Raw genomic sequence first — 139,110 nt, 5'->3', positions numbered from 1 at the left:
TATTATTCATTATTATTGTTATTATTATTCTTTAGTGATCTCGATGCTCTCCCACAAGTAAATCTAACCCATCAAGCGGGCCTTGAATTACAAAATAGACGGCCCATCTAAGACTCAGCAACAAAATCAGGATTCTTCTCTCTTCCATCAAAATTTTCAAAAATCGTTTCTTGGTGGGTTGTTGGCAGAATATTTGGTTTGATTGAGGCTGGATTCGTTCGAGGGGAAGAAAGCTTCGTCATTTTACGGGTTGGATTTCTCGAATGACGTGGGCGAAGCTTAAACGACTAGTTGCCGGTGATTGATGGCTTCGCACTGGCAGTGGGAGAATGCCGCCGCTGGCGCTGCTGCAGGCCTCGCCACCGTTTCCTTCTCTCACCCACTCGACGTTATTCGCACCCGCTTTCAAGGTTTTTGTTCATATCCATATTAAATGAACCTGCGTGTTTTTTTGGTTGTTAATTATTGGTTTGATGTTGAGACAGTGAATGACGGGCGATCATTGAACCTCCCTACCTACAAAAACACTCCTCATGCTCTCTTCACCATTGCTCGTACCGAGGTTTGTTCTGCTTGATGAACTCAAGACTTGCCAACACTTCATTTAATAATTTATGTTCCCATATTTATCATTTGCCAATAAATTGAGTCTTTTTTCATCCATTTTTTACCCCTCTTTCTTTCTGCTGAAAGGATATTGTTATACGTATCTTGAAATGGAACGAAGTTCATCGAATAGTGCTGACTCCAAAAACCACACCGCACCCAACCCACCACCCAAAATTGTCCCAATTAAAACAAATCGCATCTGAGTTGCCTGAGGTTTACCTTTTAAAGTGGAATAATTCTGTAAATCAGCAGTAAAATTTGTCCAATATGCTCATTGAATCTCGAATCGAAAAGTTACTTGGTCTGAAGGTGACCAGATTCTTGTTTTAGGTACATTCCAAATGCTAAATAATCAAACCTCTCGAATCTGGATGCTTGTTAACATGATTTGTTGATGCATTGCTAGAAAAGAGCTTTCTGTTTCTTTTTACTCAGTTATAAGATCTTTAAGATTATTGTCCTCTTTCTGTCACTGCTGCATGCTTCAAATTATCATTTTTGCTTCAGGGATTTAGAGGACTATATGCTGGTTTCTACCCTGCTGTTCTTGGATCTACTGTTTCTTGGGCTTTATATTTCTACTTGTAAGCATCGATATCAGAGTTTTATCCTACTAAATATTGCTTAACAATGCTTTCAAAACTTCCAGTTTAAAAATATGTTTTCCTCTGTACTTGGAGTGCCCGAAGTAAATATGGAATGCCTTATGTGCACATATTTGTATTTTTGTTAGAGTGGTCATCATCAAATGAGTTCAATACTCAGCAGCAACTGCTCAGAATTTTACTTCTTTTACTCGTTTGTTTTTAAATCAAATTCACCCATTTAATAATGGTGACTGGAATAAAGGACTTTAATCATGGGAAACTGTTTGCCCCACCACTGGGCTAATAGTTAACCACATTTTCACCTCATTACTTCTTCCTTTGAAATTTATTGTGTGGTCCATCATAAAATATATTCACGATGCAGTGACGCATTTGATGAATAAATTTCCTTGTTATATTTTGTGTATTCGAGTCCTTTGATTTCTGATAATGTCAGTGGACTAACCATGCAGAACACATGGTTTTGCTTGTTGGAGTTGTATCATTTATTGTTTTACTATCAGCTTTGCCTCTAGATTGATTTAATAAACATGTAGAATGTATTTATATCCATATGGCTCATCAGCTTTTCCTCTAGATTTGACTAAACATGTAGGATGCATTTATTTCCATATGTTTAGACCGTAGTTTGATTGCCCTGTATTCTCAGCTACAGCAAGGCCAAGCAACGATATTTGAGAAGCCGGGATGTGCTCAGCCCAGGTCTTCATCTTGCATCAGCCGCTGAAGCAGGAGGTTTGGTCAGTAATATGAGCTTCCAATGTGTGAAATAGGATTTGTATGCTAATATTTACTTAGTCAGCTTGCGTTGTTACATAACTGCAGATGTTGCATCACAACTGCAAGGACATGCGAAAAAAATAGTTTACTTCAAATTTACTTATTGTCACATGGGAAGGGAAATTTAAAGAACAGAATCCCCAAGTTTTGTTTCAAAAGGGAAGCTGATGTGCTGCTAGTGTTCTATTCTTCAGAAACATGAGCTTACAAAGTTGAAGAAGTTGTTTTTATGTATTTTAACTGAAAAAATTTTTGTACATCAACTCTATTTAACAGTTGCTAATGTATGTCAATAAACCATAAATCATTTTAATATTGTCTCTTTTTTTATAGAGTTGGATCAATGTTTCCATGTAAATCTGTCAGTAATGCGGTTAGGTCTCTATCTTCTGTTTGAAAATTTGTGTTTGGCAACCATCAAACATAAAAAAATCTTAAGTTTCTGTTGATTGAAAACATCCAAGGATAAATATTTATTTGGGCTTGTGGAGAAGAATTAGCCTGCCAGTGATTCATTGTATGTGCCCTTGCTGTTTGGTTTCTGTTAGTTTCATCTACATTCATCAGAGGAATTTTAGAGCGGCCATCTAAAGTCATTCAGTACTAATGTACTATCTTGCTTATAAAAGCGCATTTGTGGCTTGTTTAGGTCTGTTTCTGCACCAATCCGATTTGGCTGGTAAAAACAAGGTTGCAGCTTCAGACTTCTCTGCAAGCTCATCCATATTCTGGTTTTCATGGTCCGTTCTAATATTTTGTTGACTTTCTATTGATTTTATTTATTCTATGCCAATGCTTATCATTGTTTATTCAGTTCTATATAGTTTTGATTTGTGATATTAAGGTAAGAATATTATTTTCTATTTTTCAGGAACTTGATGCTTATGCTTTTCTTTTCCTGAACTATTGAATGAATTAACTTCTTTGTGAATTTTGCTTATATTGAAAGTTTGTGGTTTTATATGAACACCTGACTGGGACCCATATGGGCAAGATCAACCGATACTAATGAGTGCTTGATAACATAGGTTTGCCAAAATGAGCTGTGTGTAATTTGTAAAGAAAGGTTTAATAACCGATACTAAAGTCGAGTTGAAGGTTTCTAAGATGATGTGTATGCTCATTTAATCATCAATTTGCCAATGCTACACCAACGAGATTAAGAAAATGCGGCATATTGTTTGTCTTATGATGTGTGTTGTTTCTGCTAGCATGATTATTCTCTTGTACTTTTATTTACATAATGCAATTTTGGGATTTTTTTATTCTTTTATCTATGATTATAGTTTATAAATATATTTCAAATTCCCTAAGTTTGTTGGATTTCAGATGCTCTAAGAACCATAATAAAAGAAGAGGGGTGGAGGGCTCTGTATAGAGGACTCATGCCTGGTCTTTTTCTGGTTGGGTTTTCTCATCCATCCTATTTTGTTTCTTTGGTTTCTTCTGGCCGTTACATGCTGTAGTTATATATTCACCCGTATATAAAAAAACAAACCACCCTTTGGGGCTACAACATAATTTTTTTTCACGTTATATATTGTTTCTATATCCTGAATAGACCTAAATAAGTTGGGTTGAAGATTTTAATGATCCTGTTTAGGTTTTTAAAAAAACAAAAAACCACATGGGCCTAGGTGGGTTATTTGGCCAAAACCTGTTAATAATCATTAAACAAAATCAAGGAGGGAAGCACCTCCATTTTTTACCCAACTTATTCATAAATGTTCTAGAGATTCAAGGAGCTTGGTGGTTTTCTGCCGTATCAGCAGGTTACACATGGTGGTATTCAATTTACTGCATATGAGGAACTTCGCAAAGTTGTTATCAATGTTAGGACTGAAGAAAGTGGAGATAATTTTAATACCGCTGATGATTTATTGGTTAGTCCCTGAACCATTTTTTTTCATTCTCTCCAAATAAGTTGCATCCAGTAGCAAGTTATGTCTATGCATCTGTATTATTCTGATTTTCTCAACAAAGAACAAGAGGAAAATGAGAATTTTTGACGTGGCATTGATTTCTAAGATAGGGATTTTTCTTGCATTTTGGTGGATAGGATTCAATCGATTTTGCAGTATTAGGGGCCTCGTCAAAATTGAGTGCCATTCTTTTGACATATCCATTTCAGGTAATGTTGCAATGTGAAAACCATTTTTAGATATTTGTCGAAAATTATACCTTTTAATGATACATTAAGTGATGCATTTGCTTGTCTTCTTTGTTGGACGTGGTTGAATGACATCTTACAGGTTATTCGAGCTAGATTGCAGGTGACAAGCTTTCCATTCTCATTTTTTTTCTCTATGGAAGTGTTTCCTTTTTTCAGTGGAAAAAAATTGCTTTAGCTAAAGCAAACAACTCTAGATTCTAACTTTCTTTTTTGGATCTCATTCCCTTTGAATTGGCAAATTATTTTTTCTGTACTGTAGCAACGCCCAAGTATTGAAGGGGTTCCTAGGTATATGGATAGCTGGCACGTAGTGAAGGAAACTGCACGGTGAGACTTAACATCATCCTGTGTCTCCGTGTATAATTGGAATCGTTGTCCATGTTTTCTGTATACTTGTTTCTATCATTCGAAATCGAAACGAAGTTACCTATGAAGGACTTTAACTATAATGGTTAACATATATTCTTATTTATTTAGCTAAAACAAAACTGTTGTATCTACTATCAGTTCATTCAATGTGTGAAAGAAGAGTCTTTCATGACAAGGAGTCCACTAAATTTTGTTCATTCATTTTTACTCGATGAGTTCACAGCATCATGGAACATAATATGAAGTTTTTCCTCTTTGGCTCAACTGCAGATACGAGGGTCTACGAGGTTTCTACAAGGGTATCACTGCGAACGTGCTGAAGAATGCTCCTGCTGCTTCGATAACGTTTATCGTGTATGAAAATGTGCTAAATATGCTCAAACTGAGGAAGGATTTATGATCTTGTTTTTGTTTGACTTTTTTACCATTCGTTCAATTCTTTACGTAGAAATATTGAACTCAATATCATCCTAACCGGAACCATCGTCGTACCCGAGTTTTCGAGGACCTGAGTCCAACTTAGAAAATTGGACCTTTCGAATTATACATCATCATTATTATTTTTCTAATTAATGTAGCTTTCTAAATATAAAAACCCATACACAAGTTATTTATTTCTCTCTTTGACATTTCACGCCATCTCTTTTCTTATTATCTTCTCTCTTCTCATTTATCTCTATCATTCTCTCAAATTTTAGAAGTGTATCTCTATATATATTTTCATCTTTTTTTTTTATTTTTTTATTTTTTGGCTTATTGTTCATTTAATAATTTTTTATTCTAATATCATAGGACATTTTGAATTATATAATTGATTTTGTGATTTTTAATTTATAATTTATACAAATTAATGTAATATGCAATAATAATAAAAGATGATCCAAAAAAATATCACTTAAATCTTAATAATTGAATATCCTCGCAACAATCATGAATTTTTAAATTATTTTTAGCGTTTTCAATTTCAATTAATACGTAAGCTATGATATTTTTATACAAAATAATATTCACACAAATATTCTTTTCACATGTGTATTATCAATTTAAAAACAAAGTTACAAATTAATCAATTGATGTATTTTAAAAAATTTAGAAGCATGCATACAAACCCACATATATACACATGTAATGATTAAATAATTTAATTTTTAAATAAGTAAATTTATTTATTAATATAATTATTGAAAAACTATTTCAAACTGAATATGTTATATATGTTAATTAATTATTGGTTCAAAAAAATTAATAAAAAATAATATGTTATAATTAAATACAAATTTTTTAAATTCTATAAAAAGATTCACAATAGTCTATAAAAATCTTACAAAAAAGTCTACACGAATCTACATAAATCTGTTTATAAATATGTGAGATTCTATAAATGTCAATAAAAATATATCAAATCCATAAAAGTCTATCATTTGAAAAAATCATCAAAACTCTGAATTAAATACATCCGAGTTAATTTCTCGGCATAATCATACTTTGTATTCAACTTTCATCTCTTTCCAAAATCATTCCACTGTCATATTATTTCATATACAATTAAAATAACTAAATTAAAAACAATTTTGGCCCAACAAATTCTATAAGAAACGAAATCTACAGCAAAAAAATATTTCATTCAAGAACCAAATATTCTTACATTCTCCCACACTATCTACCAATATACATCTTTCGAAACATTTTCCAGAACACTAAAAGACACTACAATTTATCAACAAGAGTTATTCCATGTTGTTATGTTCTCCCTGAACAAAATCGCTTTTAAATAAATACGGAAAAAATCAAGTTGCTATAACCGAATTGATTCCTTTAAGATTCTCAATTCAAACGGTAGAAATTTTTCGTGCTCTGGAACCCAACTTGTCATTGGAAGGATGTAAAATTCTTATTCTTAATCAAAAACCAATTTGGAATCAATCTAATGTAATCTAGACAATAAACAGATAGCCATCTTGATAGAATCCCAAATGGTCGGGATTCCTAGTTAAAGCACGGATTTTTCCAAGCTAAAGGAATGTTAATGAAAGTTCCTTCCAACCACAAGGGACCAGCACTACCATTTACAACCAGACACAAATTAAAAGTAAAAAATACCCAAATCATCTAAAAATGATTTAGCCAGCAGAAAGTGTTTTCATTTACGGTAAACTAAATCATCTAAAAATGACTTTAATTTGAAGAAAAACCATCACATTAACGCAGATTTAAAAAAATTGTATATCAACAAAACGCAGCTTCAATTAATTACATCAAAGCTACTAAACATTAAGTAAAAGGAAATATCAAACCCAGAATTTAAATCTTAAATACTCATTTCTTTAATATAAAAAACAACTGAAACCAAATCCTTCAAATTAAGAGATGTGTTTATTAAATGTTCGGGCCAGCTAGTGCATCGCGAGACACTAATATGTGGTAAGTAGCATCTGCAATCGTGCAACGTTTACAGTAATCGTTCCCTTCCAATAAATTATCCGACACTGAACCATTAGAAGCTCCGATTTCTTTGCTCAAAATATCGACCATGTTCTCCATTACACGTCCAGATAATGGTAACTTCACATTGCGTGCAATCAACTGTCTCGCGCAAAACTTACCATAACCCTCCAATGGATTCTCCCTTTTCATGCAAGCAATGTCTTCTTCTTCCAGAACAATTCTCCCCTGCTTCAGAGGGTCCAAAGCCGAAATATTTTTTAAATTTGGAAGAAGAGCCAGAAGCTCTTTTGTGAAATAAAAGAGCTGCATGAAATCCAACAGGTTATCTCGAATCGAACGAAAGACGAACTGATATTTATCCACTCTAAATTTACTCCAGCATGGGAACTTAGGATTAGATTAAGCAACTAAGATGAACCCATTTGAATTAGATTTCCACCAAACTAAAGGCATACTCTGGTTTTTACTCAGATTACGATTACAAAGAGAGCAGTGAATAGTTGCATATTCAACGCAACGAAGCTTTTTAAAAAAGTTTTCAACATTGAGACCCGGTTGCCAAACACGAACATGAGACTTACGAGGTGGAACGATTTCCACTGACACGAAGCGGGTCTGAACAACATGTGCGGAAAAATACTCAGAGACCGAAGAGCAGATGCATAGGCATTTGACATCCAATATTTTATCAAAAATTGCGATGATTAACTCTGATGGAGACAATCGAAATAGCCTTCCTCTTCGGATACCCTTAACTTCTTCGAGCGGTTTCCATTATCTTCTTAATGTTTTCTTTTATAGAAGTGAGAGTTGGAGAAAACTGAAGTAAAGGGTGGTTTGCTGAGGGCAAAGAAAAGTGGGAATAGGGTTCATGGAGCTTGGTTGGGGATTTAAAGGTGGGCTTGGATTTGCAAATTTGGGTTGTGACCCAATATGTTACTTTAAATATCAAAGTCTCAGTAAAAGTCCAATAAAAAATTGTAATTGAAGTCAATCTGTTCCCATGGTAAACCCAATTTTCAATTAAATCATTTTGATCATTTACTTCGATTAAATTTGGTCCGTTCACCAATGTCAAATCACAAATTTAGTTGTATATCTAGCCTATAAAAATACTAATTCATTTATATTGTCAAAGGGGAAAGAATTTAAAATTAAAAACACTATCTTTGCTATCTAATAGAATCTATTATCATATATTCACTTTAAAAATTATTGATACTCTTATCTACTTATTTCTCCAAATTTATTTATTCCTTATCTTCTTCAATTTATTATTTATTTTTATAATGTTATACGTGCATTGTATGTGTTTCGATGCTAGTCATTTACAAAAGCATGAGTTTACAATGGTGAGTAATGAGAAAAAGTTAAGTTTAACGATTATGTGTTTTTCATCTACCGCAAAGAATGGCGGAGCAGAGAACCTGCACAAGAAAAGTTGATTGTTTGAATTCAAGCGTTCCTTTATTGCAGAGAAAGTTGGCATCCGTGAAAGTTTCAACTTTTCTTTGTAAAGAACGTTATTTTTCCTTTATATCTCCATTTATTTACATATATGAAAAATACTGGAATTTTAAATTGGTCTCGTGGTGGTCTGTTCATAGGATTCGGATGAGGACATACTCGAATTTTTGGCCATTATACTGAATTCTGAAATCACATCGACATTGGCCTGCAAGGTTACCATGAGGATGGTCCGAATCAAAGCCGTACCTGTGATTCACAGGGCCTGAGGATCAAAGCCGTACCTGTGATTCACAGGGCCTGAGGCGATATATTTAAAAAAAATCATGTTGTGATAAATAACCGTAAAGCTTAGTTTGTAAATTAAAAATAACCAAACAATAGATATAAGAAAAATATAATTTACGAATTATATATTTATATTTTTGCGATTTTTTTCTTCGTGCGCTACAACATCAACATGGCTATTACGTAATACATTGTCATATGAACAATTATATTGGAAAAAAGATTGAAATTGGCAAAAATTGTAAGATATGTTGCTAAAATTGAAATTTATCAATATAATCTATCAAAATAACAAAATGATAAATATAATGAATCAATATTGTAAAAATATGATTTGTTTTAAATAATAAATATAATATTTTATTCAAGAAAATATAAAATAAAGATATGTAAAATAGGTAAGTATCACAATTTTTTGTGTTTTATTTTTTGAAATGAGTTCAACTACATAAATTCAAGAAAAGAAGCCAAATAATCGACATGTAAAGTATAAAAGTTTAACACATGAATTGACACAAGATAAAATAATAAATATATTGGACAAACATTACTATTTTATGCATACAAAATTTTTTAAAAATTAATTAATGAGCCGTGTAGCTTTATTGTTTAGGTACTACATAATTTGATTAAATCTCAATGAACACAATCATCATATTTAATCATGTTTTCAATAGGTCGTCAATGTCTAATTTTTTTAAATGTCCATGTACATATTATTTAGGTGCAGGCCTCAACAACATGAGACCAATTTTTTTTTTTTTGGGCCCCTGTGAGGGCTGGGCCCTGAGGCAATGGCCTCTCTCGCCTCGCAGGAGGTACGGCCCTGATCCGAATGCTGCCATGTTTGGATGTTAGCTTTGTTTGGATGCCTTGCAAATGGGGTTAATTCCCCTAATTATAGATGAAAATCATCTTTAGTGTTTTCTAGAAATTTCTATCCTTAAATGTAATATAATCATAATAGTAAAATGCTCTAGAAATTTCAAGTGAACGTGGTATACATTTACAACTAATTCATTATTCTAGAAAGTTCCCGAGTCTTCTATAATTCTCCGAGATCTTCCAGAGTCTTCTAGACTCATCATCTACGTCTTTCTCTTTCCAAAAATTTCTTTATAGTTCTTGAATGCTCTACAAACTTCATGAAATTCTAGTTATTTCTTGAAATAGGCATCATATTTTTATCACTTCTCATTGATGCACATTTAAGTTACTCCAATCATATCGCGAAGTATCTCTGACTTAGCTCTTGGCAATCCTTTTTTTGAATATATCTGTCAGTTGTTCTTCTGTTTTGCAATGTCTGAGCTTTATTATTTCTTTTTTTGATTCTGCTTCTCGAAGAAAGTGGTATTTATTATTTAATACTTATATGATTTGTTCAATCTTGAAATACTGGGTTTTTGGTCATTGTTATTGCAGACTTCTTGTCGCAATAAACTACGATAACTTCATTATGTGGCTCACCCATGTCTTCCAAAATGTGTTTTATCCCAATAGACCGACTTTTAGTCATTGATGTCGCAATATTTTTTGTTTTTACTAATGATTGCACCACGGACAGAGCCAGAAAATGGATGTTGGAGGCCAAAATAATGTAAAAAATTTTAGGGGTAAAAAACAAATATTAAGAGGGAAGATGAAAAAATATAATTAATTTTAGACTCCTGATCGATGAAAATAAAAAACTGAGGTGACAGTCGCACTCATCCGCCCCACTCGGCTCCGTCTCTGATTGCACCCTAGTTGCTTGATTTTTTGTTTCCCATGAGAATATGACTGAACCAAGTGTAAATGCATATCTTGATGTGATTTTATGTCATCCACTTATCATTCCCAGTCACTATCCGTATAGCCAATCAATCTTGTGTCAGGTGTGGATATGTACCTCATGCCATAATCCTTGGTTCTTGAAGATATCTCAGCACTCTTTTAACTGCTCTATAGTTAACTTGGCTTGGACTTTGCATGAGCCTTGATAGTACGCTAGTTGCGTCATGATGTTAGGTTTTGTAAGCTTCAAATAGGGTAAGCTCCCAACGAGACTCCGGTAGCTTTGGCTATCTAATTATGGTGTTTCATCATTTAGCTTGAGAGATTTTTTGCTATCAAGTCGAGTTGAAAATATCTTGCAACCCTTCATCTTGAACTTATTTATAAGATTTTTGTATACTTTTTATGAGCACTGAAGACCTTTTTCTTTACTTTGACTCATCTATATGCCCAAAAAGTAACGCATCAAACCCAAGCCGGTCATTTCATGCAAGCAATGTCTTCTTCTTCGAGAACAATTCTCCCTTGCTTCAAAGGGTCCAAAGCCGAAATATTTTTTAAATTTGGAAGATGAGGCAGAAGCTCTTTTGTGAAATAAAAGAGCTGCATGAAATCCAACAGGTTATCTCGAATCGAACGAAAGACGAACAGATATAACTCAAAATTAAAATTACTATCTTTGCTATTTAATACAATATATTATCATCATATCCAGTTTAAAAATTATTGAAACTCTTATCTACATGTTTCTCCAAATTTATTTATTCCTTATCTTATTTACGTTTTTTTTTTAATTTATAACGTTACACATGCATGGCATCTGTTTCGATGCTAGTCATATACAAAAGCACGAGACTCTTAGGCTAAATAAATTTGGTGTATTTGATTTAACATTTTTAAATATCGAAAATATCTTTTTCAAATTACAAAAATACCAAATTTTTATTTAAGAAAAAAAATAAATCCTATTTTAGTAATATCAATTTGTTGGCCCATAAATATTTAAATCCGAGCCCAGCTCATTAGTGAAGTTAAATCCACAGCAGATCACGTTCTCGAGGGGTGAGATCGGTTGATCCAATGAATCTGAATAAAAGCGGGAGGGAATAGATGAACGTCAATCAAGCCCAATAAATCGACAATCAAGCCCAATAAATCGACAACTGCTGCCATCAACCGGAGTCGGAATATTTTCTCCATTCAATCGGGCAGACGCGAAAAGAATGCGATTTCCGAAGTTGCTCACGATCAACTCTACCACACTATCGGGAGGTGACATTTCATTTTCTAAGTCTTTAATATTTAGGTTAAATGTTTCCAGTATTATTGAGAATTCAAATTCAGGATGATAGTACGATGGTGAGTAATGAGAAAAGTTAAAGTTTAACTATTGTGAGTTCTTCATCTACTGCAGAGAACGGTGGAACAGTGAACCAAAGTTGATTGTTCGAATTGATGCGTTCCTTTATTGCAGCGAAAGTTGGCCTCCGCGAGAGTTTCAAATTTTCTTGGTAAGGAACGTTATTTTTACTTATATCTCCATTTATTCGCATATATGAAAAATACTGAAATTTTAAATTGGTCTCGTGATGGTCTGTACATAGAATTCAGCTGAGGACATACTCGAAATTTTGGCCAGTATTCTGAATTCTGAAATCACATCGACATTGGCCTGCAAGGTTACCACGAGGAATCCGAATGCTGCCATGTTCAAGTATTAAATCTGCTTTTGTAATCATCCACCCGTTAGCGCATCTCTTACTTAATAACAATCACGAGGCCTCGATTAGCTTTGCAGAGGCATTAAATACCATCATCAGAAAATCCAGTTCGAGGCACGACCAAAAACTTCTGCAAATAGTAGAAAAAGCAAAGGCAGTCCGTTTCCTTGTTCGGAACATAAGAGAATTTCATTTTGATGCACATTCGTTTTGATGCACACGAAAGTAAATTTTTAAGATGCATGACTGATCTTTTACAAAACATTCTAGTTCGATGGCCATGTTTTAGGTTCATCGTATGGCATGATTATAAGTTTTTGAAGATTCTAGATGCCACAAAACTCAAATCTAACATTCACTTAAAAGATGCTTTTGTGGGATTGTATTCTGGATTAGGTATTATTTACACTGTCACAGATTTTGTGCTTTTACAGCTAATTACCAAGCTTTCATTGTGGACTTTTAATTTTTTCATAAATTTTTATTGTCAGTTCTATGTCATAATTGGGTGGATAAGCTTCTAACAAGTGGAGATGAGCTTCTCCCTGTGATTCTAGACTGCATGGGTCCTAGAAAACCAGCTCATCTCCGTATAGAGGCATTTATATTTGCACGACGAGCAGCGGTACCATTTCTCACTTTGGTTTATATATTACCGCATTTAGCAACTTTAGGGTCTATTTGTATAAAGTAATGTCACGTCAAGAACTCAAGTTACATGAGATGTGTGTTTCACTGGATGTAGTATAGACTTAGCTTGTACTTGTGTACTTGTGAAGTGTCTGTTGACTTTTTAATCCACCTGCATTCTTTTGCAACACGAATTACTCAGGTTAGCAGAACATGATGTATGAAAATGTTGAACATTTGCTGTGATCCCCTCGTCAAATATGTAATAACAGCAATCATGAATTGGAATGAACGATCTGAAATAAAAGACAACGCCGAAGCTCGTGCTGGAAAGGAGGCATGTTATTTAGCTTCTATCACCCGCTGGGCAGGCGATCGTCACCAGTACTTCTGGAAAGAAGGGCTGGATAGAGTTTCTCAGTCTTATTTTGGATGATTATGGCACCATCCATCGATCACACCTCCACTCAACTTTTTCTACTCTGCAGTCATCAGTTGCATGGAAATTTAAAAAAACTTCTAAACGTTTTCTGAGACCATATGTGTGGGATATTCTTGGAGGGCTTGCAGCAAATTGGGAAGAAAATTTCAAACATGTGACCATCGAAGAGGAATTTCAACTTAAGGTCCTTATATTGTGCTTATGGTACGGTAGCTGTTCATGACTGTATTTTTTGTGATAGAAGCTTATTCAGTTGTGTTTTGACATGTTTCCTTCCTTTCCATTTGACAGCTTGGCCTTCATCAAGGGAAACGGTGAATCAGCAGCTAGGGCTATGGCTTTGGTGGCAAATTCTAAAAGTAAATATGTTTCATCCTTGGCAAGGTCCATACTACCTGAAGTATTGGCTGAAAAGGTTTCGCTTGAAAAGTTACTCGAGACTCTGAAAAACAGAGTGTATGGAAAAATTATCGGGGTTCCCAGAGACCTTGATATTGTGGTGAGCTTATTGCATTTGGCATGTCATTCTTGCCTTCCATTATATCAAGAACCCATCATCCAACATAAAGGTGTTGAAACTTTGATCGCCTTCGTACTCTGGTGGCTAAAGAATCCTCTTCGTATAAAAAGAGAAAGTATGTCACCTCATTTGCAATTATATTATGGGGAGCGTTATTGTTGCTTGCACGGCACAGAAGAGTGGGAAGGAAAGACACACTTTTGCTTTTTATTCTGTGGATCCTTGCCGAAATGCTGCCCAATTCCACTCTTGTAAATTCTTATGAGTATGAGGACCCGAAAGTCTATGAGCTCCAGGAGGTTTGTGTTGATAGTAAAATCTGTTCGAGCTCAAGGTGGTACGCCGCCTACATATTATGCTGTATCGGATTTTGATTATATGACTTCTCCAGTAGAATGGGGAGGAGGAAGTGCCGTAAATTGGAATATCCGCTGAAATTGGCAAACAAAGGAGTACCAAAATGGGGAACTCCAATGCCAAAATTCGATCTTGCTATTCTGCCAGCCGAGTGTAATTCGCCGTAAGTGGCCTTTTATTCCTTGGACAATATCTATAGCAGTAATATGCTCATTTGGGAATTTTATATCGAAGCACCATCAATCAGTTGATGAAATGATTTGTGTATGTTTAACATGCTACTGAATTGGAATATAGTTACATACGTGAATTTTATAGACATTTGAATTCATTGGGCATTGTTCTTTGCTATAATATTTGTATCTCTTTGTCTGCAAGATTCTCGTGGAAGCCAACGAGACAAGAGTGTAAGCTGGAAATGTGATAACTGCTCTAAATCAATTCCGCATCTGCATGTGCCCAAAGCTGTCCTGAAGTTGAGCAGTGACTACTTCGATAATTTGTTTTGATCTCGCATGAAAGACAGGTAACTATATTTGCTCTTACTTGAGGCACGTTGATCTTGCACAAATATTTCTTAGAGAAACATACCTTCAATATATTTTTAAAGTTTGACGAATTGCTGTTATTTGCACCAAATTAGGACAACACTTTGCAAATCTTTTGTTGTCTATATATTTTGCCATGTCTATATAATATTATTTGTAAATGTTTGTCGCAGCTGCCGAAAGACTTCAAAGGCTCCTGTAAGTTGGGAGTCATTAGAAAAACTCGGCCCTTGGTTGTATTTGGAACTGTTGCCCGTGCCCAACTTCGGCTGTTCGTGGGCTAATATGTATCCAGCTGACTACCGGGGGCACCGATGATCTTTACAAAGAATGCTACCGGATAGTTGTCTCTTGTTTAGATTTTTCCACAAACATGCCAGCAGAAATAATTCAAATCGCCTATGATTTAAACCTTAAGAACTTGGTGCATGTAGCAGCCGATTATTTGGCCTCTAAGTATCATCAGCTGAATGATTCGGATGAGTTTGACACTCTGAACAAAGATCTTGTTAAGAAGGTTCGCATTGCATCCGAGCAACTAATTTCTGAAGCTAGGAGTGATCAGTCAAGTTCATCTTCATCATCGGAACACTTGAGGTCTAGAGGCTCTGTCCGAAAGCCTCGTTAAGGTGTTTCATTTGGCATTTATTCAATAGTTTGGTGATTTTTACATACGCTTGCTAGAGCACAACTTTTGTTCGGACCATCTGTAGTTCTGTTTTTGCTTCATGTATATACTTTACGTGTACAGACAAATAATTTATATCTTTGGAACAAATGTCATTTTATATTTATACAAAGACGATGAATACCAACTACGGATTTTATGTTCTTTTTCAATAGTCCAAGTTGATCGTATCAATATGACTCGTTCGTATTATATGTGTGTGTTCAATTTAATAATCACGATTTCAAAGTTTCTTTACACACACATATATAATACGAACGAGTCACATGGATACGACTAACTTGGACTATTGAAAAAAAACATAAAATCCGTAGTTGGTATTCATCGTTTTTGTATCAGTGTAAAATGACATTTGTTCCAAAGATGTACGTTATTTGTCTATACTCGTGAAGCAAAAACAAAATTACAGCTGGTCCGAACAAAAGTTGTACTCTAGCAAGCGTATATGAAAATCACCAAGCTATTGAATAAATGCCAAATGAAACACCTTAACGAGGCTTTCGGATAGAGCCTCTAGACTTCAAGTGTTCCGATGATGAAGATGAACTTGACCGATCACTCCTAGCTTCAGAAATTAGTTGCTCGGATGCAGTGCGAACCTTCTTAACAAGATCTTTGTTCAGAGTGTCAAACTCACCCGAATCCTTCAGCTGATGATACTTAGGGGCCAAATAACCGGCTGCTACTTGCACCAAGTTCTTAAGATTTAAATCATAGGCGATTTGAATTATTTCTGCCGGCATGTTTGTGGAAAAATCTAAACAAGAGACAACTATTAATTATCAAACTCAATAGGTGGACGGAATTTGACAACTTCGCCACATTTTCGGGATATCAAATTTATTTCTTTCGAACAAGAAAAGTAATATTAAAAAATAATATTTAATGATAAAAATAAGAATGTTTACGAACAATAAAAATTATAATTTTCCTTGTTAATTATAATGATGATGAATTAACAACAAAAATAATAAAATATTACTAAAAAATAATAACAAATCATAAAAATTCAAATTCAATCACATTATAAATACGTTTCAGATAATAGCCCAATATAATTTAAACACCAAAATTTATTTATTTCTTATCTTCTTCAATTTATTATTTATTTTTTTACTCATTACACATGCGATCGATTTCAATTATATATTATTAATTTATTGAAGAAAAAAAATAATGTATGGTTATTTTTATCCGACATTAATACTCGATCATGTTTCAGGCTCGAGCCTAAAAATTAAAATCGAGTCAAACTCGAGTATTATGAAACTCGGACACGCTCATGCTCATATGCACGATTTAAAATCAAATTCGAGCATTCATGTTGTACAATTACAAATCCAGTTCAATCGTAACGATATCTTTTCCACCAAACCTTACAAATAATCAGGCTTCATTTCATGAGCCGGATAATCTCGTGGAGCACGAATATTGCACAACTCAATCTATGGAGAGCAACATATATCAAGCATATATTTTTTCCCATCAACTTGTCTTCACTCCACATCGTGAAAGTCATCCATTCACATTAACCTTTTACATGAGCAAGAGCTGGAAGGGCAAACTACGTCAGCTGTGAGTTTGACCAACTTTCAAGTACCCATTTCTCCACTCGGCAGTGAATCATCTAGTGTCAAGTTGCATTCTCCATTAGCAATGGCAACACACAGAGCTTTCCAAATGGGAACTAACATTTTGACGGGAGGATACAATCCCTAGAATCCAAGATCGAGAAGTAAAAAACTTTAAATAGAGACTAGTCTGTACAATTTGAACCAAACAAAAGAATGGTAGAATCCATTCGTTATACAAAAGACATGTAAATGGTTTAATAGTAGGATCACTTCAAGGAATGATCACCATAGCACCACATGGGTCATCAGCACTCCATATTACTTCTCGACCAAAAAGCTTTACCCAAAAAATTAACTTACCTTGAACACGGGTAAAAGTTCTTCCTCTCCACGTATAATCAGAGACAAACTCCAGTAACAAGAGAACGGTGTGACACATTCAACCAGTACAGGTTTCAAAATCTTGCTGATTGGTACAAAGTGGCGAACTGTTCTCCCACTGATTTGAACAAAGTAACATACGAGAGTGTTTAGAACTGAAAGTGTTTAGAATAACTCTTTTGATATGACTTCAAAAAGAAGACAACAGCAATAATCAACAAAAATCCATCTATTTGGAAACCTAGTACACTGAGGATTTCCTCGTCGCCTTTCTAAAGAATAAAGAAAAGAAAACCTATAGTTATTAAGAAACGGCCATGCTTATAGCAAAAGATGCAGAGTTGCACTTCTAGAATGACGTATGTATACCTTTTAAACATAGTCTCAAGCTGAACTCCGAAAGCTGCGAAGATTATAACAGACTCTGCTGCAAAGAAATTTTAAACCAGAGTTCAAAATGATGAAACTGGTCCAGATGCAATGGCAAGAAAAGCAGAAGAGAAAAGGATGGAAATTGAAGCCAATATTTTGAACATTAAAAAAAAATCACTTTCCCAAAGTAGAACCAAACTTACATCATATTCTCCATCTAGATCTCCCAAACTATATATCCTTTTAATTTTATATCTCTCATTATAATCATTACTTTGCATCCAACTTTTACCTCTTTCCAAAATTATTCCACTGTCATACTATGTCATATACAATAAAAATAAATAAATTAAAAAAGATGTAACATCAATGGCTCAGAATTCTATAAGAACCGAAATCTAGAGCACAAAAGTATTTTATTCAACACCCAAATATATCTTGCATTCTCCAATACAATCCACCAAAATACATCTTTTGAAACATTTTCCAGAACACTAAAAAACACTACAATTTCTCAACGAGACATAATCCATCCACTATTTTTCCATGAATAAAATCACTTGTAATATTCCTTTAAGATTCTCAATCCATACGTTAGTTTTTTGTGTTATTCTAGTCTCTAGAAGCCAACTTGTCCAGAACATGAAGCATATCCATTTTAAAACAATCACATGATTATGTTCTGCAAACTCTGCATATGATGAATGATATAGCAGCAAGTAAAATCAGTTCGAATACTTGAACTCACAGCTGGTGAGGCAACAAATTTAACAATGATTATCCTTACAACCAAAAAATCGCCAATGAAACTAATGAAAAAGAGTTCTAAAGTTAAAGGGAAAATAATGTAACCACTGAGAGTCATCCGGTAAGATAGAATTATGAGTACGATTATCAAGAACCAACAAGGACCACCAGAACATCCCGTACTCATATCTGGCTTTACAAAAAAAAAAAAGCACAAGAACAAGCTGTTACTCGTCAAGTATGAATTTCACAACACAGTTCACCACCTTTCTTGATCTGTCTTCTTAATGATACCCATAAGAGAAAACCAGCAGAGATGAAACCCCAAAACGTAACAGCGACTAATGTGTCCTGTGTAAAATGGTTGAAAGACACTTAAATAACCATTACAAGCTGAAGGAATGTTAATGAAAGTTCTATCCAACCACAAGGAACCGACACTGCCATTTACAACCAAACACGTACATCAAAAGTAAAGAATACCTGCGGATGATGGAGTAAAAGAAAGCCTGGAATTGCAAAAAGTAGAGCATACGTGCATAAATGAGACATCCTGCACCACGTATTGGAAACAAAAATATGGTGAACATCGATGGCTTCAGGTGGGCCTCCGTTCACATCATGTACATATGTGAATCTTCCCCTTCTAATGGTAGATTGCCCCATCTCACTTCCACTATACTATCTGAAACTGACGAGGTAACAAAGAGGGGGATAATTTCTAACTGTAATATGAACACCAGCTGCTTTTGTGCATGTGAAACTTGAGCGCCCACTGTCGCTTAAAATCATCGAAGTCCAAATAACGTGGAGCAGCTGGGAAAAAAAAAACAAATTTTACCTACAAATCCAAAAATTGAAGTGAGAATTCGGCAATTTCTAGGAATAAACCATGAGCCATTACCGTGGCGTTCCCTAATTTTGTACCTGATCATTGCAGAAATACTCTGTAAAAACGAACTTACTAGAGAGAGACTCGGACAGGTCATTTCCAAGTCCAACGGGCCCAGAGAGAGACGTTGGACATGGAAAAATTGGGCCGATGGGCCTAAAGCCTTATCCAATTTCGATTTTTGTCTCAGGTGGGGAAAAAAGTTTGCAGTGGAACAAACAGTTTGAAGCAAAAGTTGCACATTTAAGTGTGACCAGAGATTCGTTATCAATTATCCAAAGGGTATAAGTAACCCAAGTACAATTTTTCATGTGATGTTTAACACGATGATCGGTGTGAAAAATGTATGTGATACATTTACAATCATTGGATCTAGTAGGATGCCCCGAGGCAAAGTAAATTGGTTGAATACTCATTTTTTATTTGTCCGATGTTTGGTTCAAATTTCAAAGATAAATGACATACAATATTATGTTGTCCAAATATATTAATTTATCATCTTTATATTATTCATCAATCATCATCTTATCATTCCTGAACCAAGTAGCCTCCGGTTAGAGTCAAATAAAATCATGTTACACCAACGGAGAAAGGTACGATACTTATACTTATAAGTCAGTCATGTTAAAAAATTTATTTAAATTTTGTTTGTGAACGTATTTCATATTTTAAAAGATATCCTTTTATTTAGTAGAATATGAAATAGAAGTTATGACATGTCAGTAAACCTTGAGTTTCCTAGGTATCACTGATAGTGCCTGCAAGAACCAGTCGGTTATGATTAACGTACAGTACGGTCCCTTCATCTCATATATCTCGATCGAATCTGTCAAAGTGTTGTAGTTGAATCCGATGCCTTTTTGGTAATTGAAGCGTTAAAGAACTCTTGAGATGCTCGCAAAAATGCCCTTTCAACGGCCAAGCCAAGTATTCCCTGTTTTCTTGGACTCATATTCACAGGGTCCTCATAAGCTCAAAACCGTGCAAGTGTGTTTTAAGAGTCAACTACGATTTATGTTTATTACAAACTTTGGTCCTCTGCAATCATTGACGTTGTATCCTTGTCCCGACTCCCGATTAGTGAATGGCTGTATAAGAATGTATACCAACTGATGTGATAATTTAGTGACTTGGCCATCTTAGATGTCAACAAGTTCAGTACATCAAAAAACAATAATCGACAAGGCATCCTGGGGATTAACGATAGAGCACTCGCTTCGCATGTGAAACGCACGATTATTTTGTTACGGAAAATGAATATAGAATTGAGAAGGCATCTGATCAAAATTAGCACCAGAATTCCTCACTTGCAAAATGGATAAGGTCTAGTTAGCCACCAATCGACATGGACAACTTAAAGGAGCACATCTTAAAGAATAAATAAATGCAATCTCCCTAAATCAACTCACAAGGTATTCCTGAATCAACTCACTAAGTATTACATGTTACTGAATAGTGTTACACTGCAAGAAAGCATCTATGGGCACGGCTATTACAGCTGGATCAATTTTTTAGAACAGTAGGTACCTAGAAGAAACCACCCAACAATGATTAAAAAGAAGATGGTCAAATAAGTGAGGAAGGTTGCTCCTCCAAAGACAAGCCCGAGGCCAACGACTAAGAGGAATGGCAAATAAGTTCGCATGATAGCAGTTTTACTGACCCATTGTCCCTTGAGAAAAATAAGAACAGCCAAGTTTACTACGTTCCAACCGCCAGCCTGAAACATCAGCCTATTCAGACAATTGGCTACAAATGAATGGCAATTGCAAGTGAGAAGGTTGTAGGAATGATGCTGGTACTCTTGTGTGCTCTTGCGTAGCGCATCGTCCCACATCAGAATATCACTACTGCCTCCATTTTCCTTTGATTCATCTTCACTGTCATGCCCCGAGGAATTGATAAAAGTGAAGCACTGCGAACAGATTCAGGACCACAAATTACAGCTTTGCATTTAAAAGCTATTCCCGGAACTTGATTATCTGAACAATTCAAGAAACAGGATATATTTCCCGTACATATAACAATTTATGAAATTCAAGTCATCTTAATTGCCACATAAGCCCGAGAAAAATCCCAAAAGATTAGTCTATCATGTAAGAACAATAATCTAAATTAGGATCAGATCATCCATAATCACATTATCAATAGCCACTGCCCTTTGCCGTCCATCTCAAGTCTCACCTAATCTACTCACACAGTCAGCACTAGTTTCAGTTTGGATATAAACCTTCTTGAAAAGTTTTAAGCCTGAGAGTTTCAAACATACTTGTTCAAAATTTAAATGGTATGTTTTAAAGGATTAGAATGAACGAACTGAAAGAAAGGGTTTTACAATCTATGATCAGATTTATAATAATCAATTCGACCTGCTCTTTGTTGAGTTGAATGTAACGGGTCGGTGATCCAAAGGTAAAATTGTCAACACAAACGAAATTTGGCCCAGCAAAATCCAAAATAACACCGTCCTCCCTGCATATCCCAATGTGGCCAATGCATGGGAAAAGACAAGACAACACGGGAAGAGGCGACCAAACAATGCAGCAAGGATAGCGGCTACTTTTCGGATCAATCTGCATTGAATCGCCAGGGTTTTCTTCAATCATCAAGATGCGATCGGGTTCCCCAATTGATCTCATCGCATAAACTGCGAAATGCTATAAATTTCCCCTTAAAAGTCGTGAAAACATTTCAAATCTAATCGGGAACAGTTAATCAGTTAAACAAACCTAAAGTACTCAATTTGATAGCTGCTCAAGGAACGTAAATAAACTAAGATAATTCACACAACAGAATCGCGTGAAACATTCTTTTGTTCTGCAGATGCAACAGAAGTATCAGACAATATAAACCCTAAACTTGATTATGGTTGAAATCATAGGGAAAAATTGGGAATTGCCGAGCGGAGACATGCGTACCTTGGGAGGGCGGAAGCTGAATAAACGGAGAGATATAGAAGACGCCGGCTCAACTGGAACGCAACTGGGTAAACGGTCCAAAGACGCGAGATGGTTAAAATGACGTGCCCATTTTAGGGTTGACCCGACCAGATCAGTTTTTTTGTTTAGGGTAGATCGGCTCAATAATTTTAGTTTTTTAAATAATCAATTTGGGTATTTCGATTTAGTAGAAAATCAAACTAGAAATTCTATTAATAATCTCAATTGATTCCTAAAATTTGAAAAATATGTTTTAATTTGTTTCTTGATATTAGTTTTACTTCAATGCGGTGAGAGTATTTGAATTAAATGTAGATTTCGTAGATTTTTTGTTTCATGAACGATGAAAATTATTTATAAATACAAACCAAATTCATGGGTGAAAGAGACGGTATCCTGTGAGATGGTCTCACGAATCTTTATCTGTGTAACGAGTCAATTTTACTGATATTCACAATAAAACGTAATACTCTTAGCATAAAAAGTAATATTTTTTCATGGATGACCCAAATAAGAGATCTATCTCACAAAATAAGACCCGAGACATCGTCTCACACAAATTTTTTTCTTGATGAAATAGTGCCAATGGATATCCAAATAGTGACAAAATGGATAATTTTTTATAATCATTGGCACGTAACAGTTTGTTACTTTCGTTAACAACAATGGGTTGGGTCATCAGGACTTAGTGATACTCGAGATTAATAAAAATTATTTTAATTATTATCACAATCTTATCAAGTTGAATCATGCACAAAATGAATGTCCCAGCGCGGGAACCATTGTTTATTTAGCAAAATAACATGTGGGATCCATGCCAGTTTGGAAGTTCTGTAGTAAGTATCTTACGAGTCGTGAGGCGATCTCACATTTATCATCAGAAATAATAATTTTGACATAAAAATTAAAATAAATATATTATAAGGCGGTTTCATTTATATTTATTTATCCACATGAAGAAACAATTATATTTATAATAAAAATAATATTTTTGACATAAGAAATGATTTTTTATTGATAATTTAAATAAAATATATGTAAATTTTTATATAATGAGTATATTTTTTCAGGAGATGAATCGAATAGAAAATCTTTTTCAAAAAAATTACTTGTGAAACCACTTTACGTGGAATTTTTGTGATATAATAATAGTCCAGTCACTTAGAATAATACAAGTGTCAATTGGACCAAGCTCGCAGTGTCCATTCAGTTCTTAGCCAGACTGCACCTTGTAAGTTCACACATACGTTACAAATACAATTAACATGGAAATAAAATATGAGTTTATCGACGACTTTTGACACAAAAGTTTTGCAAAGTCCACTCGAAACAAAAGGAGAACAAAATAACCGCAAGTATATGCATACATATATCTCGACTAAAAACCCGAATAAACAAATTTAACTGAGTCGAGTTTGTTTAAATTGAATCTTGAATCTCGTTTTAAATTTGAAATATTTATGTCACATGGACGAAAAATAATCGACAAAAATACAAAGATTTCGACCATTTATAAAATCTATACCATTATAAAATTTCATATATTTTTCCATTATAAAAAAAAGTTTTCTTATACAATTTGTTTTCACATTCAAATTCAACCTAAAATCTCATCTTTGTTGGTAGAAAATCCCAAGTGTAAATATCAATTAATTTGTTTGAATTATAAACATTTTTATTTTTTATTATATTATTATTACTAAACTTGACTTGCAAGGAAGCAGCAGTCTATCAGAGTGCCCGAGGAAGTTTTCAAACAATTTCGTTGAACTAGTTTCGAAATATATTATGCTCTTCCTAACAATTTTAAAAGGCATTTTTCATCATCTCGAACCCGAAAGAGCTCTTGATTTTCGTTCATGCTGATGCGTACTTTTTACTTGTAAGTAATCGCAGTTGGTAAGTCCCTATTTTGAAATGGCGGGTTCGATTTTTTTTTCTTTTTTCGGTTTTTCTGATATCGTTTGTATCGATGCGTCAATTACGGTTAGATTTTCTTGATCGTCCTGGATCGCGTTTCAAATGATCGTGTTTAGGTTTTCTTGGTGATTGGTGTTGATGATTCTGATGATATTTTTTATTATGGGGAAAAATTTTCTATTTTTGTTTGTCAATTGAAGAAACCCATAATTGAGGGTCAGTAAACTTTTATTGGGTTTTCTTTTGATTCTACGGATGTTTATTGCTTTTATGCGTTATGGTGCTTTAATTCTATTTCTTTTGTTTACGCACTCGCATAATAAATTTTCTGTGTTTGGCTTGAATTTATGTTTCATGTTCGCCTAATTCTGTCCAATTTTTATATATTAACGGTATTTAATTCTTGACTTGAATGTCAGGCCCCCATTTGGTTACGAAATTTCTTGATTGATTAGTCTACCTTGTATTGGCAGGGGAATCTAAGCAACTGCGTTCTTGAATAACAATTCAAGAATCATGAGTTCACTGAAACAAATTGATGAGGGTGTGGACGATATGCTCATTTGGGATGACTGGTACTTCGTTGAATCAGAAGAAGCGGAGCCAGAAGGAAAGAAGGTAGAAGCTATAGATGAAGATGAGGATGAGGATGAGATGAACGAGAAGGAAGAGGAAAAGGGAGAGGCAAAAGAAGAGAATGAGGAGGAAGAAGAAAAAAAAGAGGAAGAGGAAGAGGAAGAGGAAGAGGAGAAGAAGAAGATTTATTAGAAGAAGAAGATTTATTAGAAAATTTATCGATCATAAGTAAGTATAAAGAAACCAAAATGGGCTCCTCAAGCATGGATCGAAAACACCATCACGAGGTTTGTTTCATCTTCCTTTTAACTTTTTAGTTAATTTGGGATGTGATTGAATTATGCTTGTTATCTCATTTGGATAATCTTCTATTTCTTCAATTTTGTATATGACTCCAGTCATCTTCAATATATTTATGTATGGACTCCGAATCTTTCATGATTTAGTTGGTTCATGAGATGTTTCGAGCACATATTTATATGTTTTTTTAAACGTTGACTAGTTTTGTATAATAGTAATTTTTGGATTAACAATACCCTACTATTTGAGTAGTCAGGCCAATGATGATGAAGCTTTAGTTTCTCCAAGGTTTTAAAGACTTGGCCGTCATTTTTTAAACCATGCTTTTGGTATATCAGCAAACACTAGCTAATTTTTGATATATTCGTCAACCCTGATTGCAGCTTAGACGTTTCCAATTTTCTCCATTTTTCAATAAGAACAAAAGCAAGGACATCAAAATTCTCGTAAAAGAATATGTTCTCCCTTTCCTTCCAGCAAAAAGCCTTGTCAGATTCAGGGCTGTATCAATGGAGTGGGATCAATGGATTCAAAGTCCCTTTTTAGCCCATCAGCAAAGTTACTCCTTCCAAGAATTATCCGGTTACTTTTATCAACAGAACCAAGAAAATATTGAGTTTTTAACCATGAATCGTCGTGCATATGGAGTTCCAAAACCTTCCCTCGGTTTCTTGCCTGAATCTGTGAGCATTAAAAGCTCCTCTAACGGCTTGATACTCTGCGAAGATCAAAATGGCAATAACACTTACTACATCTGCAATCCTGTAAACAAAGAGTGGAAAGAACTTCCTCTGCCTCACTATTATCACAGACCTGAAACAGCAATTGTTCTTGCCTTTGAACCATCTGTACTCAACATGGATGCTAGTTATCAGTTGATCTGCCCAGTAACTTTTGTTGATCAGCCAATTATCTGCTTTGAAGTATACTCCTCTAAAACAAGATCCTGGACAGAATCAACCACAATTTGTCTAGAGTTGGAGGCAGGTTCGACTCTAAGAGGCAGCGGATTCTATGTTAAAGGAACGGCTTATTGGGAAACATCCTCAAGAAAAGTGGTGGCTTTTAATCCGACAAATGCAATTCACGAGATTATCTCACTACCAAATCATTGTCCACAGGGAGGAATCTTGACAGAGATGAATGAGGAGCTATGCTACATTGGGATTTCTAGTGTCGATGGGAATGACCACTTTGTTGAGATCTACGGGGGACTGTATTTGGATTTGAAGTACAAAATGAAACTGCATCTTCAAATGGCATTGAATCGGTATCGAGTTCTACCGTGTCTAAATGGAAATATCGTGATGATTCTGAATGGGTGTGCTATACACTCGTATAGCTTGAAGAATGAAAAACTTGAAGTCATAGGCTGGAATGCTGGAAGGTCCGAGGGAATGTATCTGCCTTACGTAAATAGTCTAGTTTCTGTGGGGTAGGACTTCCATTTTCTGCTTTCCTTGTATTGTAGCAGGGATCCCATAGAAGCTGAAATCTGGTTATTGTGTGGTGTCATGTACAATGTCCAATAATACTGCTCAGTACTTTTGACTTTTGAGTTGTGATTAGATTTTTTGTATTGTTTTCTTTTTTTTTTTGAGCTAAGACAGGAGATATGTTTTTACATATTGTAATCTCGTATGTGGGGAAGTTCTTCCCTTCTTTTTCGAAAACCAGAACTTGGTTTTTCTTTTTTTAATCCAAACTCTGGTTTTAATGCACACCGCAAAGCACTAATAAATAAATGAATTCAAGGTAGACAAGAAATGACAAACAATTTTCTATACCATGCCATTCTCTCTCGTTGCAACTTGAAAACATTTTACATACACTGAGATTAATTGTACTGCCAATCATGAAGGAAAATTCAATGATATCAAAAGCAAAGCCCCTTTATTTTTCAAACACTGCCAAACTTAGTACAGGAAAATCGTCAGAACACTCAAAAACAAAAAAAAACAAAAAACCATAAAAAAACATCCTTTAAATTGTGCAAGAATTAGTGGGCTGACGGAGAATGCTTACCACACTCCCAACAACCACCCCGGCTCCGACCACCACTATATCCCCATCCTCCTCCTCCTCCTCCTCCTCCTCCTCCTCCACCTCCATTTCCGCCACCCCATCCATGGCCACCCCCATTACCTCCACCTCCGCCACCCCCATTAGCCCCACCTCCCCCGCCTCCGCCACCACTCCCACCGTTACCGCCTCCTCCACCCCCGCCACCACCTCCATTACCCTTGCCTCCCCCGCCGCCTCCCCCACCATTACCACCTCCGTCGCCTCCATTACCTCTGCCTCCCTTCCCGCCGCCCCCACCATTACCGCCTCCTCCACCGCCGCCTCCTCCATTACCCTTGCCTCCCCCGCCGCCACCCCCACCATTACCGCCTCCGCCGCCTCCATTACCTATGCCTCCCTTCCCGCCGCCCCCACCATTACCGCCTCCTCCCCCGCCGCCACCTCCATTACCCTTGCCTCCCCCGCCGCCACCCCACCATTACCACCTCCGCCACCTCCTCCGCCGCCTCCATTACCTCTGCCTCCCCTCCGCCCGCTCCGACTATTTCCCCCTCCATTATCACCTGCATGCCTTCTCTTATTCTTTCTTTGTTCTCCCGAAACACTGCCAATCTCACCACCACCTCCCCCCCCCCCCCCCCCACCAGCACCACCGCTTCCACCCCCGCCAGACCCATCCCCACTAGCTCCTCTGCTGTCTTTTCTCACGCCATTATGAGGTGAAATCGTTGTGTTTGAGAGTCCAACATTATAAGTCGAACCGTGTCCATGTAACAACTTCCCAGTGGAAGAATTGCCATGAATGTCATCATCTTGGGCAATGGTCTCAAATATCAAGAAAGGACTCGACAAAATGAAAATGACGAGAAATTGAAACAAACCCATGTTCATTTTTTTGGACAACACCTGTTCATGCATATATATAACATCGAATTGCGCTATTGAATAACATGTACAGGCATTCCCCACCCTATAGCTCAAAAAAAATCACTAAACATGCATAGATATATATAGCTGCAAAAATGATGGATTTGATCTTGACAAGAATCGGTAGCTTCAGTGTGAATTTTTGTCCCCACTGCACGTTCTTGCTTGTTATAGTTAATACATATACTACGCATGCCCATTGTCGGGTCCGAGACAAAGATTATTTGCAACCGAAGGAAACTTATATTTTTGACAAAATATATACACACACACACAACATATACACATAAATGAAATTTAAAAATAAAATAAATTAATTTGTGAGTCCTTACCTTGAAAAATAAGTTAAGGATGTAAGCGTATAAATAATTGTTGTGAAGAACAAGTGAACTTTAACTTTACTTCCTGAAGAACGAGAATTGAGTTTCCTTTCAAGGAATTTATTAATTCATAATTTTATCAATAAAATGAATAAATATGCATTAATTTATATAAAAAGTGCAGTAAGACAGCTATCACATTAAATTAGGGCAAAAACTTGTGTGAGACGGTCTCACGGGTCGTATTTTGTGAGACAGATCTTTATTTGGGTTATCCATGAGAAAATATTACTTTTTATGCTAAGAGTATTACTTTTTATTGTGAATATCGGTAGGGTTGACCCGTCTCACAAATTAGGATCCGTGAGACGGTCTCACATGAAACTCACTCTTAAATTAGATAATCAAGTGTGTGAAAATAATATGTTATATCTTTGTGCAACATCACTCCACGTCACTTGTGAGATATAATCCATTAAATTTTATAGATGTATTCATGATAGAACAACAATCATGCATAGGAGCAATAATTTCCATCCCATGTCTATTAGGTGTTCGATCTTTTGTTTTTCCTTTCCTTGATGGAGGAATCAATACATACATAGATCCACACACACATATATGTATATTAAAATTCGATTTGGCACACGAACTATTGATAAATTGACAAATTTTTACATAAACTAATGTAAATTACTTGAACGATACACAATCCAACTAAAAAGTCCATTTTACTCTTTAACAAAATTTATTTTAAATCAAATTAATTTTAGTAAATTCAACTAAATGCTCTTTTTCAATTGAAATTTCTCTTATATATGGCTTTTCAGCCATTGCACGCTAGCTTGAAAAAGTTCTCGATCATCATCCCGGTTTTATTTAAAGAAAGTGAAGTGTTCCTCCATTTTATTTCTCAAAATTATTATTTTATTAAAAGTATAAAATAAATTATATTATTTAAAATTTATAATAAATAAGCAGCTTACAATTTTTCAAATATATTTATATTTTACTCATTAATAAATTATATGTCCAAATATAATATATTTTGAAAATATTTATACATATATAATAAATAGAATTTTTTTCTATCTATACTAAATTATTATAATTATATATTCATAAAATCACAATCAATAAATAAATCATTTATACTACTAAAATATATTTTAATATAAAGATAAAAAGTAAATTAAATATTATTTTTACGATAAAGGGAGGGAGAACAAATATACTCATAATCAAGAACAAATAAAAAAAAATTAAATCAAAGCATAAATTATAGGTCATCTGAATCACGCAAATTGGAACAATAATTAAGGTTTTTTTTTAAAAAAAAATAAAATAAAATTATAAGATACATGTCTTTTCATGATCTACAACTTTAATATTGAACATCTTTTTAAATTCCCAACATATCGACACCAGATTTTGAAAATTAAAATGATGATTATATTTGTTTCAATCGTCTAAAAACAATATCACGGGGCTCCAGTGATATATATTTATTTTGTTATATTTTCATCAATATAATAAATTATTTTTTGTTCTTGCATAATTTGAATTGATAATTAATTATCATAATATAATTTTAAATAAATATAATATTTTAACAATTAATCAATAAAACAACCTTGAAAATAAAATTGTGTACCTAATCGGTTTTAATAAATATTAATTGGATTAAAAGTAATTTAGGTTAAGAGGAAACTTGAATTTTTAGTTTGATCATATATTAATCAAGTCATTTAAAATAGTTCAAATATCGATTTGACAATTTATTAAAAGTTCGTGTACCAAAATGAATTTTATTATATATATTGAATATGATTAAAAAAAATATTTGCTTATAGAAATATTTGAGCTGAATATGAAATAATAATTTATAAATAATAATATATGTATTTTCTTTAATTAAAATGGAGATATGATGGTGAATGTTATTATTTGGGTAATTTGTAGAAAAATACACCTGCCAATGATTTTTTTAAGATTCAGTACACATAAGTTTTTTTTTGTATTTTAATACATGACAAAAGACAAACTTAGTTTTTACTACATGTTTCATGTATTTTTACTTTTTTACCATTTTTACTTAATAAAAAATTATATAAATCCCTTTTTTTGTTAGCTATCTTCTATTTTCACTCACCATTCCCGATACATTTGGACCACATATACATTGAATTAAAATATTTTTTTATTTCAAAAAACAATTCACAACTAAGCATTGAACTTTTTGAAATACTTAATTTTACTTGCGAAATACTTAATTTCAATTTTAAAATACTTGATTTAGTAAATGACATACTCATAATGTGTATTAAAATATTTGATATTCGAATATGCAAAGCAAGTTCACCAAGTGCTCGTATTTCCTTCCAAGATCCATTTGGATGACATGTTCATTTCATTTAATTATTTTTTTATTTTAAAAAACAAAACAAATTCGCAACTAAACATTGAACTTTTTCAAGTACTTAGTTTTACTTGCGAAATACCTAATTGCAGTTTTAAAATACTTGATTTGGTAAATGAGATACTCAGAATGAGTATTAAAATACTGGATATTCGAATATGCAACGCAAGTTCACCAAGTGCTCGTATTTTCATCCAAAATCTATTTAGATAACTTGTTCATTTCATTTAATTATTTTTTTATTTTTAAAAAAACAAATTCGCAACTAAGCATTGAAATTTTTTAAGTACTTAGTTTTACTTGCGAAATACCTAATTTCATTTTTAAAATACTTGATTTGGTAAATGAGATACTCAAAATGAGTATTAAAATACTGGATATTAGAATATGCAACGTAAGTTCACCAAATGCTCGCATTTCCATCCAAAATGCATTTGGATGACATGTTCATTTCATTTAATTATTTTTTTATTGTTAAAAAACAAATTCGTAACTAAGCATTGAACTTTTTCAAGTACTTACTTTTATTTGCAAAATACCTAATTTTAATTTTAAAATACTTGATTTAGTAAATGAAATACTCAGAATGAGTATTAAAATACTGGATATTCGAATATGCAACGTAAGTTCACCATATACTCGCATTTCCATCGAAGATGCATTTGGATGACATGTTCATTTCATTTAATTATTTTTTTATTGTTAAAAAACAAATTCGTAACTAAGCATTGAACTTTTTCACGTACTTACTTTTATTTGCAAAATACCTAATTTAAATTTTAAAATACTTGATTTAGTAAATGAAATACTCAGAATGAGTATTAAAATACTGGATATTCGAATATGCAACGTAAGTTCACCAAGTGCTCGCATCACCAAGTGTTCGCATTTACATCCAAGATGCATTTGGATGACATGTTCATTTCATTTAATTATTTTCTTTATTTAAAAAAAAAAACAAATTCGCAACTAAGTATAGAACATTTTGAAGTACTTACTTTTACTTGCGAAATATCTAATTTCAATTTTAAAATACTTGATTTGATAAATGAGATACTCAGAATGAGTATTAAAATACTGGATATTAGAATATGCAACGTAAGTTCACCAAGTGCTCGCATTTCTATCTAAGATACATTTGGATGACATGTTAATTTCATTTAATTGTTTTTTTATTGTTAAAAAAACAAATTCGCAACTAAACATTGAACTTTTTCAAGTACTTAGTTTTACCTGCGAAAGACCTAATTTCAGTTTTAAAATTTTTGATTTGATAAATGAGATACTCATAATGAGTATTAAAATACTGGATATTTGAATATGCAATGTAAGTTTACCAAGTGCTCGTGTTTCCATCCAAGATGCATTTGGATGACATGTTCAAGGACTTTTTAGCAGCCACAAAGCATTGAAAGAGAAAAAAAGGCTTGGAACGAAGATTTGAAGATTTCCGGACAATGTTTTTCGAGCGAATAACCCGTGATAGGAACGAGTAGCATAATACGTGGATTTACAATTTACATAGAAATATGAAGTCGGATACACGTCGATAGTCATAGTCCAGTAGGTCGAAAGTTAGGGGATTTAATAAAACGACATGCAATTCACCATTGACAAATAATTAAAGAGATTTAATTACTTCACTGAGTTGAATTAGTTTGGCATAGCTTGAGAGGGCATGTTCAATTGGATATGAAATCTCGTCGAAAGCATAGATCATTGTCGAACGAATTAAGTAGATTAAGGAGGGGTAGGTGAACCGAGATTCTCAACAAATTCATTTCTCATTGAACTTTAATCAATCATTCTAGCTTATTTATTTCATCATTCAATCCTTGAACCATTTCATTGAGTTTTTATTTAATAATCGTAGTAGTAAACAATCATCTGAAGTATTGCTGCTAAAAATTGAATAACTGAGAATAATAATTGAGAAATACAATCCTTAGATGAACGATACTCGTACTCTTATACACTATATTATTACTTGACATCGTGCACTTGCGATTATTTCGAGCTTGAATATTATTGATTTTTACTAAGAATTTTACAATGAAAGTTTTGCTCGATCACTAAGCATAGAACATTTTGAAGTACTTACTTTTACTTGCGAAATACATAATTTTAATTTTAAAATACTTGATTTGGTAAATGAGATACTCATAATATGTGATAGAATACTGGATATTCGAATATGCAACGTAAATTCAGTCATGGTTGGTTTTCCAGCTAAGATTAATACTTATTCATGTCATTTAAAGAAATGAACACAGTTCATTAGTGATCGTGGAGTAAGAGTAAGTTGTTTGTAAATCAAAATAAGCACTTACTTTTAACAAAAATATAGTAGCATACTTTTCCCGGAGTAAAAGTAAGTTCTTTCTTTGTATATCGAAATAAATTGTTATTTTTATTTCATGAGGAGTGATGAACAATGTATTTGTTAAAATTTCAATTGCATTGAAATTGCATCATAATGCATATTAGAAATATCCAGTATTTTATTACCTATTCTGAGTATCTCATTTATGAAATCAAGTATTTTGAAACTGAAATTAGGTACTTATCAAGTAAACTAAGTACTTTAAAAGTTTCATGTTTAGTTGGGAATTTGATATTTTTTTACAAAATAGATATCACACGATAAGATTATGTCGTCCAAATGCATCTTCTAAGGAAAGATCAACACTTGGTGAACTTACATTGCATATTCGAATATCCAGTATTTTAATACATATTCTGAGTATCTCATTTACCAAATCAAGTATTTTAAAATTGAAATTAGGTGTTTCGCAAGTAAAACTAAGTACTTGAAAATGTTTAATGCTTAGTTACGAATTTGTTTTTTTAACAATAAAAAAATAATTAAATGAAATGAACATGTCATCCAAATGCATCTTCGATGGAAATGCGAGAATTTGGTGAACTTACGTTGCATATTCTAATATCCAGTATTTTAATATTCATTTTGAGTATTTCATTTATCAAATCAAGTATTTTAAAATTGAAATTAAGTATTTCGTAAGTAAAACTAAGTACTTCAAAAATTTTGATGCTTAGTTGTGAATTTAAAAACAAAAAATATTTAAGTGAAATGTACATGTCATCCAAATGCATCTTGGATGAAAATGCGAGCATTTGGTGAACTTACGTTGCCTACTAGAATATCCAGTATTTTATTAACTTTTATGAGTATCTCATTTACCAAATCAAGTATTTTAAAACTGAAATTAGGTATTTCGCAAGTAAAACTAGGTACTTAAAAAATTTCAATGCTTAGTTGCGAATTTGTTTTTTTAAAATAAAAAAAATAATTAAATGAAATGAACAAGTTATCTAAATAGATTTTGGATGGAAATACGAGCACTTGGTGAACTTGCGTTGCATATTCGAATATCCAGTATTTTAATACTCATTCTGAGTATCTCATTTACCAAATCAAGTATTTTAAAACTGCAATTAGGTATTTCGCAAGTAAAACTAAGTATTTGAAAAATTTCAATGCTTAGTTGCGAATTTGTTTTGTTTTTTAAAATAAAAAAATAATTAAATGAAATGAACATGTCATCCAAATTGATCTTGGAAGGAAATACGAGCACTTGGTGAACTTGCGTTGCATATTCGAATATCAAATATTTTAATACACATTATGAGTATGTCATTTACTAAATCAAGTATTTTAAAATTTAAATTAAATATTTCGCAAATAAAATTAAGTATTTCAAAAAGTTCAATGCTTAGTTGTGAATTGTTTTTTAAAATAAAAAAATATTTTAATTCAATGTATATGTGGTCCAAATGCATCGAGAATGATGAGTGGAAAGAGAAGATGACTAACAAAAAAAATGGATTTATATAATTTTTTATTAAGTAAAAAAGGATAAAAAGGTAAAAATACATGAAACATGTAGTAAAAACTAAGTTTGTCTTTTGTCAGGTATTAAAATACAAAAAAAACTTATGTGTACTGAATCTTAAAAAAATCATTGGCAGATGTATTTTTCTACAAATTACCGTTATTTTTTATTCTTATATTATTTATTTCATGCAAGTCACGAGCCAAGCAGTACTTGATCGAATTTTTTTATCCCATCCAATAATCATAGTAAACGCAGCCAGTTATTTAATTAAGATAAACCATACAATAACAATATGTTGTTGTCTGCTCACTGAAAATTATCGATTTTAAAGACCAAGAAGAAATAAAAAATGGAGAGGAGAAAAGAACGCTGGCATCAATTATACAACATACTGATCAAGGTTGATTTCCTGCTCCATAATCATTTACTTCTCTTTTGTAAAGCTAGGACCAGCATGTTACTTTGGGCGTCTTCGGTAGGGATAAAATATATCGTCAAGATTCTGCTTTATTTGGTTCCCCACTTTGCGAGCGTTCTTGACTACACCATTTGCAACGAGGTTTGCGTTCCGAGCAAACCTACATAGATAAACAACAGAACATGTATACATCGCATTTGATGTATGTCGAGTTGCAAATGTTACTTCGTTTTTGAACTTGGCTAGAAGGCATTACAGATAAACGCGTGAGGTAATAAGACAGTCAAAATGTTTAGACCATTTGCTCAACCTAAACCTATTGCGCGTACTATGATGCCAAAGAGGGAACCAAAACGGGATACCTGTTCAAGAAATCATCCCCAGTTGAATGAGCTGGTTTATGAGATCGACGTTGTGGCAAACTATTACCATCTGTGGCAAATGATACCAAATTACTTCGGAATTTACTCCAGGTGACAAATAGCATAAACAAATCAAAACTAACTCAGAACCATTGGTTTCTGAGTTAGCAACATGGCGATATAAGAGAATATTTCTCCATTCAACAGTACCTACTACCATTATTGAGCCAATATGTGCTAGCATAAAAAGGTTAATACTAAAGCATCATTAGTATTTGAAACAACAAAATTGCTACCATTCCTAGCATATAAGCTACACGGCGAATATTCTTCTTTGTGGTTTTGAGCAAATATTTACAGATGTCAGCTTTGTGATGGTTAGCAACACATCAAAACATCAAGTTCAGGAAAAGCAAAGTTTTCAATCAGTGTTGAATTCCCAGAACTTGAGAATAAAAATACAATTTCTTTGTCTTACTTTATTGGCACAATTCGTTTCTATTTTTAGATAAACCTATATCACTTTCTAGTTTGTTCATGTCAAAGTAGGACAACACCACTTTCTCCATCTAATGCGAAGCTGGAATATTTACTGGTGGAAATGGAACTCCTGGCATATACAAGTCACTGCACCTTAAATAAAATAACCACAAGGCTAATGCTCATACTCTACCAATAAGTCCCATATATTGGGAGCAAAGTTTGTAAAAGAACATTTCAGTACAAGCAAGCATATAGAAGAGTATCACCTTCTTTAGCATGAGCATGGGTAGGAGCAGACGCAGTCTCAGCCGTATTGACTCTTCGATCAACTAAAACCTGGAAACAGGGTTAATTATATCAGCATGATTATGTACAAGGATCGAGAAGAGGCATCAATGGTAACTTTCAAATGCCACAGCAGAAGTGGTGATAATGAGTCAAAGTATCACTATCATTTTCCTTTGCACAGTCATATCATTAACAGATATAATTAATGGATTATCCTTGCTCATGGTTGAATAAAGTATATGTATTTGAAAGAGATTTCCACACAATGAATTTTATAATATCTAAATTATCACTAAAATGCTCCAATTTGATAATTCCAACAAACACGATAAGTGACCAAAAAAAAAAACAAACCACCGAAAAATACCGTTCCACAAACCATTGCAAGTAAAAAATATGAAACTTCCCAGTCCTGGGATTCGATAAAATCTCAATCCACTAAAAGCCCATATACAATCAAATGACACCCGTGTTCATTTTTTTTTATTAAAATACAAAATAAATTAATCTTCGTTGAAAAATCATACTTTACTCCGCTTATATCTTTTTTGCTTCTAAGAATTTCCTGAACAATAAATTAAAATGTCAACCTTTGATTCTCAAACTCACGTCAATCTACTTGAATTTTCTTCATGCCAGCAAATATATAAAGTTTAAAATCTATGGACCCAAGAGATATTATCAAATTTCTCAGACCGTTTTATATCATCAACCTACTCAACTATCGTAATTTGTTTCAGGTTGTTAAAATCAATTTGTTACTGTTAAACAAGTTCAAATGTCAATGCTATGAAATACCATAGCATTAAACAAATTACTGAACCAGTAACATTTTCCACACGACTCAGAAAGTTTAATCAGACAATAAATTACACAAACAAATATTTTAAATCATCTTGTCAATCCACGCCATAAATTCAACAAGATACACAAAAATTAAGGACAAAAGTGAAATGTTGACCTCAAGACCAACACAAACTGGTAATTCTGCTCGAGTCCCCTGACTGTTTGAGGCTTCATCTTTTTGGTCCACATAAAGAGAATAACCGACACAACCATATCTAAAATCTGCGATGCTCCTACCCTCTTCGGAAGCCTCCATCTCAGATTGTCCAAGTATATATTCGGGCACTGGTCATCAATACAAAAGCACCATCAACTCAAAACATTAAGCTAAAGGTTGCTTTTCCCCACTCATCCAAATATGCAATTGACATACAAGAAAAATAGATGAGACATCAGGGTCACAAGGTCGAAACATACAACTTGGAAGGCAGCAAAATGGAATGTGCATGTACAGTTGAAACACATTTAGTAAGTTACTGCAATTCATTTCTTATGACATGTTATCCTCTGCCCATAAAGAATGCAGCCCAATTGCTGTAAAACATATGCCAAGTCAACCCAATGATTAAAACAAAAAGAAAAAATAATCATAATCAAGCAAGTGAAACAGGTAAAAAATAGCATAAAAATATGTTGTGGAACAACAAAACCAAGGAAGGGCATTCAATTGTCATGGTTATTAAACCTTGAGGTAAAATTATGTCCATTTATTTGTCACCAAGCACAAAAACAATGATATCCTACTGCCTAACTGATGAGTATATTGAGAAACTAGAGCATAGTCCAACTCACAATCATGCATCTACGGCCATATTCTGAGGTAAAATGTGTACTAAACATAAAACATGTGCCCAGACGCTGTCCAATACCTTCGGTAAAAGCAAATCGGAATTACTAATTCAGCTTTACCAGTCAGACTAAACAAGTAAAGTATCAAGAGTACACGAACCCATCTTGGATTAGCACCAAGGTCTTCCGAACTTTATAGTTTGCAGTCATCGACTATTAAGAAGAGTCTTTCTCAAACTTATAACTACATTTCTTGCTAGATATAATAAGCATCAAAGGCGTGAAACAAAAAAATATATTCACAATTAATCAGAAAAGAAAGCTGTGAAAGAACTCCTACGTGACTTTAAAAAAATAAGAATCACAAATACAATATTAGGCCCAGGAAAAAAAAAACCATTTTAGGGCGATTACCACAAACACATTCTAATCCGAAAAAAAAAACACAGAAACACCTGAAATCGAATGAAATAATAATTAGGTTTCACCATTTGGAAGTGAACGGGTGAGACCCACACACACAGGGTTGCGAGAATCGGCTTTCAAACGGGACGAATAATAAAGGCATCCCTTGCAAGATTTGGCCTTGTTCCCACCACTTATGTTAGCCGTATCAGTATTCTTTGATATCGGTGAGTTGCGGCTTCCATTTTCATTTTGTTTCATTTGATTGCTAACCGCAGCAGCAGCAAGGGAAGAATCGATTGATTCATCCATCGATGATGCTCCCGATCGCATCTCTTCTGTGCTCCTGGTTGTCTTCTCTACTCCTCCGTTGATTCTCTCTTTCTCAGCACCACCCTCCATTGTTCTGCTGTAGTTTTTCGCTTAACTATATATTTTATTGCAAGTCCTGTTGGCCCATCCAATTGTATCTGATTAAAATGAGTTTATTCCATTATTGCAACCTCCTCGTACTTTATGTATTTTCTATTTTCCAATAATTCTTTTTTTACAGTTTTAAGTATTAAAAAAATATAAAAATATTTCCTCAAATATTTAAATGGGTCGAAATACAAATTAAATTTTTATTGATCGCTGGTTCAATTGATTAACCAGTGATTGAACTCAATACAAATTTAAATATTTATTGTATAAGAAAATAATCATAATATATATATATATATATAGTTGAACATATTTATTATGGCAAAAACTTATGTGAGACAGTCTCACAGGTCGTATTTTGTGAGACAGATATCTTATTTGGGTCTCCCATGAAAAAATATTACTTTTTATGTTAAGAATATTTCTTTTTATTGTGAATATTGGTAGGGTTGACCTGTCTCATAAATAAAGATTGATGAGATCGTCTCACAACAGTCATACTCAATTATTAATATCTATATTTCTTGAGTTATTTGTGTGTTTGGATGGCTTGGGATAATACCTTAATATATTCTTATAATTTCCTCATTTTCTTGTGCCAATTACTTCCCTTATCTTCTAAATTTAAATCTGTGCTGAATTTGAACATTTCTTATTTTTCCCATGTTGTCCCCTTTTTTTTCTCTTTTTTGCCAAAACAACCACAAGGTATTTTATGCAATTTTTTTAAATCAAAATTAAAGTCTGCAGACAAGCTTAAAAACCCTTGTTCTTCTTTGGGTATTACTTCCTATCCTTTTGCCATGACTTCCGCTTCTCCTTCTCCCATCTCTTTTGCATTCGTTTTATGGTGATTATGAATGAATCTTTCTTGCTGCGGTAATTTAAATCTTTTATAGTCGACTATCACGCTTTTTTGTTGTTGTTATTTTCTTCCGTTTGTGGTGTTTTAACTTTTTGTAGTGTGGCTTTATCCAATTTTTGATTGCTGATTGAGGTTTTTAGAGTTCGATGTTCATTTATAAGCTACCATTGCTGCCTTTTGATATTTCTTGGTATATGCTTGTCGATAATGAGGTCTAATAATTGGGGCTCTATTGCCTTTCTTGGATTTAGCAAGAATTCCTTCATTCGGGATTTTATTTGATGGTTTCATTTTTTTTTTGATTGAGAATATTTGAGTGGGGCAAAATTTTGTATTACTGTTTGTATATGTTGGCTTGGGTAAGGACGTACCTTGTGGAAAGCAGTGAAGGGATACTTGATAAACTTGTCGATGACAGAAAGAAAAGAAGGAAGAAAGGTGTACATAGAAATAAACTACATTGCGCAGGAGAACGGCCTTTGTGAGCCTTTATGGACAAACTCAATAAAATAGGAGGAAGAAAATTGAGTGAAATGCCTTTTGATTGTAAGACCAAGTTAATTTGGCCCTTAAGTGTACCCTGGGTTGGCTTAAAGAGTTAAACTGAAAGCCTTTCAATACAGCTTTTCGATGATCCACCAAATCCCAAAACAATGTTAATTTGGTCCGTATCTGTTTGTTGGAGATTATTGCTCTGGCTCTTTGCTTCATTTCATTGTGATACATCCATGTTTTTTAATGCATGCGGGTCTTTCCCAGAGATTTTTTATTTATCAACAAGTCCATGACTGGCACGGGCCAATGAACCATCACCATATCCAATAACTATATATCTGTTATATTATCCTGAATTGCTGGGGTCATTGCACTAAAAAACGCTGAGAATTTTTTTGTTTTGTTTTGGTGGATATTACAGCATTTTACGAGTCTCCTAAACTGAAGTGTGACTGACGTTTGTAACAGTTTTTACCTGGTTAATTTTTAAATGGCATCATCTGGTTTGACTTATAGCCCCTTAAGATATAGTGTTTACGTACCTACAAGTGGTTCAGGACCACATAATAAGAAAGTTACCTCTCTTCCTAATATTTGGAGATCCAAGGACCCTCTCTGTCTGCAAAGGTACAAATTCTACTATACATGTCGAGTTCTTGCAGGCACACAATTTTATGATTGATGTGTCATCTTGATTGTCATTTAGAAATGTTTTGGACGGTTCAACTTGGAGATATAAACAACACCATACTTTAGTGAAGTGTGCAATGGATGCTTCCTTTGGTGATCTTACTAATGGCTCTAACGGTAATCCTGTAAATTTACTGGTTGACTATGGCGTTATTTTTTATGGTTTAACATGTTTGATTTGTATTAACATGTTTTCTGTGCCTACATTTTTTTTAAACAGGAATTTGAGTGTTTATCGTAATCGGGAGTGACCTTCAAACTTGATATATTTATTGTAATCGGGAGTGACCTTCAAACTTATGCTTAGTTAGGTCCTATTACCCTGATATCAGGTTGTCTTGAACTTACAAACGGGGATACTTAACATCATGTTTTGTACTTCACTTGCGTTTATTTGACTATTATATCTATAGAAATACTTCTGCTATTTGAATACGTTAATGATTATATAATATGATTATTTATTGCTCAAAGTTTTACATCAACTGTTTAATTCGCTTAACGCTGGAGAAGCTGGTGTTTCTGAATTTTTTAGATTTTCTTCATTCTACTTGATACAGCTATATTTCCCAGAATTAATGTGAAGGACCCCTACAAGCGATTGGGAATTAGTAAGGAAGCCTCTGAAGAAGAAATTCAAGCTGCTAGGAATTTTCTAATACAAACATATGGAGGAGACAAAAATAGTGTGGATGCGATAGAATCAGCGCATGATAAAATTATTATGCAAAAGTTCTATGAGAGGAAGAACCCTAAGATCAACATCAAGAAAAAGGCCAGAGAAGTAACACAATCTCGATATGTTCAGGCTGTCACTACCCGGTTTAGAACTCCAGCCACAAGCTTCATAATCAAACTTCTGTTGCATTTATAGTGCTTGGTGTGCTCACATTACTCTTTCCTACGGAGGAAGGTCCGACCCTTCAAGTTGCTATTTCTCTGATAGTCACAACATATTTCATTTTTGATCGGCTGAAGAGCAAATTGTGGGCTCTTCTATATGGGTAAGCTCTAAATGTTCCTGAATTAAATATGCCATGTTTTGTGTCCGTTGTCAGTAATATATGAAATCATTATTGAAACCTGCTTCGAAGTTAGAAAATATTTATCCGCATGTATATACTCTAGTAATTTAAAGTCCAGAAGGCAAGCACCTTGAGTCTTGGCTCAGGATGCTCGGCACCTGCATTGCGACACATCACCAAAGCTCTGCATGTCAGTGAAGCTTGCATCTTATTGTGAAGCCCATTCTTGAGCCTTAAACGCTCAAGGCTGTTTTAAGAGGGCCTAAATATAAAAAGTATTGAATTCTAGGTGAAATGAAAGACAACAGTAATTCTGACTCACTTGTTAAAAACTATCTTTGTTTTAGAGTTCATTCAATAGTTCGTAAGATATATATTTGGGCATGATGATGAATTTTTTTGGATATTTTGAATGACCACGTGACCAACTGACCCCATAGGATGTCTTACGTTGATATAGGCGCATGTTTGACCTTACATTAAATCTCTACAATACCCATGTGCCGTAGTGTACATTGTACTTCTAATAACAATATATACATCATTACATAATCCTTCCTTATGGTCATCTTTTTTAGATTTCGTGCTGAACTTGTTACTCAATTGTTCAGGGTTGGAACTTTTGCTCTTTCATGGCTGATTGGAACGTTTTTGATGGTTTCTGTGATGCCGCCAATACTTAAAGGGCCCAGAAGTCTGGAAGTAACAACTTCATTGATAAGCTACATTTTCCTATGGGTTTCTTCAACTTACCTTAGATGATCTTTTTTCTGGAACATCCCCAATATCTTGACAAGATAGGCTATTTTTCGTTCTGTATTTCTTAAGTTTCAAGTGCTTTATATATATATTGTGGTGATACATGATTCAGAGATTTATAACATCCTAGGTTGGGTTTCAACTCGCAAATTCTTGATAATTATGTCCAAATCACGTTCAAAAAAATTATTATGGAGTAAATCTTACAATAAGTAAGACGAAAATAATGTCATATGCGAGGCGTGACATTGAAAACCTGTGTTAAAAGCTTTATTATAAGATCGTTCTGTATTCGCACCTGTGATTCAATATTTCTTCTGTTCTGTTTTTTCGAAAAATTAATTAGAGCATCTCCTGCCATCATCTCCACCGTAATAAAGGATGGATTTTCCTCCGAAGCAACTCTAAATTGAATCTCCGAAATGGAGATTGAGTGATCCTTTGGAGGGCAATAGAATATGATTTTGGAGGATGACATGAATTACAAAAATGTCATATCCCAAAATTGCGTATTGGTCCTTTTTTATTTTTTTTATTTATCTTTTGGTCCTTTTTTATAAATTTATGTTTTGGTCTTTTTCAAATTTTTTTTAAATCCCTTTTAATTATTTTTAGTGTTAAATTTCTTTGTTTCTTTTAATATATTTCAACTGTCTTTTTCATTAATTTATTGTAATTTTACTATTTCTGAGAAACACGAAAGGAGATAATAAACAAGGTCATGAAAAAAATCATTACACTTTTAATTGTGTTCGATAATAATAAATTATATGATTATTTAATGCATTATACAATTTATTACAAAAAAAATAACAAATTAATTTTGGACTGATAATCTAGCGTATGTAGCTTGTGAGACGGTCTCACGAATTTTTATTTGTGAGACGGGTCAACCCTAACGGTATTCACAATAAAAAGTAATACTCTTAGCATAAAAATTAATATTTTTTCACGGATGACCCAAATAAGATATTTAACTCACAAGATAAGATCCGTGATACTGACTCACATAAGTTTTTGCGAATAATATATTATGTAATTGGAGGTTTTGGTGATGTACCAGAAATGACAAACTCGGGTTTTAATCTTAATTTGAATCGAATTCGAGCCAAGTTTCAATTTATTGTACGTGATAAAGGCTTTTGTAGGGATGTGTAGGGATGGAGAGCTACAAATTGAGTAGGTGGGACGTTTTACGAATGGTTGGATGTGCTTCTTGAAATTGAATGCGTCTCATTCATAACGACTCGGAATGTTTCAGCCACAAACTCAATGGGTCGATTGTGGCCCGTGTGGTAGTCACTTCAAACCTGTGTTATTTTTTGTTAGATCGAAACTTTTTCTATGATCGTTATTTCACATAAAAAATATTTTTACATTCTCTGAGTTCATAGCTATTTTTTCGGATGATGTTCGATACAAAATATTGAAAATCTGGGATATATATATGATATTGCAGAACAAATTTATTTGGATCTGATACAAAAGATAAAATTTTTAGTATAAAATATGAACAACAATATTAATATCAACACTTATTACACTTGTTTTTGTGCTCAAATATCATATATTAGTATCTGATCTGAAAAAATTTATACTGGAACATCATATATTAATATCACATATTTAATATTTTGTACCAATTTTCATCCAAAAATATTTGTCATTAATATTAAAATTCGCTATACATATTTAGGTACTCAAAAAGCATATATTATTTGGGTTAGTTATGGAACGAATCGGTTTAACAAAGATCCAACACATATTTAACTATTGGGATTGGATTATTTGTTTTTTTTTCCTTTTTTATTTTTTTAAAAGTGTATTTTTAAATGGTTTTTTTTTTTTAAATTAAAGAAAACCACCAATATAAAACAATTTTTCTACGCCACGTGCATGCATGAATGGGGATCGATATGGACGATGCTACCTTTAATTATGGGACACCTCGTCTTTGAGGCACATGTGATGTGATTTATAGGGGTCAACTTTAATATTCCCCACTCCCAACCAATCATCAACAATCTCTCTTTAATTTTATTATTATTTATTTATTCATGCATAAATTAATTATTTAATTTTAAGTATACAATGGTTTTAGTAATTAAAAATTAAAGAATATTAATGATTGGGATTAAGGGAATCAATTATATCAATCGATTCAGAAAGAGTAATACCATTGACTCATGTTTTTAATATTAAATCTCTGTTGAATTTGAAATACAGCTATTAATTTTTAATTAATTATATTTTCATCTGTCTGTATGAAATAAAATCCATAATATGTTGATTGAGTATGCAATATGGAATTTAATTAATTATATTTAACAATTGATATATAAATTTAAACACTTGCATTTTCAGCAAAAAACAATCTTAATAATCTAGAAATATCTACGACGTTAAATTGTAATTATTATGAATGTGTTGAATCCGACAAATAATTTTTTGACAAAAATTTGTGTGAGACGGTCTCAAGGGTCGTATTTTGTGATACGAGTATCTTATTTGGGTCATCCATGAAAAGTATTACTTTTTATTCGAAGATTATTATTTTTTATTGTGAATATCGATAAAATTAAATCGTCACGTAAATATTCGTGAGACCGTCTCTTTCTTGTTCGCTCGAAGGGGTAACCACAAAATTGCAATATCATTGCAAATTAAGATCAGAAAGTTATCATCCTTTTCATCTTTATCAAAATCAATGACGAAACAAATCGTATCCTGAAAAAAAACAAAATAAAGGAATCAACTTTGATTTCAAATATAAATTCTCAGTCTGAATTCATATTTATCTGTTTTGCATACAAAATCAGGAGAAATTTTGCCTAGAAAACAGAGAGATTTTCTTGCAATTGATGGTTTCCAACATTGTATGAAACTCATCGGCAAGAACATATTTCTCAAGTTTTCAGGTCAATTTTTTTCAACCTGATCCCACGTTATTTCAACCCATCGTGAAATATTTGACAGACTGTAAATTTATATGGTCCACAGCCCTTAGAAATGGAAAATACAAAACCCCCCATCAATGCATGAGACAAAAGACTGACCACAGAAATATATAATTGGAACACCAAAGATATGCAGACCCTTTTGTTCGTTCGTTATGTTTTCCATTTTTGAAGGGCGTTAGCTAATGGATATGATCCCTGGTGCAGTTTTGGCACGAATTTTCACCGTCTGATTTCAATAAAAAGCACGAGTTTTGAGGTGGGAAATGGGGACAATGGAGAGTGGAGACGAAGGAATACAAGGCAATGAGGAGAGAATTTACGTGTCTGTGCGGTTAAGGCCTTTAAATGATAAAGAAATTCTGAGGAATGATGTTTCAGATTGGGAATGCATCAATGACAATACAATTGTTTACAAGAGTGCTAACCTTTCTGCGTCAGAGAGGTTAATGTATCCTTCTGTGTATGTATTTGGTAAGAAATTCTACGCTTGCTATTTTTTTGTTGCTAGTATGTTTGTCAAACTTTTTAAAAAAGAAACTTGGTTCTTTAAATCTCGACAAATCAGTGTGATCTCGGTCTTATTTAGTTTAGGACCACATACATCATTAGGTTTTGTATTTAGGTTCTCTTCCCAGAATTGACGCTCAATTTCTGATTCTTTTTTTGCCCAGACAGTGTATTTAGGACTGATTCCGCCACCAGAGAGGTGTATGAACAAGGAGCCAGGGATGTTGCTTTGTCAGTTCTCAGTGGAATGAACTGTGAGTAAAGCTTTATCCTTTTTTCAAGTTTGAAGTTGAGTTTGTTCCTTTCTCTCTTTTGGGTATTCGTTTTAAGGATTATTTACGCCAAATAATTTAAAACAAATTGTCTGTAGCAAGTGTTTTTGCTTATGGACAAACAAGCAGCGGAAAGACTTTCACTATGACTGGAATTACGGAGTATGCGATAGAAGATGTATACAAGTATATACAAAAGGTTATCTTTAATGCTACATTATGATTTGCGGTATTTGGTCACCAAGCGAACAACATTCTTTGTAATTCTAATGGTTGAGTTGTTTTCAGCATCCAGAGCGAGAATTTGTTTTGAAGTTCTCTGCTAATGGAGATCTATAATGAATCTGTTAGAGACCTCCTTAGTTTTGATAGCACTCCACTGAGACTTCTGGACGATCCAGAGGTAAGAATTACATTTCTGCGAGTTGTAAATCCGAGGAAAATGTTTTTAATTTATTGGTCGTTACCTTATGTCCATTTTTGTTTTTGATAGAGGGGAACCATAGTGGAGAAACTCACTGAAGAAATTTTGAGGGACTGGAATCATATGAATCAGCTCCTTTCAGTGTGTGAAGGCAAGGAAACATATTTTTCCCCACATTTGATGGCGCATGTGTTTTGTTTGAATCTGGGGAGGGTTCTATTAATTTTATATTTCGTATTTTCGAGTTAGAAACAGTAAACATCAAGGATTGAAATCTATTATTATTGAAAAATGTGGTAGCAAATATTGTTTCAGTTTTAAAATCTAAAATATTGGTGTAAATCTTGATAAAGTCCTCATATAATATATCATAGACCGTCCAGTATTATCAATTTCTTGAGTTCTGTCATCATTGCAGCTCAAAGACGGATTGGAGAGACATCCCTTAATGAAACGAGCTCCAGATCTCACCAGATTATTAGACTGGTAATGGAAAGATTTCATCATATGCCAGGATATTGTTGCAGAAATATAGATATTTATGAATTTCCATTGATGATTAATGTGTTGTTTCAGACAGTTGATAGCATCTCTCGTGAGTTTTTAGGCAAGGACAATCCGAGCACTCTTACAGCCACTGTGGTACTTAGTTATTTAAAGATTATCATTCTACATGCTATATTTAATTTTTACTAGATGTTTTTGTTTGTTTGTTTTTTTAAATGGAAATCAATATCTTGTCTTTGTGTAGAATTTTGTCGATCTGGCTGGAAGCGAGCGTGCGTCCCAATCGTTGTCGGCCGGCACTAGGTTAAAAGAAGGCTGCCACATCAATCGCAGTTTACTGACATTGGGAACAGTGATTCGGAAGCTGAGGTCAGTTAGTTGTATTCATGATTTTTCGTCCAAAACTCGGTTTTTAAAACTTCTGTGGTTGGGTGAAACTGCACATGCTGTTTTTTGGTAATTTGTTTTACACCTTATTAGCAATGGACTAAGGATCTTTAAGAACTTGGTTCTTTAACTAAATTTTCATTTGAATAGATTGAAAAATAGAAAGCCAAAGCCAAAAACAAAGTCTGTTCACTGATTAACTTTATTTGCGAAGATCTATAGTACTTTAAATGAACCTTTGATGCACTATCATTTGTAGAGTAATGATTGCTCCCATTATAATTTGTGACTGAACCATTACTCATTTTATAGAGTTAGACGCTCGGTCGTATAAAATCTTAGTTGTATTGTATATAAATATGAAAGGCATTGGGAAGAATGAGATATTTTTGTAGTACAGTCTTGTGTTAGTCATTCATATTGCTTCATAATTAATGCAGCAAAGGCCGAAATGGGCACATTCCGTATCGAGATTCAAAGTTAACTCGAATACTTCAAACATCTCTTGGAGGAAATGCTAGAACAGCCATCATCTGTACGATGAGCCCAGCACGAAGTCATGTTGAGCAATCAAGGAACACTCTTCTCTTTGCCGGCTGTGCAAAGGAAGTGAGAACCAATGCCCAAGTTAATGTGGTCATGTCGGACAAAGCATTAATAAAGCATTTGCAGAGTGAACTAGCAAGATTAGAGAGTCAACTCAGGAGTCCCCAATCTACGGCCCTGTCAAATCATTCGGCATTGTTTAGTCAGAAAGATCTTCAAATCGAAAAGGTATTGGTACTATATGAAAATGATGGTTGATAGTGGTTTTTCATCTCCCAGGCTGTCAATATTAGGCTTCGGTGAAACCTGAATCTTTATTGAAGTTTTTTTTTTTGACGCAGCTTGAGAAGGAGATTAAAGAACTTATTCTGCAAAGAGATATAGCTCAATCTCAAGTGAGAGATTTGCTACAAATGCTGGGAGATGATGAACAATCAGCTATACGGGTAAACGTTCATTGCTTGATCTGTTGCTTTCTTTTTGTACTGCTTATTCGTATTTTTAGTACACTCCTGATTTTTTCCTCTAGGTAGGATTGGGAAACTACCCTCATTTGCGAGTTCAAAAATCACCGAAGGGTGAAATTCAAGAACAGGAGAGTTCCATTTTGGCAGATCCTCACTCCTTGGATGTTGATAACAGAACCTTTTCTGATGGACTCAGTAGGACCAGTTCAGAAGATCATTTTGCTAAAATTCCTTATTTTAACGAGAACTTCGAGAGTAATAATGCTACTCCAAGAATCTTGATTAGCAGTTCAAACTTTAGTGAAGGTGGTTCATCCCATGGTTGGGAGGACATAGAGAAACGAAGTAATGGGACTTTAGAGGATCTGTGCAGGGAAGTTCGTTGCATCGAGACAGAAAAATCGAGTGACATAGGTTCTGTGAAATCAAGTAACTTACATTCAGAAGAAAACATCCCTGAAGTAATATTGCCTGTAAATGGAGACAGGAATGAATCTAAATCCCCATCCCCGCCTTTGGCTAGAGATCAAGAACCTCCATTGAAGGGTGATAATGAATTGAAAGCAGATAAAGGGTTTCGACCTATACCTTTGGAGAAGAAACAAGAAAAAATTTCTTCATCATTGAATGACGTCCGAGAGTCAATACCACCAATGTTCAAGAAAGGGAGTGAAGTTGGATCTATTCATTTTCTTGATATCGCATCTCTTGAAAAGCTATCTTTAACACATGAGCTAGCCACAGATTCATCGGTCTCTAGAAGCATGAAGTTGACTAGGAGTAGAAGCTGCACAGCAAGCATGGTTACAACTGATTCAGCTTCACCTTGGTTCAAGATTGTGGACTACAATGAGAATACATCATCAATAGGATCAGAAAGAGAAAAGGAGAGTTTCGAAAGGAAAATACCTCCAATAAATTTTAATTCCTACATGGATAAGTTGTCAACAAAAGATTCTCATTGTTCTCCAGAAAATACTTCTGATATTGAGATTGGTGCACCATATATAGAGTTTTCGATTGCTGATGATGTCATCTGCTGTTCTGCTGACAAGAGTGAAAAGACCGAGCTTCCAACTGAAAAAGAGAGTGTCACAGATCCAGTGAGTCAACATTTCTGTCTAACAAAAGTATATTCTAAATGATTACATTCTTTCTTGAAGTATTTTTTGTCAAGCATATGCAGATTTATTTTTATCTGTATATACGCATATACATAACAACAAAAAAGCAATAATTACATCTACAAATTTTTGGACACTTGAATTGGTTTCCTGTCGTAACTCTTATGCATCAGCATCTATATTTCATACAGGCTAATAGCGAGACTGAACCAAAGGTCAATCAGTCTTCAAAGAAGGATGTCAAGGACGTTGGTTTAGATCCAATGGAAGAAGAATTCAAAGGTCTTTCAAGTTGGCCAACTGAATTCAAAAGGCTCCGAAGAGAAATAATTGACCTTTGGCATGACTGCAATGTCTCACTTGTACACAGAACTTACTTCTTCTTACTTTTTCAAGGTGACCCTTTAGATGCTATATACATGGAGGTAGAGATGAGAAGAATGAAGTTCTTGAAGGAGAAATTCTCTCGGGGAGAGAAAACCATAGTGAATGGTCAATGTTTAACGCTTGCTTCAAGGTAAGATTTTTGAGCCAATGACAATGGCTAATTGTTCACTAAAGTTGGTTATTTTTTTAAACTTTTTATGTAATATCAGCTCGAAGGACCTTAGTCAAGAGAGACGTAAGCTGAGCAAGCAGATGGAGAAAAAGCTTTCAGAACAAGAAAGAGAAATGCTCTTCCTCAAGTGGGGCATTGGCATCAATACCAAACTCAGAAAGCTACAGTTAGCTCATCGCCTGTGGTGCAGTACCGACGATATGAATCACATATATGATAGTGCATTGCTTGTTGCCAGGCTGGTTGGTCTTATTGAATCAGGGCACTCTCCCAAGGAGATGTTTGGGCTTAATTTTACACCCCGAAGATCAGAAAGAACGTATACTTTCAAACGTAGCTTGGTATCTCTCTTCTAATGTTATACCAATATGTATGACTGGGTAGATTTTATCGGTTTCGAGTATAGGTGGCATCAGATATTTTCTGTGGCTATAAGGTTTGTTGCAATGTAAAATTAGTGTCAAGAAAATTTCAGGGGCCTTCTTCGACTGTGTTTATATTGATGTACATCCCTTTGGTGCTGTTAGTGTAAGAGCTATTTCAGTGTGTATGTACAAGTCAAGTCATCCTTGCAATAAATTATACTTTTATTGACCACTATATTGCGATGAATCTGAGTCATTTGATTGCTAAAGTTCACAGAATTATAATTTATGATTAATAAACTTATTCCTCACAGTATTGTGATTATTAAACTTTGCTTTTTCTTTGTACAGTAATTAGGGTCCACCCAAGAATCCATGAAATTCTAGTATGAATTTATAGGATAAATCTGTTATCGGAATAAGTCGAGTAAAACTACACTAATATTGTTTCCTCAAGAATTATGTGGTAAATATATGTATGCATGGCTTCATTCAAGTTGTATTTGCATCGAATGATTTGGATTTGAAAAACGAATTTGAGGGCAATGTTTCAAATAGCTCCATTTTCATGAACTTGAAATCTGCTATATATATTGACTACTAAGAGCAACTCCAACTGTCTTGATATCCAACACCAAAATAGAGTCATGTTTATGTGATCTAACCGGACACTTTCTGCTCCTCTTGCATGGTCCTAACATGAGTTGGCCTTGGCCTTGGCCTCCTCTTCTTTATTTTTATTTATTTATTTTAATAGTTAATTACGATATAAATTAAGGTTAGTTCGAAAACTTGATTAGATTATTGTAAGATTTTTAATATCATTATTTTAATTTTGAGTAATTTATTTAATAAATAATGAAATTAATTATTATTTTATGATTTCTTAAGTATTCGAAATATGTATAAAAATTAAATTTATTAGTAATATCTAAATAAAAATATAAATGATAAAAAAACAATATATGATATGATATGATTATAAAATTTGCATAATTATATATAATTGTCGTAACCTTGTTGCCCGCATCAATTAATCAAACAAAGAAAGAAAATTAGACAGCTTGGTTTCTTCTTCTCAAGCAGCCTCCGCGCGAAGCTGCTAGGGGTGGTGCCCTTTGAGCAGCTGTCAAAAAATCCTGCCATGAACATCCCTGTCGTCTCGTTGACTGTGAACAGGTTCTATAGTGGAAATAGCTTTTGCTTGCTCATGTTCGTTATCCTGTACTCTGGATCGTTAAGTGCTTCTAACAAGACTTCTTCTGTTTGCTGATTTGTATCCGATGGGTATCTGATACCACAAACATCTCTTTGAATCCAAAAATTATATTAAAAAAAATCCCATTTTGAACACAATTTCCATTCAAAATACTTGTGCCTTAAATTATTAGTTAACATAACTATAATCTTGATTCATAGCATTTACAACGGGATTATGCTGCAATAAATTGGTGAGTCATTGGTACTTCGTATCATGTATGTAAAATCTTGCCTGTGGAAACAACTTTATTAAGTATTTTCTAGTATTCTTGCAGTTTGAAAGAGTGAGTTCCAAGATTAGAACTCGGCGATACAGTCCTCCATCATCCCCATATGTAAAAATTAACAAAAAATTGAGCATATCGATGCAACATTGTTTCGAGTCTCAATGTAGTTTGAGAGCTTCGATAGGCCTTCCAAGAAGCGATAAAACCGTGCCACAGATATGTTTCGAGGAGAGACCAGCTTCTTCGATCTGATCCTGTGGTGCTCCATGATCAATGTATCTATCTGGAAGCACCATTGATCTTAACTGCAATTCGAAAAAATCAACAATATATTAGAAACAGAAAGAGGGATATAGTTAATGCGGAATCTATGGAACCAAATATGCAACTTTTTGTACCTTAAGGGGTCCATCCAATAAACCATTTAAGCTCAGGAAATGAGTGACATGTGATCCAAATCCTCCAATTGAACCTTCCTCCACGGTGATTATAATTTCGTGTTCTTTTGCCAGTCTTCGTATAAGATCAGCATCCAATGGTTTACAGAATCTTGCATCAGCAACTGTTGCTGATATGCCAAGGGATTTAAGCATTTCTGCAGCTTCCAAACACTGCTGAACAATTGCTCCATATCCAAGAATCGCCACTTTGTTCCCTTCTCTTACTATTCGGCCTTTCCCAATCTGTCAAATAACGTAAATATGCACTCAAATCATTATTTCAGTTGAGGGATTTGGTTGGTTCATACAAGGTTTGTTTGTACTATTAGGTGTAATTTACTATACCAAAAAGTATATAATTGACTCAAAACATTTCAATCATCATCCAAACAGTGTCAAGATTGGTATCAATGACAATCGGTGCAATTGTAATTGCTTAGCGACATCTCTCAACAATTGATTCAACTGCAACTGAAAAGACTCGAACATGTTATTTTGACTTTAATAATGATTATAGGATCGAGTATCTATAGCAATACCAAAAGCAATAATAGATTGTAATAGTCTAGTTCAAATCTATTAAACTTGTGCAAATATTATGTGTCTACAGCTGAATCGCTCGACATTAATCAAGAAACAGGGAAATTATTGCTGCCAACGCATTTGAAATAGAGTAGAATTTTGTTCTCACCTCAAGTGGTATTCCTTTGAAATGAGGTGGGAGAATGGCTCCTATTCCATTACCCCTCGGAAATCTAAAACAGCTTGGTCTGTCATCTATTGCTGCTGCTGTGGCAACCATGTGCATTAGCTCAGCCTCATCTGATGGAGCCATGACAACCATATTTGGCAGGCAAGCCATATACGTCACATCAAATGCACCACAATGAGTTGGCCCGTCTGCACCTACTAATCCAGCTCGATCCATCGCAAACCGGACAGGTAACTTTTGAAGATCCACATCATGTACCACCTTTATAGATACATTTAGAACTGTTATACTTAGGTCTAAAACATGACGAAAAATCATTTTCTTTATATTAGATTTCTCACCTGGTCGTATCCTCGTTGCAGGAAGGATGAATAGATAGCACAGAATGGCTTGAGACCCTCGGAAGCTAAACCTGCTGCGAACGTGATGGCATGCTGTTCAGCAATACCAACATCAAAACAACGGTCTGGAAAACGTTTCTGGAAATAATTTAAACCCGTTCCACCTCCCATTGCAGCATGGATAGCCACAATTTTGCTGTCTACTTCAGCTTCTTTTACAAGCGATTCTGCAAAATACTGAGTGTATGAAAGTGTAGAAGACTTGGGCTTAATCTGTTTCCCTGTACTTGGTTCAAACTTGACGACTCCTGAAAGATCATGAAAAAAATAAATGCCACGTTTTTTTTCTTTGCAATAGATAAAACTTGGTTAATTTTTGGCAAGTTTGTGTATAACACTAATATAATCTCACCGTGCATTTTATCGGCTGCTACCTCAGCTGGAGGATACCCTTTCCCTTTTTCTGTTACGACATGGATTAAAACGGGGCCTGGTGCCGGCATGGCCTTGACTTTCTCAAATATACTAACTAGATCATCGATATTGTGCCCATCAACAGGGCCGATGTAGTACAAACCAAGCTCTTCAAAGAACGTGGAACCGGAAGCACTTAACATCCCTCTTGCATATTCATCAACCTTGGCTGCAACTTCATGTGCTTGGGGTCCAATTTGCTTTGTAATGCTCTGCAAAGACACAAAACTTTACCAGTTTCCTATAATTTATCAACGCTGACACCTAAAGGAAATCGAGTGTTACCTTTGCAGCTTCTCGAAGTTGTCTGAATTTAGGATTGGCCTGAAGCTTGCTCAGCGCGCCACTGAGCGCACCAACGGGCGTTGCAGGGCCGTCTAGTGTGGCAGTTGGTAAAGAAACTTGCTTATTATCGTTTAGTATAATAATAAGATTCGTGTCCAGAAAACCTGTATTGTTCATGGCCTCGTACGCTTGTCCAGCGGTCATGGCTCCATCTCCAATCACCGAAACAACATTGTTGTTCTTCCCTAATAAGTCTCTGGCCACAGCCATACCTATTATCATCGCAAATTTTCATTATTTTATATGTGAATCCATTTTTAAGCAAATGTTTCGAAACAAGGTATGCAAATTTGAAAGTACCAAGTCCAGCAGAGATGCTGGTTGAGCTATGCCCAGCGCCGAATGCATCATACACACTCTCGTCTCTTTTAGGAAATCCTGCCAGCCCATCAGTCTTGCGAATCGTGTGCATTTTAGACCGCCTCCCAGTCAGAATCTTATGGCCGTATGTCTGAAATTATATTCTCCATTTCAGAATCCACTCATATATTACTCAAGAAACCGAAAGAATATTTTATCCATAAGCGTAAATAACTACAATCTCCTCCATTACTTCATGAAGAAACATCTATATCTTGATTCTGTTCCTGAAGTGTTCATTATGTATAAAACAAAATAAATTAAATCTTTACCTGATGGCCAACATCCCAAATAATTTTATCTTTAGGGCAATCGAAAACATGGTGCAGAGCCACAGTGAGTTCCACAACTCCTAAGCTTGAACTTAAATGCCCTCCAGTCTTTGCTACAGTATACACAATCTCTGCTCTAACTTCTGCTGCTAATTGTTCGAGATCCTGAGAAACAAACAACATATAATGAAGATGAAATAAACACAACCCATGAACCCTTATCAATTATCACCTTTTTTCAGAACAATGATCAATCAATAGCAGAAAAAGATTTTTTTTTTTTTTTAAAAAAAAAAAGAAAGACAAATTCTGGATTTCACTTTTGAATGATGCACCTTTGTGGAGAGATTCTTCATATGAATAGGATAACTGATCGTATCGAGTAAAGGTGTAGCCGGTTTTTCGCCTGAAAAATCAATCTTCCATCCATCTTTTTCTTTCCTTATTACCATCTTCCTTTCATCCCCATCGGAAACACCCCTGGCTGATGCTTTAACAGACGACTGAGTTTAAAACCATTTCAAGCAAAACCCAGTTAGCATAAGATTCAAATAACCACAGAAGATTCCACGTAACAATAACTCAAAACAATAACATAAAAAACATGAAAATTTTAACACAGTTCTAACCTGTCTTCTTCCTCCACAGTTGAACTTTGGAACTGCAAAATATGGTGATGTGGTTTGGTTTATTCTAATGAAATTTCCGTGAGCAGCCATTCCTGGAATGAAAATAATGGGTATTTCGTTGGATTGGAGAAGAAGATCAAAGTGAGTGAAGAAGGACAGAGTGGTAAAAGTTGGCAACAAAGACCAAATTTATAAATACCAATATAGAGTAGCTTCCATGAAATGACAATATAAATAAGCAATCCGACAAGGTGGACTGGTTTAGCACCACCATTCCTATTCTTTTCTATACATGCCAAACTTTGGTGGCTATTCCCTTTTGTTTTGAGTTCAATTTACTTTCTTTTTTTTCCGAGGAATGTTCAATTTAATAATAATAATAATAATAATAGATGATGGTTTCTTCTACTTTCTATACTTGAGAATTATTTGATAGTTCCAGGTGTCACAGTAGAATTCAATGTAATTACAATATTACTAGATTGGGTATGAAGACAACACCCATAATTTGTCTGGTTGGATTTGATTGGAGATTAGTGTGACGCGCGCGCCTATAAATCCTTGGTTGCGACGTGACGTCTATATTTAATTTTAATTCCAAGATTATATAATATGCTCTTCTTTTGTCATTACAGTTGAGGAATCACAAAAAAATGTTTCGGTTCTAATTTCTGTTTGATGCCTTGTTTTTTCAAACAAATATCGTCGATTTGATAGTAAATATTAGAGGACCCCAATTCTATTTTCAATGTGATAAAATTTTTAAAAAAATAGTTTGCGCCATCAACACGGGTTATGAGACTGAAACTGCGCTTGTAGCTCATTTAATCACACCCTCAACCAACTTAACATTAGATTAGAGTTCGAATCTTCATTTTCCGTTTGTATTAGAAAAAACATGGTTGATGGGAGGACTCTCGTTGATGCATGGCGGCAGCAGCCTAAGGTTCTTTTTTTTTTTTTTCCTTCAAAAAAACAATTTTTATGATTCATGACATATTACCGAGATTAACGATGATGTGTACATAACTAATTTAAAAATATCAATTTTTCATTCTCTGTTGTAAGTTTTGAAATTTTAATGGATTTAATTCAAATAAATATGTCAAAATGAACTTTCGGCATGTGTCAAAGACGCAAAACCAATCAAATGTGTAATTCATGTTAAATTTTGGACATCCTAATCAAGACATGTCACCACCTTGGATATATATATATATATATATATACACACACACACACAGACACACACACACAGAGACACAAAAATTAAAATTGTGTGCCCATTACTGTTTATTGTTTTGATGCAGCCAGCTGTTATTTCGATTTCAGTATATGCGCATGAGTCGGATGTGATTTAGACTCGCAAATGAAGACAACCCCCAAATTAATTTGAGTTGAATAAGAGCTAATAATGCATTGGTGATGCAACTGTAGTGAACTTAAGTAACACGTTTAGTGACTTTGTGGGATAGCTTGTAGGAAATACTTTTTGTCTTCTAGCCGACTATTTGGAAATGCTCTAGAGTGTGTGCGAATATCAATTTTTGCTTCAAATTTTATGATTTTTAATCAAAAGTTAGAAGCAAATTTGATATGTTTTTTTTGTGTTAATAATTTAAAATTATAATTTGAAATTTGTATTATTAAAAAATTTATCATATTCTAGAGTTGTTTTCAATTTTTATAAATATTTTGGGATATTTTTCAAAACGTTAAATTTTATTTATATATGAGTTTTTAAAACTTTCGAACAAGATATTTTATTTTCAAATAAAATAATTTATACAATATTTGAAAGCACAAATTTAATACTTCAATTTATTTATATTGGTGCATGTGTAATAATTGTCATTACTATACGGTTTGAAATATTTGATTTGTATTATTATCACCGGATATAACTTTTGATAAAACGACAAGTGATTAATCCTACAATTGGTAATAGAGACAATGTCACAAGTTCGATTCACATTGATTACAAGGATTGCTATTATTGATAGCGAGATTGTTGACTGCAATAATTGTTCATAGTGGGTGCATGAGCTGTTGCATGATTTAAAATATTTGAGTTACATCATTACTATCAGCTATAATTTTTAGTAAAGCGAAAATCATTCATTCTTATAATTTTTATATTGAAAAATATATGTTTTTCATTTTTTTTAATATTGTCAGCAAAAAAAAAAAAAAAGAAAATTGACTTTACGATAAAATTGAAGAGCATTTATGTTTAACATATAGATGGAAGCGTAGAGACGGCAAATTGTATTTACTTGCCGGATAGGAACACATCTGATTAAATTAGTAAGTAAAAGTTTTTAATAATTGGATGCGTTCGTTGTCACCAAATAATTTAATTGTTGCTCAAACAAAAAATTGTAGATACATTTATTGTTCAGTAACAAGAAAAAAATGTCTCGAAATATCATATAAATTTTGAAAATTAATCCTAATAATACGATATTGTTCTCTATATGTATATTATTCAAATGCATTTTGATAGGAGTATAAAAATGGATCGAAATTTGAAATTATGAGTTCAGGACTGCAAAATTTATGCGTAATTCTTTTTATTGCTATATTTTTAATTTTTTAACCGGGGAAACTTCGTGGCCGTTATTTTTGATGTGCTCTGCGTAAATCCACGGGATAATGCAATAGCCCACAGACCACGCTAATCAGGTAAACTTTGACCAAGCTCAATCAAAAACCCCCTTTTTTTTTATCGCAGTACCATATCATATGTTCATAATTAATTTTCTCTTAATTGCATACTATAACTAATATTATATTAGTAAATCCTGAGACTTTAGTTGTATTTATTATAAATATCAGTATAAAAATGCCATTTTTCATATTTGAAAATCGAAAGAACTAAATAATAAGCTAAGGGCGATATTGATCACTAATATTTTTTCTCTGAAATTTAAAATTTTAAAATAATAAATCAAATAAATACGTATAATCATTGGCAAAAACTTGTGTAAGACAGTATCACGGATCGTATTTTGTGAGACGGATCTCTTATTTGAGTCATCCATTAAAAAATATTATTTTTTATGCTAAGAGTATTACTTTTATTGTGAATATCGGTAAGATTGACACGTCTCACGGACAAATATTCGTGAGATCGTCTCAAAAAAGACATACTCATTCCAATGAAATCTTGTATGAATCCATAGGTTAAATCTATTACAGGAAAATCTTGATTGAATCCATACTAATATTGGTCCATCAAGAATTATTGCATTCTAAATATGTGTAGACATGGCGTTTATTATGATCATGTCACTAAAATGGTCAGTAAATGATACTAAATCTTTGTAATAAAATTATCTCAATTGCCAATCTGTTGCTTTCAAGTTTATATTGTCAATCTCAGCCTCTCTCTTATTTGCCACTTTCCTATACTTCGGACATATTTACCCGCGTTATGTGTTGTAAGAAATATAAAGGGATCCATAAAAAGTCGAGCTTGAACGTGATGAGATTGTGTTAAAATGAAGCAAATCCACTGTTCTGCGGCAGCGCAAGAGCTCAAGCCAATAATGTTTATGATATTAAATCAAATAGCTAGTGGAATCGTTAATGTGTTTTACAAACTTGCAGTAGCTGATGGGATGAAAGTTAAGATTTTGGTGGTTTATCGGTTGGTTTTGGCCTCGATTTTCTTGGCTCCTATTGCTTTAGTCTTTGAAAGGTGAAATTTAATTTGGACTGAATCCCTTTCCGATGCTTGGTCCTGTCTTTCTTTTTAGTTTCTAAAACCTTTTAGACCTTTGAATTTGATTTGTGTTTGCAGGAAGAGTAGGCCAAGATTCTCAAAGATCATAGCTTTGCAAGCTTTTGTGAGTGGATTATTGGGGTAACAATGACAACTTAACGAATTTTTTTACATCAAAATGGTGAAAAAAATACTTAACAGAATGAAAATCCTGTTCATTTTAACAGTGTATAATTTTTTTACCTGTTACAGAGGATCATTAGGGAGCAATTTGAATGCAGAGAGCATAGTTTTGACATCTGCCACATTTACAACTGCAATGTATAATCTCATTCCAGCTCTAACATTCTTCTTGGCCGTCATTTTCAGGTACTTAAAACTGGTGGAAAAACTCCCTTTTCTTTCGAATTGAAGTTGGAATGAACAACGTTAAAATGAGCATAACTGTATTGTGATTGTCCTTTTTATGCGTTAACAGGTTGGAGAAGTTAGAAATACGACAATCAGCAGGAAAAGCAAAGGTTGTTGGATCCACACTAAGCATTGCTGGAGCAATGGTTCTAAGCTTTTACCAAGGAATAAATGTCACACTTTGGTCCACTCACGTAGATTTGCTTCAGACGGCTTCGGCTACTACTGATCAGCGGCAGCAGCAGAGTCCTTTACTGGGCTCGTTATTGGCCGTATCCAGTTGTTTGTCTTACGCAGCTTGGTACATAATTCAGGTAATCCCACATAAATAATACAGAAAATCTGAAATCTCGATCAAATGCTGAAAGATAATTTCACTGTGAACAGACTAAAATGAGCTATGACTACCCTTGCTATTCAAGCACGGTCTTAACGTGTTTCAGTGGAGCGATCCTGGCAGGCATATATGCCTTATGCACAGAAACACGCTTCACAGAATGGCAACTCGGGTGGAATATCAGACTCGTCGCTTCTGCTTATATGGTATGAAATCATCTAACTGCTTTTATAAAAGCAAGGCTTGGATCACGTTTTCTTGCTAAGCATCTGAACTTTGTGACAGGGAGTAATCGGCTCCGGCCTGGTGATAGCAGTAACGGCATGGGGAGGTCGAGTGAAAGGGCCTTTGTATGTCACTTCTTTTCTGCCAGTGTCTCTCATATTTGTCGCGATTATAGGATCCATTGCTCTGGGTGAGAAGCTGACACTAGGAAGGTTATAATATGATCTGGGATCTTGCTATTTCTTTTTCCTGTATGTGTTTTTGCAGAAAGTTTATTATTTTTCCGTGTTCTTCAGCGTACTAGGATCAGTAATGATAATCACCGGCTTGTACTTTGTGCTGTGGGGAAAACGGAAGGAGACGATAATGACTCAATCCGACTCGGTAACAGCAAGAGAAGAAACGTCGGAAAATGCATCATCTGCTGCTGCTGTTCGAGAAGTCTAACTTGATACTTCGTACTCTTGAGCTAGCATACGATAGATTTTATACGAAGCACTGATTGTTTCGCCTCCAAAAAATTGCATTTGATATATCATATAATAAGCATACTAACATTGTTATACATCAAAAAATTTAGAGAGAACATACAAGAGAAAAGAGCACTGAATACAAAAACCAAGTCAAAAAACAACATTTGTCACACGTTGTACATTATAGAACAAATTCTCACTCATTTATCACCTCATAATCTTCAATTAGTCGGATTTCACTCATTCTCCTCTGTTTTCTTTGCCTCTGGTTTTTTATCAGTTGCAGAGTCCTCATTTCCCTCAAATTCTACTACCTTCACAGGGTCCGCCACCATCTTATCTTCGACTGTTTCGAGGTTTGAGATCTGAACTGGTTTTCCTTCTGTTTTCTCTGCAGGTAGAAAAGATTTTAAGGCTTCATTTTCTCGGGGCTCTGCATCTTCTTGTTTTAATTCCCCTGAAGCATTGCTGCCATTCATAACCAGACCTTCTTCCCCTTCATTCTACATTATTATTTGTTCAAACATTTTAGAAAAGAATATAACAACTTCCCATTTAAATTTAAACCACAGATCCTGAAACTCCAATTACGATATTTATCATAATTAATAAAATGAAGACAAGTATTTTACCTCCTGGATTAACATTTGTCCAAGTGATTGGTTCTTGGCTTCATCATCCGCCACCACCCCCACGTCCTTGTTCTTCACCTCTTCTTCCATGACAGCGGCTGCCTCCTCCTTCGAAACAGGCGGCGGCTGAGCATCGCCGGAGTCCTTCAAAACCTTAAACCTGCTCGCACATGCTCCCATTATTATTTTTTCTCTGCAGATGAAAATGGATCACAATGCAGCGTGTAGATAGAAATTAATGATTAATTGAATGGAGAGAAAGGAGTGAAGTTTGCATATATAGGACAGGATGGCAATCGACATTAGAGGTCCATCATGGATCCGTTACGACATTTATATCCTATATTTTCTACGGATCTTTAAGATTTTTAGTTCCCTGTCGATAACTCTTTCTATGGAACTTTGACCGACAATAGAGTTTTCAATGTGATTACAAACCATTTTAGACGGTCTAACGAATCATTATCTGTGAGACGGGTCAATCCTACCGATATTCACAATAAAAAGTAATACTATTAGCATAAAAAGTAATATTTTTTCATGGATGACCCAAATAAGAGACATGTCTCACAAAATACGACATATGAAATCGTCTCACACAAATTTTTGTTTTTAGGGTTTTAAGGTATCTTTCATGTTAAAATAAAATAATTCATTCATTGTATGAGACAACATCAAACATTAGACTCAATTGTAACAAACTTATCTCGTCCCTTAGAAAAAGTAAAATGCAACCAAGATTTATTAATTGACTCTATGAATTTGTTTTCTTTTTTATTAATTTTTATTTCTTATGTTATTAATTGTTAGTTGTATGCTACATATTATATTATTATTCTCCTAATATTTACGTGGAGATTAATAATTCCAACAAAAAATATACATGTATGAGTTGGCCATGTTATGTATGGTATAATTGTTGGACCCCATGATCCAAGTTTTATGGGAAATATTCAATGCACCTTTTTTTTGGGGGGAATTCATATAATGTATTGTATTCCGCACGAAATCTCACTTCACATTTATAGAGGTTTTTAAATTAAGTATATATTATATGTTCTAAAATAATCAGTATGTTCTAAAATAATCAAGAGTATATCTTTTATAAGACGGTCTCACAATATCTTTTTCTGTGAGACGTGTCAATCATACCGATATTCACAATAAAAAGTAATACTCTTAGTATAAAAAGTAATATTTTTTCTTGGACGACCCAAATAAGATATTTATCTCATAAAATACGATCTGTAAGACCATCTTATACAAGTTTTTGTCGATAATCAATTAAGTAGTGGGAGTAGGTAGTATTAATAATGCATGCACGTAGCAAAGTGGCTAAAATATTTATGATTTTGTATCGAATATCGATGAATAAATATGGAGATATGAATAAACTGAGTCACAAATTCAAAGTTTGAGTCGCGGACTCCACGTATAATTTAAAAAGATACGTATTGGCTTTTTTACATAAATAATAATAATAATAATAATATTTTTTTACATATAGTAATATTTGTATATTCAAAAACTTTTGAGTACGTAAATTTAACTGAATATAACTTCAAATTTGTGTGCATAAATTTCTTTGCGATTTATTTAATATAATCGAAAATCCATACTAAAATATTTGGTTCAAAACTTTCGCTTTAATTCTGCCAATTTGTTTAATATAAACAATAATCGAACTCAGCTCAACTCAAACATGATAAATCTGGACCCATTATCGAATGAGTAAGTTTTTTGTGAGACGGTCTCACGAATCTTTATCTGTGAGACGTGTCAACCCTACCGATATTCACAATAAAAAGTAATACTCTTAGGATAAAAAATAATATTTTTTTCATGGATGACCCAAATAAGAGATCTGTCTCACAAAATATGATCCGTGAGACCGTCTCACACAAGTTTTTGTCTTATCGAATTATGTAACTCCAAGATATATTAATGATCCATATTGCATCACTTTATTATTTAATTGGCCAAACGATTAAATTTAAGTTTCTTATTTGTTATTTGATCCCAATCTTTTGCATTCCACACATTAAAAAAAAAAAAAACCCATAAGTCAATACGTACACGGGATTATTTAATTTTCGGAGGAGCTTGTAATGTATGTCTCTTTTCCCCTTAAATTAAAGGATGCTCAAATCTGATTTTCCATTAACTATTCTTTAAGGTAATTTTAGCCCGTTATCATTAAGTTCGGGAGCTGTTTCTATGCCACGGGATTTACTATACCCCGTGTAGGTAATGGGAGAGGGTTTGGATCTTTTGGTTTATGTTTCTCGACTTGTTTGGGGATAATGGATTTGAGGGCTGAAGCTTGTCTGTAAAGTGAAACACACCCGATGTACCAAAATGCTCAACACCATGATAAAAAGAAAAAAAAGATATGGTTTGTATTAAAAATCAAAACTACGATTGGTCAAGTAAAAGTAAAATCATGTCCAATTTTAGATTAAAAGAATGTATCGTGCAGCACCACTTATGTTCAAATGTCAATCACGTTCTCCATCGTACTCACTTAGATGATACTCATTTATTATATATATATATAATTTTGATATGATTTGTCATATCCAATAAATAAATATCCACTCCGACGATGAACACGATAGATGATATCATGTCAAAACTGAAGTGGTTTTAAGTGGGCTGACACCGCCTTAATTGGGCCATACAGAAAGTAAATTAAGTGACTGGACTTTGACTTGTCCAATAGTTCAATAATATTTATTTTTTAAAGTGATCTACGATCATCAATTTTGCAAGCGTGCCGACATGCTAAAAAATACTCATGAGTAGCTCTTGAATAGGTTCACATTTTCATTTTATCAAAAATAAAAATAATTTAGTTTATATTTTAGAAGTAAATATTTTACAGCATATTAAATAAAGTAAATATAATTGGAAAAAAAAAATTCGACTAAGACTGAATCCATCCGAAGAAAGTGTCATGCGGTGGATAGAAATCGAAATCAAGTGACGAAAAACATAAACCTAGTTACTCGAACAAGGGAGAAAACCTCAATCAATTTGAGAAGTCAAAAATCACCCAAGGTTATACTAATAATATTATTGTTATTATTGTTATTATTATTATTATTATTATACAACCAAAAATAATGGTAACATAAATTTGAGTTTCCATAAGTAATATACACACTATAATTACATCACCTTTTTAAAAAAAAAAAATTATTTGACAGATTTAACCTTTAATATAAATACTAGCACTTCACACCATCTCACTTTTTCTATACGTTTTAAAATTAGCTAAGTATTAGTCAGAAGTCTATAAGAAGAGTAGACATCACATCACATCACATGTTATAACTTCAATACAATAACATCAAATTTAAATTGAGTTCAAAATTACACAACTGATAAAATATCACAAATTTACTTCACTTCATCTCCATATTTTTCAACAACGTGTTCGTTACTGGACAAAAACTCAACATTATCATTGTAGTTTTCATCTTCTACTTCGGATAAAAAATTATCATCATAAAATTCTCTCACTCTAGATAGCAAACGAGGATGAAGTTTGATATGTTAGGACAAGCAAACAAATCGTAATTTTTTGTTGGACTTTGGTTTACGACTTGTTAAAAAAATTTTATTTCATTTTTTAATTGAACTTGAAAGCCCAAAATACTTTTCAAAAAACCTAAAGATCCTAACAATCCACGGCACCAAGGATGCGTAGGGCCGATTAGTCAACGCCTAGGGCCGCCTGAGCAAATGACCAACTTTTTCAGTGTGATCGGCTGGGCCTAGCGCCTTTGTTTCCTTTTTCTATACAAATCTCTCACTTTTCCAATAGAATGAAATGTGCAGATGATAACTAGAAACATCACATCACAGCTTGTGTTTGATACAAAAACGAAAATTTTAGTCTGCGGACAGTATTCACCAACGATCTAATTGAACTTCACAGTCATAATCTCAGAATTCAAGCATTCAAACTAAATTGGTGAAACTCCGCCAGTTAAAACCCATGATCAATAAGGCTAGTCTTATTTTTTTTATTACCAACCATTTCCAATTTATAAACAAAGTCGTTAAAACAACCCAAAGCAATATTAAAATGGAAAAAAAATATTTCCTCTCTTCTTCACGTATATATACGTTCAAAAAAGTAAATAATACTTGGGTGATATTTCTAAAAAAAAACTTCTAATTTTGTGGCACGTATTCTCTTAAAAGTACACAAGGGACCAGATTGGACCATGTAGATTGCCGAAACACTGAATGTTCGGAACACAACAGATGGTGCAAATTACAAAGATTGGCAATAGCACCCTCGTAAATTTCTGCACGTTTCCCTCTAAATCTGGCTATATAAGATTCTACACTCGCTACAAGGTTTTGTAAAGTTCGTTTTGTTGACATATCGATATACCGGATTTAAAATCTAAAGCCAATCGATGTTGACATTACAATCTAGTCAAGACAATTTCACCAATACAATGTAACAACATAGTCATAGAACAGGCGATTGATAAAACCTGAATGATTGATAAAACACGAATACAGATTATTGTAATTACTATGACGAAACAACTAGGTAAAACTCAAAGTACAGTTAAAATAAGCAAGCAGGATAGCAGGTACAAAAAACATATATTTGTACCTATATAAGTGTCTCAACTGAAGCAAACGCCAACTTAGCGACCCCTCTCAAAGTTGATTCGCGACCTACCTGACCCTTCAAAGCCATCTCGCATGGATCCAGCACTGGCCTTTAAGGTACCTCCACTTCCAACTTTGTCCATTGCTTTCTTGCCTGTCTTGACCTCCGTCAAAAACTGATCCAAGCCAAAGGGATCTTCCTCGGGCTGCTGCTCCTTGTCAAACTCAACAGGCCTGTCTCTAGGCCCAGTCCTCTCGGACGTACCTGCAAATGCCTTGTCAGGCTTGAAACGCTCAGTTTTGATTAACTTCTCTAGCTGCTCATCTTCACCTCCATACATCTCATCATCTACATCTTTCTTAGGTTTATATAGAGTATTCATAGTTGATTGAGCAGTAAACAGGCCCTTGTCATAGATGTTGTAAGCATCATCCGTGGCGAAACCAGAATCCATTCCTTTCTCCTGGTTAAACAACCTCTGATCGTACATAACTTCACCTCCCCTTCCTCCAGTGGAGGCCATTCCAAGAGCAACTTTCTCACTAATATCACGGTCTCTATCCCTTGTAATTTTGCTCTTCTTCCCCATAGCAGCATCTTTCGCCTCCAGCCTCCTCTCTCTCTCCCTCTCTCTACGCCGCTCCTCGCGAATTTTCTCCCGATTCGATCTCTCCTCTCTCTCTTCTTTGGTTTCCTTTGGGGCGTCTCTTACGCTCTCATAATCCATCCTTATGTCACCGCCATTGATCGCACCCCTCTCAGAAGGCATTGGCACAGCAGCAGCTGGAGCAACACCAGTTCTCTCAGATCGTGCCTTTCGTGCCAACTCTCGTAGTTCCATTTCCTTCTTCTCCTTTTCTTTCATCATCATCTCCTTCTGAACCTTGGATCGCACTGCAACAGCTTCTCTTGCTTTCTGTTCAGCAACATACAAAGCCTCTGATAACTTGGCAAAATTATCATTTATCTGTACATCCTGAAGACCCCGCCCATCTGCAGCCAGCCGCTTATCCAGTGGTATGGTGTAACCCTTGGCATTTTTCCAATTAGAAATACAAGGTGGGATTTTCCAGTCCTGTTGGTCCTTCACAGTCACGGGACGAGGCGGAGAATGCATAACTGGCACTGGCGGAGAACCAGAAGCCTTTGGAACCCTCTTGTGCTTAAACTTGGGAGGCTCCAAAGGATCTACTGGCATCTCTACCATCCGAATAATTCTCTCCTTGGCCCCCGAGTTAAAAGCTGCAGACTGCTGTGATGGTTTGTACTTAATAAACTTAGAATCTGAAGACTGAGTGGGAACATTTTTGGGCTGCGCAGCACTCAACCTCACGTTAACAATCTTCTCAAGGGCAGCCTTGGTGTCTTGTGTAGTCTCATCGATCTCTTTCTGCTTCTCATCCACATCCATCTCCTCCTCCACTTCATCTTTATCCTTCACAACCATTGGAACCAAATCTGAATGCTGTGAATATACAATCTTCTTTGCATTCTCATTCTGCCTCACGATAGAATCGTATCTCAAGTTCCCGCTCTCATCCACAGTGAGGGGTAAAGTCTTCCCAGAAGGCTTCTGACCAGTACTCCGGCCCATGCCAAGTGGGTGTTGTGCGTAGTGAATTTCAGGGAATGCCCCTCCATCCCCGAAGTCATCAGGTTTTGAGGGCTTAAATCCAGCCCGTTTCAAGTATGGGGGCACTGGCTTGGCCTTGAAGGTCTCTACATTCTCAGCCTCAGACAAACTGTACCTACTTTTAAACCATGGATCGTTGGTGTGATCATAATTTGTATTTACCGATGACTTTGCCTTTGGAAGAATGTCTTTCAATACCACCATTCTAGAAACTTAATATATCAAAATAAGAAAAAGTATACTACTGCAAAGACCCTGCAAAAAACAAAAAGGTCATAAACCAACCTAAACAGCATATTAAAAGGAAGACTCGTAGCATGTTAATCTGGTAAACATCAGATAACTCTGAGTCTATTTTTCTATAGTCAAAACAGTAACGTTATAATTGAATCATAAGCTCAGGATTTGAGATGATTTTGTGTAAGAAACACCATTTTTAAGTGTTGTGCGAACTGAATTACAAAATCAAATTCCAAAATGAAGACTAGTAATGCATAGAGGCTTAACTAGATCGTTTTTTTTCTGATATTCATTTTTGATAACAGCTTATGACGTTTAGAAGTTAGAACACGGGTATAGTCGTATAAATATTACTGAATTTTTCCTCCGAAAAGATTCGAACCTCAGCTCAATATGAATTTAAGCAGTTAAAATACTTAGGGCTCGAGAACGAGCTCCAGCGTCATGTAAAATCTGAAAAACAAAATTAAGCACAGAAAAGGAGGTCAAACCAAGAAATAGGTGAAAAATATAAAGTAGATCAGATATTATAAAACAAAAATAAAAAATCCATACAAAAATCTGAACTTAATGACTAACAAAGAGATGGAGTGTGAGCTTCAAAGGTGTAAAGAGTGGGAAAATTGGATATGAGACTCACGTAGGGGTGGCTTAGTCGCTGAAAAACAGTCGGCAGATGGAGGTAGCGATGGCGGAGGAACGATTGGTGGATTCTCTAATCTGTTGAATCGGAGCTTGGAAAGGGGGGAAAACACGCTAATACACAGGTGGAGGTAACGGAGGAAAATGGGCGGAGGTGGAGGTGTTCCAGCGGTGGTGGCCGAGGGTTTTGGCCGAGTGGATGAATTGGATCGATTGAAATTTGATTAAAAAGTATAAAAATATAATAATAATTTATTTATCAAACAAAATATTTAGAAATAAATTCGATGCAAATTTGTTCCCTCTCTTTGATTGGACACGGCTAGGCCATGATGGCCCAGCTTGTAACATATATACCAGGCCCGATATATAAGGGCTCATAAGTGATAATAATATACTTTTAATATATATTATTTATTTATTATTTATTAATAGAAAATTGGAAATCACATAGAAAATGTTAAATTAATCTCAAAATTTTTCCTCTGAAAAAGACACACATTTACCCATATATAAATATAAATTATCTGAAATAATTTAGAATCTTTTATATATATAACTTATAAAACAAACAAATAATCGAGTTAGTTAAAATTGATCCAATTCAAAATTTAGTACGTCATACTACCCACCAATATACCTTTAAGCCAAAAATTCTTCTTCAAAAATGGAATGGTTAATCATCGAGGTGTCTGGCATGCAATTCGAAGAACACCTGTGGGGGACGTCTGGCGTGCGCATCATATAAGTATTCGGGTCATCCCAAAACCGTACATGTGTTTGATGGAATCTGAAGCAAAAATCTAAAAATAAGTTCTGTTGATGGAATAAATAATGCTAAATCCAGTTAGTAAATAATAAATATAATAAATAGTATATAAATGCACAAAAACAATATATTACATTAAAAATAAGTCAATAAATATTTGAAATAATTACATAAATAATAATCGTCTAGCTATTTTAGAAGAAATATATATATATCTAATTTGTATAATCCAGTTTTCAGATCATTTCTTTGGCAATCAACAACATAGCTAGCTCATTTAGTTTATTTTGTGATTATTGATTGAAGATAATTATTTATTAACTTCAACTTCGATAAGTTTCTTTCAACTTATGCAATAGTTACTATGATAGTTAACAAAATCTTATAGGCAATACAAATATTTGATAATAGATCGTTCAGTTTTGCCAAACACTGTAACATCTTAAAAAATTGTTGAAGTTCTATACAAAACTTCATCAAGCTTATTAAGTATAACTCGTTAACTTATCCAAACTCAACAAAAGTACCAAAATCTCTTGATATTGTTTAAATTGTTCAAATCGAACATGAAAAAAGATCGAGTTTGATCAATTATAAACAAAAAAATATTCAAATATCTCTTCTTTTTATTTAATATTGAAAAAAAAATTATTGAAATAGATCATCAACTCAAAATATATATGTTGGACCCTCTCAAAAATCGGACTCTTACAGATCAAGTAGATTGTTTATATATTTGACAAACTATTGCATAAGCCCTAAGTAGATTGTTTATATAATAATAACAATAATAATAATCTAAAGTAAATAAGAATATACAATGAGCATGGTAACTTGCACAGAATCCATAGAAACAGTCCAATTAAGGAATTTAGCACATTAAATGTTTGGGCTTGAGGCCTCTTAACGGCGACTGAGAGTATTTTTGCAGCTAGTGGAGAACATAAATCGGTAATTTGAAGACGAATGAGCGCCGGGGAATTGCCGAGGACGGAGGCGTACGTGCTCCGAGGGCACGAGGGCGCGGTGTTAGCGGCCAGGTTCAACGGGAACGGCGAGTACTGCCTCAGCTGCGGCAAAGATCGCACGATACGGCTATGGAATCCTCACCGGGGATTGCATATCAAGACCTACAAGTCCCACGGCCGCGAAGTTCGCGATGTCCATGTCACCTCGTAAGAACCCATTAGAAAACCTAGGAAATTCAAAAAACAATAGTTCAATTGATAATGATATGCTTCTATTAGCTGTTGAAAAATAAAAGGCCCGTCTTTTATTCGTTACTTTTGTTACTCATCCGTTAACTGTTTTGGTAGGGATAATTCGAAGCTTTGTTCATGTGGAGGAGATAGGCAAGTATTTTACTGGGATGTGGCTACTGGTCGTGTTATTCGGAAATTTCGTGGCCATGATAGTGAGGTTAGTGCAAATGTTGTGAAATATAAGCACACAGCAACTTGGAAAGAATATAAGGAAACAATCTATCTTTATTGAATGCAAGCCGTTGGCATATATAGGCCTTACAAAAGAGATAAAATTGAAATAAACACATCATGTTTTACAGTACCTAATAACATGGTAAGTAGCTAAGGAAATGGTCAAACACTACCTACATATCCTAAATAATAGGATTTATTAACTGAATCAATTTTGACAACTTCAACTTCAATTCTAACAACCCCAACAATTTCTCCCCTAAACTGATAGCAGCTGTGCTTTCAGTTTATTCTTGGTACCTCACACACACCCAAGGACTTGCGTAGCTTCAAAAACACATCCAGCTTAAGTGGTTTTGTCATGATGTCTGCAACTTGTTCTCGTGTGACACAATGCTTCAGCTCAACAATTCCATCTTTAGTCAAATCACGCAAGAAATGAAACCTTACATCAATGTGTTTGCTACGTCCATGCATGACTGAGTTCTTGGATAGCTTAATTGTAGAACTGTTGTCACATAACACAGTAGTACACTTGTCTTGAGAATGACCAAGCTTCTCCAATATTCTCCTCATCCATACCCCATGACAAGCACAAGAAGCAGCTGCCACAAACTCTGCTTCAGTAGTGGACAAAGTTACTACAGGCTGTTTCTTTGAGGACCATGACACAGCTCCTTCATTGAGTAGAAACACATAACCTGAAGTGTTTTTCCTGTCGTCCACATCTCCTGCATAATCACTGTCTGTATATGCCATCAATTCTCCTCTACCTTTATTTTGATAAAAGATTCCCAAATCCACAGTACCTTTCAAGTACCTCAACACCCTCTTTGCAGCTTGTAAATGCAACTCGGTTGGACTTGCCATGAATCTGCTAATGAGAGACACCACATACATCAAGTCTGGCCTTGTTGCAGTTAGATACATAAGACTTCCGACCAATTGTTTGTACATGGTAGCATTCACCTTGGCTCCTTCTTCATCTTTCATCAATCTGACACCAGGAACAATGGGATTCTTCACACTATTACTCTTCCCCATCCTAAACCTCTCCAAAACTTCTTTTGCATATTTTCTTTGAGTAATATAAATTCCTTCAGGATTTTGTAAAACCTCAACACCAAGAAAATATTTCATTTTACCCAAATCAGTCATATCAAATTCAAGTTTCATAGAGCTTTTGAACTTAGCAGACAGACTCTCATCATTACCAGTAAATATTAAATCATCAACATATAAGCTAACAACCAAAATTTTACCTCCAACATCTTTTTTTATGAATAAAGTGTATTCATAGTTGCACCTTTCAAATCCCTCTTTGACAAAGTATGCTTCAATCCGGCTGTACCAAGCACGAGGGGCTTGTTTAAGACCGTATAATGCCTTCTTCAATTTGTACACTTTATACTCTTCACCTTTCTTCTCATAACCTTGTGGTTGTTCAACAAACACCGGTTCATTTAACTCTCCATGCAAGAAAGCGCTTTTGACATCAAGTTGATACACAATCCAACTATTTTGGGCTGCTAAAGCAATTATCATTCGAATGGTATCCCACCTAGCCACAGGCGCAAACACCTCAGTATAATCTATGCCCTGCTGTTGTGCATATCCTTTCGCCACTAACCGAGCCTTACACTTGTCAACCTCACCATTTTCATTAAGTTTAGTTTTAAAGATCCACTTTACCCCAATCTGCTTTGTTCCTTGAGGTAAATCTGTCAACTCCCAGGTCTCATTTTTTTCAATTGCTGCTATTTCTAAATCCATTGCAGCTCTCCACTTGGAACTTTGAACTGCTTCTTCAAAGGTAGTCGGATCAGTAGTTGAGGCAAAAAGAACCAAGTTGTTGTGTGTAACTTCTTCTTCTGATAATTCTTCCCCAATTGCATAATCTCTCATCCAAAATGGTACTCTTCTATTCCTCTCTCTTGGCAAGTTTTCTTCAGAGGTTGGAGTATTATCTTCAGGTGACTCAAGTGATGAAAATTCATTTGGAGATGAGCCAATCTCCCCCCCTTCTTCTTCTGCTGCCAATTCCTCTTCAGATTCTGCTTCACTTTGATCATGTTCAATTCCTTCCTCATTACTCTCTCCCCACTCAAGAATATCTGATCTTACTGCTTCATCACTTCTCCCCCAAACCCAACACTTATTTTCTTCAAAAACCACATCTTTGCTTACAACTATTTTCTTGGATGCTGGATCATAAAGTCGGTATGCTTTAGACTCTTCACTTATTCCCAGCAGCACACACTGGAAACTCTTGTCATCCAACTTTTTTCTTTTATTATCTGATACATGAACATGACCAATGCATCCAAAAACCCGAAAATAATCAACATTGGGTTTGATACCAGTCCAAGCCTCTTCAGGAGTCATGTCTTTTACTGCCAATGTAGGACTTCTATTGAGCACATGTGATGTCCAATTTATTGCTTCTGGCCAGAAATTTTTTGGAACTTGCTTCTCCGATAACATGCTTCTGACCATGTTCATGATTGTCCTGTTCTTGCGCTCAGCTACTCCATTTTGTTGGAGAGTATATGCTGCAGTGAGCTGCCTTCTAATATCATTAGATTTGCAAAAGACATTGAACTCGTGAGAGGTGAACTCTCCACCCCTGTCTGTGCGCAGACAACGAATGAAAGTCCCTGTTTCTTTTTCAACAAGATTTTTATAATCCTTGACGATAGTAAAGGCTTCAGATTTTTCACCAAGAAAATATATCCACACTTTACGACTGTAATCATCAATAAAACTTATGAAATACCTCTTATTACTGTTTGAAACAGGCTTAATGGGTTCACAAATGTCAGCATGTACCAACTGTAGTTTTTGTGATGCTCTCCATAAGCTTTTCTTTGAAATTGCATCCCTGTGCTGTTTTCCCACCATGCAATCAGTGCATATTTTGGATGGGGCCTTTAACTGTGGTAATCCTCTCACCATTTGCTTATACTGTAAGGTTTTTAGCCCTTTGAAACTTAGATGCCCATATCTACAGTGCCAAAGGTGAGTGTTGTCTTCAAGAATTGTTTGGAAACAAGTGGGATCTTTAAGCAGAATTTTTGCAAGCAATACGAACATTCTGTTTGCAGACATTGTTGTTTGCATGATGAGTCCTTTCTTGGGATGATAGATTTTACATACTCCTTGTTGTATCAAAATAGTTACCCCTCTTTCTTGCAATTGTCCAATACTGAATAGGTTATTCTTTAACTCAGGTACATAAAAAACCTCAGTGATTACCTGAGTAATTCCAGCAATGTGCAGCCTAATGTTGCCCTTTCCCAACACTGTCATTTTGGAGTTATTCCCGAGCTTCACAAATTGCCGGAAGTCCTCATCAAGATCCAAGAACCACTCCTTATTTGCACACATGTGATTGCTACACCCTGAGTCAAGGAACCAGACTGCTCCGGTCCTCGATTGATTAAGCTCCACGTATGACATCAACAACATTTCTTCTTTCTCTTCAAGCTCAGCATTTCCCATTTTGGACACTCATATTGAAAGTGTCCTAATTGATGACACTTATAACACTCAATTGTAGCTTTGTTGAATGTTTGTCTACCTCTTCCTCTGCCTCTTCCTCGAAAGGCTCCACGAGCTCGACCGCCTCCTCTTCCACCCTGTTTATCATCATAAGTTACCTTTAATGCCTGATCATCGCCTCCATGCCCATTCATCCTCTGCTCATGTACCAGTAGACTGCTCTGTAATTCATCAATGGTTAGGGTGTCTAAGTTATTAGACTCTTCAATCGAACACACAACATAGTCAAATCTTGAAATCATTGATCTCAAGATCTTTTCAATAATCACCACTTACTGCATGTTTTCACCATGAATTTTCATCTTGTTTGCTATGATGAGTGTTCGAGCAAAGTATGCATCAACACTCTCACCCTCTTGCATATGTAGAACCTCAAATTCTTTCCGAAGAGCTTGAAGTTGTGCTCTTTTTACTCTTGTAGAACCTTGGTACTTCTGCTTCATAGAGTCCCAAATGTTCTTGGCAGTGTCGTTGTTGAGAATTGTCTCCATAATAGTTCGATCAATGGCTTGGAACAAATAATTCTTCACCTTCAAGTCTTTCAGCTGCTGATCTGCAATTGTTTTTTGTTGGGCTTCAGTAAGCTCAACTCCTTCTGGTGCAGTAGGGATTCCAGTATCTACCAAGCCCCAATACTCCTTCGAACGAAGGAAATTTTCCATAAGCATGGACCAATGATCGTAATGGCCATCAAACTTAGGAATTGCAGGTTGAACGAAATTATTTTCAGTTGCCATACTCCAATGACTAAACTGCTGTTTCTTTTCTCTCACAAACAGGCCCTTGATGCTGCTCTGATACCAGATTGTTGTGAAATATAAGCACACAGCAACTTGGAAAGAATATAAGGAAACAATATGTCTTTATTGAATGCAAGCCGTTGGCTTATATAGGCCTTACAAAAGAGATAAAATTGAAATAACACACCATGTTTTACAGTACCTAATAACATGGTAAGTAGCTAAGGAAATGGTCAAACACTACCTACATATCCTAAATAATAGGACTTATTAACTGAATCAATTTTGACAACTTCAACTTCAATTCTAACAACCCCAACAGCAAATGGGCTTTTCTTTTTGTTATAGTGATTTAGAGATTAGTGTATCTAGTTGATGGCCTGATTTGAATGTGGAATTCTGAAATTTTCAAGAGCATGTACGATGGTATTTTAAAGTCGTTCTCCCTTGATGGTAGGTGAATGCTGTGAAATTTAACGAGTATTCATCAGTGGTAATGTCAGCTGGCTATGATCGTTCTGTGCGTGCTTGGGACTGCAGATCTCACAGCACCGAACCCATTCAGGTTAATTTTTTCATTCCTCTTGCCAAAAAGTTATACATGGGGTGATTCATAGATAGAAAAGGCTGCAGGGGAGCATTTAATAATTTAATTTTTTATTTGGCTCGGATACTATATTGAAGATGAGGATTAGATAAAGCCTAAAGTGATGAAAATGAATTTTGGAATACAGGCTACTTGTTTGTGAGGATCTAGAACATATATATTCCCTTAACAAGAGCAGTGTGTGAGCTGAAAATGCTGCTGATTATGAGTGTGCAAATCCTCATACTAGTTCAAAAACCACGTCAATATCGGGAGAAGATTATGAGAGTAAATCCCATGCGATGATGGATATGTCCTTATAAACTAAGACATTCTCCTATAACCATCTGAATCGAACTGAAACCATAGTTTTACTGGACCCCGGAATGTTATGAAAATTAACATGGAAGGTTTATGGTGCTTTAATTCAGGCGAATCTATGTGGCTGTGAGTCTTGACTTGATATGGACTACATACGAAGGATTTGTGTTAAAATGGATGAGTTGCTGTATAGAGGACGGTCAAATGAAAAACTAGTATATTAAAGCAAAGGTTGTGTAGCAGCTAGTGAAAATAAGATAAGAAATAAAATACACATTTAAGGTGGTTTGTACATGTTTACCTAATGGACCCTATTGGAAGCACCTGTGAGTAGTGATAGTTGATATCAGTAGTCTTAAAGAAAAAAATGATAGAATGGTTGAAATTAACATCTCAAAAGGTTTTTGAGTATTGATTTAAGTTATTTGAGCATAATTATTAGATACGTGTACTTGACCTCAACGAGTCTAAGATGAAAGCTTGTGGGGTGATAATCACCACTTTGACAACTAGAGAAAGTTTTAAGGTAAAAAAGCTGCAAATCGGTGTTATGGGCTATGTTGATTTTCTCTAAATTAAAATGGCGTCTCAAGCAACAACCTGATAAATTTTACATTTGGTGCTAACAATACACCATATCAAAGCTCTAAATCAAAGTCCATGAAACCATTCTTCTCAATCTAGGCTCTTGGATTTATTTTTGGGGTTGTAACCGATCATTTAGTATGAAATGTTTAAAACTTAAATCTAACGTCCTGGATTCGATGACTGTCCTCACCATATCAGCACATGTCTTTTCGTCGTGCTTATATCATCACTAGAAAATTCACAGGGGTCATTCATCCGAAAATCGTCATAGGTCAAGTACGCTTAACTTTGTAATTTTTATGTGATGAACTTTCGAAAAGGATGTACCTTGTTGATGTGAGTAGTATATATCAAATCTTTCATGTCTTTCATTCTGGATGATTGGTTTATTCATGCTCCTCATCGCTCAGTCATTGATGGTGTTTCCATTTTTCAGCATTAACTACTCATATTGTAGACCATGTACCACCCTGGGAATTTTGACTCTGGGTGTCATATTGAAATCCCTTGACTTTTACCTTAACGTAGAATATGTCATAGTGATAAGATTCTATTTGATTGGACACCATTAAGCTTTTTCCTAGTTAAATACCATGTTCTACACACTAGATTCTGTGTTGTTTCATCTGTGATTTGCCTTCTTTCCCGATGATTTCAATATAATGATGTCAAAGAAATTGATATGCTTACTCGTGTATGTTTCAGATAATCGACACGTTTTCTGATAGCGTGATGTCCATTTGTCTAACAAAAACTGAGATAATTGCCGGAAGTGTTGACGGAACTGTGCGAACATTTGATATTCGAATTGGTAGGTAGGTTGTCTATAATGACATTACTGGATTCCATGAGGTCACTTCTTTGTTCTCATGAGGCATAGAGACTCGAATTTCTGAAATATTGATGGTTCTGAACAGGGAAATATCCGATGACTTGGGGCAGCCCGTCAACTGTATTTCTCTCTCAAATGATAGTAACTGTGTGTTAGCCAGTTGTCTGGATTCCACTCTGCGTCTTTTAGACAGGTAAAAGACAGAAGTTTACTAGTGTCTTTGCATTCAACAAAGCTACGTTGTTTCTTGATTCCATATTTGTTGCAGAACAACTGGTGAACTTTTGCAAGAATACAGAGGCCATACAAGCAAGGTTAGTGCTGATGCATATTGTTAAGACTTGCAAAGACACCTTTTTACATTCTAAGATAGTTAAACACACTGTAAATATTTGTTTCAACTGTTCATTGGTGACCTGTGCATGGTTTCCACCTTTCTTCCAATGTTTGCTGACTATTTATTTTGATGTATTCCTGCAGCCTCGTGATCACTTTTCCTTCTTCAATACATCTGCAATTTCATAGCATTGATTTTTTCTCGGGTTAAATTTCTAATTCGATTGTTATCTTCGTATCTATCAGTCTTTTAAGATGGATTGCTGCCTTACGAACACAGATGCCCATGTGACTGGTGGTTCAGAAGATGGTTTTATTTATTTTTGGGATCTTGTGGATGCATCTGTTGTGTCTAGTTTTCGAGCTCATTCGTCTGTGGTAAAGTTTCTTTATCTTTTCTTCAACATATTTCCCTGTGTCCTTGCACTAAAATTTTTATGCTCGTCAACGTTTGGTCCAGTTAGCTTTTGCAATTGAAATGGCTTCTTATATGCTCTTTGTGGCATCATATGTAGTGAGGTTGCTTTTTAATATTTAATCAGGAGCCCAAAGAAATTTGTGTAGAATTCTTCTTAAGTTGAGACGTCCTTGAGGAAGATGCTAAAAGAAACACATCTACTATGCCAACATTTCCCGTTTACTAGGAGAGAGATGTATTCTCCTTAGTTTGTTGAGTTTTATGGTCCTCGCCTGAGTTTTAACCATAGTTCTGTGAAAGCTTTCACAAAATTTGTTCCTTTGCTTCATTTGCTGTCTCTGACACTTCTGTGACAGGTGACTAGTGTAAGTTATCACCCCAAGGACAGTTGTATGATTTCTGCTTCGGTTGATGGATCAATTCGCGTCTGGAAAGCCTGAAAAAAATTAAGAGATTTAGGTTTCACTTTCATGTTGTCTCATCCTTCTGGATTCAAAGACTGCCGTCCCCTCAATTTGAAGTTACTCATTGCTAATACCGTCTCTGAGTGGAGTGGACTCAGCTGTACACGCGTAAAACAGTGGCCAAGTATTAAACTTGAGTTGAGTCATATCATCCAATCCTCGCCATTCTACGGGAGATGCTGATGTAAGATGGCAACAGCCCAGGTACTGAAAGGTCTCTATGCCTCTATGTTTTCTTACGGTGAACAAGCCATTGAAAATGTTTATTAGCCCTTGTCTTGAACTGCATACGTATTCGTGTCTTTAATTATTTCAAGGAAACGTTATTTAGATTTCGAATTTTGGATTTTAGTGAAAATGGTTGCCATAATCATAATGTTCTTTATAAGGTCTTCTCTATTGGAAAGTTGGCTTAACATTTTCACCACATAATGAATGAATCCAAATGAAACCACATGGAATAGGCTAGCTAAAGTATAGTTAAGATTTCACATTGGTTCCACGAGAACTTGTGTAGATAGCATTTCCTTTAGAGAACAACTCCATTTCATCTTTCAACTGCAAACCTAAGTTATCCAATGCTTCAAATATTTGATACCTTTTAGATGGTACCTATCTTCCACTGTAAATGAGTAGCGCTTTCCATAAGTATCACACTTTGACCTGGAGATTTTATCACTTGCTTGCTCTTCATTTCTCTACGCATAGCTGCAAACCCCTCCCACTCTTTTGTGATGCGTAAATATTAGTCATTTCAACATATGGAGTCGCAGCCTGTGGTTCATGTTAAAAAAGGTGACGTGCCGCATATTCAGCAATCCCCAAATTTCGATGAAGCTTGCAGTCACAAAGCAAAGCTCCCCACACCCCTGCATCTGGTTTAATGGGTATGCGTTTAATAAACTCCAATGCTACTTCAGCTTTCCTTGACGTCCAATGAGTTCAGCCATACACGCATAGTAATCTAAACCAGGAATCAATACATAAACTTTAGCCATCTTCTCAATGAATCCCCACCCTTCAAGAAACCAGCATGAGTACAAGCCTGAAGAACAGTAAGAAATGTCGCGTCATTCGGCTCTAAACCAACTTCAACATCTGATCCACAAGATACGACGACTCTTGAAACTTTCCATGTTGTCCGTATCCTGCAATCATAGTTGTTCAAGAAACAACTCTTCCCATCAATTGCATGAAAAATTTCCCCCAGCATCTTGTATGCTACCACATTTCGCATACATATAACAATGCATTGCACACCATTACATTTCCTTTTAACCCCTTAGAAACCATGAAATCATCGATCCATTTTCCCACCTCCAGGGCTCCAACTTTGGCACACGCCGATATCAAACGAAGAAAGCACATCTTCATAACAACCTATATTGACTCCATGACCATGAATCAGCATGCCGTTACACACAGATTCTGGCTGAGAAAACGAAGAAAGCAAGCCTATGTCAAATACAAAGCATCTGTTTGTAAATCCCAATTGATTTCACGGTGTCCTCAACATAAGAACAGCCTGCAATCATTGCATTCCATGAAACAGTGGTTAAAGAATCCAAATTGACGCCATTAAATACCATTTCAGCAGAGCACAAATCCCCACATTGGCATGTCCAGATACCCAAGTGTTGGCAACCGACACATCATCTTCAAAACCAGATTTAATCCCAAAACAATGAACAGCACTCAGCAGATTCCAGTCCTTATTTCCAGATATCCATTTGTGTCAACCTCATGATTGTGACCCCATCGGGAATTAAATATTGATTCCTCATCGATTAAACAAAGACAAAACGCTATCGACGAAACCCACTCTTCCTCGTCAAACATCTCATAAGCGCATTCCAAAGAATTGCATTTCACATACATATCGGTCTGTACATATATATCTATACTGTACGGCGTTTTCGCAACATGGGCATTGTTAAGAATGGAACTTGGACCTAACTCAACCCCAAAAGCTAGCTCAAGAGGGGAGGATTGTCCAAGCCCATTATATACAACTCCCAAGTTATTAAGCCAGCCGATGTGGGACAATTAACACACCTCTCTCACGCCCAGGAATGAACATCTGGAGCGTGGAGTTTACAAGTGACCCAATTATGGGCAGAACGGGTGGCCTAATTATAGGCAGTCCAACACATAACGGTGGAAACCTGGGCTCTGATACCATGTTGAAAATGAAGACGGAACAAATTGACGGGAGGAAAAGCACTCCCATTTTCCTGCTTACGTTCATTTATTTGAAGAAAAATGTTCTCTTATGCATATGCTGTACAACCGCCTATTCTAGATGCTATTTAAGCTAAGAAGGGAAAAGTGCTAATCAAAGAAAACACGATTCTAATAATTTATAAAGGACAACTTTAAGAATTTTTACACTCTATTTCAAATAATATATATGTACTGAATTTTATCAACAAAATTACCTCTATCATCTTCATTGATCTACGTATATATAAATTTAAATAGAGATTACATGATCAGCCAGATTAAATTTATCTCCTTGATCAATTTCTAGTTATGAATGGGAGTTTTCTTTCGTGGAGCAGCGTAGTCGATCGTTGCTAAATCTTCACTGCCCCCCATTTCTTCTTTTGTCGCAACCATTTCCTCTGCATGTGGTTGATCATGAAGAACACTCTCTTCCATCCGTAAATTTCTCTCTAAATCGACAAAAATATATATTCAATATATAGTCTGTTTTAGAGATAACATTTAAAAGTTCTTTCCTCACCAGAATTTGCTATCTATATATTTTGGAAACAATAGTATGTAAGAATGAAACTTGAAATCGAAATCGAAATCATCTGTTTAGCTTCCATATCCTTTTTTTTTTAGGTAACAAAAGCAAGCTAGATAGGAAATTTCATACCTTGAGTGGAAGTTGATGACAAGAAGCAAATTAGCAAGATGAAAAGGGTAGCAAGAAAAAAACATTTGGAGGGCAAAACAGTCGCCATCTCAAAAATTAATCTGCTGGTATAACAAATATTAATCACGTCGTATTTATATACAAATTCCTTCGATTGATACTTAGACATAACACATGTATATCGATAATGTCACTTTTTTGCATGGAAAAAGTTTGATAATGTAATGGAGTTCTTGTATTATCTTTGTGTTCGCCCATTGAAAACATAAACAAGTGAATGAGAATATTTAAGGTTAAAGGGCAATGTACACTATCAAGACAATGCACATGCTTGGTCGTGTGTAGTGAATCCACTCGGTAATTAAGTTTTGGCATTTCATGATAGCGAAGTTTGAATGATTCTAAAACAAAATTTTATTTCTTGAATTAATTACACTATATATTGTTCATATAGAACTTCAATTGATTGCAAGATATATGCGTTTAGCTTATTTGTGAGTAGTTTAATTGATTGAACTATAATCTAGCTATAATTCGACTCAAATATGGAAAGATAAATATATTTGCGTGTGTATTTGGATTCGTGTTTACGAGAGAGCCAGGAACAAAGAGCTTTTTTGTTTTTTTGTTTTTTTGTTTTTTATGATTTCAAGATAACATATTACATAACAAATTATCATAATCTTATTGTTTAAACTTTTAATTATGTTTAGTCAAATGAGAAGAGACTTTGCAAGGTCATGAAAATAGTAAAAACTTGTGTGAGACGGTTTCACGGGTCGTATTTTGTGATACTGATATCTTATTTGGGTCATCTATGAAAAAATATTAATTTTTATGCTAAGAGTATTATTTTTTATTGTGAATATCGATAGGTTTGACCCGTCTCACAGATAAAGATTTGTGAGATCGTCTCACAAGAGATCTACTCTATGAAAATATAAGTAACTTTTGTATTTTAAAATTAGTTCTATTGGTGTGGCATTATTAATGGCTTATAAGTCAATTATTGTAGCTTGCAAGATTATGCTCATTAATCAGCCCACTAAATGAAGATCAGTCTTTTTTAAAAAAATTATTCATTGGATTTCATTATCAAAGCTCACAAATTCAACTAGTCCACTGAGATCAAAGTCCGTAAAACTCTCCGAAATCAATAATTAGATAACTCTATTACATTTACAAGGCAGACTCATTTTTTTTAAAATCAAATGCTCTGGTTCTTTTGAACTTTTATCAAGCAGGTACTGACTTGAGTGTCGAAATATTTTCGTCGGTCACCCCAACGCTACTCACCTTACTTTGTGATGCAAGTAACATCCCACGAAGTTTGTTCTATTGACTACCGAGTACTACTGGTCATCTCGATTTTTTTTTACTATTGAGATTTTCTCTATATAATTTTGTTATAAGTTATACATTTAATGATTTATTTTTATCGAATTCAGAATATATCGTTACAAATCAAGTTGAACTCAAAATATGCCTCGAGTAAACCACATGGACGGAACATTTGGGACCCGAAGAGATGACAATGGAGATGAGATATATGTCATCGTCTCAAAAGGTCAACGATTTCTCTAAATAATTTTGTTCCCATGAAATCTTGCGAGTTCTTTAGAAAAATGCAATGTAAATTTATGTGAGATGGTAATAATGGGATTGAAAATCCATTAAAAATATGAAGTGAAAAAGTAAAGGAGACCTTGCTCGGTTGCGAAAACTACTGTCATCTTCGACGAATAACATTAAATTTTATGTAACAAAAATTTGTGTTTGAGTCGATGAAATATGTGAATTATTATGGTGTGTGGTGATATCGAACACCTTGTCTATTTATTTCCACTGGCAGCGAGGGCCGTGACCTAATCAAGATAAGGTGCTGTTTGGGAAAAGGAAAGGGAAAAAGGAAATAACGTGGCTTAATCTCTTGGGTGGGGGCTGGCCTGTCTCACACCACCAAACATCTTGTTCCGCCTAACTTCATCGCACAAGCTAGATCATGTGATTTCAATTCGAGGGATTTTTTTTTCTCTCTTTTTATTTATTTTTTTTGTTGAGTTTTGACCGACCATTTTTAATTCAAGAATTCATAAAAATTCATTTCATATAATAAAATGATGTCATGATAAGTTTTCGGTGAAGAATTAATAAATATAAAGAAAAAAAATTAAGTGAGATTGAGAATCAATTCATTACTTTTTTGTAAAATATTTATTTTTGTTAAGATTGTGTACTTGAACTTGACTTTAGTCTATTAGCATTTAGCAGTTACGATTAACGTTGAGTTTGGATTCTAATATTTAGTAAGTTGAGATTATAAATTTGAGTAACTTCACCCCAAATAGTAGTTTTCTTGTGAGACGGTCTCACAAATTTTTATGGGTCAATTCTACCGATATTCACGATAAAAAGTAATATTTTGTCATGGATGACCGAAATAAGATATTTGTCTCACAAAATACGACCCGTGAGACCATCTCACACAAGTTTTTACCTTTAAATATTTTCAAACGTAATTAGAGTAAGGGGAACTTGGCATTCAGCCACTGATATAACTTATGATTCAGTCTCTATATCGAAACTTGAGAATCAATTAGAATCTCCGGTTTGCCCACTCCACAAATAAATAGAAATTTCAAACCACATAAAATGATTAATTTTTATTCGAACTCGTCCACTTCAACTACGTGCAATGGAAAAGGGTATTTTATACATATATTTTTATTGTTGAGTATTTGATGGAATATAATTATTTATTTATTTTTTGGTGTAAAAAAAAGAAAGGTACACACAGAATTGGTTGCTGTCAAAATTCAAGGACCCCAAAATTAATGGAGAAAATAACCCTATTTAAAACCGGTGCATTGTAGTCCACTATAATTGTGTGTGTTGAAAGCCCACAGGATCCTCGTAGGCCCATAAAAATTCGTGACCTAATCTTCATTGGACCCGCATCATATATTTATATATGTTGGCAATTTCTTGGGTTCGTCATATTTTGACCAAAAAAAAAATAGAAGTGAGCATAATTTCGAGCACGACCCTGGATCGATGGTGCCTCAGGAGCTCAAAATGTGTATTTATAACCATTTTGAAGATTTACATACCAATATTACACTCAAGAACTTTAATTCAAATTTGAACATCACATTAATTAAAGTAAATATAAATCTTGACCGGTGGCATATCCACCACATAATATTACCAAATTGTCTTTTGCAATTGATACCTCAAAGACCACCCGTCCTATGGAACTTGTGAAATGGATGCTGCAGCTTAGTCACATGTTCATGCGTGCACCGGTATAACTGAAGAGGGTAAAAAATTACCATAAATAAACACCAAGAATAACTAATCAATCAAGCGACATACAGAGTGAAGTTTCTTACATGGACAACAATACTGACTAATGAGAAATTATAAACTTATAAAATGACAGACGATTAATATCGGATATTGAAAAGAAAAAAGAACACCAATACCAAGTATATTAATTCATTTGGCAAAACCTGCAAGGGCAAGGCAATCTTCACTTTTTTAAAGATTTGCACTAGTGGTTCTCTCACCCAATAATGGAGTTGGGATTTCAGCATTTCAGTAAGTAGAATCATGGCCAGGGCTATCAGCATGCATGTCCATCGAAGACTCGTTGGAACTCTGGGGATGGGGATTCGGATCTCTGGATTGGTTGCAGCCAATCTCATTGTTCTGTATGGCAGCATTATTCACATTGTGAGCACCATCATATTGCTGGAGATTCCTGTGAGCAGGACTAGATAGTGCATTGGAGAAGATGGCGTTCTTGCTTTGGTCGGAGTTCCCTAAACGCATGCCTTGCCCAGCTGTTGCAGTCGCAAGTGCATTAGAAGATACAGGGAACCCGTGGTGAGCTGAGTGAATTGCAGCAGTTTGGGATGGTTGTTGGTGCTGCAACGTCGGCCTTGGGGATGGTGGAGGTTCCTCTGTCCCGTAATCCAACTCGTTCTGCAAATTTATGAAATTCATATAGAAAAAAGAAGCGGGGGTTTGAAAATGCCAGGACATGATATGAATAAAATGTTACTACGAATACACTTTAAAATCAGTCAACTGTATCCAATATTTCCTTTCCCGAAGGGTGGTTTTACTACATAAAATAAGTAAAATTCTATAACATGAAGTAGATAAAAAAGAAAAGAGAACGCTTTGCGATTGGATTTACTAAATATCAAATAGCACAAGGGTTTCATCCTTTCATGAGTTTCAACCAAAAATATTTGAGTCGGTGAGATTATGAATAGAAAAGTTAGCTTTACAGCAATAAAAAATACAACAGAACAAGATGTAGATAAAACTTGCAACACAAAAAGACGTATCCGAAACTCCTCATGTACAAACCCTCATCCTCTACCCTTTAAACTGGTACCGCTGGTATTGGAACAAACAACATAAGGAGTACAAGAAATGAGAGAGGATAACTAGAAAATAAAGTCACTACACTCGAAGATAATAAAGTGAAGTAGTGTGATACTGCCTCAAATGAACTGGGTTCCTCAAATAATAAAGTCAAAAGTAATCATATGAACTGGGTTCCTCAAATGGCTTTACTCGTGTTAGACACAAAGTTCATCACCGTATCAAGGACGAAACAAACAAGCATACATAAATTGTCAAAAGAGCGAGACACAAAAAAACCCTCCAAGTGTCTGGGGCTTAAAGCTTCACACTTGACGGAAAAAGGCGCAATATACAGATGTCATAGATGAAAATCTACTATAAAGAAATTTAATATTAATTTCATTTATACCATATAATCTAATGCCAGTAAACTAACGAGGTGAATTTTCATAAAAAATGTAGCATAATGTTGGCATAAACGCTTAAAGAAATCTAGCCAGTTAATTGGGCCCAAAGGAGTTAGACATCTGATTATGGGCCTAGGTCAAGTATCAAAAACCATCAACGGTTCCAAAACAAATGTAAAACAAACCCTACAATTAATATTTTGGAATACTAAAGTAAGGCTCTCAGTCGAAAAGATGTTGCATGGCGATGCGGCAGAGGAGAGCCGGAGACGGGAGGCGATGAGGCAGAGGCGGTGCAAGGAGACAAGGAGTACAGGCGAGCCGCGAGAGAGTAACGTTTAGGGCTTTAGCTTTTCTTTTTTTTTTTTTGGTTAATAGAATTGCAATTTTCACTCTGCTGAATTAAAAAAATAGGTTTCTCTACAACATCTACGCTTAATCGTAGGAAGTTTCAAACAGTTGGCAAAAACTTAGAACAATAACGGCTAGTCATTCTAGGTTTCAGAAATCAAATACGAAAAGTTGAAATTACAGACATTAACGTGATAACGTCCACATCCACCAAAGTGAAATCGGACTTCAAACTTTCCTTTAGGATGTGCTCCCAAATCCCAATGAACAGCAAAGTTTCCTCAAACAAACTACTCCTATTGCTTATATATAATAAACGGTAATCACATAACATGGTCAAGTTGGTGCAAAGATCAATGGTCACTGTTAAAAATGATTTCACGAGGATGAAGCAACAATGTAAAACTTCACAAATTGATAAACTATATTTATCTGTGGACAGAACAAAGTCATCTGATGTGAATCGTTGGAGCAGAAATAAATACGCTTAAAACTGCAGGCAATCTATGAAAAATTTTCCTGATCACATTATGTATCATATCAAAGAACCAAAAAGTGGACAAATAGAGAAGTTGATGTCTCCTACAGTGTTGATACACTCAGACAGAAACACACGATGACTTTTTAAAAACGCCACAAAAAACCAATATTAATGATGCAAAGTATTAAAAAACTGCAAACGCATTAAATTAACAGTGTAAAGTGATAACTAATCAAGACAAGAGAAATACCTGCATATATGCAAGTATGTCACCAGTCATCACCCTCACCCCATCTTGTTGCTGTCTCAAAATCCAATCATAAAGCTTTCCCTAAAACCAAAAGAATACAATGCGTGGAAACAAGTCAATAATCATTTATTTGCTTGAAAATCCCTAAATCTTTAAACCACCAGATTCATCAGCCTCGAGGCATTCTTCCCATGTTATGCAACAACATACACAGAATACTTCAAATTTTCATCGAAGGACTGCATTTAAATAGTCGTCTGGAGTTTAATGTGTTGAACATCGGGTGTATTAAAGTACTACACAAATTAACCCTATCATGTGATCATTATAAATTAAAAATCTTTACAACCACAAGCGTTCATCATAATCATGAGCAAACGAGCAAACGAAGACAAATTTAGAAAAATCAAAACATCAATTATCCGTACCCAATCACGAAAGACAAAGATAATAAGCAATTTACCAGCCAATTATCAAAACAAAACTCAATTAACTAAAATCCCCTCCAGATAAACGGAAACCCATCAACAATCGATAGCTATCAAACTTAAAAAACTGAAAAGAAGGGGCAAGCAGCATCATACCAGCGCGTGACGTTCACCTGCCTGGAACGACAGTCGCTGTTGGTGCATAGTCTGGGTATACAGCTGCGAAAGACAGCTAGCAGCACTACAAAAGGTGGAGTACATGCTCCGATCCACTTCATCTAGCCTCGTCGCGTCGGATTTCCTCTTCTTTCCCATTTGACAATCGGTAACGATAAGAACTATGGCACCCTTGATTTTTCACAAGAACCTCGATTGTCCCGTCCCGCCTTCTATAATCTCTGTTTTATGTGTGTTGTATATATACATACATGTATCTATTGCCTACGGAAACTACGTGAAGAATTACTCTTCTTCGGTGCTGGGAAAAAGCAAACGAGGATTTATCCAATGGGAGAGAAGAAAACTGAAATGGAGGATTGTTAGGGTTGTGCTTTTAACTACCACGTGGCATTTCCAGAGGTAACATGTTCTACTCGCCTTGGAGAAAAGCCACGGGCAACGGCTCATGGTCGGTACTTTGTAAAGTCCTATGAGCTCAAGCTCGACTGAGTTTTTGCAAACTAAAGATTGATATGTTACGATGAAACTAATAAAAAATAGAGAAAATTGTTTTTGATATTACATGTTTGTTCATTCGTAATTTTGGTTATCTGTTTTGTAAAATTACATTAGTAGTTATGTATCATCCGATTTTTTTGAAATTTTGGTCGTATTTAATCGAGAATGTTGACGTAACATTATATATGTTCTTAAAATTGGTTCTAAGCCAGCTGTATATCGAAAAAGAACTAAAAATATTTTTAAAAAAAACAAAGAAAAAACATTTGCAGATCAAATTGACATTTGACAATATATTGAATCATAATCATAAAAAGCAACATACTTGAAAAAAAAATGAGTTTTTCTTTAAAATATAGCATATTTGTAGAGTATGTATGGCTATTCATGTGTATTTTTCATTATCAAACCTATATATATATTGAAAAAAAAATTCGGGATAACCGAATGGGGTCTAGTTGAAAATTAATTATATTATACTTAATGAGTTAATGGTATGTTTATATATTAGTTAGTGATCCTTTTAACCGATTAAAATCTGTCAACTTTCGGGTAGCTTTTTATTAGCTAATGAATTACAATATTTGTGAAATCATGAACTTTCGGTTCTTGTTTTTTTTTTTTTAAATCAAAATTATGTTCATTTGGTGGTTAGCAGTTTCAAATAAATCAAATTGTCGGATTCAATTTATATATTTGTACGTTTTCATTGAAATTTGACTAATTAAATTACCAAAATGATAATTAGGCGGTCTCACGACGATGTCAATTTTATAATTTTTCATTTTCTTTAATATAGTAAATATGCAGCCAATATATTATTCATATATTAAGTTCAAAAGTATCAATAATTTGTTCACAATAACATGTATTTTGTTCTTTAACAAAATAAAAGGTCAAATTAAATATGATATATCTACATATAAATAGTATACACTCACACACACACACACACACACACATATATATGTATATATATATGTATATAACATAAATTCAACATTTTACATATTAGAAGCTTCAAATCGTATTTCTCTTAGAAACTAAATCAAAATATGTTTTTATTAATAAGTGATATCAAAATATAATAATATCACCCTTTAATTTATGGCTAGCTAGTTATGAATTGGAGGTTTGTTCCGGGGAGGAATGTAATCTATCGTGGACAAATCTTCATTGTCCCCGATTTCTTCTTTTGTTGCGACCATTTCCTTTGCAAGTTTCATGGGACTTTGACGAAGAATATTCTCTTCCACGCGTAAATTTCGTGCTACAATATCAAGAAAAAATATGTTTATACAAGGGATATCATTATCAAAGAATAAACATCATATATATTTTCAAGCCTCAACAACGAAATCAAGGATAAATAGGTTCGAAATTTTCATTTTAATATATTTTAAAAACGTGAATTTTGCCCATCTCTCGAAATATATACCACGTCGTCCTCGACTAAATGATAAAGAAATTGAATTGAAAATTTAAAATTTAAAAATAGAAGGCAATGCCAATATACCTTGAGTAGTTGTTAAGAAGAAGCATATTAGCAAGATCGAAAGTGTTGCAAGAAACAGCCGTTTGGTTGTGAAACCAGCCATCTCAAGAATATGTGGCGCTCAAGTTGCGCAAACAAATCTAAGTTTATACATTACGTCTTATTTATAGGCAGACAGATACAACTTCAATCTATATATATATATATATATATATATATATTTGAAGATCTTACGTAAGTCAAATAGTCATAATTTTTTTAAGAGAATTGGAGTCTCCATCAGTGGCCGAGCCATATGTATAAGCCCGGATAGCCCAATTTTTTTAAAAAAATTATATGAAAATTTTGTATAATTTTGGATTAACACGATATTAGCTCGGGTAGATCAACTTAAAATATTAAAAGATTTTAGAGTTTAAAATTCTAGTTCGGACATAACCATATTCCTGGCTACGGCATTTGGTCTCCATGGACATGGTTCAAAGTTGAATGTGTGTTGATTTGGTTGGTGCATGTACTGTATAGTGGAATTATTGTATTATCTTTGCGTCTGCCCATTATGCATATTCAAAAAGTACATGGAATTGAAGGTTAAGGACAGTGCATATGCCACATGATAAAGGCCAACCACATGTTTGGTTTTGTCATTTGTGTTTACTGAATCTATTCACTAAGTTTTGGCATCGTGAAAGCCTAGGTTAAATGTTTTTAATTATTATTTCTTGAAATATATACATACAATTTGATGGTATATATATCCCTTGTTGAGCAGATTGAATACTTTTTTATTTTTTCGAAATGATAAATATAACAAAGGGATTACTGATGCATATGAGCGGTTGAGACATACGTGTTGCTTGTACAAAAATTAAAGATAAAAATGGGAGATAGAGATTTGCGGCGGTAGTTCAATTTGGAGAGAAATTGAAAAGGAGGTGATTTCGTTTAATTTGGATAAAAGTTAAATAAGATGGGACGATGATTTAATTGCATTGAGAAATATATTTTGTCTTTAAACACAAAAAGGATATCAGTGTATATTTGTTATTTTCATATTTTTCACTGGACATTTTCTTTGTTGTTGCATTCATGTTTTGTTAATCATGTTATTGTAACTCAAACTCTACAAGAGTTGTTTATTTCGATTGATGTGGCAGTTCAGGTCAGTGTTTTGAAAAGTGGAAGGCGATAGATATACGGTCACCCAATGCTTAGCGTTTAGACAAATCGTTTATGTGGATTTTTTTTCCTGAATATCTAATTTTTCTTGTTCTTCTTCGTATTTTTCCAATAATTTTTTGTATATCGAATTCAAAGTCAAAATCAACTTCATATTCCTCATCTTTATCCGATACAAATTGATTGAAACGACGTCTTTGAGAAAACTGATTCTAGTTGTATGTTGACTCTAGGGGTGTGAACAAATCGAATCAATTCAATTTGACGAAAATTTGAAGGCTCGAATTCGACTCGAAATAGTTCTATTCGAGTTTGAGCTCAATTTGAAAATTTTAAAATGTTTGGCTTGAATTCGGTCCAAATTAAAGCTCGAGTTCGAGTTCGGCTCAAAACATTCGAACATGTTCGCGAACTATTGCTCGAAAATAAGTACTCGAAATGTTTGAAATTTATTTATTTAATATAAAATTATATTATACCAATAAAATACTAAAGTTTGATTTGCCACTCGAAGTGGTGGAAGGGCCTTCAGACTTATTTTACACTACAACAATAAATGGCTATTGTGACACTTTTTTGTAGACACTTTTAATTAAATGTTGTTACAAATACTTAATAATGACACTTGTAAAAAATTAATAATATGTAAAATAAAAAAACATATTAGATTAGTTATCATGACATTTTTAATTGATGTCATCTTTTATATGGAGGGAAACAATTAGTTTTCCCACATCGTAAAAAATCGTTAAAAAACTAAAAAATTTCACTATAAATAAGTGTGAGAATATTTGGGTTAGATAAATATTGGAGGAGGAAAAATAATTGTCTCTCTCCATATAAAAAATGACATCAATTAAAAATGTCAGAATAACTAATCTAATATGTTTTTTATTCTCACATTTGTTTTATCTAATTTTCCCTCCTCCTATATTTATCCAACCCAAATATTCTCATATTTGTTATTATCACTATAAATAACATACACGACACTTTTAGTTGTCATTATAAATGATTTTAACTGACATATAAATTTGTCATTATTACTATAATAACAAGGCATCTATAAATGTATTTAAACATGAGTTTTCATGACATTTAAAATTGTCATTATATGAATAATTAGTAATACGTATGAAGTTGTCATTAACATCTTATAATGACATTAAAAAATGTCAGTAAGTTTAAGACGACATTGGAATAGATGACATTTGTTGGAGGTGTCACTAAAACTTAAATGTCACTAAATATTGAATATGATGACAGTTATGAATGTCACCATAAGCATTTATTCTCGTAGTGTTAGTAAAAATGGAACGAAATGATCTTGTTTTGGTCTTCAGTTGAAAAGAGATGCCTTGAGCAATCGGAGAAGCACTTTGATAAACAGAAATAATTTGAGCTCGAGCTCGACTCGAAAAAATTCGAACATGTTCGAGCTCGACTCGAATTCGATAAACTCAAATACTAATAAAATATTTGTCGAACCGACTCGAAAAACTCGCGAACCAAATTGGTTCATTTACACCATAATTACCTCCACCGTCAATTTGCCAACCTGAAGAATTATTCTCCTCGTTTTATTTATTTTTCATTTAATACAAGTGATGGTATATTTCATTTAAACAAAGCCCATACAGGGTCTAAGACCCTAAGCTAATAAAAAGGTCAATTTGCTTCAAATTCGTCAAGATATCTATAAATAGATCATTAATATTTTATTAATTTTTTTTTACAATATTATGATATTTCCTAATATTATGATATTAACATGTGAAATTTTGTCTTTCTAGATTAATAAAAATTTCTATAATATTGATATTTTTCTTTTTCGATAATATTGTGATATTTACGATAAGATCTATAGCTGATGCAACTAAAATTAATGAGTCGCGTAGACTGAGTCGCGTAGACTGCGGACGTGAGATCTGACTGGTTAGTAAATTGGTTATCTTGGTCGGTAAATGAGCTCACCTGGCTAGTAAACGGATACACGTAGGCAATATACAGTTAATTTGTGGGGCGTCACCTGCGTCACGAACACTCGTTAAGTGGGCGCCGAGAGGATTCCCGGCGTATACAATCCGACACTCAAGTCAGTAAGCAGTTCAAAAAAAACTCATAGAACTAAAGAACCTTTGTAAAAATGATAGCATCCCTTGAATTGTCAGGAAATTCCTCTATTTATAGATTTTTAATAGCGTCTAATGGACTTAAGCTTCTGCAAGCATAATCAATATTTTGGACCTCAATAGTGTTAAACCCAATTGATTTTATTAACACAACAAATAATTGATCTTATACCCATCAGATAATATATTATTGTTCAAAAGAGTTTATTTCCTAATGAAATTATTGTTTAACTATTAGTGTTGGACTCTATATAAGAAATAAACTCTAGGACATTGTAAGTCTATAAATAAAAATATTTGTTGCTGCTCTCGTGTGGTTTTTTGAGTTGAATGAGAGCAATGAACGTCGCAGGAATAGCAAGAAATTACATCAGAGAATTGATAAAGAGCTCAAGTCAAAGCGTAATGAAATGTTGTCGTGCAGTGCTGAGAACATTCAAATCACAATACTTAGTCACTATTTCGAGTCGTTTATTCGAAAACTTCGGCTTCACGTTTGTTGCATCCGTAGTTTTTGATTATACGGTTCGATATATAAATTTGGATGTACTTTGTTCCCTCATTAGTCAAGGGAGTTAGTTTTAATTTATTAACTAGTATTGATTTTTGTAAACTGATAAGTTTTATAGTGAAGCGTTTTGTCATGAGGCACCGTACAAATTTTTATAATTGTACATGATTTATTTGTCTTATTTTATTCATTAAATTTTATTTGTGTGTTTAATTAATATATATCTCTCTGCATGTTGTGAAAGTCTTACACCACCTGTACATAAAACATAAATTTTGATACACACAATATTAGTATTTTTGTATTTTTATATTAAACAAATCACTTTCACACATTTAGAAGAAAGTTTTCATTTTAACTATCAAAATTTTTCTTATTTTTATGGCGTTGGATATACCTAATTTGAACGTTAGACGGTTTATTCGATGCCTCTAATGTCATGTTCGTGACGCATGTGACGATATATCATATCGTCCTTAGGGTTTGCAGGAGCAATGTTTGCACTCTCGGATCCAGCTAACGTTCCCGTGTTCTCCATAATTTTCTTAATTCAGGTAACGATTTTATCTAGCTACATTAAAAACATTTTAATTTTTCAACTAATGTTTGAATTATTGTAATATTGGTAAATTGATTCTAAAAATTATTATTGGTATATATCACTTTGACATTAGAATTTTTAGTTTCTATTGATGTAATTTTGTAAATCAATACCAAACCAAATATTACGTGAATCAAACTGAACCAAAACTCGTGGTTTTGTTTCTATTTAGAATTTAAACCACTAATTTTATTTTGATAATTAACCCAACAGTTAGTTTTTTATGCCACAACTAGTTAAATCTAAAATATTTTACTCTTTTAAAAAGTATTTTAGTGATACTACCATTTGTTACCATCAAAGTAAAAGCATTATCGTTAGTTTAGCACAGTTGTCAAAAAAAAAAAAAAAAAACTATCATAAATTGGATACTAGTACTAAAATTATATCAAAATAATATATATTTAATCTTAAAAAATGTTACACGATTGTATCAATTTCCTCTATTTTAATCTAATTAAATTCCTTATTTAATTTAATTATATGATTTTTTTTTGTAACGGTTTAACTTTTATAATTAATTTAAAATGTACTTTATTTATTCAAACCCATTTTTTTTACCAAAAGTTAATTAAGTTTCTTTAAAAAAAGTTTTCAATTTTTCAACCCAAAAAAATACAAATTTTTAAGCTTGTTCTGGGGTAAAATTGTGGTATACTTTAGCAAACTAATTTTGGTATGAAAAATATTAAAATGGGCTTTGGGATTAAAATAATAATTGCGAAACTTCTTAAAATATGATAATATTGATGATGGGGTTTTTTCCTGTAATTTTCCCTTTTCTGTTTTTTTTTTAAATACCTTTTCTAATATAAAAGTCTCTACACGTGCAAAAAACATGCACGTGATCCAACTTGCTAGCACATAAATAGACAAGAAACTAACTGTAATTCGTTCTCCAGTCTACGTCTCCGCAACCTGTCACACCTGATTTTTCTCTCTTCTTTTTTTCTAATTTATTATTTAGTAAAAAAAATAAATAAATTAGCTCTTTTGGTTAGAACAAGTCATACACACGTAGATATTACTGATTCATGTGCTCTGATATATAAGATAAAATGTTTAATTTTCTGGGAACCTAATTAGTTACTATAAAACTAGCAAACGAAGTAGGCATAACGCTTAGTTCTAAATTACACCCTCCATGAAAAAATTTAAAAACAAATATCGGAGTCATTCATAATTCTACCTTTATTTATATATAAATAGAAATTATTTGAGTATGTCTCTTGTAAGACGGTCACACGAATCTTTATCTGTGAGACTGGTCAACTCAACCGATATTCACAATAAAAAGTAACACTCTTAGCAGAAAAAATAATATTTTTTCGTGGATGACTCAAATAAGAGATTCATATCATAAAATACAATCAATGAGACCGACTCACATAAGTTTTTGCCAAATTTATTTTTGATGTAGTCAACTTTCGAAATTAAACCTCGTAACAAAAAATTAGGTAAATGGCTAACTCGTAGTTTCATTTTTCTTCCTAGTTGCTTTGTATAACTTCCACATTATAGTTGACATTCTATGAAATTTTCATATATATTTTTTAAAATAATTACTTTTAACTATTATTCTTATTATTACACATTTAATTATATACATCACAATTTTCTTTACATTCTATCTATTCGTTTAACTTTTACTTTCATTTTAAAATTAAAAGCAAAAACCTTTTTGTTCTCTAATTTTTTGTAGTGAATATATATTGTGTGTATGTAAAGTCGTCTTGAATCAACTAAGGTACACTCAATTCCAAATGGTAACACGTTTTCGAAAACGGAAACTGGAAACCAGCGCGTTTCATGGACAAGTTTCAACAGTTCTGTTTTTTGCAACACTCAAAGGTCACATTCGTCCAGATTTGTCCTCGAACATCACATGATCAATCTGTTAAATTCAGAAGCTTGCAGTTGAAACAAGTAACTATTCTCTTTTTCCTCTCGATTCAGTCTCCTCTTGCAGTCAATTCCGCGCTGCGGAAAGCAGAGTAGAACTATTGCGGCAAAGCTGTGGATCAGGTAATAACAGTTCTGAATTTGCTGTTTCTTTTTACATTCGAGGATTTTATGTTCTTTTTTATTTTTATCTTGTTGCTGAATTTTAGAATCGATTGTGGTTTCGCTGATTCGCTGTTGGATATGGATTATGTGTGCGATGGAGTCGCTGCTTGATTATCTTATAGTTATTTATTCTTTGATGTTCTTTTCCAATATCTGTTTATGAAACTCGATGATTTTAAATGCGGCGATGTTTGAGTTACTTGTTTGTATGTTCATTCTAGAAAATTGTTCTGTTTAGTTCAAGTGGGGATAACTGGAGTGAGCTCGTGAAGAGATTTCTTGATAGTAAACTTTTTAGTTCTGGTTTTGGATGTATGACTTCTGTTTTTTACATATTTGAAGATTCCAGTTGGACTCTTGCAGTAATAGTTATACCTTAATCCAGAGTTGAATAGGTTGTATTTCTTCAGTAAGCGTGCTCGAATCATGTGAAAATTTGAGTCTAGTAATTGGATGGTTCCCGTTGAATATCAGATGTTATTTTGAAAAAGAATTGATTGAATCGAATTGGTTTTCTTGGTTATAATTCTCAGTGCCCCGAGGGTAAGTGCCTGTATGGTAATTGATTTAACACTGCTCAAGATTGTCAAGTCTGAACGTGACAAAGTGGAATCATAGATCGATATGATTTTAACCTTATATCCTTCTTAAAAAATAAAGAGTGTTTAAATTCATATTTAACGTCTACTCATTTTCTTAGTATACTTGACCTTCTGTTCTTATTAGTTCTTTAAACTCAGTTAACACCAATAGGCTTGTTTTGCAGTGATGTGGATGTAATGTTTTGACAGGAGCAAGAACTATTTCCTTCCCTGGAGCTGACATCTTTAGAACAATATGGACATTTTTAAGCAACTGAAGAGAATGTCTTCTGGAAGCAAGGATGACCGCAAAGTGGCTCTTGATGCAGCTGCTTGGATGTTCAACATAGTTTCTTCTGTTGGAATTATAATGGTCAATAAAGCTTTGATGGCTACATATGGTTTTACTTTTGGTATGATAGTAATGCCTATCCATGTTATTTTATTACTTTCATTGATTAGTCTATCATTTACCCATCCATTACATTTTACATTTCATATGGCATTAGGCATGGAGATTTGAAGGTTTTTTTTTTGTTCGAAAGAACTGTTAGATATGATAATCTGAACTAATGTAAATTGATATTTAGCAAAGACTGCAAATTTCACTGGAACCTTATGTGAAACTTGCAGCCCACCACTAAAACATAATGCATTGATATGTTTTCTTTGTTCGATTATTTCTTTGCTTTTCAGCTACAACTTTAACCGGCCTACATTTTGCTGCGACTACCTTGATGACTCTTTTACTTAAGAGGCTGGGCTATATCGGGAGTTCTGCTCTTCCAATCTCTGATCTTCTGAAATTTGTTTTATGTTCAAATTTCTCTATTGTTGGAATGAATTTGAGTTTGATGTGGAATTCAGTCGGATTCTATCAGGTTAGTACTGCAGTTCATTCAGATTTTACTGCCAATGCAATTGTTCATGACTACAAATGTTCTGCTCCAATTCTTGATGCGCCAGATCGCAAAACTCAGCATGATCCCTGTGTCATGTTTTCTTGAAGTTGTATTGGACAATGTGCGCTATTCAAGGGACACCAAGCTTAGCATTTTAGTTGTTCTATTGGGTGTTTCCATATGCACTGTTACTGATGTTAGTGTGAATGCCAAAGGGTTTATTGCTGCATTTATTGCCGTTTGGAGCACTTCGTTGCAGCAGTATGTAAGTCTTCTCTCCATCAAATGATATTGATCAAGGAATCTTGTGGCTTACGGCTATTGGATCATCCGTGAATTAAATTGTGTTTGAGTTCAGGTGGTTGGGTATAAACATGGTCGGTACAAGGAAGAAAATTTGACTGGGAGGCTAATTGCATCTTTTAACTTTTATATTTCAGTGTGGAGGTGAATATCTTGGTTTCAGTCCTACTGCTTATATCCAAACTGGGAAGGATGGTTTGGGAGTAATCATTAAATATGAGTGTATTACGGGCTTGTCTATGTTAAGCACGACCTTTAAGCATGAATTTTCCGATGTCTTTGATAGCTCATCATAGGATATACTAGTTGCTTACCTAGTCTTAATGAAGTGCTTGATTGGGTTCTTTCATTTTTCATACATCTGCAGTATGTCCATTTTCTACAAAGGAAGCATGAAATTGGTTCTTTCGATTTATTAGGGCATACTGCTCCACCTCAAGCAGCATCATTGCTTTTAGTAGGGCCCTTGATGGATTACTGGTTGACAAACCTGAGGATTGATTCCTATCACTATACCTTAACGTCAACGGTAAGTTGGTAACTATTACAAGGAAAATATGATCAGCGATTATGCTGACATTAATGCCTGTATTTTGTATGTAGCTTTTTTATCGAGTCTTTGACGTCTTTGCAGATGTTTATAACATTGTCCTGTGCCATAGCAATAGGAACCAATCTGAGCCAATTCATCTGCATAGGAAGATTCACAGCTGTGACATTTCAAGTGTTGGGCCATATGAAGACCATTCTTGTACTGATATTAGGATTCGTTTTCTTTGGAAAAGAGGGACTTAATCTACATGTGGTTGTGGGGATGATGGTTGCTGTCATGGGTATGATTTGGTACGGTCGTGCTTCGTCTCAACCTGGAGGCAAAGAACGGAACCAAACCCTGCCCGTCCAGACACTGGAAGAAGAAATCGGGCTTGTAAAATCTAGTGAGGTTGAAGAGAAGATCTAGTAACAATCCCAAAAGCAATGCCAAGAGGCGTTTTAGCTGTTGGGTAAAAATCTCCTAGTACAAAAGTGTCGAGTCATTTTACTTACAGCGCCACAATATTTGTGTTTCATAAGACCATACAACAGTTGAAAGTACCCCAAGAATTTACCCATCAATATAGTTGCATTGATCATCTCAGCCATTTGGCAGGTAAAACTTTCCATGCTTATGTTCTTATCAAAGCAGGCGTGGCTCGCCCCATCTTTGCAAAGTATTGCATCGTTTACTTTACCGACTTCACATTTGCATTGTGCCTCGTAAATCGACTGAGTTTATTTTTTGTTAATAAGATCTTAAGCAGGGGAACGAGGAAACGGGGTAATGAAGACTGACTAGGGTACCCTTTCCCCCCTAAATGTTGTATGGGCTCATTTATTTTTCCTCAGCTCCCAGACTTCTAAGCCTTTGACTCCGCTACTCTAGTTAATGTTTGCACAAGAAATCTATAAAAACCACACTTCATTGTGGTCCTCAGATGAACTCTGAAAGATGAAGGAATGATGACAAGGATATGAAAATCACAATTTTCTGGTGGATCTAGGAAACAAATTTTAGTTTCACAGTAAAAATCCGGTAAACTCCATCCATCGATTAATTAATTAGTTGGAGGTCTTTTTATGTCACGCCACGATCTTGGAAATATGGTCTCGCCTATCTTCTAAAATTTTGATTAAATTTTTAAGAACATGAAGCCTCGGAAATCTTGGAAACGTATCTTTTTTATTAATCCCATACAGAAGCAGTTTTTGGGCATTACCCATGGGCCTCGCTCGCATTTTGGTTCCAATTCGTTCTGACAATTAATTGTTTTAATGTCCGTGAGATTATTACCATCAATCACTTGATTTTCTGTGTGTGATGAAATTCGTTTGTGTACCACGCGGTAATATAGATGGACACGTGTACTTAATTTTCTATATGATAAGAAAACATAATAATGGCAAGATAAGATTTGTTTTCTATTCAAGAAACCATTCGATTCATTATTTTATCCGCAAATCATACAAGTTGAGATTGAATGTTTTCAATTATTTATAAAAAAAAACATATTATTTTGTTGAAAATCTCCTCATTCGAATGAAAAACAATTTTATGACATCGTTTGCACGAACCAATCTATGAAAAAATATTATTTTTATGTAAAAAAGATATTAATATTCACTTCATATATGGATCTAATTGATTTTTCTCAATGTTGTGTGCAGTGATTCTCTACGAGGTAGAACAGTCGAAACATGATGCTTGAGCTGCTATATATTTAAAAAAATTTGAGTTGTACTGCTATTACTATCTATAACTATTAGTAAAACGACAAATGTTCGATCATAGTGTTACTAATATATATTTATGAGACTGTGTTCTTGCATAAATAGTATAACAACTTGCTTTAAAATTGTAATCATTCGATTTAAAAAAAAAATTGTAATCATTCCATCTTTAATTATTTTAAATTTAACTAAATGAAATGTAAAGTTTATGAGAAAAAATACATTTTGTATCATTTAATTTATTAGAAATTTATCACATGGTCGTGTGCAGTAACTTGTGCACGTTTTTTTTTTAATTTTAAATAAGCATTACCTCGGATATAATTAACACACATGATAAATTTTAGATGATACTCAAAATTAACGTAGTTATGCAAAATATAATATATTATTTAACTAAACTTAATTAGTTCGCTAAACATGGCACAACTACATGTAATTCGCTTATTAATTTTCAAAAGAACTATATGGCAATTTTTAAAATATCTATTTTGTAATTATTTTTCACCCCTTTTCAATCCTCTATATGAACAGTGATACTCCATAAATAGAGGATCACTGTTGCATACTCTAAAATGGAGGAAACAAATAGAGTACGGTTGGAGAAGATTTCATCCTCCAATTCCTCCATTATGGAGGACGGTTGGAGATGCCCTTAGAAATTTATCACATGGTCGTGTGCAGTAACTTGTGCAGCGTTTTTTTTTTTTTAATTTTAAATAAGCATTACTCGATAATAAATTAACACACATGATAAATTTTAGATTGATTATCAAAATTAAAGTATTTATGCAAAATATAAATTATTGCATTGCTCATAAATTAGTCCTCAACTACCATACTGTACATATGCACATTAAAGACGACAATAAATTGAGAATTTGGGACTTTAATATTGTAAAATTGAGCCAGATTGCAATAATGACGGTAAATAAAAAATTTTATAGGCATTAACTTATGTGCATGATCGTGTGAAGACAATCAATTAATTATTCAATGAAATCTTGGCATTCTTTAAAAGTAGATAGTGATTGGAGCCATTCATGCACTTCCGTACTTTCCAACCCTTTCCTACACTAAATAAATAGTTAGTAGTGATTACTAAATGCACTTACTTATATTTTTGACAAAAAACTTATCTAAGACGATTTTACGGATCGTATTTTGTGAGACAGATCTCTTATTTAAGTCATTCATGAAAAAGTATTACTTTTTATTGTGAATATCGGTATGATTGACTCGTCTCACAGATAAAGATTCGCGAGATCGTCTCACAAGAGACCTACTCTAGATTTTTACTCTATTCCTACTTATTATATTTATAAATCTAAATTAATATAATTAATAATATACTTAACTTGATATATATACATGAGATGATGGTAAAATTAAATTTAAATAGATTATGGATAATATGGAGAGAAAAATGCGATCATGGAATAAATCATGTGGGGTAAGATGAAAATAAAATTATGTTACATTTGGATTTATTCAACCGGTTATTTTTTGAATCGTTTAAAGTTACTACAAATCATTTTATTCGAACACCTCGTCAAATCAAAATCCTCGTATCCAATTGCGACCTTAAATATTTTGGCACGATAAATTTTAGTTTTATATATTTTTATTTATGCGCTTGAAAATATTTCTAAACGGCCATCCCTATTCATGCATTTCCTGCATAACAAAGACACTTTTCTATCAAAACTACAAAAAGCCAAGTTTTGAGCAACTGAGAATGGAGTTAGAGTTTCACTCATTTTGGAAATTTGATTATAATCTGACTTTTGAAATAAAATGTATTCTATATTTTAGGCAGAGAGAGAAATTTGTGTCACATGGCATGTGACGAAACAGCTGTGTCCACCCCCCCAAATTCAACACCCCCCTGCCTTAAATAATTAAACTATAAATTTATATAAGATATTTATTTATTTTAATTACTTGGTTTATTTACTACATCTCTACAAAGCCAATCCCATTTAGTTTTGGATTGATCCCTCCCTCTCTCTACTTTGTGTGTGTTCGTGTGTGTCTGTTCCATATCTCCTGTCTGGAATGGAAGCAAAAGAGCCACGGCTCCTCGAGATGCACAAGCCCACAACATAATTCCTACAGAGCACGTTAAATTTTGAACATGAAAGACCACAACAAGCTCATCAACTCCAATTTTCTCTTCTTCTTATGTCATCACCCCAGTCTGCAGCAGAAAATCTTGATGTGTGTATTATTATTATCCGTCATCTTTCTCCCCTTTACACTTGTTATTTCTGCTTCAAACGACCTCTACAGGGACTCTCACCAGCTAATTTCCTTCAAGAATTCACTCCTCAACCCCGCTTCACTTCAATCCTGGCAGCCTACCATTTCTCCCTGCAGTTTCAGTGGTGTTTCTTGTAAAGATTCGAGGGTTTCATCCATAGACCTTTCTAATTATCAACTTAGTGCTGATTTCTCCTCGGTTGCGAGTTTTTTGTTGACTCTTCAGAATTTGGAGTCTCTTGTTCTGAAGACTGCTGGTATTTATGGTTCAATCTCTTCTGTTTCGAGTGTCTCATGTGGGAGCTTCTTGAGTTCGCTGGATCTAGCTGAGAATGCTATTTCCGGGAGTTTAACTGATATTTCCATTCTCGGGACTTGCCTTGGATTGGTTTTTCTTAATCTTTCCAAGAATTCTTTGGACCCCCCTTTTGTGAAGGATGCTGCTAAAAAAGGCACTCCCTTTGCGGGGATCTCCTCGTTACAAGTTCTTGATGTTTCTTACAACAATATTTCCGGGCAAAATGTGGTTCCTTGGCTTTTATCGAGTGGTTTTTCTGAGCTGCAGCGCCTGTCTTTGAAGGGTAACAAATTGTCAGGAGATTTACCTGTGTTGAACTCCAAGAATTTGGTCTATTTGGATCTTTCCACCAACAATTTTTCCACCAATTTCCCCTCATTTAGTGACTGCTCCAACTTGGAACACCTTGACTTGTCTTCCAATAAATTCCACGGTGATGTCGAGAATTCGCTTTTAAAATGTGGGAAGCTGAGTTTTCTTAATCTCAGCAATAACCACCTCACAGGCTCGGTTCCAGAGCTGCCTAGTGGGAGCATACAGTATCTGTATCTCCGAGAAAATGATTTCCTGGGTACTTTTCCTCCGAGTTTATCCGATTTATGCACAACCATTGTGGAGTTGGATCTGTCTTTTAATACTTTTACAGGTAGTCTACCTGAAATTCTTGGTGCCTGCTCTGCCACCTTGGAGCTTCTTGATATCTCAGGAAATGATTTCTCTGGTGAGTTACCCATTGACACGCTCTTGGAATTGAGCCATTTGAGGACTTTAAGGATGTCTTTCAATTACTTTTCGGGACCTTTGCCCGATTCTTTTTCGAAGATGGTGATTTTGGAGACTTTAGATGCGAGTTCAAATAGTCTATCTGGTTCGATTCCTTCTGGTCTTTGCCAAGATCCTAGGACCAGTTTGAAATGGTTGTATTTGCAGAATAATAGGCTCAGCTGGTTCGATACCTCAGAGTTTAAGTAATTGCTCACAGTTGGTTTCTCTCGATCTTAGTTTAAACTATTTGAATGGAATCATCCCGCCGAGCTTGGGGACGTTGCCGAATCTCAAGGACGTGATCTTGTGGTTGAATCAACTCAATGGTGAAATCCCAGAAGATTTTATGTACTTGCGGAGTTTAGAGAACTTGATTCTTGATTTCAATGACTTGTCTGGATCCATACCAGACAGTCTTAGCAACTGTACCAGGTTGAATTGGATTTCATTGTCTAATAATCAATTGAGCGGGGAAATACCAGCTTCTTTGGGCCTTCTAGGCAATCTAGCGATTCTGAAACTTGGAAACAATTCGCTAAGTGGAAATATTCCAGCTGAGTTAGGGGATTGTCGCAGCTTGATTTGGTTGGACCTCAACACTAATTTCTTGAACGGGATGATCCCTCCAGAGTTGGCCAAGCAATCTGGTAAAATTGCTGCGGGATTGCTCACAGGGAAGCAGTTTGTGTATATCAAGAATGATGGGAGCAAACAATGCCATGGAGCTGGGAATTTACTCGAGTTTGGAGGCATTAGGCAGGAACAATTGAGCAGGATTTCGACGAGGCATCCCTGCAGTTTCAGCAGAGTTTATAGTGGCACCCTTCAGCCAAATTTCAATCACAATGGCTCGATGATATTTCTTGACCTTTCTTACAATAATCTGGAGGGAAATATTCCGAAAGAGCTGGGTTCCATGTACTACCTGTATATACTCAACCTGGGACACAATGATCTTTCTGGTCCAATCCCTCAGGAGCTCTCCGGCTTAAAGAATGTTGCTATTCTTGACTTTTCCTACAATAGGCTGAACGGTTCCATTCCACAGTCGTTGAGCAACCTTCCGTTGGGTGAAATTGACCTATCGAATAACAATCTATCAGGAATGATACCTGAATCGGCTCCATTCGACACATTTCCTGATTTCCGGTTTGCAAATAATTCAGGGCTTTGTGGATACCCTCTTCCCCGTTGTGGGGCGGGATTGGGTACAGGAAATGGCCAGCATGAAAAATCTCACCATAAACGTACATCCATTGCAGGAAGCGTTGCTATAGGATTGTTGTTTTCCCTCTTCTGCATTCTCGGATTGACACTTGTTGCTATAGAATCGAAGAAGAGGACAAGGAAGAGGAAGGAGGCAGCGATCGAGGCCTACATGGAGAATCACTCGAACTCGGTCACAGCCAACAGCATATGGAAAATCAGTGCTCGTGATGCATTAAGCATCACCCTCTCAACCTTCGATAAGCCACTCAAGAATCTCACTTTGGCGGATCTTTTTGAAGCCACAAATGGCTTCCATGACGACTGCCTTGTAGGCTCAGGTGGATTCGGGGATGTGTATCGAGCCCAGCTAAAGGATGGAACTATAGTGGCTATCAAGAAACTGATACATATCAGCGGCCAAGGTGACAGGGAATTCACTGCCGAAATGGAAACGATCGGGAAGGTCAAACACAGGAACCTTGTTTCCCTCCTTGGCTACTGCAAGGTTGGAGAAGAGCGCCTCTTGGTCTACGAATACATGAAATATGGGAGCCTAGAGGACGTGTTACATGACCGGAAAAAGATAGGGATCAAGCTAAATTGGGCTGGAAGGCGAAAACTCATCATTGGATCAGCTAGAGGATTGGCTTTCCTCCATCACAACTGCAATCCACACATAATTCATAGAGATATGAAATCAAGCAATGTTTTAGTCGATGAGAATTTTGAGGCCAGGGTTTCGGATTTCGGAATGGCAAGGCATGTAAGCGTAATGGACACTCACTTGAGTGTCAGCACATTGGCTGGAACGCCAGGATATGTACCTCCCGAGTACTACCAAAGCTTTAGATGCTCGACCAAAGGGGATGTCTATAGCTACGGTGTGGTTCTACTCGAGCTGCTTACCGGTAGGAAGCCGACAGATTCTGTCGACTTTGGGGACAACAATCTCGTTGGATGGATGAAGCAGCAGGCTAAAGTGAAAGTACGGGATGTTCTTGATCCCCAGTTGTTGAAAGAGGATCCTAGTTTAGAAATGGAGCTTTTACAATACTTAAAAGTGGCATGCTCATGCTTGGATGATCGGCCCTGGAAACGTCCCACAATGATCCAAGTTATTGCTATGTTCAAGGAAATTCAGGCTGGATCTTTAGTCGATTCGTCTTCGATAGTTACAGTAAGTGACGGTAGTTTTACTGCAGTTGAAGGTGTAGAAATGAGCATACGAGAAGGGAATGTATTGAGTAAGCCATTGTGAAACCGGAACAAAGTTAGTGAGGATTCTTTGATAAAGGTCAAGAAGTATGCATGAGATGCACTTGAATTTGTACTTGGAGAAATTCTTGCACTTGCAAATAGTAGTAGTTTCTTGAAAAGAGTAAATCTTGTTATTTATTTATATACTTAAAGGATATTTAACTTTTGTAACACTTTATTGTACATATACAGTTTGAGTTTGAAATGGTTCATCCTCCTAGTTTTCATGGATTTTTTTCAGAAACACAGCAAAAAAATATGTGAAAAGTGCCTGTTAGATTCTGTGACCTCCCTATGACAGTGACGAAGTTTATGAGTTTTCTTTTATATATGAAATATATGAGCACATCCGATGATCAGACCTAGTAAAAATTGTCATGCCTTAGCTAGTTGACTCAAGTCCCTTTTTAGCATCTTGTCTTAAATCCAGGAATGCATCGTCTGTCTTATCATCTCATTTTCTCCCATTTATTTGTTTCAAGTTTTAACTTGTTCTGTTCGTATAAAAAATCTGTTAATTGTCAAACAATGTCTCTAGCTCTACATGCATGCAAGTTACATCAAAATGCTTGGGGATTTAATTATGTTTGTAGGCCAGCCAGCCCCCCTTCATTATTCATGCTTTTGACAACTTTCATGTTCCACCCCCCTTCCTTTTTGTTCTGTTCCTCTCTGTATCTATTCTAAATACATGTATTATCACTCAATTATTGCAAAGGAGTATATTATATCCTATTTTCCTTAAAAAAAAAGGGTTAATGAGATATTCCCACTTAATTTCAACTGGTAAGATCTTGACACATGCACAATTTCAAAAAAAAAGTGGGTCCTATATATGCATGGGCAAATCTTGGCCATCCATCCTTTCATGGGACAATATCCACATGGGTAGGATGAAATAAACCAAAAAAAAGCCTATTGATTTTATTTATGTTTTTACTTTTTATATAAATATCGGTGGAGAACATTTTTAAATAAAAAAACAAAAACTTGTGTGAGACGGTCTCACGGGTCATATTTTATGTGACATATATCTTCTTTGGGTCATCCATGAAAAGTATTATTTTTTATTGTGAATATCGGTAGGATTTATCCGTCTCATAGATAAAGATTCGTGAGACCGTCTCACAATACCTACTCATAAAAAAAAAATTTTAATTTTGATAAATAAAATGTTTTAAATTTAAAATTTCCACTTTCTAATCAACATTAGTAATAGATGTAACATTCACGAATCACTAAGTGGTCCTTAAAATCTATTGGTTTTATGCGGGCGTGTTCGTGTGCACCTTCACGTGTATTTTTGCTTCAAAGCAAGTGCGTTAAAAGTGGTCACATCTTAACTTAAAAGTAATAAAATAAAAATAAATCCGTATAATCTTTTTTTTTTAATATCATATATACATATAAAAATATAATTTTAGCATGACAATAACAATCGTAAATTTGTCATAGTGAAACTGATGAATTATTTGAATTTTGAATTTATATATATTTCAATTTTCGAGATTTGTCTGAAAGGACTTGCATGCATTATTAGTTTCGAGCCCATTGTTCTTTACGATTTTATATCATTTTCAGACACTTATAATTGAAGACGATCCAGCTTGGTGAACAAAGAAAGGCTAACTACTCTAATTTTTAAAAATAATTTCTTAATATATATCATAATAATTTAATCTCAATTATATAATAAATAATATTTTAGATCCATATCGTCATAACAGTAATATTATAATGTTCCAAATTAGTTATTTGGTCAGACAGCTTGCACTTGTCCTTTATAATTAATTTTCTTTCTAAAATTACATTTCATTTTTCTTTCCAGAAATGTTACATGTTCATATAATTAACAGTTTTAACAAAAGGGGATTCGTATAATTTTATTCTGTTTCGTGTTCGATATCAGGTGATAACGATTTTTTTTAAAAAAATATTCGCATATTAAAGTAATTATTCATGAAATCTATATATTATGAAATAAAAAGCATACACATTTATATAATCGAATAAAACCAATTTTTTTTATCAACACATTCTCTATATCAAAAACACACACACGAGACCGAGAGCTTGGTCCAATGATCTCACCGAAATTCCCCATGTATTGACTCAAGTTCGAGTCTTCCCACCCCTAGATTATGATATCCAAAAAAAAAAAAAAAACACACATACACACACACCACCTCCGAACACTAAGGGGTCCCTTTTCCAAGCATTTTCATTGTCATCACCACCTTCATTGAAAATGAGAAGATTTAACCGATTTTGTGGTCTATATAACTTTACGCTCCGGCATTTTTTGTTATATTTCATATTTACATGCACAAACTTATATTCAAAGAATAGTCTGCAAAAAATTTGCAAATTCTTGCGATTATATGAAACGACATGTGGCCCCCAGACCTGAAAATTTTAGACAAAATTTGGGGTTCATGGATTAGATATAGTTTTAGAAGCATTATAGGTTTTTGTCCCCTCCCATTTTTATGTAATCCTCACAAAAAAATCTTTTGCCAGCCAATCTTGTCTCCTTCCTTCTTCCACATATTCTCACCCTCCAATCGGATTCTAGCAAGAGATTATAATTTTATTTTCAGAGCCCATGTCATATCGTGTGTGTCACGTAGATATTTTACATTATAATAATTGGGAAATTTTTTTATATTTTATCTTTAAAAGTGGTTGTTGGGGTTGTTGAATAAGGGTGAAATATAGCTATGAAAAATGATTGATTATTGCCTAGATTCATTGGTCTTAGTTCCATTTGTATGAGTTGTTAGTTCGATCAAGAAAATTCTTAATTCTTGATCATAAAAGTATACTTCCATGATAATATTTGACAATACTTTTTACATCAAAGATGTATTTTGTTTTTTTGAAAAAACAAAAGAAATTGATTTAAATCTCATCCACTTAATTAATATTGAAAGTGGAGACAATCACCTATCAAGAATCAAAGATTTAAAAAATCATAATTATATCCTATATTTTCCCTTTTTCAAAAAACGTCTATTTTGGTGGGTCGGATGGAGCCGCCATGTCTACAATTTTAAACAAGTGTCGAGTGGTTTAGATTTATACCACGTCAGGAAAGGACCCAAAAATTACCAAATAACAAGGATAAGAATTCGTTGTGCCCCCACTACAAGGAGAAGAGGACAAGCGATTTAGGTCTAGAGCCTTTTTTTTCCCCGGAGACTTGAAAAGTTTTGTTAAAATTAAGGTAGTCCTATTATTGTTTTAACTTTTGATCTAGGTAGTTTATGTCTTTTGCAAATACACATAAATATCAAAGTTTCTTTGCAGTATAATCGGAGTCTTTCAAGGATGCCAAACGCTCCAAAATTTGTAGAAACCTAAAACTCAGGATATGGTGTGTGTGTACGATATTTGAAATCGGGGGATCCGAAGACAAAAAGTGGGGATACATATTCATTTTCGCGATGGAATAGAATTGCACACAACACAACCAAATTTCGTTATCAATAAGGTTTTTGTTGGGAATGTGTTTTTTTTCTTAGTATTGAAACCACATGTGATATCTGTTCTAATAATGAATAAAATTTCAAGATTGTGTATGTATGATGAGACTATATAGTTGAAGAATGTTTAAAAGATTTGATAGGTGCTACTCATATTATCAAATACATTAATTGTCAAATATATACACGTTGAAAAAACTCGTGTTGGCACAATGGAGATAATTTCGAATTTGGGACGTTACATCACTTTGAATGTGATTAAATCAACGTGAGAATTAACAAACCTAGTTGTGCTATTCGTTCTTTTATATATCTATTCGATTTTATAATAGTAAATGCACAAAGCAATTTGTAAAGTGATCTAGCGGGCCTTTTTAAAACATTATTGTATACACATATGTGGTCTCACTACATTATAACGTTACTTGAAATTTAACATCATCAATACTTTATTATCAATGTCTTGGTACATTCTTATCACACAACATTTAAAATGTTTTGATAATTCGTCTGAGTTAAGAGCGTACTATAAAACAATGTGTTTTTGTAGAGACTCGATGAATAATAAAAGTCGATCAAAAAGAGAATTAAAGAGGTCACATGTCGTATCAACGATCCAACAAAAACTATGTCAACATGTAAAGCACAACGTATACAAAGATCAAGTTTTTAGAGTAAATTGTTATCTAGGCTGAACTTGAAACTCTTACTTTTCAAGAGGCAAACTCGAACTGGAAAACCATTATTTTCCGGGGGTGAAATGCGAGAACCCAAAAAATTTCGAGGGTGAAAATGTAATTATAACGTGCTTTCGAACTATTTTCGTGAAGGACGCGTGTCACGGTTGAGGCCAATAAGCGTGGTTCACGGGCAGCAGACATGAATCGGGCAAATGGGGCAGCTGAAATCATTGTGACTTTGAGCTGGGCTAAGAAGCTGGAGCTGCCCACGTGAGATTGCCAGATGTGGGCCCTGATTTACTAAATCCGGCCTACCCATTGGATATGAAGTTACAATCAATCCACAAACGACTTAAATTATTTTTTTAAAAAATAAATTATTAATTTATCGATTAGTTAATATATATTTAAATTAATAAAATTTCATGATCTCAATATAAATAATTTATCAAGATTTTAGAAACAATAATTTTGCAAGTTCAAACTGATAATTCTGATGTTATAGATATTAATAGGATAAATAAAAAGACTGGGCCACATCAGAGGTGGGCAAAGGGCTAGGCCAACCCAGAAAAATTTGAACCAAGTATATACTGCCATTTAAGGCCCAGTTAAACCCTGACTCGATAGCCCATGGGGCCTGGTCCAATTGCCCATCAACGTGAAAAGCTGACCAGCTTTATATGACTATTTCATAGACTGGTAATAATTATATAATAAAATTAATTTATTTCACAAATAGATTAAATATTGTGTATTTCAGAATTTGACTTTGTGTTGCTCACAAACAAACTACTTAAAAATTAATGTAGTGAAAAGAACTAATAAAACTTTAACTCTTAATTATTGCAAATGAAATAATATTTGAGTTAAATGTAGGAAACCTCGGCCGCTCCTTTTTATTTTATATTAAAATTTCTTAAATCATATATTTTTTTAAAAAAATCGAATATATGAAATTTTAATTTTCTTAAAAAATAATATCATTAAGTTATACATATGATAAATAAATTAGCTATATTATAATTATTGATGAGGAATAATAGTACGAAAAACAATAAATACTATGAAATAAATTAATAAAAAATTCATTAGAAATAGTTAAAAAAATGTATTAAAAAAATTTAAGAAAATTTTATTTTAAAAAATAAAATCCATAACAAGTTTAATCTGAAATATTTTGTATGTGATTAAAGTAATGTTTGAAATTTCTATAAAGTTTTCTTTTATAAAATTGTCAAATTCACAGTGATAAAAGTACATAATATAAATATGTCGCCCGTGTTGATGCCTTTTTCTTTGTTCACAGCAGGGAGCACATGCATTTTACCTAAGAAACTGTACTCTCATTTCTCATCATCTAAAAACACAGGGAAGCATACATATTTTCCTTAAAAAAGAATAGAAAGTGCAGTGTTTTTAGCAAAAAAGTTGAAATTTTTCACTGCTGTCAGATGGACGACTCCAAGAAGGTAAAACTAACTCAAAAGGGTCTTTATTTGCTTTGGAGGACTCTGTTTCTCTTAATGGATGACATATTGTTGATAATAATTCAAATCCCAGAAGGGTTCGAGGCATTTTTTTTTTCAAAATTTAATATCTGAAAAGCAATTGGACTGTGGATATATTTGGATGTGCTTGGTTCGAAGAAAAAAATCTATAAACTTCTTTCATGTGAAAAGTGCCAAATTCATGAAAAAATCTCAACTTTATCATTCCCATGGTTAAATTTGTAGTTTTCATCTTCATTTGTTGGAAGAATTTCAAGTGTGTTAAAAATCCAGATGTGTTATATGACGAAATCAAGTTCTTACAGGAATTTCAAGGGGGCCTTTTTCTTGTGATTAAACCTATAAAGTTTATTCATTGGAATTTTAAGTGTCATTAGCTACAATGTTTTCTATCTTCCACAGAAGAATTCACCATGGCTATCTGTGGCACAATTTGGAGACTGGGATCAAAAGGGACAGTTACCTGTTTACTCCATGGATTTCTTGAAAATCCGAGAAATGAGGAAGCAGAACAAGAGGGGATCCATCAAGAGCCAGTGTTGGAAATGAGGAAAACCTAATCTCTTTAAACACGAGAGATTTGAACAAACCCCACGACGATCATCGGAACCATTCTCCAACAGTATGATCCTTTCCCCATCTTTAAGTATGACCATATTTTAGCGCATAAAAAATTTGTATGTTTGAGTTTAGAGAACAAGTAGTTGACACTTACGAGCATTCAATATCTAATCGGGTATTGATGGCAAACTCTAGACAATTTTTTACAGATACTGATAGAACGTAAAAGAAGGTACATCATGGGATGATGTAGGTGGGAAAATTCCCATTTTTGAATCGAGTTTTCTGATTATGTAAGCCGACAATCTTAGAGATAATTGGTTTCCTTAGCGTTTAGATAAATAAGCCATTCAAGAATGGATCTTGTAGAGAGTTTCCTTCTTGCTCAAGATGAATGCTTACTAGCTTTACAATCATATCAAATAGGTAAATAAGCCCTTCAACTATGAATTTTATAGATACTTCGATTCTTGCAGGATCAAACTTTAGGTCAACCAACCAGCCTATAGAATTAAACTTAGAATTGCTTATTTATGTTTGCTAGGAATCAATCATCTATCTCAAATAGCTTCTTAATCTTCATAAAAACACGCTTTAACTTTGGCTCATTCTGGTTAAAAGATAGCTATGATTTTTCTTTGAGATGTGTTCTTGATGTTGTCATGAAGCATACATTTGAGTGGATGTGATGCTAGATGGTGTACCATAACACACAAAATATTGAAATAACATGCAAGAGATGGGTGTGTGCTTAATGAAGAAAGCAACGTTTGGTACTTGCTAAAGCTGAAAAGTATCACTATTACATCTGGACCACCTTAAAGCACATGTGATTTCACATGGAATGTATGTTACCAGAAACATAAAATAATGAAGTAGAATGTAGCTCGTTTTGGCCTCTCTTTAATCTTTATACCGAGAGAAGGTATCCCTTTTCATGAAGCATACTGTCATCTCACGTGATAATGATTCTTAGTTTTTGTTTATTTGAATAATGATTCTTTAAATAATTTTGCAAGTTTGATGTTAACAAGAAAATATTAGGGTGATTTGGAACCTTTTCAAATCCAATAACATACTTTTATATCCAATGCCAACCTGACCCCTTGCGTCTTCAAGGCCTGACAATGCCAATGGTGCTTGCTGAACTTTTATTATCTGGGGCCTTTTAATTATTATAGTTATATTCTAGTTTTAAGAATTTTTTTCTTTTTTTTTTCACACTGCAGATACTGTATAAAACAGTACATTTACTAATTGTAAATGCCGTACTAAAATATGCGTACAAGGAGACTCTAACTATACGAATAGAAGATGAAGTTTCCATTTCACCCGGCGAGAGAGTATATTCAGGAAGAGTTTCATAATCAGAGAATCACTCTTATTATAAATTGAAAGCTTAAAACTTCTCATCAGGACATTAAAGTTGCAGCAAAACACAACCACGAATAGTAGATTTTAAACTCCAGCTTTTATATCATGTTCGATCCTACTCGCTAACTCTTCATACAATGACCCGTACGTACATAGGAAAAAGTTATATAAACTTTACTGCTGGAAGTCTGGTGCCACATGCCTCAGGGGATATAGCTCGAGCCACCGACACTCGAACTCATCACAATTTTTTGATTATCTGCACTACATCTTCATCTTCCAATTCGTGCTCCTGATGAAGATAACGGGGCCAAATGTTAAGCAGCAGAAATATTACAATGATTACCATATAGCATGATCCTGAATAGGAAAACATAACAGAATTTTACCTTGCCTACCCTCTGGGGCTTGTGTTTTACACTTGAACCCCAAACCAGTGCGCTGCAGAATTGAACAAATAAAGTTCAGTAATAGCAATCAAATCTCTGATTAACTACGTCAATGAACTACTTAAAGAATTAACTACAAAATTAAATAGAGAAAGTACATTGAAAAAATAAAGCTGTAATTTCAAATTGTAAAAAAATGTAATTTAAAAAGAGAAAGTACAGTAAAAAAAATTAAAATGAAAGTACAATAACAAAATAAAACTGTGATTTATTCACCTTTCATCTCACCCCACAACCATCTTCGCGAGCACATCAATGCCTCCAAAGTCGTTAGATTAAGTCTACTAATATGAGGACCAATTATTCTTCCACTATTACTAAAAGCAGATTCAAATGCAATAGTTGACATAGGAATAGCTAAGACCGTTATGGTTGAGGTGAGCTACTAAAAAAATGAAAATTAATAAAACTAAAACCCTAGAATATTTATATCCACATATATGGGGCGGGTATTATAGGACTCATGACCAGCCCCATATCCAGACGGGTCTGAAAAATTGGACCCGAGACCCGCCCCATGACCCATTTAGTATGCCCAAACCCACCCCATACACGAGAGTCCATTGCGGGTCTGGGTAAAACCCGGACCCATTGACATCCCTAAACCCATGGTCGATAGAACTATTAGCCTTAATGAGTAATGATTACTTTCCGTTTTGATGTTTACAAACACGCTAAGATCAATTGAATCGACCAAATTGATGTTTGATCAGTTTCCTTTCTTCTTAAAGCTAAAGTATAAAGTTTCGAAAACTCCGATAAGCTCTGTTTGAGGTAGAGTGTAGGGATATGCAACTATAATTAGCTGGGTTTTACTATGGATAGAATAATCCTGTCCTCAGTATTGACACATTTAATCAACAGTAAAGAACTTCAAAATCAAGAAACTTAAGGAACTTAAGGAACTTACTACTTGAATTGTTTAAGCATATCCTTGTGGATTCTGTTACAGAAATCCTCAACAGTCTTTTTCTTCGATGACAGTATAACAGGGTCTTCATAGTCCGGATTCATCCCTTTGGGCTTCGTGTATATGCGAGTTAAGCTGAGATACTCCCATACTTTATCTAGGAGACCATCAAGATTCCACTCCAAATGAGCACTGGAAACACAAGTTATAACGCAAATAATTTGTACAATACCAGAGAAAAAACAGAAGATATAAACAAACTAGAAAATAAGGTATCACACACATCAGCAAATAATGCCAAAGAGGCATGCCCATTATAAAATAAATTTAGTTCAATTAGTTGAGCTTTGAGAACATGCAAATACTCTGATAAACTTCAGGAAAAAAATCTTATCTCAAGAAATCTTGGAACAATTCTACAATTCATATTCTGGATTGCATAGATGAGATGATGTGCTCTTACTACATTCATTCTAAACAATTCAGAGTATTGTAAGCAGAAAACAAGATTATAACGTCATTACATTATTTCATATAACACTAATGCAAGGTTACCTCACAGGGCAATAATGTGGAAGTTTGTCGAGAATCTCCAGTTCTTCAAGTGTGATCTGATCAATCTTGTTGACAACATAAATGCAAGGCATATATACCCTACTTCCCTCAATGACATCTATAAGATCATCAGCTGTCGCATCATACCTAAGATTGATATCAGCATTGTGTATTCTGTATTCACTGCATATTGCCTTCACAGTTTCAAGGTCCAGATGTGTGTTGGTAACTGTAGACGTAAGATTGATTCCACCCTTATCTTTTTTGCGGAATGTCAAATTTGGTGGTTCCTTGTTTAACCTAATCTCAATAAAAGAGTAATATATTGTTTCAACGTCATGTAATTAGGATAATCATGTGAAGGAATACGTAAAAAAGTTGTAATTGGTTTTGCATAAAACGAAAATAAAAAACACATGAAAAAAGCAAATGCAATGACAAGCTTTTTTCCTATGTTGGTTTCAAGCTCCATATAATTAAGAATCACCAATCAGTGCACTTTCACTTTCTTTAACATCCACCACGCTAAGAAATCTGGCAATATTTTCCTTGCCACACTATTTAACTAGCAAACATGCATGTGCATGCTCATTAAACAGGAGGCATAAACTCTTACGTCATCAGTACACGAAATCCGCAAGTCACACACAATCAGTACAGACAAAATGAGCTACGAGTAAAGGACAAAGCTTCCCGCAAATAGATACTGGCAAAATGATGCAGATATAAGGGATTAAACTGTCATGAATATATCACATGACCAAGCAAAATACCTTATACCAAATCCCTCAAGCTCTTTCTCTATAAGTCGTTTATGTGTAATTGGCTTTATGGCATCCAGAACAATCAGGATACAGTTACACGTCCTAGCAGTACTGATGACCTAAATTTAGAACACAATCAAAAGCACTGTATGAAAATATAAGCATAAAATATGAAATTGAAATATATAATCTAAACGATAATGATATTCAGATATCGACATTAATAATGCATCCAGCAATCACCTATTGTCGCAATTTCTGTAAAGGTGGGAATGTGAGATAGATTATAACAATTAACCAAGAAGATAACAAAAGATCATCGTCGATTTCTAAACCTCATCCTAACAAAGCTCGCCATCGGTCCCCTTAATTATAGATTCTCTGTCTCAACAATCAAAGAGGGGTCCACTCAACAATATTTGATATCGTTGTCTTTTGAAAATTTCAATATTTCATAATCATATAGAAGAAATTCAGGCAGAGAAGGCAAATAGTACAGGTCGTATTCATGGATTACGGGTTGAGGCAGTTGTCTCATTAATTACAGTATCCTCCTCTTCCACTTGGTGGAGGTGTTCATGGTTTCGTAATTGTGATTTCAATAATGGTTTATCCTATATTTCACAAGCTCTTCGTGGGGAGAAGATTCTCGAACTTCCTTTTCCTTCTCTTTTCAGGAGCGAAGATATTTACATAGCATGTGCAAAACAGGGTACCAAAACAGGGTAACAGAAAAAGACTTTTGAAATGTTCTTTAAATCGAGTTCTTGGCTTATTCAGGATGAAATTTGAAGTTGTTTTAAAGTAATAACAAAAGTTGGTGAGTTTGAATTATCTTCTGTTTTAAGCTTACGCCTGAAGAATTTTTTGGGTTGGGTTATAATTGTATTAGTTTTATTATTTGTTTACCAGTGTGTCTTGGGAAGTGAAAAGGCACACACACACACACACAATTAATATAAGGCGAAATTACCGAGTTAGAAGATTGATATGCAGAAGGTTCTCAACAAAACTTTGTCGATTCAAACCAGAAACCCAGGGCAATAGGACTCTAGGAAGTATGTACCAAGAGAATAATTTCAATTTGGCAAAATGATGTGCCAGATGTACAATAAGCAAAAAATGTTAAGCCCAAAAGACAACTTCAGTAAAGCCAAACAAAAACTTCAGTAAAGCCAAACAAAAACAGATTGAGGGGAGAGAAGGGTGAGAAGAAATACCAGTCAAAACAAAACAAAACTATATAGTGACAGAAACGTTGAATATTACCTGCCTACCTCTCCCCTTGCCATCTTTAGCACCCTCAATGATACCAGGAAGATCCAATAACTAAAAAATGCAGGAAAAAACTAAAAGATAAGTATTTCAAACAAGAAGAGTATAGATAATGCAGGGAACCAATTTCTAAATGAGATTTTTGAGGCCATTATTTCTGGCTGAATATCGTCCAAGATTCACACAATTTTGATATTACCAACCTTCTTGCATGAAACAAAAATACATTTTAGAAAAATAAAACATTAATATGCATAACTGTTAAAGGCCTGACAAGTTGCGCCCTCAAGAATGCATTATTTTTTAAAGACGAAAAGAAAGAAAGTCCAAGACACACCAAGACTGAGATTTTTAGGTCTTGAGATTTTTAGGCCCTGTTAGTAAAAAACACTAAAAATGCAATTATGAATTTCTCAACCACACACTCGTTCCTATATTATTGGAGAGCAACGACAGAAAGGTAATGCACAAATTGTGTTGCTCTTTACACCCATCAACCAATAGATTTATTGATGCATACTCTTAATGGCCCTGTCATAAAATAGATTTCAACCACCCGCAGCCTTCCAATGCCTAAATGATATCCACTCTTATTTTTGACAATATTTAATGTTAACAACTTAAATGGGAAAATGTACCACGTTTATTTGAAAACTCATGATAGGAAATATCTATATCTCGAGCTCACAACAATACAAATAAAGTAAGTTCGCCAAAGTAGTTTGTCACTAGAGATGCTGGAAGGTTACAAAAACAAAGTTAAAGGAGAAAAATACGTAAAGGGAACACTGTGAGAAGACTTGCATGGACACACAGAATGCAAGTAATTTTAAAAGTTTGAAAAATCTCCAATAAACTTGATTAAGTGAGTGTTGTAACTAGTAAAAACAACCAACTGCATATTACTCTGCAGTACGATTATGCAGGATAGCATTTGAAATCAGCATTCGCTTAAACAGAGTAAAGCTGCTAAAGCTGCATTCGGGCAGGAGGCTTACAACTTTATTTTGGAAACAACTCTATGGAAATGCAAGTGTTCTAATAACTGAAACAAACAGTTTGCCAGTGGAAAAGACAGTACCTGAATTTTGGCTCCTCGATACACAATGACACCAGGAATGCAGGTTAAAGTAGTAAACTCGTACGAAGCAACCTGAAATTGATGTAAAGAAAGGGCAAAAAACACTCGTTTGAGGCTTCAGAAACCTGAGCATAAATATGCAATGTACCAATAAGGATAATAAGAAGAGAATCAGGATACCCAACAGCAGTTCTATCAGTCAGAAAACATGAAGAGCACTGATTTCATCTTACATTGGAGGTTTTCTTTTACCCATACTTTGCATTTATTTCAGACGAAAGGATTGATACGAATCTCCAAAAATCACAGAATCATCGCCACAACTCCCCAACAAACTTAGTTAGACTTTCACGTCAATAACTAACTAACCGTGTACAGATGCACAGTAAATGAACCAGAAATGGAGGATAGATGTTTATTTTACAGTGTAGATATCTTAAGCATTTTAAAGTGGCATAATTCTATACATTGGTCATTATTTCGTTAAAATTTCAGGATGTGTTCCTGATGATCCGTATGCCTTAGCCCTTACACACCCAAATACATTAATTGTTTCTCGCATTTAAAAAAAATCCTTTCTTGCAAAGTCAGTCAGGATGTTATTAACTCCCACAGCACTAAATATTCAGGAAAACAAGCAAGCATCCAAAACAAATGCATAAAACAGATGTTTTAGAGAGAGTTTGTACACTTTAAAAGCTAAAATAACCAAAGTATGCAATAACTACATATAGATTGGATGCTATGGCACATTATTCATAAAAGGTCCGCGGCTGCGCAACATATCAAGAATTACAAACCTCTGAAAAAGTGCCCGTTAGTTTGTTTAAAAGTGTGGACTTCCCAACTGAAGGGAAACCCACAAGTCCAACTCTAGCATCACCACTTTTTGTAACATCAAAACCTTCTCCAGCACCACCACCCCCTTTTGATGAAGGCGTAATTAGTTCCCTCCGAAGTTTTGCGAGTTTTGCCTAGGAGATTAAAAAGCCACGCATATTAAAAAGGTAGCTAATGAACTTCAGATATCTTGGGAGAAAGAAAAATTTCACTGAGAATGGCTGGTAAAACAGAAAGTTTCACAAAAATAATAGTCAATCAGGCCCGTATTAGAAGCTTATACAAGGACATGTATACATGCATTAATATGCACGTACATGAGGCTACAGTTACATAATCTACAACATATTTTTCAAATTACTTCAATCCAAAAGATGATAAATAATGTCATATCATAGATGTTAAAAGCGCACACATTGCACAGGGGTATTGACACAAGGCCTGGTGATAGTGCCCTTGTTCCTTAAAGAACTATGCGAACCGACCAAATATATATGAGCAATACTTCAAATTCACAGACACATTGTACCCTACACATCATAAGATGTGGACAAAAGCCGACAATATAGTATTTTAATTTCACAGAGAATTGGTGAGGTTATAAAAAATTTTAAGGGAGTTCTACAGCACAAATTAATGAGGAGGGAGACAATTTTGATGAGGAACTTCTAGCAACTCAAAAAGACAAACATGCATCCCCCTATGTCCAATATAAACAACAATTTCACCAAATGGAAAATGAATATCATTCAGGCCATTTTGAATGGTAGATAAAAACACAAGATTCAATTCAGGAACCTGATACTGGTGTATAGTTACAAAAGACCCGCTTTAGATGATGTCCACTCACTCACTTTGAGTGGATATACAGTTCACTTCAGTAGAAATGTAATAAACAATATTTGATATGTGCAAAGTGATCTTGATTTTCTCTATCAACAGGATTAATGATAAGAAAGGTAAAACTGAAGACATGGAAACATGATATCTTTTCATCAGAAATTTTTATGTTAAGACAACGGTGACAAACATGACGTGCTGTACCTTCAGTAAGCCCAGGTGATGGGCGGTTGCTTTGTTCTTCTGAGTCCTTGCCATCTGCAATAGGGAAAGGAAAGTAATTTTCCTGCTCTTAAAACGCTATGAAAACTATAATAAAATTGATCCAACACAAGACATATGAAAACAATAATTCAATTATTTAACTTTCCAACCCTGAGTAGCCCAATACACATAAAAATAGAAAGCTAAGGAATAAAAAATTCCGACTGAACACCACATAGTAACAGTTGGATAAGAGTATATAATTGTAAGTCTATCTCGGAATATACCATTATCAGTAGCAACAGTGAGATTCAGTTAAAATGACGTTCATCTTACATCAAGAGGATTTATAAACATTAAGTGAATGCGAAATAATACAAGAATACCTCGTGGCCATGGCTGGAAAAAATAAACGTGAAAAACTTAATATCTGAGAAAAATCAACCTTAAATTTAACAATCGCATAGTTGCACTAATTTTCCAGCCTCACTTCGCTAATAACACTAAAATCTATTAATTTCCTTCTCACATCTCGCCAATAAAATCAGCTAAAGACCGATAAACAAACAAAACCACTTCCTTAAGTTAAATACGCAGACATCGAATGAAAAATTATCAAAAGCTCGATCATTTGCTTCTTAATAAATATTTCAATTACCTCATCTTCGATATCTTTAATCTTCTGCATGATAGTGGCCATTGTTTCCGAGACGATAGGAAATGAGAAGCTATGACAACGACGTACAAGCTTTAGGCCGTGGGAATAAGCCTTCAGGTCGGAGCTGATACTTTGTGCGTTCGCCGGAGTTGGGGGAAGCAAAGAAACCCAAATTCTTCTCAGCTTGGGCTGCGCAGGGCGACGCTACTAGGGCCTGTTATTTGTTGGGCTCTACTTTATGGGCTTCTGCCTACCTTTTCGGACCAACGCCTTCTAATTTTCCTCGTCATAAAATATGGAATATGGAGTTTGATGGCTAAAAAATGTTTGTAAAATTATTTTATAATTTTTTTTATCAATATGTTAAAAATAAGTCATTCTACGTTTTAGCTTTAATTAATAACATAAATAATAAACCATGTTTGTGGCACCGATAAAATTGGACGATTTGTCAGTGGCCACCTAACACGTGAAATTGGATTATATTGTCGAGTTTATAAGATAAAATAATAATAATAATAATAATAATAATAATAATAATAATAATAATTGTGGGTGAAAGTTCCAAATCAGAAGTTTTAAATTTCATAATTAAAGGGGGAATAAATAAATATAAATTACTAACGAAATTTTTTTTTTTTTACTAATATGACTTTTCTTAAGTACGGTTGTGTTAAGTTGATTACATTGGCATTGTTAGATTACATAAGACCGGATAATACTGGACAATCTTTATCCGTTGATCTAACTTCCAGGGTGAAATTAAACTCAAGTTCATAAACTTAACATGGTATTAAAATACAAGTTTATCATTATGTGTTGGACTACTTATATGGGTCACCCAAACTTCATGCTCTAATTATTCATTCATGTGTATGAAGAGAGTGTCTCACGTACATTGACTTGCAACCTCAATCGGTTCTTAATTCCAAAGTATTGATACCGAAATATTCGGTACGATATGGTATCGTACCGAAATATTTGGTATTATACTGGTATACAATTTGGAATTTTTTGTATATACCAAAAAACACCTAAATAATATATATAAATTAAAAATATATAATAATTTTAAATAATTAATTAATTTTTTTTAAAATATAATGTATTTTTTCGATATAAAACGGTATATAGCGATATCGTACCGCAACATCGGTACATCGCAGTATTTTGATATAATCGGTATGCTAATTATACATACCGAAATTTTCGGTACGATATCGATATAAATATTTTTAATACTGTAATTTTCGATATCGTATGTTTTTTTCGGTATAATACGGTATACTATCTTTGGTAAAAATGTGATTTGATTTTATAATATTTTTATTTTTTAGACATTTCTTTTGTAACTATGATTCATTTTTATTTGGTTTACATCATAATCATATTTATTGTTTATACTTTAAATTTTTTATCCATCTCTTACTCACACAACTTACTTAGATTAATTAACATCTGTGTGTTTTAAATTTGCATTTATTTCACATATTATATTTTATGCTCATACAATATATATATAATTAAAATACTTTGCCCTTTTGAAGTTGGAGTTGATAGCCACCTACCCCAAATTTCTCATATATAAAAACTATTAGCATGCTGACGTCTCAATAGGAAATTCACCACCAGCCACAGCGTTTCTTCCAATTTCGGGTATGTCAACGCTTATGTATGCTTCAATTTCATGCTACATATAATGAGTTTTCCACCCGTGAATCTCGTCTGTTTCTGCATTTACATATGTGCGCGAAGCTTTTCTGTACGGGCATTCTTTTCTTGTGGCAAAGGAGATTTTTTGTAATGTTTTGACCTGATTTGAGGAAAATCTGGTTTTGTTTTGTCGTGTTGAGTTATCAATTTTTTTTGGTAAATTGGGCACCTTTTCTCTTTAGTTTTACTGCTGTTTTACCATGGGTTTATCGAACTGTTCTACTTTGGTTTTGTTTTTTAATGTTTGAAGGATGTTGATTGAAAGTGTCTTGCATATTGATGAAAAAGGTGATAATCAGAGTGATAAAAGATTGGACCTTTGAAGTTTTCTGGTGATTCTTTTTCCTGTGTATATTCTAAAAAGTGAAATTTCTTAATTAATCTATAACACTGAAAGAAAATCTTGGCTCAAAATTTGGTGGGATTGAGTTGTTGTATGGTGATTCATATATTGAAAATTTCATTTTTTTGAAACTGAATCGTGTATTTTGAAGAAAGAGGAGAGATACATGGAGGCAAAATTTTCCCAAAGCTTACAATTGCCGGCAAGGATAAACTCTGAAAATATTGCAAGGAAATCAAGTAATTCTTTACAGTTTTTGCGGAGAAATGGGGAACGAAAGTCGTATCTGGCTCCTGCTTCTATTAATCTGCTGGCTAGAAAAGGAAGAACTCAGGGCCCAATGGTGTTAAAGGTTTTCTGCTCCTCTGGAAATGTTCCAGGTGATTATGAATAGATGAGGTATCATTTGGTTTGAAACTTGTATGGACGGACAACTGTTATAACAATATTTTTTTTCTTTTTCTGTTGAAACATAAACATCGCATATTTCAAATTTGGTGCTGATTGTAACCATAGTTGTCAAAGGCGAGCGCCTTAAGGCGAGAGGCGCCACCAGGTGAGGACCCTGTGCTGGGACTCCAGGCACAGTGATTCACTAAAGTGAGTTCAAGCACTCGCCTGTTCTAGCCTTGGAAGTTTACTCAGGCGCGCTTGAGTGAATTTATTTAATTACTTGTTTAAAACATATAGCCCAAACCCAAACCCTACCAACCCAACGCCCCAACACCGGAATCAGAAGAAGAGAGCTATGAATAGAAGAGCGACTACATCCAAAACAACCAGAAAAAGACCGATTTTACATCTTTTGGATGAAGAGAAAGAAGAAAATGATGAATTCCAAGAAGAACACAAGTGAGGTTTCTGATGATTCGATGGAAGGAGATAAACTTGATTCGGATGATTGAAGAATTTTATTCATGTTATTAATTACTATGAACTTATTAAATATTTTTTTAAATTTAAAAATGTGTGCCTTGTTACGGGAAGGGAATGCCTTGCCTTGAGCCTCGGGCTCCATGGCCTCGGTGTGCCTTGAGCCCTTGACAACTATGATTGTAACTAAAAAAACTGCTGATTTCATTGGATCCTTTTGGTTTTGTTATCTCCAGTTTACGGAAGATGGTTTGTCAAATGATGGTCAAGCGATTCATTAAAATTGCTCAAATAATTTTTTTTATCAAAAATTACCTGAATGGTTGACAGAGATGATAAGACGAATAACATTTAAGTGTCATCAGTTTGAGAACAGACACAAACAAGTGCCTGATTTTCCATATATGCGCACCAATTTTGTACCTCTCTCACCTGAAAAGATATAAACCGTCATTCAAATTATTGAAAGTATGCACCATTTTTCATTTGTTTGCTATCAATCTCTAGCTTCGGAATTTCATCTTCTAACATCATAGTTTTCGGGTTAAAATCATGAAACATGTGATCTTAATTTAGTGGTCAACATTTTTTAATATTTTATGAAAAAGGCCACTATTTTTGCGGTATAGATGATATAACAATCAACATTAGTTACGTCAAGCATATGTAAAGACAAGGACTGCAAATATTGTGCAGTGACAATGCTATGCCGTGTGGACTATATAACTATTACATTGTATTTCCACACAAACAAACTGCATCATAGGAATATCATGGCTGATCGAAAGTTCGAGACTGTGAACCTCATATAGTTGATATTTGGGAATAATCTGTGTTTGCTTATGGGTCAAACCTTTCCTGAATTTTTTTTACTATCCACACTCGGTTCTTTCTTTCTTTTGTGTCATTAATTCAGCTCATCGTCAATGCTGAGTAAATACATAATTTTAGCTTCTATTAAATTGTCCATGTATCTATTTTCTGTCAGTCTTCAGTGTTTTCTGTCGAGGCGGTTGTTTGAATTTTCCATTGGTCACACGTCATATACGAAGAGAACAAACTGATAGACCTAAGTTTCTAGCATCACATGAGTCACTAATTTTTTGTATTTTTCTGTCTTTCAGCTAAAGTACTAGAGTCTGGAAGCCTTCCTTCATTTGATGAATCTATAATTTTACAGGTAAGTTCACTTGACATTTCTTCTTTAGATTAATGTCCTAAAACCTTAGCTGACATACCTAGTGTTATGTCATTAAAAATTATAATGTTAATGATGTCATAAAGATGTGTAAAGCTTTTTAGAGTGCGAGAAGCTGCCTTTCTCCTTGGGCAGTAATGGAAAAATAAACAGTTGGACGTGTTCTTGAGTATTTGAGCAATTGAAGTCTGCTTTTAACTTTATTAAATGCATGTTGCAGAATAAATCTGAAGGAATTGAACCATATCTAAATGGACGTTGTATATATCTTGTTGGTAAATGCACCCATCAGTTTTTTTGAATCCGTGTGAACTACTTTGTGTCTTCGCCCTTTAACCTTTTTCTTTCTTTCTTTCCTTTTTTTGTGTTTTTAATTATACAGGGATGATGGGATCTGGGAAAACTACAGTGGGCAAGGTTTTGTCAGAAGGTCTTGGATATTCTTTTTGCGACTGGTTGGCACCAAAACTTCATTCTTCTTCCTGATAAGTGAGGAGCCATTTAAAATTCAAAAAGTGCTATTTGAAAATGGATTTGTTGGATCCTTTGATTAGTAATTGAAAATTGCTGATTTCATCAAGTATGATTGAGACTTAATTGTGTTATTAATCACTACTTGCTATTTATGATTTTACCCTCCACCAGCTCAGTTATTAGAGATATGCTAAGGTTTATGGATATTTAGAGCCTTAATGCCAAGCGCAAGGTAAGGCACGTGCCTTATCAAAGTGAGGTGCCGTAAGGGATATAATACTAGGGATCTTAATACATGTAGAAAATTTAATCACATAAAGTCCAATGTCAATGACAATTAAAAATCCTTATAATTAGTCTATTAGTGAATTAAATGCAATTACTTTTCATTTTACTTTAGATTCACTATATCTATATTGAAGGTGCATTTAAAAGGTGTCTTGAAATGCACCAAGGCTCGTGCTACATAGCCAAGGTGTGTGCTTTACTGAAGGGCTGCGCCTTGAGCTTGGTGCATGCCTTTTGGATTTTAATAACTATGGCTGATCCTTGCAATACATATCAATAGTTTTACTTGTGAATGCTTCAGTGACACGTTAATAGAACAAGCTGCTGGTGGAAACACAGTGGCTGAAATATTCAAGATATATGGTGAGAGCTTCTTCAGAGATAGTGAGGTAAGAAAAAAACTTCTTTCCTATTCAGTTGGTCATTTCAGGCTTTGACACCAAACAAAAGACCTCGGACATTGAGTTTTTATTAGAGCCTGTATTGGTTAAGCCTAAGCTTATGATTATTGAATAGTTTATATGCCTGTTGATATTCAATTATCAATTTGTTTTATGATGAGTTAGTTGAAAGTTAATCCATCTTTATTCTCCCAGGGAATTATTTAGATTAGTTATTGATTGATTTATTTGCTTTAACCACCCACAAGATTTATGCTTGTAAGTACTAGAAAATCTTGTGCTTCAACGGATAGTTTACTAGGATAGTGTGGCCAGATTTCCCAATAATACCGTTTTTGCATATGGACTGCGGTTTGAATGCTTTAAAAGAAACTTTGATATCTATCCAATGCGGGCCAGTGATACAAAACCAATTTCGCCGTTTAGCTAGGATTTTCAAAGATTCCGAAATCGGTTAACCAATTTGGTCGAGAAATATTTCTTGTTATTTTATATGATTCATTTAATGTGAAGCATAGTTGTCAAAGGCGCGCCTGAGGCGCGCCTCAGGCGCTAGGCGGAGCTTCAGCGCCTTATGGGCAACCAGGCGACGGTGCATGGGTGGGCGAGCGCCTTTAGCGCCTTGAAGCCGCCTTTCTCCGGGCGATAGGCGTTCCAGGCGTTGCGCCTTTTTTTCAGAACCATGATCGCATCGCATAAGCAGGTTTCTCCTTTATTTTTTAATGACCCAAAGCCCAACTAAATAAGCCCATAACTAATTTCAGCCCACAAGTAATTTATTTTTAAAAAAAAAAGCCTAGTTTTGCTTTGCATGTCGATACGTATTCTCATTTCTCCCTGCCGATTGAAGCTTCTGCCGCACACCATTCTCCCCTGCCATTTCTGCGCACACCATTCTCCCCTGCCTATTGAAGATTGAAGCTTTATTTATTTAGTTTTTCATATAGTTCATTTTTATTAATAGTTGATTTTTAGTAGAACATAAATATATAATACATTCTCTCTATATTATCGCCTCGTGGCTAGGCGATCGCCTTTTGTCGCCTAGGCGTTCGGGCGCTAGGCAGTGGCTCGTCGCCTTGACGTCGCCTAGCGCCTTGACAACTATGATGTGAAGTCACCGACTATTAACGCCATTGTATTTGTTTAATTGGCGTAATAGCATCAGCATCATGCTCCATGTTTTATTGAGTTTCGTAATTGTTGGAGAATGTGACAATCTTTCTGTCTCGACTGCAATTCTTCTTTCTTCTGTTCTTTAGACAGAGGCATTGCAGAAACTGTCTTCGATGCATCAATTTGTTGTTTCTACCGGTGGGGGTGCAGTGATCCGACCAATCAATTGGTAATAAAATGTGAAGCTCTTGTGGCATTTTTAAGTGGTCGACTTGCTATTTCAACAGTGTTTCACGGGTCACCGTTTATACTTACTAGGAGATACATGCAAAAGGGCATCAGTGTTTGGCTAGACGTACCTTTGGATGCCTTAGCACGTAGAATTACTGCTGTAGGTACTGATTCTCGACCCCTGTTGGACCAAGAATCTGGTGATCCTTATTCCAAGGTAACTCACCGCATTTTATTAAATTTGGAATTCGTCAAGAATGGTACAGGTCTCGTGTACTTTTTCAACTTATGAAAATCGTGCTGAGGCTATTGCGATTGTGAGTTGGGTTAAACTTGGACGTGAGTAGATTCCGATTAAAATATGTCTGGGTTTGGGTTTCTATAGGTTCAGCTCATGGAAGACCCGATCCAATCAAAATAAATTTATTTTAACGAAAATTGGTGGCACAGAAAAATTTATGCTGCATTCGCTCGTAAGTATATGTATTTTTAATGATTTTGGGTTTCAAATAAGACTACTGAAAGTTGTTTTAAGTATATAATATCTCTTTTGAAGTCCAAGAAATATGTACCTGTGTTTCTCCACGTGGGACTAGTAAACGATGAGTGAGATTGCTATTTGTCAGTGATTGTAAAGTTGGAACGTATACTGAACTTTATTATTCTTTAGAAAATTTATGTATTGACAATTAGATTATAGATTTATGGCTGCATATGTGTGAGCCATATTGGACTAAACTAGGTAACAGGGATACATTTAAAAAAAATTGGCCGAGTTTGAGCCGACCATCTTGGCTCACTTGTACGATTGACGGGTTGTATGTATACATATGATCCAGGTTCCGTTAAAAAATCAGATAAATTTTCATTCTTTGATATTTTATTGGTGTCTTCTGTTTTTTTGTCCTTATGTGTAACTTCGTTATGTAGACCATGAAGCGATTATCAACCCTTTTCAAAGAGAGGGGTGAAGCATACGCCAATGCTGATGTCCGTGTCTGCCTAGAAAGTAAGATTGCAGTATCTTGTTTCATTTTTGTTAAATTCATTCTTTTGCTCTTTAATTTTTTGTCAAAAATCATGACCGCTCCACCCCACCCCCTGAATGCATGCTATAAATCCATCTGCCCACGTAACTTTATTGATGGATCAATGTTGATCTTTGTATTTAGATATTGCCGCGAAACTCGGATTAATGGATGTATGCAATCTCACACCTAACGTAATTGCCATTGAGGTCTGCCTGTCTCCTTCTCCAACTCCTTTGTTTTTGACCAAGTAGTTTCTCTTATCGACTTAACTGGGTATGATGTGACAACAGGTGCTTTCACAAATCGAAACCTTCTTGAAGAAAAAGAAAAACGGTATTTGATTCTTTCATTCCTTCATAATCGAAGAGGTGATTGCCGCATTTCAGTTTTTCCAGTTCAAATACACGGCAGTTGCGACAGTTGAGCTTCTTTGATTGTGTTCGAGGATGTTGTGCTATATAGCTACTGTACAGAATAACATGTTGGATGCTGCTGTGTGTCCTCTTTTGTTTTTATTTTTGTACCCTTTCTTGTTTGATGGATGATCATTGCTACTATATATACAGTGGTTCACTCTTGTCAAAAGAGAAAACATCGTTTTCTATATTGTTTGTAGAATATGTGTCAAAAACAAGGATGTCTGTCAACCGTGTAACTTTAAATCGAGTTTTTATTTTGTTGTGTACTTACATATTACTTTGGATGATAATGATATTCCAATAATATGAAAATTTATATCCAAATTTTATGAATCCAAATCTAACCATCGGTGCCCGATTTCAATCTCGGTATACGAATCGAAATTGAAGAATATACGGTTTAGAGTTTGAATTAAAAGTTATGGTTTTAACTTGACTTCAGAATTTGAATCAAATCAAGATCGGGTCGAGGTGGAGTTGATTAGTTAGCCCGTAACTTTTTATCCTCATGTTACTATTAGAACCTGATAACATTTTATATTAAAAAAAAAAAACTACATTTAAAAAGGAGAAATAAAAGAAAATAATCAAATTACCTTTAAAAGAAAATTTTATACGTGATTTACTCATATTTCAAAGGCCCATTTCTTTTTTTTATAAAATATATAAATTAAGCACCCCCAAACCATATCGACTAAAATGTTTTTCACATTGTTCCTCCTTTCACTCCTGGTGGATTTGGCCTCCTCACAGAGCAATGAAGGATACGAAGTTCACGTCGTGAACGTTCTTCCTAACAACGATTCCCCATTGAAGATCCATTGCGCCTCCAAGACCACTGATCTCGGCAACCATACGCTCTACGTGACCAACGATTTCTACTGGCATTTCCGGATGAACTTTTGGCACACTACCATGTTCTTCTGTAGTTTCCATTGGGGTTCGAGGAATCAAGCCTTCGAAGTGTTTAATGAGGACATTGCCTACACTTGCGGATTTAAACCAGATGGGAACATATGCAATTGGTCCGTTAGAGAAGATGGGTTTTGGCTTAGTTCCTCCGGGGCCGAGTCAGGATTAAGAAATATGGTTGGGTTTTGTTAGAACAATGAAAATTAATTTTTTATCTGTTTAAGATATGAATAAAATATGACCAATTATATATAAAATAAATAAATTTTGTCCTGTTGAAAATCCAAAACTCAACTACACATTATATATTCGTAGTGGAAGGAATTTTTTTTCACTCATCTTCAATATCTAGAAATATATTAAAATAACTCACCCTTCGTTTTTTTTTATGAACACATATAATAGATGGTAAATACAGAGAATATAAAATACACTGGGCATATCCAAGGATCATAATATCAGTGCTCAAAAACCATAATCGAAGAAAGTAGTTATATAAAAAAATAGATACATTGCATTAATGAAATCCAAATACCGAGACACAAAATATAAACATCAGGCAGCAGCAATCAACATGAATCAAAATCTTTCGAAAGATAAGAGGATATTGAGAAAAATAATAATGCTCAAAAGTAAATTTTATTTTAAGAAATAAAATAAATTTATAATATATTTGATTTAAAATTAATTATATACTAGGTAGGAGGTTATTGAAAAAATAATAATGGTCAAAAGTTTAAGAAATAAAATAAATTTATAATATATTTGATTTAAAAATTCGTGCACTAAAGTCTAAATTCAAGTTGTAATCATTTTTTCTTCAAGTTTTAATCATTTTTCTTCAAAATTGGACAATAATCATTTTCATTAATTTACAATCACAAATTTCAAGATTCCAACTCTCTTCCTCGCACACACTAGAATCCACCCGCCATGACAGGTCAATCCGCCGCCGCATCGCCCCTGTGTCCTTCATCACAACTCATCCCGAACCTGCCAGATGATATCTCCGTCCAAATACTGGCCAGAGTCCCCCGTTCCCACCATCCGTACCTCTCTCTAGTCTCAAAATCATGGCTGTCTACCATAAAGTCCCCTGAGCTCTTCCGCACTCGATCCCTCCTCCGCGTCTCCGAATGCTCTCTATACCTCAATCTCCGCTTCGATTCTTCCTTCCACTGGTACTGTGAACAAACCCTTCAATCCAAACGTTCGCTGGTACCCCTCCCCCCAATTCCTCAGAGCCGCATCGGGCCTTCGACTTCAGTGCTTGGCCACAAAATTTACATGATAGGCGGTTCTATCAATGACATCCCATCCAATGATATTTGGGTCTTTGATTGTAGGTTTAATAAGTGGGCAATCGGGCCGAAAATGCGGGTGTCCCGGGAGTTTTCCGCCGCGGAAAATTGGGGCGGGAAAATCTATGTCATAGGTGGGTGTGTGGTGGATAATTGGGCTCGTTCCATCAACTGGGCCGAGGTTTTTGACCCCGAAAGCGGTTCTTGGGCAGCGGTTCCGAGTGCAATTGAGGTGAGGGACAAGTGGATGCACGCTAGTGCCATGATAGGGAATAAGCTATACGCAATGGCCGATAGGGGAGGCGTGGTTTTCGACGTGGGCCATGGGGAATGGGGCAATGTGCCTAAAAGGTTGGACATGGGTTGGAGGGGTCGGGCTGCGGTGGTTGGTAATGTGTTGTATTGTTATGATTACTTGGGGAAGATTCAGGGATATGATGTGGAGATGGATGTTTGGAAGGAGTTGAGAGGGGTAGAGAAAGGATTGCCGAATTTCTTGTGTAACTCGACAATGGTGAATTTGGATGGTAAGTTGTGTGTGGTGTGGGAAGGGAAGGGAAGTGGGAAAGAGGTGGATATTATGTGTGCTGAGATCGAGGTCAAGAAAGACTGTGATGGAAGTTTGGGTGGGAAGATTTTAAGGTTGGATGTGATTCTCGTGGTTCCGAAAGGGGCTTCGATTGCTCATTGCTTGGCGGTTGAACTTTGATGAAGTTCTTGGCGGTTGTTGAACCATGGTAGGATGAAGGGGTACGTCTTTGCTATTTATTTAGCTTTATTTTGCAGTTTATTATATCAATTACGGACATCGAGTTTAAAGATTGTGATAGACTTGAGTCCGTTTAGTCTGGAGATTTGTTAAAATGCTTAATTTATATTGTACATTGTCTGGCCTGAGATCTGGGATGAGTGAGTGCAAGAAGATGAGTGTGTAAGTTGCTTTAGTGAACATGTTTCGGAAATGAAATAGTCCATGCATGGGTTGTAAGTTTATAAGAGGTATTGAAGTCATGTGTAGGTGTAACATGATCCTATGATTAGTGTTTCTAAGTGTAGTTGAATAGCCCCCACATTTCCGGTTATGCAACTGTTGTAGCATGAAAATGTTGGTTCGGAAGACACTTTTCTTGCCTATCTTTAGCTGCAGAATTTCGTTGGTGAATATCGTTTTGGAATATTGTATTTGATTCTAGTCGAATACCATGTAGAAGCTAATCTTTTGTTTTTTCTGTGCGTGTTAATATTTCTTCCGGCAGAGACTAAGCACGCCAAAATTTTCAAGATGCAGTCTTGGCCCTAAGCCGATTTTGCAATATCGAGTTGCATTTGATTACTGCAGCGACCTAAATTTTCAAGGTTCGTAACGTTACAGCAGCAGACTCGTATTAAAGATAACCGGTCTTGCCGAGACATGCAACATATATCCGCCATTTTATGAGTTCAGCCACTTAAAGCCGTTCGGAACTAACATACAATGTGTTGCATAAATGCGTTTTGAATTCGCTTTTAAAGGCATATATATTCATGATTGTGTTGTGTGCATATACTCAGGACTGTGTTGTGTGTATTTTCAATGATGGGTTAAAATTGATTGGAGTCGGTTTTGAAACCCTTTGAGTTTCATTTTGTGATCCATATTTCAAAGCATACGGTGGATTTTTGTACAAAATTTGAGTTAAATTATTTATATTTTTCTCTCCTGAAGTTTTATCAAGTTCCATATTCTAAATTAATTGGTATACAAAAAACGTACTGCAAATTTATGTGTTTTAACGTAATATATTCATCGTGTCTCCTAGCCAGATTTAATATTTTATCGATACAACATAATTATTATTAATAATATATTTTAAATTTCTTGAACATTTTATTTCGACTAGCTAGTTAATATATTTGGATGTTTCGAAATGAGTTTGAACTCGAGCTTTGATTCAAATTGAAGTTGAGCCAAGACTGTTAAAATTTCTTGAGTTACAAATTGAAATCTAGTTTGAACAAGAATGCAGCCTTTAAATTTTGTGATATTCGATTTGATTCCGTTCGTTCACATACTCGATACATATATTTATATATATATTTATATTTATTAAAGTCAAACTCTTTTTACAAACAAATTCTGGTACACATATTAATATATAGGTATATAATAATTGATCACCTCATAATAACCACTTTGGTATGTCTTTTCATTTTACTAAGTTATTTTCAAGGCATATTAGTTTAAGATATCATAAATAACGATCAAATTAAAGATTTATAATTGTTTTTACTTTTAAAAGTTAGAATTTTTATATTTGTCAGTCAATTTGGTGAATAGCTCTTGGCACTCCCTCTAAATTTTGTGCAAACAAAAACTAACAAAATCAAAGAATAAAAGATGAACCTTTGTCCAAAAATTAAATACACATGTGATATCTTTGTCTTAAATCTTAAAAATTAAATATTTAAAATGAGTTTATAATGAGTTACAATGGATTTCTATAGCAATTTGGGTTAATCATTTTCGTTAAGCGATGACGAATACGAAGTAGTTGCTATAGGGGCTCATTGTACAGTCACGCAGCAGCAGGCCCGGGCTCGGGGCGTGACAAATCATATCAATTATAATTTATAACAAATCAAACAAAACAATTCAACATATACAAAAAAAAAAAACTTAAAAATGCACGTAACACATGCTCCCGTCTACTAATTTTAATTATTGATGCACGTGATTTTTGCCATGAAATATATGTACACTTCTGTATTCGTGCACATTCGATCACCATCTTAATTTTTTTACCCCAAAAAAGTAAAAAAAAAAAAAAAAAGGTACAGTACTAGTGTTGTGTCTAATTGACATATATCTAACAACACATGTAGTGTTGTCATGAAAATTTCCAAACCAACCAACGAACCGATGTAAATGTCATAAATGCACAAGCAGATGATGCCATTATTATAATTGGCTGGCGATGGCATATAGACCCAGAATTTTACAAATTGGTCGAGAGAATTTGTTCTTATCATTTTCGTCACTTCCCTTTCTATGAAAATTTTCAGATGATGGAACCTTTTGATTAGGGATGGCAATTTTTCCCGCGTATTCGGGGCTCCGCGGGGAAAACTCGAAATGAGACGGATTCGGGGATATGTTAATGGATTTGGTTTCGGATTCGGGGATTTTTAAAAATCCCCGAAATATATTGGGACGGGTTTGAGAATCATATCCCCATACCAAACCCTTCCAAACCCACCCCGATAACATATATATATACATATACAGTTATATATATATATAAATACAGTAATATATATATTATATAAAAAAAAGTATATACAGTAATATATATATATATATATTATATAAAAAATATAATACTTATATATATATATATAATATATTCGGTTATTTCAAACGGGTTCGGGGACGGGGATTCCCCGATTAGTTAGATCCGGGAATGGTTGCGGGAATGGGAGCGGATGATATAATTAGAGGACGGGGATGGGGATGGCAAACCCGCTCCTGCCCGTCCCATTGCCATCCCTACTTTTGATGGGATAATTGGGTTGGACTCCCGATTCGGCTTATTTCCCCTAGTTTAAAAGTAGGGTGGGGATCCCACCTCTTGATTCATGTTTTTTCTTTTCGATCGAGTAGAGTTAATTTTTAAGATTGTGTTGAGATTGATAGATCTGAGATATACATGTCAAAACGGGCTGACGGGGCGGGTTAGCTCGCCACCCGCCGCAACCCGCCATTAGGCTGGGCGGGGCGGACCAGCCCGCCATTTTGGCGGGCCTCTAAATGGCCAACCCAGCCCAACCCACCTTGGGTCGCGGGTTAGGCGGGCCAACCCGCTTATTATTTTTTTAAAAAAAAAATACTAAACAATATTAAAATAAACATAGAAGAAAAATATATTTCAGTCAAATAGTTTCCTAAAAAACTTAAAGACATTGAAATAAGACATTGAAAGCATACAACAATCAACATAATCCATAAAAAATAAAGTGCTTATTCTAATTCACACAAGATTTCATCGTACACGTGTACTAAAAATTAACTCATGTAATATCACCAACCGTAAATACAATGAAACCTTTAAATGTGAATTCCAAATCTTTTTTAGTATACACTTTCTCCAGTTTCTTAAGGGTTTGTCATCACAAGAAAACAAAAATTAACGATCTTAAGAGTTTGCCCGCACAAGGCACCTAGCTTTTACCATCCACATTTTCTTAAAAAGTGAGAAACATTGAAAGATAACAGAAAGTCGAGAAAACAGACGGTTGTAAATTTCAGAAAATATTATGTGTTCAACAATACACATAATTACTTTATTTACTATATTATTTCGATAATTCCGGATTAATTCGAGTTAAACATTAAAAAAAATGAGGAGACTGGAGAGTATAACATCTTAAAAAAAAATAGAAGCATAGAGATTTTACCAGAGTGATTGAAGTTAGGCACATAAGAAAAAATAAGGAAGAAATAGAAATTTTTATATAAAACTTTAAAAATATAAAATCGATCCTAATTTAGCGGGCCAGCCCGCAACCCAAACAGGGCTCAACCCGTTTGGCCTGCAACCCAAACAGGCTCAATCCGTTTGGCCCGCCTCCAAACGGGCGGCTATTTTATCAATCTAACCCGTTCAATTTTTATGGCCGGCCAATTTGACAAGCCTAATCTGAGACGTTGGTGTCACGAATAAATTTATTTGATATCAAATTATATAATTTTAATAATGTACCTTCAAATCTAATCCCACTCAAATTCTATCGGTTGAAGTGGTACGTAAATATATTTTAGTTGGTAGGCCAAAAATTAATAGGAGACTTGGCATAATTAAATGCGTGCACCAAAAAAGTGGACGATGGTTATTGACTATTTCTCGACTCTTGGGACAATCTATTGTTGAGTAGTAATGATCAGATTTGATTTATGGATCACTCATTGACAAAGTCATAGCTAAAAATGTCGGATGGAATTGAGTCTTCTAACAAATTGTGGTAGATTCGGATAAAGGGCTGTATATAAATTATGACAAAAATTTGTGTAAGACGGTATCAAATGTAGTATTTTGTAAGACATATATCTTATTTGGATCATCTATAAAAAAGTACTACTTTTTATGCTACGAATATTATTTTTTATTTTGAATATCGGTAGTTTTTGACCCGTCTCACAGATAAAAATTCGTGAGATCGTCTTACAAGAGACTTACTCATATATAAATTAAATCGAACCCTTATTTTAATTTAGTTAAATAAATATTAAAAATCCACAGTATTTTATAATATAAGTTGTAAAAAATTAAAATTTAACTAAGCCGAACTGACAACCTTATCTTATTCGCTAAAATTCTATAAATTCGAACAGTAATCAAGTAATTACCACACGGTTCGATCATGATTTTTCACCTCAGTCTAATTTGAAAATGTGGTTAGTCTTAATTAGCACACGCCTTAATTCAACCATATACATGAAAAGTCATCCGATAACAATTTATCTAAATACATTATATATTAAACATAACATCATAAACACGATTTATCTTACTATCGTCGTCCCAAATATGTATATGATTTTTTGTGTTTTTACACAGATTAAAAATATCATTATAAAACAAATTTTACAAGAAAATTTCGTATTTTATCATTATGTAAATCATCCAAGAAATGGTTGTATATCTTCCCAATACTTATTTCATATTAATTTATCAGCAACAAAAAAAACCCATTAAATATAAAAAATGAACTACATATTTGAAAAATCGAAAAAAATACACACGTCGTATATTGACGTAATATTATAGTAAAAGCTTTATTTTTTTCCCAAACAAATCACTAATGTATCACAACATATATTTGCTTCGGTCTATTGGGTAGATCTCTTGTGAGACGGTCTTATGAATCTTTATCTATGACGAGTCAACCCTATCGATATTCACAATAAAAAGTAATACTCTTAACATAAAAAGTAATTTTTTTTTTTCATGAATGACTTAAATAAGATATATATCTAATAAAATACGGAACATAAGATCATCTCACGTAAGTTTTTGTTGGATCGATATTACATCAGGTGCAGAGGATGTTTTGAATTAAAATAAAAAATTGGGAGAGGAAACCTGACAATATTAAGTGAAATAAAGTCATTTTGGTCCACAGTTAAATAAAGCAAATCTCCCAATCACCCTCTACCCATCTACGTATATTTAACTCAACCCCAAGAATAAATTATCAATCCTCCAACAAAACAAACACGACACAGACACAGACACAAACACAAACATTCAGTGTGATTGGAGAAGACGATGAATGCGCAGAAGTTAGCCGAGAGCATATGGAACCATCCCGCGGGGCCAAGAACCATCCATTTCTGGGCACCGACGTTCAAGTGGGCCATCAGCGCGACCAATATTTTCAATTTCTCGATGCCGCCGGACTCGATCTCGTACCCTCAGCAGACGGCATTCGTCGTCGCGGGGTTCATCGGCGCCCGTTACTGCACGGTGATCACGCCCAAGAATTGGAATCTTTTCAGCAATAATTTTGCTTTGGGTTGCAACTTGCACAGGTATTTATCAGCTGGCGAGAAAAGCCAAGCATGACCACTCCTGATCATCTGATTAATTAATATTCAGGATTACTTGTAAAATCAGGTTTTGGTTGGTTAATTCCCATGGATGGATTTGGAGTGTGATTCAAAGGGGCTGGCTAGTTTCTTGAATAATTAATCTGCATGCAAGCACCTGCGTATGCGAACCAATTATTTAGCAATTTAATTTCTTTGACAACTTGTATGAGATGCGATATCTGCAAGAAAAGAGAAGCGGTTTGGGTAATTTGCATTCTCCTCGATCTCCTAATTTTTCTGAAATAATTGATATCATTTTCTCCATTGACATGTTATAAATTATAATCAATGGTTTTATGGGTAGTAGTTATGCAAATAGAGGATTTATTAAATATATATATATATATATATATATATATATATATTACAAAAAAGGAGGAAAAATTCAATTATTTAACATATCCGCGCTAATGATTTTATAGTTTACACAATTAAAAATAATTGGCCTAATCGAATTAGATTAGATTTAAACAAATTTAAAACTAATTTTTAATTCGTTTTGTTCAGTTTATTTCATTTGGTTAAATTGAATAGGTCTCCCTTATCTCTATTAAGAAACGAAAAATAATTTGACCTCAATAATTTTTTTTTTTAAAA

The 139,110-nt window shown here is 34.5% G+C and overlaps 18 protein-coding genes, 2 long non-coding RNA genes and 3 pseudogenes across 50 annotated transcripts; 13 read left to right on the top strand and 10 right to left on the bottom strand.

Annotated features, from left to right (window-relative positions):
- Positions 1 to 80: 80 nt before the first annotated feature.
- On the top strand, positions 81 to 5,093 carry LOC142539793 (folate transporter 1, chloroplastic). 2 transcript variants are annotated; one of them, XM_075645508.1, is made up of 11 exons: positions 81 to 410; positions 486 to 562; positions 1,117 to 1,193; positions 1,867 to 1,957; positions 2,647 to 2,737; positions 3,327 to 3,400; positions 3,767 to 3,880; positions 4,057 to 4,128; positions 4,250 to 4,270; positions 4,430 to 4,497; positions 4,810 to 5,093. In XM_075645508.1, exons 1-11 carry the CDS (start codon positions 305 to 307, stop codon positions 4,937 to 4,939), a joined length of 921 nt encoding a protein of 306 aa, XP_075501623.1. In that variant the 5' UTR covers positions 81 to 304; the 3' UTR covers positions 4,940 to 5,093. The 2 variants fall into 2 exon arrangements, with proteins under 2 accessions (XP_075501623.1, XP_075501624.1); XM_075645509.1 differs by having other exon boundaries at positions 82 to 410; positions 3,770 to 3,880; positions 4,810 to 5,092.
- A 3,298-nt stretch (positions 5,094 to 8,391) lies between these two features.
- On the top strand, positions 8,392 to 16,219 carry LOC142539791 (uncharacterized). Of its 7 annotated transcripts, none has more exons than XR_012818969.1 (7): positions 11,688 to 11,787; positions 11,930 to 12,026; positions 12,120 to 12,632; positions 12,728 to 13,512; positions 13,600 to 14,352; positions 14,564 to 14,711; positions 14,907 to 16,219. It is a non-coding gene; the product is annotated as an uncharacterized LOC142539791 (long non-coding RNA). The 7 variants fall into 7 exon arrangements; XR_012818970.1 differs by lacking the exon at positions 11,688 to 11,787 and having other exon boundaries at positions 11,803 to 12,026; positions 14,907 to 15,476; positions 16,045 to 16,215; XR_012818971.1 differs by lacking the exon at positions 11,688 to 11,787 and having other exon boundaries at positions 11,808 to 12,026; positions 12,728 to 12,861; positions 13,069 to 13,512; positions 14,907 to 16,218.
- Positions 16,220 to 16,942: 723 nt separating this feature from the next.
- On the bottom strand, positions 16,943 to 19,444 carry LOC142539792 (uncharacterized). Of its 3 annotated transcripts, XM_075645506.1 has the most exons (6): positions 19,400 to 19,444; positions 18,979 to 19,311; positions 18,762 to 18,846; positions 17,746 to 17,803; positions 17,356 to 17,494; positions 16,943 to 17,136 (listed from the first exon to the last, which is right to left on the bottom strand). In XM_075645506.1, exons 2-6 carry the CDS (start codon positions 19,159 to 19,161, stop codon positions 17,014 to 17,016), a joined length of 588 nt encoding a protein of 195 aa, XP_075501621.1. In that variant the 5' UTR covers positions 19,162 to 19,311; positions 19,400 to 19,444; the 3' UTR covers positions 16,943 to 17,013. The 3 variants fall into 3 exon arrangements, with proteins under 3 accessions (XP_075501621.1, XP_075501620.1, XP_075501622.1); XM_075645505.1 differs by lacking the exon at positions 19,400 to 19,444 and having other exon boundaries at positions 18,979 to 19,393; XM_075645507.1 differs by lacking the exon at positions 19,400 to 19,444 and having other exon boundaries at positions 17,746 to 17,800; positions 18,979 to 19,393.
- A 1,312-nt stretch (positions 19,445 to 20,756) lies between these two features.
- LOC142539789 (protein RTE1-HOMOLOG) lies at positions 20,757 to 22,467 on the bottom strand. Of its 4 annotated transcripts, none has more exons than XM_075645500.1 (3): positions 22,306 to 22,467; positions 21,757 to 22,034; positions 20,757 to 21,302 (listed from the first exon to the last, which is right to left on the bottom strand). In XM_075645500.1, the coding sequence occupies exons 2-3, from the start codon at positions 22,024 to 22,026 to the stop codon at positions 20,880 to 20,882; spliced, it is 693 nt and encodes a 230-aa protein (XP_075501615.1). In that variant the 5' UTR covers positions 22,027 to 22,034; positions 22,306 to 22,467; the 3' UTR covers positions 20,757 to 20,879. The 4 variants fall into 4 exon arrangements, with proteins under 4 accessions (XP_075501615.1, XP_075501618.1, XP_075501617.1 ...); XM_075645503.1 differs by having other exon boundaries at positions 21,757 to 22,044; positions 22,306 to 22,452; XM_075645502.1 differs by having other exon boundaries at positions 21,757 to 22,057; positions 22,306 to 22,426.
- A 1,578-nt stretch (positions 22,468 to 24,045) lies between these two features.
- LOC142539788 (F-box protein At5g49610-like) lies at positions 24,046 to 26,819 on the top strand. 4 transcript variants are annotated; one of them, XM_075645496.1, is made up of 3 exons: positions 24,046 to 24,208; positions 24,720 to 25,109; positions 25,506 to 26,819. In XM_075645496.1, exons 2-3 carry the CDS (start codon positions 25,071 to 25,073, stop codon positions 26,559 to 26,561), a joined length of 1,095 nt encoding a protein of 364 aa, XP_075501611.1. In that variant the 5' UTR covers positions 24,046 to 24,208; positions 24,720 to 25,070; the 3' UTR covers positions 26,562 to 26,819. The 4 variants fall into 4 exon arrangements, with proteins under 4 accessions (XP_075501611.1, XP_075501612.1, XP_075501613.1 ...); XM_075645497.1 differs by having other exon boundaries at positions 24,046 to 24,212; XM_075645498.1 differs by having other exon boundaries at positions 24,046 to 24,225.
- Positions 26,820 to 34,910: 8,091 nt separating this feature from the next.
- On the bottom strand, positions 34,911 to 38,731 carry LOC142539787 (uncharacterized). Its single transcript, XM_075645495.1, has 5 exons — positions 38,348 to 38,731; positions 37,186 to 37,355; positions 36,203 to 36,272; positions 35,454 to 35,523; positions 34,911 to 35,251 (listed from the first exon to the last, which is right to left on the bottom strand). The coding sequence occupies exons 1-5, from the start codon at positions 38,664 to 38,666 to the stop codon at positions 35,131 to 35,133; spliced, it is 750 nt and encodes a 249-aa protein (XP_075501610.1). The 5' UTR covers positions 38,667 to 38,731; the 3' UTR covers positions 34,911 to 35,130.
- Positions 38,732 to 39,423: 692 nt separating this feature from the next.
- LOC142539786 (protein CHAPERONE-LIKE PROTEIN OF POR1, chloroplastic) lies at positions 39,424 to 42,663 on the top strand. Its single transcript, XM_075645494.1, is given in 6 exon segments — positions 39,424 to 39,566; positions 40,516 to 40,674; positions 40,754 to 40,854; positions 41,298 to 41,588; positions 41,591 to 41,741; positions 42,374 to 42,663. Coding segments are annotated over 5 exon segments (831 nt in total). The 5' UTR covers positions 39,424 to 39,566; positions 40,516 to 40,537; the 3' UTR covers positions 42,525 to 42,663.
- A 2,588-nt stretch (positions 42,664 to 45,251) lies between these two features.
- LOC142539785 (kinesin-like protein KIN-7F) lies at positions 45,252 to 50,886 on the top strand. Its single transcript, XM_075645493.1, is given in 14 exon segments — positions 45,252 to 45,952; positions 46,153 to 46,242; positions 46,359 to 46,459; positions 46,549 to 46,584; positions 46,586 to 46,663; positions 46,754 to 46,835; positions 47,103 to 47,170; positions 47,261 to 47,326; positions 47,436 to 47,560; positions 48,019 to 48,352; positions 48,466 to 48,570; positions 48,654 to 49,694; positions 49,907 to 50,232; positions 50,312 to 50,886. Coding segments are annotated over 14 exon segments (2,979 nt in total). The 5' UTR covers positions 45,252 to 45,744; the 3' UTR covers positions 50,631 to 50,886.
- A 1,230-nt stretch (positions 50,887 to 52,116) lies between these two features.
- LOC142539784 (1-deoxy-D-xylulose-5-phosphate synthase 2, chloroplastic-like) lies at positions 52,117 to 55,945 on the bottom strand. Its single transcript, XM_075645491.1, has 10 exons — positions 55,700 to 55,945; positions 55,406 to 55,573; positions 55,071 to 55,235; positions 54,739 to 54,889; positions 54,379 to 54,650; positions 54,032 to 54,305; positions 53,620 to 53,927; positions 53,258 to 53,539; positions 52,525 to 52,809; positions 52,117 to 52,431 (listed from the first exon to the last, which is right to left on the bottom strand). Exons 1-10 carry the CDS (start codon positions 55,787 to 55,789, stop codon positions 52,285 to 52,287), a joined length of 2,142 nt encoding a protein of 713 aa, XP_075501606.1. The 5' UTR covers positions 55,790 to 55,945; the 3' UTR covers positions 52,117 to 52,284.
- A 3,257-nt stretch (positions 55,946 to 59,202) lies between these two features.
- LOC142538354 (WAT1-related protein At1g68170-like) lies at positions 59,203 to 60,846 on the top strand. The gene is made up of 7 exons (XM_075643691.1): positions 59,203 to 59,402; positions 59,505 to 59,567; positions 59,679 to 59,795; positions 59,905 to 60,151; positions 60,225 to 60,380; positions 60,460 to 60,611; positions 60,696 to 60,846. Exons 1-7 carry the CDS (start codon positions 59,203 to 59,205, stop codon positions 60,844 to 60,846), a joined length of 1,086 nt encoding a protein of 361 aa, XP_075499806.1.
- A 141-nt stretch (positions 60,847 to 60,987) lies between these two features.
- LOC142538914 (uncharacterized) lies at positions 60,988 to 61,885 on the bottom strand. Its single transcript, XM_075644204.1, has 2 exons — positions 61,505 to 61,885; positions 60,988 to 61,375 (listed from the first exon to the last, which is right to left on the bottom strand). The coding sequence occupies exons 1-2, from the start codon at positions 61,682 to 61,684 to the stop codon at positions 61,109 to 61,111; spliced, it is 447 nt and encodes a 148-aa protein (XP_075500319.1). The 5' UTR covers positions 61,685 to 61,885; the 3' UTR covers positions 60,988 to 61,108.
- Positions 61,886 to 65,938: 4,053 nt separating this feature from the next.
- LOC142539783 (SNW/SKI-interacting protein A-like) lies at positions 65,939 to 68,849 on the bottom strand. Of its 3 annotated transcripts, XM_075645489.1 has the most exons (3): positions 68,657 to 68,849; positions 68,399 to 68,469; positions 65,939 to 68,031 (listed from the first exon to the last, which is right to left on the bottom strand). In XM_075645489.1, exon 3 carries the CDS (start codon positions 67,978 to 67,980, stop codon positions 66,178 to 66,180), a length of 1,803 nt encoding a protein of 600 aa, XP_075501604.1. In that variant the 5' UTR covers positions 67,981 to 68,031; positions 68,399 to 68,469; positions 68,657 to 68,849; the 3' UTR covers positions 65,939 to 66,177. The 3 variants fall into 3 exon arrangements, with proteins under 3 accessions (XP_075501604.1, XP_075501603.1, XP_075501605.1); XM_075645488.1 differs by lacking the exon at positions 68,399 to 68,469; XM_075645490.1 differs by lacking the exons at positions 68,399 to 68,469; positions 68,657 to 68,849 and adding an exon at positions 68,508 to 68,526.
- Positions 68,850 to 70,330: 1,481 nt separating this feature from the next.
- Positions 70,331 to 79,097, top strand: LOC142539782 (uncharacterized). Its single transcript, XM_075645487.1, has 8 exons — positions 70,331 to 70,602; positions 70,744 to 70,846; positions 75,622 to 75,729; positions 77,365 to 77,474; positions 77,577 to 77,684; positions 77,760 to 77,805; positions 78,074 to 78,205; positions 78,602 to 79,097. Exons 1-8 carry the CDS (start codon positions 70,394 to 70,396, stop codon positions 78,683 to 78,685), a joined length of 900 nt encoding a protein of 299 aa, XP_075501602.1. The 5' UTR covers positions 70,331 to 70,393; the 3' UTR covers positions 78,686 to 79,097.
- A 92-nt stretch (positions 79,098 to 79,189) lies between these two features.
- On the bottom strand, positions 79,190 to 80,077 carry LOC142538353 (pentatricopeptide repeat-containing protein At4g19191, mitochondrial-like; annotated as a pseudogene).
- On the bottom strand, positions 80,076 to 80,939 carry LOC142538352 (pentatricopeptide repeat-containing protein At4g19191, mitochondrial-like; annotated as a pseudogene).
- Positions 80,940 to 84,651: 3,712 nt separating this feature from the next.
- Positions 84,652 to 88,520, bottom strand: LOC142539779 (uncharacterized). Of its 2 annotated transcripts, XM_075645478.1 has the most exons (4): positions 88,047 to 88,520; positions 87,463 to 87,543; positions 85,163 to 85,580; positions 84,652 to 84,904 (listed from the first exon to the last, which is right to left on the bottom strand). In XM_075645478.1, the coding sequence occupies exons 1-3, from the start codon at positions 88,203 to 88,205 to the stop codon at positions 85,191 to 85,193; spliced, it is 630 nt and encodes a 209-aa protein (XP_075501593.1). In that variant the 5' UTR covers positions 88,206 to 88,520; the 3' UTR covers positions 84,652 to 84,904; positions 85,163 to 85,190. The 2 variants fall into 2 exon arrangements, with proteins under 2 accessions (XP_075501593.1, XP_075501592.1); XM_075645477.1 differs by lacking the exon at positions 84,652 to 84,904 and having other exon boundaries at positions 84,932 to 85,580; positions 88,047 to 88,519.
- Positions 88,521 to 96,244: 7,724 nt separating this feature from the next.
- LOC142539778 (UDP-rhamnose/UDP-galactose transporter 6-like) lies at positions 96,245 to 99,477 on the top strand. Of its 4 annotated transcripts, none has more exons than XM_075645476.1 (6): positions 96,245 to 96,412; positions 97,320 to 97,547; positions 97,831 to 98,015; positions 98,101 to 98,301; positions 98,707 to 98,868; positions 98,974 to 99,477. In XM_075645476.1, exons 2-6 carry the CDS (start codon positions 97,391 to 97,393, stop codon positions 99,298 to 99,300), a joined length of 1,032 nt encoding a protein of 343 aa, XP_075501591.1. In that variant the 5' UTR covers positions 96,245 to 96,412; positions 97,320 to 97,390; the 3' UTR covers positions 99,301 to 99,477. The 4 variants fall into 4 exon arrangements, with proteins under 4 accessions (XP_075501591.1, XP_075501590.1, XP_075501588.1 ...); XM_075645475.1 differs by having other exon boundaries at positions 96,245 to 96,511; positions 97,345 to 97,547; XM_075645473.1 differs by having other exon boundaries at positions 96,245 to 96,511.
- Positions 99,478 to 102,565: 3,088 nt separating this feature from the next.
- On the top strand, positions 102,566 to 106,625 carry LOC142539777 (brassinosteroid LRR receptor kinase-like). Its single transcript, XM_075645472.1, is given in 2 exon segments — positions 102,566 to 104,103; positions 104,105 to 106,625. Coding segments are annotated over 2 exon segments (3,654 nt in total). The 5' UTR covers positions 102,566 to 102,744; the 3' UTR covers positions 106,400 to 106,625.
- Positions 106,626 to 111,823: 5,198 nt separating this feature from the next.
- LOC142539776 (uncharacterized) lies at positions 111,824 to 119,025 on the top strand. Its single transcript, XR_012818967.1, has 3 exons — positions 111,824 to 112,035; positions 112,477 to 112,696; positions 118,889 to 119,025. It is a non-coding gene; the product is annotated as an uncharacterized LOC142539776 (long non-coding RNA).
- Positions 113,936 to 121,802, bottom strand: LOC142539775 (developmentally-regulated G-protein 3). Its single transcript, XM_075645471.1, has 10 exons — positions 121,586 to 121,802; positions 120,928 to 120,981; positions 119,844 to 120,017; positions 119,044 to 119,115; positions 117,957 to 118,016; positions 116,697 to 116,806; positions 115,924 to 116,223; positions 115,369 to 115,560; positions 114,399 to 114,450; positions 113,936 to 114,301 (listed from the first exon to the last, which is right to left on the bottom strand). Exons 1-10 carry the CDS (start codon positions 121,625 to 121,627, stop codon positions 114,251 to 114,253), a joined length of 1,107 nt encoding a protein of 368 aa, XP_075501586.1. The 5' UTR covers positions 121,628 to 121,802; the 3' UTR covers positions 113,936 to 114,250.
- A 1,314-nt stretch (positions 121,803 to 123,116) lies between these two features.
- LOC142539781 (shikimate kinase, chloroplastic-like) lies at positions 123,117 to 129,933 on the top strand. 7 transcript variants are annotated; one of them, XM_075645484.1, is made up of 12 exons: positions 123,142 to 123,241; positions 123,549 to 123,630; positions 123,793 to 124,021; positions 125,639 to 125,694; positions 125,933 to 125,987; positions 126,095 to 126,167; positions 126,776 to 126,863; positions 128,138 to 128,220; positions 128,310 to 128,439; positions 129,153 to 129,231; positions 129,395 to 129,459; positions 129,544 to 129,933. In XM_075645484.1, exons 3-12 carry the CDS (start codon positions 123,808 to 123,810, stop codon positions 129,592 to 129,594), a joined length of 894 nt encoding a protein of 297 aa, XP_075501599.1. In that variant the 5' UTR covers positions 123,142 to 123,241; positions 123,549 to 123,630; positions 123,793 to 123,807; the 3' UTR covers positions 129,595 to 129,933. The 7 variants fall into 7 exon arrangements, with proteins under 7 accessions (XP_075501596.1, XP_075501599.1, XP_075501601.1 ...); XM_075645481.1 differs by lacking the exon at positions 123,549 to 123,630 and having other exon boundaries at positions 123,117 to 123,241; XM_075645486.1 differs by lacking the exon at positions 123,549 to 123,630 and having other exon boundaries at positions 123,150 to 123,241; positions 123,799 to 124,021.
- A 1,511-nt stretch (positions 129,934 to 131,444) lies between these two features.
- Positions 131,445 to 133,400, top strand: LOC142539774 (F-box/kelch-repeat protein SKIP6-like). 4 transcript variants are annotated; one of them, XM_075645469.1, is made up of 2 exons: positions 131,445 to 132,622; positions 133,174 to 133,400. In XM_075645469.1, the coding sequence occupies exon 1, from the start codon at positions 131,518 to 131,520 to the stop codon at positions 132,592 to 132,594; it is 1,077 nt and encodes a 358-aa protein (XP_075501584.1). In that variant the 5' UTR covers positions 131,445 to 131,517; the 3' UTR covers positions 132,595 to 132,622; positions 133,174 to 133,400. The 4 variants fall into 4 exon arrangements, with proteins under 4 accessions (XP_075501584.1, XP_075501583.1, XP_075501582.1 ...); XM_075645468.1 differs by having other exon boundaries at positions 133,142 to 133,400; XM_075645467.1 differs by having other exon boundaries at positions 131,445 to 132,635.
- A 4,705-nt stretch (positions 133,401 to 138,105) lies between these two features.
- On the top strand, positions 138,106 to 138,576 carry LOC142538913 (mitochondrial pyruvate carrier 3-like; annotated as a pseudogene).
- The last annotated feature ends 534 nt before the right edge of the window (positions 138,577 to 139,110 follow it).

The sequence above is a fragment of the Primulina tabacum genome, chromosome 3, assembly GCF_025594145.1.
Source record: "Primulina tabacum isolate GXHZ01 chromosome 3, ASM2559414v2, whole genome shotgun sequence".
NCBI lineage: Eukaryota > Viridiplantae > Streptophyta > Magnoliopsida > Lamiales > Gesneriaceae > Primulina > Primulina tabacum.
Note: the sequence above shows the minus strand (reverse complement) of the source record. Positions and strands in the feature narration are given on the sequence as shown.

Excerpts from the sequence above, each read along its gene's own strand:
- LOC142539793 (XM_075645508.1), top strand. The coding sequence starts at position 305 with ATGGCTTCGCACTGGCAGTGGGAGAATGCCGCCGCTGGCGCTGCTGCA. Across the intron at positions 411-485 it reads TATTCGCACCCGCTTTCAAG|TGAATGACGGGCGATCATTG; the intron begins GTTTTTGTTCAT and ends ATGTTGAGACAG. Across the intron at positions 3,401-3,766 it reads TCATGCCTGGTCTTTTTCTG|CAGGTTACACATGGTGGTAT; the intron begins GTTGGGTTTTCT and ends CTGCCGTATCAG.
- LOC142539792 (XM_075645506.1), bottom strand. The coding sequence starts at position 19,161 with ATGGGGCAATCTACCATTAGAAGGGGAAGATTCACATATGTACATGAT. Across the intron at positions 18,847-18,978 it reads TTTTACTCCATCATCCGCAG|GACACATTAGTCGCTGTTAC; the intron begins GTATTCTTTACT and ends CATTTTACACAG. Across the intron at positions 17,804-18,761 it reads AAGAAGACAGATCAAGAAAG|CAGAGTCTGTTATAATCTTC; the intron begins GTGGTGAACTGT and ends ATTTCTTTGCAG.
- LOC142539789 (XM_075645500.1), bottom strand. The coding sequence starts at position 22,026 with ATGAGATCAATTGGGGAACCCGATCGCATCTTGATGATTGAAGAAAAC. Across the intron at positions 21,303-21,756 it reads TTCAACTCAACAAAGAGCAG|TGCTTCACTTTTATCAATTC; the intron begins GTCGAATTGATT and ends ATCTGTTCGCAG.
- LOC142539788 (XM_075645496.1), top strand. The coding sequence starts at position 25,071 with ATGGGCTCCTCAAGCATGGATCGAAAACACCATCACGAG. Across the intron at positions 25,110-25,505 it reads ATCGAAAACACCATCACGAG|CTTAGACGTTTCCAATTTTC; the intron begins GTTTGTTTCATC and ends CCCTGATTGCAG.
- LOC142539787 (XM_075645495.1), bottom strand. The coding sequence starts at position 38,666 with ATGGAGGGTGGTGCTGAGAAAGAGAGAATCAACGGAGGAGTAGAGAAG. Across the intron at positions 37,356-38,347 it reads CACCCGTTCACTTCCAAATG|TGCCCGAATATATACTTGGA; the intron begins GTGAAACCTAAT and ends ATTGATGACCAG. Across the intron at positions 35,524-36,202 it reads CCATGCTCATGCTAAAGAAG|ATGGTAATAGTTTGCCACAA; the intron begins GTGATACTCTTC and ends CATTTGCCACAG.
- LOC142539784 (XM_075645491.1), bottom strand. The coding sequence starts at position 55,789 with ATGGCTGCTCACGGAAATTTCATTAGAATAAACCAAACCACATCACCA. Across the intron at positions 54,890-55,070 it reads TTTGGGATGTTGGCCATCAG|ACATACGGCCATAAGATTCT; the intron begins GTAAAGATTTAA and ends ATATAATTTCAG. Across the intron at positions 53,540-53,619 it reads TGCAACGAGGATACGACCAG|GTGGTACATGATGTGGATCT; the intron begins GTGAGAAATCTA and ends GTATCTATAAAG.
- LOC142538354 (XM_075643691.1), top strand. The coding sequence starts at position 59,203 with ATGAAGCAAATCCACTGTTCTGCGGCAGCGCAAGAGCTCAAGCCAATA. Across the intron at positions 60,152-60,224 it reads CAGCTTGGTACATAATTCAG|ACTAAAATGAGCTATGACTA; the intron begins GTAATCCCACAT and ends CACTGTGAACAG. Across the intron at positions 60,612-60,695 it reads GAGAAGCTGACACTAGGAAG|CGTACTAGGATCAGTAATGA; the intron begins GTTATAATATGA and ends CGTGTTCTTCAG.
- LOC142538914 (XM_075644204.1), bottom strand. The coding sequence starts at position 61,684 with ATGGGAGCATGTGCGAGCAGGTTTAAGGTTTTGAAGGACTCCGGCGAT. Across the intron at positions 61,376-61,504 it reads GACAAATGTTAATCCAGGAG|AATGAAGGGGAAGAAGGTCT; the intron begins GTAAAATACTTG and ends ATAATAATGTAG.
- LOC142539783 (XM_075645489.1), bottom strand. The coding sequence starts at position 67,980 with ATGGTGGTATTGAAAGACATTCTTCCAAAGGCAAAGTCATCGGTAAAT.
- LOC142539782 (XM_075645487.1), top strand. The coding sequence starts at position 70,394 with ATGAGCGCCGGGGAATTGCCGAGGACGGAGGCGTACGTGCTCCGAGGG. Across the intron at positions 75,730-77,364 it reads ACAGCACCGAACCCATTCAG|ATAATCGACACGTTTTCTGA; the intron begins GTTAATTTTTTC and ends TGTATGTTTCAG. Across the intron at positions 77,806-78,073 it reads ACAGAGGCCATACAAGCAAG|TCTTTTAAGATGGATTGCTG; the intron begins GTTAGTGCTGAT and ends CGTATCTATCAG.
- LOC142539779 (XM_075645478.1), bottom strand. The coding sequence starts at position 88,205 with ATGGGAAAGAAGAGGAAATCCGACGCGACGAGGCTAGATGAAGTGGAT. Across the intron at positions 87,544-88,046 it reads CAGGTGAACGTCACGCGCTG|GGAAAGCTTTATGATTGGAT; the intron begins GTATGATGCTGC and ends TTTTGGTTTTAG. Across the intron at positions 85,581-87,462 it reads ACATACTTGCATATATGCAG|AACGAGTTGGATTACGGGAC; the intron begins GTATTTCTCTTG and ends ATAAATTTGCAG.
- LOC142539778 (XM_075645476.1), top strand. The coding sequence starts at position 97,391 with ATGGACATTTTTAAGCAACTGAAGAGAATGTCTTCTGGAAGCAAGGAT. Across the intron at positions 98,016-98,100 it reads ATTCAGTCGGATTCTATCAG|ATCGCAAAACTCAGCATGAT; the intron begins GTTAGTACTGCA and ends TTGATGCGCCAG. Across the intron at positions 98,869-98,973 it reads ACTATACCTTAACGTCAACG|ATGTTTATAACATTGTCCTG; the intron begins GTAAGTTGGTAA and ends ACGTCTTTGCAG.
- LOC142539775 (XM_075645471.1), bottom strand. The coding sequence starts at position 121,627 with ATGGCCACTATCATGCAGAAGATTAAAGATATCGAAGATGAG. Across the intron at positions 119,116-119,843 it reads TAACGGGCACTTTTTCAGAG|GTTGCTTCGTACGAGTTTAC; the intron begins GTTTGTAATTCT and ends CATCAATTTCAG. Across the intron at positions 115,561-115,923 it reads CCACATTATTGCCCTGTGAG|TGCTCATTTGGAGTGGAATC; the intron begins GTAACCTTGCAT and ends TTGTGTTTCCAG.
- LOC142539781 (XM_075645479.1), top strand. Across the intron at positions 125,988-126,094 it reads ACGTTGTATATATCTTGTTG|GGATGATGGGATCTGGGAAA; the intron begins GTAAATGCACCC and ends TTAATTATACAG. Across the intron at positions 128,221-128,309 it reads GTGATCCGACCAATCAATTG|GAGATACATGCAAAAGGGCA; the intron begins GTAATAAAATGT and ends TATACTTACTAG.
- LOC142539774 (XM_075645469.1), top strand. The coding sequence starts at position 131,518 with ATGACAGGTCAATCCGCCGCCGCATCGCCCCTGTGTCCTTCATCACAA.